Source organism: Callithrix jacchus, chromosome 17, assembly GCF_049354715.1.
Source record: "Callithrix jacchus isolate 240 chromosome 17, calJac240_pri, whole genome shotgun sequence".
NCBI lineage: Eukaryota > Metazoa > Chordata > Mammalia > Primates > Cebidae > Callithrix > Callithrix jacchus.
In genome coordinates, this window is record NC_133518.1 from 57560283 (window position 1) to 57704461 (window position 144179).

A 144179-nucleotide genomic window follows, 5' to 3' on the forward strand; every position below is an offset into this window, starting at 1 on the left:
GGCAGCTCCCTTTCCTCCCGCTCCGGACTGATCTACAGCACAGAATTGTTTCACCATAGATACACCTGTAGCATTCTTATCTTCCCCCAATTTTTTAGTTCCTTTGATAGTCGGCTTTGCTGGGTGGTGGTGGGGGGCACCCATAAGGTGTCCTACTTTAAACACCTGGGTAGTCATTGTTACAGTTTCTATCAGAACCTATTTTAGGTGGCTTCATCCCCACCCCCCACCCTTTTGGCTAAGATAACATCTGGCAAAAACAGCAATGACACCATTCCTCTATCTAAATGAGAAATCATTTTTAAGTGTATCTGTTAAAATTCATAACAAAACACAGACTTGTAGCTGGAAGCGATCTTAAGACCTCACAATTAATTCCAATTACTTAATTTAATAGAAAAGGAAACTGAAACCCAATGAAGCAGAAGTTTCTACAAGATCATGTAACTAGTTAATGACTGAGTCAGGCTTAAAATTCCAGACTTCTTCTTTCCAGTTTGTGGTCTGCTCCTTATAAAGCCAGTTTATTCAATTTCATTCAACAAGTAGTTAACGAGAAACACCTATGAGAAAGCATCTCTCTTGCCTAGGCTCTGGGGAAAAACTAAGATGGTGAATATGCAATTATGTTCCCAAGGAGTTTATAGTTGAATAGAAGGACAAAGTTATTGACATAAATAAAAGAAAAGTGGCCTAAGAAAGAGAAATAAAAATGCTATTGGTGTTCAAAAGAAGGGGAAAATAGAGTTCTGGAGCTGAAGAGAATTTTCTAAATGAGGGTAAGCAATTCATGACGACATTGGGTAACTTTTGCTATCGTTTCAACCCATAAGACCTGACCTTCCACATTTTGAATTAATCTATTGGCCCACTGTGGTGAGAGTGGAGATGTGCCTTAGGACAAGGCCATGGCCTACATGTCTCCATGCTGATAAAGAGCAATGCAGGCCAGCTTAGTGATGCCTGCCACTCCTGCATGCCTTTTTTTTCTTTTTTTGGTCATGCTTCATGGATCTGGATTGTCATTTTCATTTCTCCAGGACCATTCAAGAAATAAAGTATCTTGAGGAAGTTCTCTTCTATTTTGTTTGCTGAGCATTTTTATCATGAATAGGTGTTGGAGTTTGTTAATTCATTTTTTTCTGCCTCTATTGAGGTGCTCTGATCAAATGTTTTTTCTTTTTTTACTTTGTTAATATGGCGAGTTACATTGATCCATTTTTGTTCACAATTCATTTGCAGAAAATGAATATTTTCCTTCCTCCCTCCCTTCTCTTTTCTTCCTCCCTCCCTCCTTCCTTCCCCCTTCTTTCCTTCCTTTCCTTTCTTCTTCCCCTTCCTTCCTTCCTTCTTCTACTTCCCCTCTTTGATTCTTCCCTGCTCTCCTCTCTCCTTTCTCCCTTCCTTTATATTATTTTTGGATGTAGAAAACAGAAACATGCATCTTAAAATAAGTCCCTACTGTTGGTGCTCAGTAACAGACACTGCAAAATATGGTGCTTTGACATTCTGAACTGAAGAGGCACTCAAGGTCCCTCTGACATTCCCAGCCCTCACTGCTATCTCTCAGTCCTCTTTCTCACCTGAAGCACAGGATGAAATTATTCTCTGAAACTTTCTTATCTGCCTGAAGTCCAGATTCACCCAAGAAAAAAAAAATTATCTTTGTTCCCTTCCCTGAGTTTTCATTAACTTAACTCACATCACAGGAAGAGTGAAGTCGGTCAGTATATGTGGACAGACTTTTGTTACCAACTACTGTCTGCTCTGTGGACTCAATAGACTTTGTCCCAGGCCATTATATGTTCTCCAAGTCCATTTATTTTCCCCTAAAAATCATTTGCTATCACCCAAATTGCCACACTTTTCTCATCTCCCTTCCTTACGTAGAAGGGTACTATATGCATCTGTACCCCACTGGGTTCTTGGGTAATCATTCCCCTGCACTTCCCCCAAGCTGTATACATTAAAATAAAATATTGTGTGCATTTTCTCCTATTAACCTGCCTTTTATCCGCTGATTTCCAGCAAATCTTCAGAGGGCAAAGAGAAAGTTTTCCCTTCTCCCCTATTGTATCGTTACACAATTTAAAATAATACGTGAACATTGCTAAGTAGAACAGAAGGTGTTGTAATGAAAAGATAGGTTTTTCTACTTCTACTTTCCACTCCAAGAGGTAAAATTCTTTTTTTCAATTTCTGAGTTTATTTGTTGATTTCCCTCATAGTTTAATAATAACATTCTGTTTATTCTTTTTGATTTGCAAAACTTGCATTGACCCTCCCTCCCTCCCTCCCTCCCTCCCTTCCTTCCTTCCTTCCTTCCTTCCTTCCTTCCTTCTCATTCTTTCTTTTTTTTTTTTTTTGAGATGAAGTTTTGCTCCTGTTGCCCAGGCTGGAGTGTAATGGCATGATCTCGGCTCACTGCAACCTCCACTTCCCAGGTTCAAGCGATTCTCCTGCCTCAGCCTCCTGAATAGCAGGAATTACAGGGCACCCGCCACCACGCCCAGCTAATTTTTTCTACTTTTAGTAGAGACGAGGTTTTACTGTATTGGTCAACCTGGTTTCAAACACCTGAACTCAGGTGATACACCCTCCTTGGCCTCCCAAATTGCTAGGATTACAGGTGTGAGCCACTGCACCTGGATGTCTCTTCTTTCCAAGTGAGCCCCTAAAAAGAGAATATTTCTAATGTCAAAGTTTAATGGCTTCTTTCCTTAGATTGGGCTCTCTAGAAGAAGATTCTGAGAAAGAAATGTATATGCAAAAGTTTGCTGAGGTGTATTCTCAGACTCTGAACTGTGAAGAAAAAGGATTGGACAGGTAGATTTACTTTTGTGCTTTTCTAAACAAGTGCAAGAGACAAGGGCAATGTGACCTTTATTATTATTATTATTAAATGAATACAAAAGCATTTTTACCGACTTCCAGTGGGCATTCCAAAATATTTGGTCATGTGACCAGAAAAATTTAAATTTTCTATAATTTGTTTTCTTTCTTAATATTATTCTTTTCTCTGTACTTTTCTCTTTTAAATAATGATAAAATATTTCAAATAGATTATGAAAATGACTTAGTAGCTATAGATTTCTATCCCTCTTAGCTTTGGCTAGTTTTTCCTAATTTCTAAAAAAAGTTTGGAGCTTGAACTGCAGCATTTCCCCTTGTATCTAAGGATATGGTCATCAATAGATTTGAGAGAGAAAAAAGTATATTGGATGCTCAAACCAGACCTGGGCCTTCTGGATACTATGGCCCTTCACACTAGTTTATAATATTTGACATACCTCTAACTACCACAAGGTGGCAAAATATATAATTGACTTGGATCATTAAGATCTCATGAGATTTGGCTATTGATAAAAAAAGGTAAGTATTCTAAAGAGAATGAAACTTGGGGACCTTTTACTTTAAGGTGTATCTTACATTCTTGGATCTCTTTCATAAAAAACAATAGGATGTATAATTAAAATTTATCATTCTTAACTAAGCATTGCAGCCCTGAAAAATAGCTAATTGTTCACTGTGGGCAATATTGAGGAAATCAGATCTGCTGATTAACAAGTAAACTTACAAAATATTTCTAAAAGGTTTTCTCATAAACCTGCTAAGAATTCATTTAGCCTCAGAAATCCCTCCAGATCTGGAAGTTACTCTGAGACCTCTAATATAATCCCCTTGAACACACTCTTAAGATCCTTCAGCTTGCATCGGTACTTATCAAATATATTTAAATATTTGGCAATAAAATTAAAATATGAAAACTAATATAGCAGTTGCCCCCAAACACACAGTTTTCCAAGGAGATTTTGATGATTTAGAAAGAAATCTGCGGAGGATTTTTGGTATTTAAATAAAAGGGCTGCATTCTGACAGTGCTTTTTATAAAAATAAATTGATCCAAGAATATGATAAAAAATAATCTCCATAAACTAGCTAAACTATTGAAAGACAGGGAACAGGGAGAGCAGAGTTACCTGCAGGGCTATCTTCTATTAAGAAGAGCTGATGTATAAAATTCATATTTATAAGTCAAGCATTTTATGGAGTATTTATTTACTTTACAAAATAACCCACTATGGAATATTTTATTTAATACTTGTACTTTGTTAGTACATTTAAAATATGATTCAATTATTTCAACTTTTTAGGACTGTAGATACTATGTGTAATTAAATATGCATCATTATTTTAAGCAGTAATTTTTAATAAAACAAGTTGCATTCACATGTATCTATGTATGTATATTATAGAAATGTGAAAATTATAATATTTCTGTCATTATTTCAACAAATAATCTTTGAGATTTTTAACTAATTTATGTGACTATAACTTTTTAAACTAATTTATGTGAATATAACTAACATGGTTAGTTATGGTTGCAGAACAAATAACCTCTGTTTTACTTTATAAAAATTGAAAAAAACACTTTCAATTACAAATGTGCCGCTTAACTACATGTTAAAGAATTAAATAATACAGATAGAATCATATGACACTCATAGTCATCACTTCTATCCCTGCACTTTCCCTACCAATAATAAGAATTTTTTTCTTCATTAAATCAGTTTAGCATAAGCATTTCCTCTGTGCATTTACACATCGTACATCCAGTTGCATGCAGTTTTATCTTGTGGAAGTTTTTTTTTTTAAATGCTATAATACCATACATATTCTTCTTTAGCTTGCTTTTGCAATTCAACAACATGTCCTGATAATCTATTTATCTCAGTTACCTAAGTTGACCGCACTCAGTCCAAATTTCACACAGGATTCCACTGTATGTTTATATATGTTTTCTTTCTCTTTTGGATGAACACTTTAATTCTTAATTTATTTGCTATCACAATAATGCTGCAGTAGATGTCATTGTATGTACCTTTTTGTGCATTTGGATATGTGTGTTTCATTTTTATTAATTTTGATAGTTTAAAAATATATTCTGATTTCCAATTCTTTTCAGTTATAAACAATGAAAAAAAATGATCCCAAGAAGCACTTACAAATTTTTTAGATTTTGTTTTTTTGTATCATTTGTCTTACTGGCATTTTCTTCAAATATAAAATATATGGCATTTTCAATGTGTATCTTGTTTAAGAAGATCTTTCTATTTCAAACATTTTGCCCAAATTATTTTAAGCAGATTTATTATTTTAAAGTGTATTTAGAGTTTATATCCACTTGGCATTTTGTTTTATTTAGTAAATGGTAAGAAGTAGATCCCTAAGTTTATTGGTTATTTTTCGAAAATCATAGCCAATTGTCATAACACCATCCTTTGTTCATCACATGTGTAATGTACAGCATTTCATGTATATTTAGATCTGTGTCTGAGATCTCTACAATCTTCTACTGATTAATGCTTTTTATGTATCAATATTATTCTCCTTTGATTACCACAACTTTATATACAGTATTTGTAAATATTGAAGCCCTCAATATTTCCTATTTTTAGGGGATTTTGGTTATATACATTATCTTGCATTTAAATTTATATTCTTAAGAGATGTGAAAGATTATAATGATGTTTTGGTGGAGATGAGATGAAATTTTTCATTATGTTGAGGAAAATTGGCATTTTTCATTGTCACATCTTCCCACTAACTGGATATATCTCCTCCTTATTGGGGGTTAGGTCTTTATTAACTTTTAGATTTATTTTTGTTATGTTTGTGGTTCAGTGATTCAGATTTTTTTCTTCTTCTTGAGCAAGTTTATATATTCTCATTATATTTTCTATTTTATCTAGGGTTTTAAATTTATTACCATAACATTTATCTCTGGATCTATACTGATGACCCTAATATTGTTGCCCCCTGTAACTACATTTTCTTTTGAAACAGACATAGCAAAAATGTGATTATTTTATCAGTCTCATCAGAGAACAAGGCTTTTTTTTATTATTGGTTAATAAGAGTTTTCTCTCTTTTTCTCTTTTGGTTGTTGTTGTTTTCCTGTTTCTCTAATTGTTGCATTTGTCTTTTATTCTTCTACTTTTTGGAACTTGTTGGTACTTTTCTAGTTTATTTCATTGTTATTTAGCTCATTTATATAAACACTTTTTATAAGCCCCTGAAGTTATAAATTTCCCTTAGGTACTTCTTAAGTAATATACCCATGGTCATTTATTTATTATTTTATTTTATGTGTAACTTTTTTTTATATGATTTGAAACTTTCAGAAAAATTACAAAATAGTACAAATAACTCCATTATTTCATCCAGATTTGCCAATTAACATTTTGCCCCATTTCCTTTTTATTCACTGTCTAGATGTATCCATATGCAAATATATATATATGTCTATGTATACACATATATACATATGTGTATATATATGCCTACATATTATATACATACATTTTTCTGAAAAATTTGAGAATAAATTAGTCATTTATTCCTTTACCCTCTAAGTATTTCTTACATAATCACAACTGAATTTTCAAGTCTTGAAATAAATATAACATTGATAAAATGATATTAGCTAATCTAAAATCCATAATAAGTTGTCCAAACAGTCTTCCTTTTCATGACAAAAACCAAATCCCACTGATTACATTCAGTTGTTATATCTCTTAAAAATCTTTTAATTTGGAAAATTTTTCTCAGTTTTTCTTTTTCCTTCATGATCTTGATCTTTTTTAGGGTAAAGATCTGTAAACAAATAGTGAACCTTAGTAGATTTGTTTTTCACAGAAACATAGGTTAGAAGTTCTAGCCAGGCGTGGTGGCTCAGGTCTGCAATCCCAGCACTTTGGGAGGCTGAGGTGGGAGGATCACAAGGTCAGGAGTTCGAGACCAACCTGGCCAACATGGTGAAACCTCATCTCTACTAAAAATATAAAAATTAGCTGGGCATGGTGGCATGCACCTGTAGTCCAGGCTACTTAGGAGTCTGAGGCAGAAGAATTGTTTGAACCAGGAGGCTGAGGTTGCAGTGAGCCGAGATCACGTCATTGCACTCCAGCCTGAGAGAAAGGGTGAGACTCCATCTCAAAAAAAAAGAAGTTCAGAAACCACTTTTAAACTTGAGGACCTGAGTAAATTTATTGAGGATAAACAGTTGATTTCTTCCTGATAGATAAGGGAGTCACACATGTGAAAAAGCAGACTAGAATAAATTCTGTCCTGTGGAAGGGCCCAGAAACAATTGTACTCCTAGAATAATGAGCCTAACTAAGCTGGAGATCTAAATACTGTTTTTCATTAAAAGGAATCAGGACTCCTGAAGAAATAACACATTTCAGAGTTAGAACCGGAAAAGTGTAAAATAAGCTAGTAATACCTTAGGTCAGAAAGCGATATTCAAAAAGTGATGGATGTAAAAAAGACAAAAGAGCCATTTTGAAAGGGTTCTCATTAGCCAACTTTGAAACAATTTTGAGGTTAAAATACGCAATTATTATAACAGATTATATTTTATTGAAAAAAGAGTTCGTGAATCCATAGAGATATAAATAAACTAGATCAATAGATAAGAAGATGGAAAACTCTTCTACTAGAATGTCACTCATAATTATTTATAATTTCAACTATATTTTTTCTTTAATTCAGGAGTCCTTAGAAGTTGTGAATTTTAAATTTCCAGTCGAGTAAATTTGGGTGGTACGGTGTGTTCATGGTGGTAACGGTGGGGGATTCTTGCTTATTGTAGTTAATTTCTGATTGTATTAAAATATAATCAGTAAATGTGGCTCCAAAAGTTTTTACTCTCTTGATTATTTTGAGATAGCCTCTGTGGAAGAATTTGTAATTGGTTTTTGTGAACATTCTATCCATGTTAAATATAATTATCTCATTGAAATAAGTATGCTCTTAATGTATAAAATTACATGCAAGTATACATATAATACTCTCTGTACATACAACTATACTTCACACCAAAAAGTAGAATTATTTTTCTTACAGTATAAGAGATCTAGGGCATGTGGACACAACTCATTCAGTAATTTCACAATTTCATAAAAGTCCCAGGCTCCATCTATCAGTCTGCTATTCCATTTTGAGCAGGTAGTTTTCTTCCTAATGGCTACCTCTTGTTCACAATCTAGTCTTTTTTCCCCCACTTCTGGCCTCATATCATCTTCAATACAGGAAGAGAAAAGCATGATGCTTTGGCACTTACATCAGAAAGACTGGGTACACTAAGAAATCCCTAGTAGCCATCTGCATGCATCTCATTAGTCAGCAGCATGGCGAGTGGCCACCCCCACATATTGGTTTGGAGCTTAGGAGTGAGATTGCACACAGAGAACTGTATGGGCAGTTACCAACATATGGATGTTACTTGCAGTGTGGTGGTGGATGAAATCAGATCTCCCAAGGACAGTGTGCAGAGATCAAATGACTTAGGGCCTAGGATCAACACCAATTAAGAAAGATGAGCAGAGGAAAAGCCTGCAAAGCAAGTGGAGAAGAGCCAGCCAAGGAGATTGGAAATAAACCAGGCAACTTTGGATCACAGGGAAGCAATTTATTTCAAGAAGGGCCAGGAATCAAACGTCAAGAATCAAACATCAAGAATTGCAGAAAGACAAGGATAGAATTATGTATTTTGTCCACAATTGCCTGATTTTTCCCTCCTCTTATTTTTCTTCCTGCTGCAACTAGGCATGGACAAGAAATCACCTTTCTAAACCCCTGCTAACATGCTCCCTGACACATGATAGGTCCTCACTTAGTTGCCATTAGCCTTTGTTCTTTTGTTTACATAATATCCTCAAGAAACTTAATGAAAAGGTCATAATAGAATTTTTAAAAGGATGTGTCTAAACAGTGGCTCCTCAGGGCCAGGCAGAGGGCACCAACCCTTTGCTATATTCTGTTCTCTTCCTATCCCACTCAGTTCATTAAAAACAACAGCAAAAAGGAAAAAAAAAAAAAAAGAAGAAGAAGAAGGAAAAAAAAAAAGGAAGGAAAAAAAAAGCCCTTATCTGCACAGTTGTGATGAATAGACTTGATTGGGCTCTCACACAGCAGGCAGGTGATGGCCATTGCCTGTCTATTTCAAGACTAAACTTTAGACTGGCCACAGGTGTTTTTCCTTTTTTGGCTCTGCGGCCCTGCCATCATTAAGTTTGCCTGAGGCAGCAGACAGCTTCTGGGAGACCAAAAGATGGGGGGAGGCAGGGTGCAGAGACAATCCAGCTGACATTTTAAGCAGGAAATGCAACCATCTGAATGTAAAGAAGATAAACCCTGTCTCTACACAGATTATTCACTCAGGGGAAATTGAGGTAAAATATAACAGGATTTAGAGAAGGGAAATTCTAGGGAATGTGCCTTTGAGATAACCCTTGAACTTGCCATCTGATTACTAGATTCCCTTCCCATTATCCAGAAAAAAAAATTAAAAAGAGGAAAATGAAGTTCAGAGTTACAATTGGAAATCTGTAATTTGGTGGGAATGCTTTTCCTGTATCAAATTTAATAATTGGTTTAAATTATGTACTCAGCCTAACAACAAAAATATAAAACAAATATATGTATGAAATGAACTTTGTGGGGTTTCTTCTTAGTTCAGACAGATTGTTACTTTTTGTGGAGTATGATGAGTTCTAGGATACTGAAGAAGTCTTCTTGCCCCTGCTTCTCAACTCTGACCCCTAGGAATTTCTTATCTACCAACTGGTGGTGCTCTAAATTTCTTTAACAGGGTGCAAATGTTTCAAATTTGAGTTTAGGCTTGACATCCAAGGTCCCTAGAGGAAAGTGAATACCATCTTAAATTTACCTTAGAATATAAATGAATGACATCATAGCCTGGCATTAGGTCTTCATAAGGAGGGTGTCACCAAAGGTAGAAAGGACAAGATGAAATGCAGAAGTGACAATTGTGAAGTCAGTAACACTAAGACTTTTACATCAGCCTGGATTTTTTTTACCCTGATGAGTTTATAAACTTTACCCTGGAGTATATATGAGTAAATATATGCAAAATGCAGATTGCATTTCTGCATATGAAGACTTTTACACCAGAAAAGGAAAAATTATGTGAAGTAAAATGAACACCATTGCTTACATAATTTCTAAACATAGCTTAAAAGTACAGATTCATAGATTTTTAAAATATAGGGATCATGGGGAAAGTTAAGAGTTTTGTTTGCTTGTTTTTCTTCCTGCTTTTTAAACAGAGTAGATGGATTGTTCCCCAGTTGTTAAAAAGCCGATTTCTGGGAAACATGGAAACACATTTCTAAAAGATTATAAAATCTTTTATTTAAGATGATCTTAAAATTTCATGAGAGCCCAATCATTTATTTTGTAATTGAAATGTATTATTAAGAAAATTATAAAAACATTATCCAGACATTATCCACTGTGACATTCTTGTACTTTTAGGGAGGAAAATGATGCCCTCTAACAGAAAAAATACTTTTCAGAGATCAGCCCAGCAAATCAGCAGCATTGCCAAAGTTAGAGCTGTGAGATTTGTCTTCCAGGTCCCTGTTCTAATCTGCTGGATGGTCTTCTCTTTTAGTTATCACATAAAACCATCCGTGTAGCTCCAGAGAAAGGATAATTTTTTCATCAAGTGAGCCAGAGACATTCTGGCAGCCATTTTCTAAATTACTACCAAGACTCTGCTATTGCTAGGTTTCCCACCTCCATCCCATCCCCCGTGGTTAATTGATTTGAAAAACACATTTATTGCTGTTATAGGAGTAGGTGGTGTTACAAGACTTTGTATATTTGCATGTTTTGTTTCTTTTACAGAGGTAGTGCTCCCAAGGGGACCTCATAAATGTAGACTGTTTAGTCTACTCACATGCTGCTCAAGGACCTACACATTAGGAATGTGGGATGAGTTTCCTCAAGCTGGAATAACTTAAGGATGCTCTGGGGAAATCTGGCTGCTGATGGGCTGGATAAAATGTAGTGAACAATATCTAGACTTATATGTAGATCATTGCTTGGAGGAACTAATGATGATAAACAGTCATTGACTTTGAGTCTAATCCTAGAATATGTGTGCTGGGCTAATGGATAATGGGAAAGAATTAGACAGTTCAAGCATGCATTCCAGTGGCACATACATAGGCTTCATCTATTAGGAGACAATGCTCTGTACTTGGTGTTTGTCACTATAATATTTCCAAGGATAGACAAGACAGGCATTTTTCTTGATTTTTTAAATACTCATATGTATTTGTAATCCATAGAGTTGTAAAATCCAGTCCCTTTGGATGGATTAAGAATAAAGCTAAAGTGAAAGATGTAATAGTTTTAAGTCGGTGTTTTTCTTTGTAGTTGTTAACATAATAATAGGGCTATAGAAGAAATGTCTCTATTTCCAGTTCTTCATTAATACCTTTGCAAAAGTATAATCTTCATTATGGTGAGGTTCTGTAGCATTAATAGAAGAAAGCCTCGCAATTATGGAAAAATAATCATGTTTATTAAACAAGCCTGGTTGAAGCTTATGCCACTCAAGGTATAGAACTAAATTCTAAGGAAGATACAGAATGAGAGAAGTAATGGCTCTGCCTGCCCTTGAGGAGGTTAGAGTTTATCAGGGAAGATAAGGAACACAAATATAAACAATGATAGTATAGGATAAAGATCAGAAAGTTCTATAGAAAAAGTTTAGGAAAATCTGTGGGACTGGAGAGGAAATAGGCTCCCCTCAAAGCTATTAGCAATCAGGGAAGGCTTCCTTGTGGCAGTGAGATAAGATTAGGGCTTTAAAAGATGGATGGAATTTGAGAATTTAGAGATGAGAGAGGAAGGAATTCTAGGAAGAAAAACCAATGCTACAAAAAACTTGAAAAGCTATATGGAAAGACAGAAGGTCAAGTTCTGAAAACAAGAAAATTAAGATTGACTGGATTTTTATTAATCAGTTCATAATTGGATTTGTTTATAATGCCTAGCAAAATGTATCTGGTTTCAAGAATATTTTTCACCTATTTGACATAGAAGATCAGTTAATACCTTGGTAAGAGAAAGCTTGTGGTTATGGAAAAGACTGAATGGAAAGATTGAATTTAGTTAGCTATAGAGACTCATTAAGAAAAAGGAGAGTTAGCATTTGCTTGAGTGGCGCATCTCAAGAAAATCCTATTTGGAAGTGAGCAAGTTTGTTCAGTAGGTGAAATAGTCTATTGCCTAGCATTTGTTGGATAAAATTTTTTTTGTCCTCAATTTTACCATTAACATTCATTTCAAGGAAACATGTCCATTTTTTTGTTGGCTTTCTATCATATCCCATGAGTCATTTTCAGACTAATTTGTGTTTCTTCTAAGATTCAGCAACCAAAGCTATCTTCTCCATGAAGTCTTCTTTCCTCAACACTTCCCTTCAAGTGTTTATCAGACACTAATGTAATCTTTGTAGCCTATCTACTCCACTTTACCCCCACCCTACACCCAAGAATGTGCTCTCAAATAACAATGATTGGCAAAGAGAAAATGAGAAAAAAAAAGGAATATATTTTAACATTGATATAGAGTTTACTATCTTACTGTGAACCATATGTGAATATATTGGTTCTATTTCCCTTTAGATGAATAACTGTTGGTGTGACTGGCTAACTCTTCTTGAGGAAATAGATGCCTGCATCTGCCATCTCACCTACCACTTTGGGCTTTCATATTAGTGTACTGAGTGTATGACCCAACCCTAATTCTTCACACAGCAACGGTCACACAAAAGTAACTACTACTTATAAGACTTGGAATTTGGTGTGGGGGGTGGGGGGAGGGGTGTACTCAGTGCTCCAGAAATTCCGATTTCAACAGTAATGTCCATTATTTCAGAACCGTTTCTGAGATTAACAAAGACAATTTTGATTTACTCTCTTCCTATAATTCACTTTCTTTTCCTTTCTTTCTTCCCATTTGGTTTTTGTGATTCTTGATCTGTTCTCGACTTCAATAATGCTGACGATCTACAATTTCCTCCTCTATTTTTTTGAGTATCAATTGTTTTATAGTAGCCTATAAACTACCTTGTTAATCAGATAGTATAAAATCCAATTAGAGACATTAGAATCCAGAAATACAAGTGTTAAGGAATGTATTTCTTGATTGACAAGGAAGCCAAATAGACCCATCTATTTAGAATCTTAGCAACAATTAGCTGCCTTAGTTTCATTTATTGTGACATAAAAAATCTGGTTTATTGAGAGCTCTATTGAAGAAGATTTCTATGATATGCACCATGAGAAAATATCTTCAAACTAAAATGATTGTTTTGCTGTAATAAATTGAACCATATGTACACTATGTTATTCAATCTTTTTTCTTCAAGGCATAAATTGATATTAAAGAACATTTAAGTCATAACACATGGTTATCCAGGCATGAACGAGGCAATAACCCATATAAGTTGTCAAGGTGAAGCCAAAGCATTTATTAAAGGTTTGTGTTGTTTTTGAAAAGTGCATGGTTGGATAAACATGGATTAGTGCTATTATGCTGCTACGATGACTCAAGTGTGTTTTTACAGTGTCAGTAATTTTTATGTTTAAAAATCACTGGTGCAGTATATTAGCTATAATTTATGTTTATCATCTTGTGTACTCTAATAGGTTTCAACAAACCATTTAACACTTCAGCTTGTGCATATACATTACTTAATAGGTATTTATCTTAAAAAAGAGATACTTAACGGGACTTTCAAAGCTTGCAACTGCAAGCTAAGAGAGAATGCTGCAGTGTGTCACATTAACTTTCTTTCTCCTGTTTGCAGTTAACTTTGAACATTCTGACCACTTGCTTCTTTGTTCAATGTGCCTCAGAATGCTGCAAGAAGAATATAGTCTGTTCATGTCCTTGTCAGCAGGAATGACATCAAGTTCTCCCAGCATCGAGTGTCCGTCACACTTGCTCAGTAGGGTGGCTTCACGATATAGCCAGCACAGCTGAAAATATGACGAAGGCCCAGAAATCAGTTTGCCTCACTGGGAAGCCCTTTCAGAAAGTACTGGTTTACTTCTGACTGTAGTTGTATCTGTGAGGCATCTTCTGATTTATGTGACCTAGACGCTTATTTTAGAAGAGTCTCAGAACTCGAGGGGCTGACTGTATGGGAGTGGGGGTTGGTGGGGAGTGAGTTCCAACTTCCCAGTCACAGGAGGTTTGTTGCAGCAATACAAGAGGGGCACTTCATTTATCATGACACTATTGATTCCTCCAAATAGTGCTATGGTTATTGTTTTTGCTGCAATGATGACCTATTTCTCTTTTGGATATTCTAGGTAGATGAATTACCAGAGTTTAGTCTTCATAAAGGAGATTGATTCACTTTTAAACTATATCCAGAGTTTGTAATGTCGAAGGAGGTGTTTGTCTTTTTTTTTCTTAAATAAATTTAGTTTAACTACATTTTGACTTACTGTCAGGCATGACAAGAGATGGATTTGGAGGGGAAATACTCATGAAATTCTAGTTACCACTCAAATAAATGATGCCACTTTATTTGTGAGATGGCTGGATAAGATTTTGTTAGGGATCCTGAAATTATAAATACCCTGATCCACTCAGTAATAAATGTTTAGAAAGAGACTATAAATTCTCTAGGGCCAATCAAGCACGTCAGTTGGCTGAGTTAGCAAACAGGGAGGATTTATTATTCACAGGAGGCAAGTTGACCAAGATGAACTGTTTGGTATTGTGAACAACCTTTTCTCTTGTAAAACTAGTGATGTCACTTTGATACCATATCAGAGATAGCCATTATATCTTGATCTTTTCAATATTAGCAGTCTATGGTAAGTGGACCAAGATTGTTTCTTAAATATTTCATACTTTATTGTTTTCACAATACCATCAAAATTATATGCAAAACATCATGGACAGTTTATATAAAAATGCGTGTAGATTGCGTTTTCCATAAAAAGAATTAGAGGGAAAAACTCATTAGCATCCAGCATGAAGTTATAGTTTCAAAAGGAACAATAGAGATAATGGTCTAGCCCAAAACTTCCAGTAGAACTTTCTAGAATGACGTTGAACTTTTGGAAATAATGCACCTTTCAGAATGCATCATGTCTGAGCTGTCTAATACAGTAGCCAAGAGCCGCATATGGCTATTGAGTACTTGAAATGTCGGTCACCCAACTGAAGAACTGAATTTTTCATGTACTGAATTTCATTTTTAATGTAAATAACTTCATGTATTTAGTGGTTACCATGTTGTATAGTACAAAGAGATTAGTCTCTTTTTTTTTTTTTTTTTTTTTTTTTTTTGTGAAGGAGTTTCGCTCTTGTTACCCAGGCTGGAGTGCAATGGCGCAATCTCGGCTCACTGCAACCTCCGCCCCCTGGGTTCAGGCAATTCTCCTGCCTCAGCCTCCTGAGTAGCTGGGATTACAGGCACGCGCCACCGTGCCCAGCTAATTTTTTGTAATTTTTAGTAGAGACGGGGTTTCACCATGTTGACCAGGATGGTCTCGATCTGTTGACCTCGTGATCCACCCGCCTCGGCCTCCCAAAGTGCTGGGATTACAGGCTTGAGCCACTGCGCCCGGCCGAGATTAGTCTCTTTAAGAGAAAACTTGAAGAACCAGTTACCTGTGGGAGTACTACTGGGTTACAGAAACAGAATTGATGATGGCAGACAGGTAGATATTACAAGTGCCCTCTTTTAAAAGTCAGTTTAGGGCAAATCAGAAAATATAAGAAGGATGAGAGGAGCCATACAGATATCAAAATCTGAATAGCAAGAGAGCTTACTTTGTAAGAGTGAAATTATCCACACACGAAGCTTAATATCAGTACAAGTAGACAAAGATGGAACTAAATTTTATGAAACAGGAAACAATAAAATATTTTAAAGGGGCTATATTTAGAAAACAAAGCTAACTTAGTAATGGAAAGTACATACGTATCAGTATTAATATTCTTATTTACTTTAACAAAGTACTTGAGAGAATATGAACTAGAATACCTATGCTAATTTAAAAGTTCTCATCTCAGCAAATAATAATGCCATTCTTGAGCAGTTAAGTGGGAATACTAGGACTTACTGCCAATTGCTGTCTTTCATCTCATCCTCAATATATAATCTATCACCAATTCTGTCTTTACCTTTTACAGAGAATGTGTCTTGATTCTCTCCTCTTTATCCTCTCAATTGCCATTTTTGCTTAGGCCCTTTCTCACCCAGACTTTTAGATACATATTGTAGTAGTCTTCTGGCTTACAGTTTCCTCTGTCCCTCTAGTCGGCCCTTCCCACAAGTACCAAGGTCATGTTGCTCACCTGCTTAAAATCCTTCAAGGGTTCTATGAACTGAATAGACTGAATTTTGGACTAAATGTTTTATCCACTCAAGTTTATATGTCAAAATGCTAGTCCTCAGTGTATTTGCAGGTGGGACCTTGGGAGAAAATTAGGCCATGAGAGTAGAGCCCTCATGAATGGGATTAGTGCCCATATAAGAAGAGATGTGAGAAAGCTTGCATCTCTTCTCTTACTGCTCTCCTTTAGATGAGGGTACAATGAGAAGATGGCCATTTGCAAACCAGAAAATAAGGAAGAGAGCCCTCACCAGACACCACATCTACCAGTACCTTGAACTTCCCAACCTCTACAACTGTGCAAATAAATGTCCGTTGTTTAAGTCACTCTGTCTATGGTATTCTGTTTTGGCAGAGCGAACTGACTAATACAAATACCATGTCATTTCTTCATCTTTCCCTTCCTGTCTTTCCAGCCCTGACACCAACACTGACTGACTTACATCTTCTATTCTAATAACGCTTACTGAGTCATAGCTTCCCCTTGTGCTGGCTCTTCATCTTTGTGTATATGGTCCCTATATTTCCTCCCCATTTTACTCATTCAGATATCTCCTCTGTGAATCTTTCTCCTCTGTATCTTCCCAAAAAAGAGTTAGTAATGTGATATTCTTTTCTACACCCCTATTAAGTCTAGTTATGGCATTGAATTCTGATTCCCTATTTGCCTGTTTTCCTTAATTGACTGGGGTACCATGCAATAAGAAAACATACTTTATTCATCATCACATTCCCAATACCTAGCTCTGTGAATGACACCCAGTAAGAACTTTATGAATGTCTGGCAAATGAATGGATACTTATATAATCACTTCCCTTACCTAGCAATGCTTGAGGTATGCCTAGCTGCGAGGTTCTGTTATGACTTGGATATATCTGGCTGAAACTATCAGAGGTAAACTTTTTACAACTTGGAAAAATTAAATAATAAAAGTCCCCTTAATAAAGGGGACTTTATTAAGACCACTAATAATCCCAATTAACTAACTTAATCAACAGAGCTGTCAGGTAGTTAATTTATACAAATACTGTTACTTTTTCACATATTGTGATATTTGTAATATTTTCAGCATTTAAAAATATTGTATCATTTGTGACTATTTTCTCACCTCAAACAAATATTTGTGTATATACCAAATATTGTATGCATACTTTTGGTTTTTTTGTCCTAAAAAGCACCCTCAAAATTGTGTAAGCTTCAGGTCTTTAAAAGGAAGTCCCAAGTGTTAGCCTTCTCTAAGTATAAATGTAGAATCAGAATTGAAAATTTCTGGCAAAACACCAAAGTTAAGCATTAGTATGAATTTGGACAAGTCCGTTAACCTCACTGTATCTCCCTATCCTTGCTATAAAATGAAAGAGTAGGAAGAAAAAGTAAGGCCCCTTCACCTCTAAATTTTATTATTTCCTTAGGTCTACCAATAATTAAAAATTGTGTGATAAATTTGTGTGTTCATACCTATGGCATACATGGTGCTTCTCTGAGAGTCCTGTGGTTGCAGCATTAAGCAAATATTTAATTTCCACCTTCAAATTACCTAAGAAGGCAGGACATTTGATGACTGGTGGTTGGGGATGTTGGTAAATTTGGTTGAAAAAAATTTAACTTTGGTCAGTATAACAGGTATGTTAGCAAAGCTTAAATAAATAGCTTAGTTTATTCCTTCCTTCACTAACCATTTATCCCTTCTATAACTCAGGAACTATGTTAGCAAATGAGAATACAAAAATTAATGAAACCCAATGCATTTCCCCACCAACTATACAGACAAAATGGTTAAGACAGATAAAGAAGCCCAGAATGGCCCATTTGGAAAGATTAAGAGAAGGCAATGAATATTAAAGAATGTGATTAATTTAGCCAGGTGGAAAAATTTATGTAGAGGTAGGTAGTGGGATTGGGGTTGGATAAAATTTGGGGCACATTTCAGATGGAGTCTTCAATATGTACATGGGAAAGAACTTATTGCATATTATGAGCTAAGAAGAAATAAAGCTTCAGGCTTGTAATTTGCAATAGCTACAATCTTCAGGGCAGCTACAGCAAGTGAAAATAACACAATAGAGAGTGATGGGGCTGTGCTCAGCTGGAGGGCACACACTCTCTCTGAGGGAGAACGTCAGTACTCAGCCCCAGTGGACTCATATCTTGGAGAAGATAGAGCTGCTGTTACTATAAGGCTTTTACCACATCTATTGAAAAGTGATCATTTGGTCATGTGAGAAAGGCTACAATACGTGATAGACATGTTTAAATCATTGCTTTAAGAAGTAAAACATGGTTTCAAGGCTATATGTGATAAAGGCCTTGTGGGATATGTTGTTTTACTCTAATTACAATCAATATTATTACTGCATTAAATGTAGTAAGTTTTCCTTTCTTATAATCTCAAATTCTCTCTATAGGAATCAACAGTATTTTTAAAACTTTTATAATTGCAAAAAAATTGGAAAGATACACAAAATTAGAGAGAATAACATAATCTAGGGACTGCTACCCAGCTCCAACAATTATCAACAAATATTATCATTCTTGTTTAATCCATGTCTTCCTTCTTTAAATCCCAAACATTTCATTCCTTTGTCCATAAAAATTTTACTGTTTCTCCAAAAGAGAATTTTCAAAACGTTATTACACTGAAAAATATTGCAATAATTCATTATTATCTAATACCCAGTCTATGTTTAACCTTTCCTGATTATTTCATTAAATGTCTCTTTTTCTTTCAGTCTGTTTGGATCAGGATCCCGACAAGGTTTTAAGTTCATTTGCAAAGCTCTTCTTAAAAATGATTTTGCAACAGACAGAGCTACTTACTTTAAAGAAAATGTGTTGCCTTAACAATAACATATAAAAAGCGGGCCATGATCAATGCTCTTGGTAACACTCTTACTCTTTCAGGCTCTGTTCATTGTTGTTGTGTGACCTTGATTTTAACTTTTGCTTAAATTCCTTCATCTGAATAATAGGAATTAAAAAGTATCTATCTTGTTGAGTCCTTAGTAAGGTTAAATGAAACAAACTAGTATTGGGGGATTTAGAGTAGTGCCTAGTACAAGGCAAGCCTTATGTAAGAGTTTGTTAAATAAATTTTTTTTAAAAAGTAAATTTAGCTTTTACCCATGACATACTAAAAATAAATGAATTGCCTATGGATGGTAGGAATGATTCACCTTTAGCACACAAATTGTCCACAATGAGTGGTTTTAAATTATGCATATATATATATATATATATATATATATATATTTTTTTTTTTTTTTTTTTTTTTTTTTCCACAGAAGCATGGAGACCACACACACACACAAATACAAGCACAATTTTTGCAACGGAGGCAAGGGTAGAATGCTAGGGGAGTATAGAGAGCATCACCCATGTTCTTTGGAGATCTGACTTTCTGTTGGGTGTGGCCAGTGGGAGGAGATGGAGGTCTAGTTATCCATTACTCTGGTTCCTTCCCTGACAGGCCATGCATTGGCAGTGATGATTCCTCCACTGAAGACCACAGTGCTGATCAGGCAACCTGCTGAAATAGAACGTTCTAGAAACTGCTCTCTCTGTTGTCTCCTTCAGGTCTAGAGGTGGTAAAGTCTCCCCATAATTACTGTCTAGTTTTAGGGGGCTTTCTCTTTTCCCTGTTGTTTTTCCTTAATGATCTCTTCATTAATTTCACCTCAATTACTCATGTGAACATGCCATTTATTTCCTTCTGGAACACTTATTGATACAATGTAATGACATGTCAGATATGAAATATGTCCACATGATGTCCTCATTGATAATAGGGGCATGTCTCCTTTAGGGAGATTTTTCTCTATGCCAGGTACTCTACTACGGGCTTCACAGTCAACATTCACTTAATTCTTACAATAAGTCTGTAGGTTAGAGGCTATCATTTTTACAGATTAGAAAGCTAAGTCTTTGAGAAGGTTGTTGGCCTAGATTGTGCAGTTAGCCAGTAGAGCTAGGCTTCAGAGTCAGGTTAACACAGACTGGTAAGAGCACGGACTCCTGAGTCAGACTGCCTGGATCTAAATTCTGGCCTGCCACCTGTGTGCTCTTGGTCCTAGGCACATTCCTAGTATCTATTTCCATTGATCAATTTTCTCAACTATAAAAGGGATAAAAACAGTTCTAATTCCACAGAGTGGTTATTAGGATAAAACGTATTAATTTATATACCACACTTACCTCCCCTCCCCTCCCCTCCCCTCCCCTCCCCTCCCCTCCCCTCCCCTCCCCTCTCCCTCCTTCCCCACCCCTCCTCTCCTTTTCCCTTCCCTTTCCTTTCCTTCACTATGTTGGCCAGGCTGGTCTCAAACTCCTGGCTTCCCCTCCCCTTCCCTCCCCTCTCATCCCCTCCCCTCCCCTCTCCCTCCTTCCCCACCCCTCCTCTCCTTTTCCCTTCCCTTTCCTTTCCTTCACTATGTTGGCCAGGCTGGTCTCAAACTCCTGGTTTCAAGAGATCTACTCACCTTGGCCTCCCAAAGTGCTGGGATTACAGGCCTGAGCCACCATGCCCAGTCATTTTGACCTCTCTTATCAGAGATAAAATACTTTTTTTTTTTTTGACTGAAAGATCCCTGCCTTCATTTTCAAGTGACTTGTGTGATGTTCTCTATTTTGTGCAGTGGGGTAGTCTGTCATTTAAAAATAAAGCCCTTAAGTTTAAAAAGAGGATAGTTCTGTTTTTATTGTCAGAAAGGCAAGTGTCAACAGCATCACAGGGAAAGTTGTGGAATCTCCCTGTTTGTGTATTGAATGAATTACAACATTGATAACATCTTAAAGACCAGAAGGCTTATGATTTTTTTGTTATATATGTGGAAAAACTTGGGAAATTTGGCTAAGGTTTTGTTGTCGTTCTATTGTAAGTAAAAAGGGGGTTCTTTGTGGACATTACTGCATCTAATATGCAGATAAACTTCTGCTTTGGATGACACATAAAATGATGCTCAAATTCTAGGATTTTTTTTATTGTCCCAGAAAATTAATTTGTACAAACTTGATATATAGCCATAGACTCTATTGTTTGGTTTTTAAAGTAAAAGGAAGCCAGTAAGCTGAATAAATCATGGGATGAGTTGGGTCAAGCAATTCCAGACTGCTACCAACTTCAGAGAAATTTCCTGACCACCTTCTTAGACTTTCCTGATCTGTGATGTCATACTAAAAGAACATTCTGACTATGTAACAACATATTATAAATACATAACCTATAATTTGCATTTTTGGCTCTCAATCCAATATACCAAAATTTATATTTAAAAAAATTAGGTGAGTCCTAAACTCCATATTTCTAGGATTAAAACAATTTTAGTAGATATATCTGCACATTCTGCTTTACCTTTTTTTTTTTTTTTTGTATAAAGGTCAGAACACTGCTAAACAAATAAAGAAAATGCTACTGGTGCTTTACTATTTTAATTTGAATTTTATATGTCTCTTAAACTATAAGTATTCTTAGCAAATAGTTGGCAGTCATAGAAATTAGCATCCTTACCTTTAATCCCTTTTTCTTTCTTTCTTCCTTTCTTTCCCTTTCTCTTTTTTTCTCTCTTTCCTTCCTGCCTGCCTGCCATTGTCACTCAAAACTCAACATATATGGCACCTGTAAAGTTCTGAGAAGGTAAAAACAGATAAGACATGCTGGCTGTCCTCACAATGCTCACAGTCTAGTGGGGGAAGATCTATTGGGAAAACAATAAGCATTGTGATGACTTTGAGGTGCGATGATTGAAACTTCATGGTGAGAACATGAGGAGCCATGGACATATAAATTTTGCCTTCTTAGCAAAGGTAAGGTGTATATAACAGCCAAGTTACAGAGTAGATCTGAGATTGGAAATGCTGAGGGGGAACAGGTTTGGATGAGAAAATTTGAAGTGACTGCAATATATCTAGATGGCAATGCCAGGTAGCTGTTGAAAATGCAGGTTTGGAGTTTAGAAGAAAACACCGACCTGGATATTGGTGAGCCATCAGCATTCAGGCAGAAGTTAAAGCCAATAATGTGGTTGAGATTCCCCAGGGAGAACATTCTACAGGAGTCCAAAAGACAATTGCCTCAACATCCCCAAGAGAAACCATCCTATTTGAGACAGAACGGAAAGGAATCTATGTTTTCTAAATGCATTTTAAATCCTTCCCTGAGAGCCAGTTTTGAAGCATCTCGGCTATAAGGAAGCAAGAGAAAGTACAATGGAGGGGAGAGGAGGAGGGGGGAATAAAACTGATTTGAGTGGTTCGTGCTCTCTAAGTAAGAAAGGAAGCAAGTATTCAGACCTAGAATTCAAAGCCCATTCTGTTTCCCCATGAAAGGCATGGGTCAATGACTCAGGGAGAATTTCTGGATACAGCATATTCTCAGCTGTGAGAGGCAGAATAAGGGGTTTTGTGAATTTAAAGATGGGTTTGGGACTCATCTTGAAGAGTGATTTGTAAATATATAGATTAAGTTTCCCTGTAAAGTTAGGTTGGGAACCAAGGATAAAAGCGTTTACTAAGAATGCTGATGCAAAACTGTCTTGGAAAGGAAAAGAGTGTTATTTAAGCACATAACTATGCCTCCAGGTTTATCTCCTCACGTTATTATAGGTAGTTGTTAAAGAAGGTGTGTAACGGGTAATCAAGTATCTGAGGACAGTAGCTTTGATGAGTTGTCTCTGAGTATGAATCCCCTGATCTCATCACCTGTGGGTCCCTGCTGCCAGCCACTCTAAATCCTTGCAGCAAGGCCCAGCGGACAGCAGGCGTGGGCTGGGATGTAAGCTTCATGAGGAGACCTGTGTGAGTCTCCACATACCTTTCCATACTGACGTACCACCTCTGTGACCTTGGGCCAGTTTTGTAGCATCTCTAAGCTTCAATTCTCAGATCTGTAAAATAAAGACAAAAGTTCTTACCTCCTGAATACTCAACATGGTAATCTAAGTATCATCAGACTGGGGAATTAGCCTTGTTCTAGACCGATTTCTACCTCGTTGAATAATAAGCATTTCATAAATATTTGTTGAATGAGTAAATCTATGTAAAGTATGTAACTGTGTCTAGCATGTAATAGGTGCTTAAGAATTATTTACTTCTTCCAGAAATTAGTCTGGGCACTCACTTTTCCCACCTCCCAAGTTTAGGTAAGTACACTTCTATCTCATCTGCCTATACCTATTACAGATGTGCTCAGCTTCTTAAGGAAATGCCTTTGATACACTTTCTTAGACTTAGACTTCACCCAAAAATCAACAGAGAAAGTATCACAGGATGAAATATCATTGCAAAGCAGTATTTCACAATGCATCAAGTGATTTCCAAAGACTGTTAATGGGAGCTATGTCGGAGTTAAAAACATATCAAATGTCAACTCCAAAAATGTTGAGGGATCACTGCCTTAAACAGGTTTCTTCATTCTGGGACTTTGCAAAGCCATTATTATTCAAATGTAAATTTTGATTCTCCAAGAGGTGAGTAAAATATACAACTTCCCAACCATATTTGATCAGAGGACCCTTTTGTCATAGAGAATATCTCATTTTACTGAGATAACTCTTTGGGAAATGTGGATCTAATCATTAGCTAGAAGAGTAGACACAAGGCAAAAGAATTTATTTTTATAGGGTTGTAAAACATGTTTTAGGTTAGGGAAGGCTTATTTAGGATTGAGATGTGGAGTTCTTCATAACCCAAGACAGTCATTGAAGAAATTTCCTTCCAATGAAGCAGTTAGGTGAGTGAAAACAAATGAACATAAATAAGTATATAATAACACCTTGGGAAAATTAAACATCTCTCCATTTAACATCTGTCACATAGATAATTGTAGCAACTAGATTGATTATGAGAGAAGAATCTGGAAGTTCAAAAGGGAAGCAGCTGAGTTTGCCTATATCACCTGCAAAGGGACTACTTTCTTTGGCAGATTGATATTGCACAAAGGTTTGAAGTTTCATTAAAGACGCAGGTTGGTTGCTGTAACAGTATGTTACAGAATCTGTGTATAATCAGACAATACATTGCATGAGACTATCAGAAAATATAATAGTATTATACATGCATCCTGGATTGTGGTATGCTGTACATGGAATTTTTATACTAGGAAAATATACAACATGTCATATCTGTAACAATAAAAATATGATCAGCACATTAGTTATAAAATGACAGGTTAATTCCTCTCAATCATGATTTAGTTTCAATTGGGATTTTTTCCCTTGTGCAATTTTATAATACTTCAGTGTCTATTATAAGTTTTAAAAGCATAGATGTTTGCATTTTCTGAAAGTCCTGGTTATGTAAAATGGAAGAATTCAAAAACAAAAACAAAACCTGAACTAGGGCAAATAGCACAACAGAATTCTTAAGTTAGCCATGTCAAGCGGGGCATTCACACCTGCAGTTAATACTCTCTTCTTTACATGTAAACTTCCTGTTGAAAGCAGGTCAGAATTAACAGCTGAATCAACTTGGAGAGTTTAAAAAAAAAAAAACAATTAGTTTTATGTTCTTTTCAATAATTGCTTCATTATATTTTGTACATCTGTGCAGGGTTCTGATGATGACTTTTGGTAAATTTCCAAATAGCTATAAAAACAGGGGAATACCAGTTAAGCAATAGTATAATCCACCTGTAGGTTAGAAAGAGGCTTTATATAATAGCTAAAACAAAACAAAACAAAAATTCTTGAAACAAAAGATTTGATTCTGCTCTGTGAGGAAATGATTCTGTTTCAGGTGATGATATCAGATACTGTATTTTTTAAAGAAAATTGTCAGTAGCTCAGAAGAGACCAACAAAAATGATAAAAGGTTTGGAAAATAAGACCTGTGAGAAATGGTTAAGAAAATGGGAATATTCATTCAAGTCAAAGGAGGCTGAGGGGAGATATAACTGTCTACCTAAAAGTTAAATGAGGTTACAAGCAAAAGAGGCATTAATTATTAGTGGTAGCAGAAGAGGGCAGTTAGAAGAAAAGAGCTGCACCCATTTTATTTAATATTAGAACAAATTTTCTACCCAAAAAACATTCATATGATGGAGTTAACTGCCATTATTATTGCTACAGTAATTTGTTATGATCAGAAAGGAAATGTATATCAAAGCATTCATGGATTCATAAATCAATCTATAATAAACAAATGAGCATCACAATTTAGAATTAAAATATTATTGAATATTTAAATCACAAAAGGTTGATGCTTTTAGTGAATAAACACAATTAGTAAATACAAAAATTTTACATTTGGTCTTTGAACTACCTGAAAATAAATTTTTTATAAAGTTATAATTATCAAAGAACCATGAAACTGTCATATGAACTGACAGAAAGGATTGAAGAAACAGAAGATAAAACCTAGAAATGCATTCTTACTTATTATATAGAGTAATATACATTCTTACATTATCATATAGACATCTAGATATGACAAGAAAGTAAGAAAATAAATTACGTTTTAAAATGTGTTAAGAAGAAAGTGAAGGAGAAATTTTGTAGATTAGGCAAAACAATTGATTAATGACTTGTATAAAATTAAGGTAATAGTCACATGTTACACCAAAAGAAAGTCTTGCTGGATTAAAATAATGATTTTCAACAGCTAGTAATAGGAGATCACAAGGGGTGTATATCACAATCTTTTCAATGTTTTGTGAACTACAAATGTTTTTTCCACTCAGAGAGACTGTGATACTTTCTGGGTGTTATAACCCTGTCCTTGGTGAGAAAATTGAAGTTAAAGGGATATAGTGCTTTGCTTAAGAATTAATTGATCAAGTATTTATTTAGGACCCACTATTCACCAGGTATTATGTTAGGCACTATAAATAGATGAAAGGATAAGATCCCTGTTCCAGTGAACCTTAGGGTACATCTGCTGTTTTAGTCAGCTGAGACTGTTATATACTGTAGGGTGAATGACTTAAACAACAAACATTTATTTCTCACAATTCTAGAGGCTGAGAAGTCCAAGATCAGGGTGTCTCCAGATCCTGTGAGAACCTGATTCCTGGTTTGCAGATGGTCATCTTGTCATTGTGTCCTCACACAGTGGAGAGAGAGACAGCAAGCTCTCTTGTGTCTGTTCTAATCCTGTTCATGAGGGCTTCACCCTCATGACCTAATTACCTCCCAAAGGTCCCACTTTTTCATACCATAACATTTGTGATTAGGTGAATTTGGGGGTAGATACAAACATTCATTCCATAGTATCTGCTGTTCTCATCTGCCCAACATCCACACACTCATCTTCTAATAGCAGCACCCTGATTTTCCTTTGGAAAATCATAGTACTCCCAGTCTCAAATGATGGGGTTTAGATAGCGTTTCTTCCACTCCTAAACCCCAGGCAGAAATATGGAATTTTTGCTTGGCTAATGAGTGTTCATTACACAACTGGCTAAAGTGAGTGGTTCAGGAATAAACACCAAAAGCCAGTCTTGGCTCTTAGGTTGGGACTATCGGTTACATGACATCCTTTTGCTTTGGTATTTCTAGGCTAGTAGAAAGTAACCCAGAGTTACTATAGTTCATTTTGCCACTAAATAGTAAAATTTCCCTTAGGATTAATTGAAGAAGTAAAGCAGAAGAAGAAATAAAGAAACAGCATATTCTCATGGTATGATGTGATCTGCTAGATACAGCCTTGCCTGCAGGTAACTATTCCTGAACTTTTAAATTGTGCAAACCAATAAATTTCTTTTTGTTGTTGTTTTTACATTGGACCCCCTTTTTTTTGGTGGTGGAGATCTCTACTCCATGGAACTTACTTTCTGGAGTGAAGAGACAGGCAATCAATAAGCATATTTAAACAGTGAATAGTATCAAATGGCAGAAGGTGATAAGGTTATGGAGGGAAGACTAAAGTAGAGCAGGGCATGATGTGTATGTATATGTGGAGGGGAGCACAATTTTAAAAAATGGGTGGCCAAACTAGGAACTCCTGAGAAGGTGATATCTGGGCAAAGACTTGAAAAGTTTGTGGGACATCTGGAAGAAGAGTATTCAGAATGTCTACATCCTAAGACAGAAGAATCATAAACAGATCTAACTCCTACAAGAGAATCTCAGTCCTACCTTCCTCTCTCAGACAGAATCACATTAATTTCTTTTCAACTGCTATATTTCAATTGATCTAGGACAGTTATTTATCAATAAGGAATGCAAATGCTACTCAAGAATCTCTAGATTTTAGAAGCTGAAATCAAGAGAAAACTCTGTCTAAAATTTGCTGCCTATACATTATTATAAGTATATAATTCTAAATATGTATATGAATGTATAAAAACTTTTATTTTTTCAAAATTCTACTTGTGGATAAAGTTTCCAAATGTGAGCTATTAGTCTTTTGCTTTATTCTTGAAAAGTTAATTTGGTAAGCTAACATTTAAGCCTGTGTACAATGATTCCACAGTCAGAGTTTAGAATATTTTCTAAACAACCACTTAGAACAAACTATACTAAGTAAGGTACTATCAGCCTTAACAGAAGCAGCACTGGCAAACAATTATTTTCATTGCAGCACTGACAATTATGTAAATGTGTCTGGAACAGCAATGGGCACCTAATTATGACATCTAATTATGCCAATTTATTTATATACCTCCTTGAACAACATTTTATTTATAACTCCCTCACTTGTTCAAAGACAAGATAAAGTAAAGAGACATTAACCATAGACAATTGCTTCATCTTTACAACATGAACACAAGCAAATCTATTGGAATCTCACTAATCTAGTTTATGTCCTCTTCATGTGAGTTTGCTTTTCACGCAATCTCCTTTGGATTTCATAAGGTGTGCAGAAATGAATGTGCTCTGGATGAAGAATTAATAGCATTTATTTTCTCTTCCTAACAGAGGGAGCTATCCCATTGCACTTTAACTTCAGCAAAAAATCGACATCGATTACTCCTGCTACTAAGCATGAGAAAATTATTCTACCTCCAACCACAGAGTAACTCAAAAAATACATATAATCACCATATCAGCATTATTTCTTCTAATTTAGATGTGTTTATTTAGGGTCTTTTTTTCTTCCTTCTTTTCTTTCTCTCGCTCACTCTCCTTTAAATTCTTTCTTTAAAAAACAATGGAATTTCTTGGAATTCGATAACATCTTGACTTTGACAGAGAAGTATTATAAGTTATCTCTTGATATGTTATGTTCTCTAGAAGCAGAGCCTAAGATGAGGATTATTGTGCTAGGTGATGTACTGGCAGACTGCTCTCAGACAAGGGGAGTAAATGAAGCACATGGCAAGGGAAAAGTTAAGAAAATGGGTTCAGTTGGAAATTAACCCCAGACTGAACCCGAGGGGAGCTCTGAGTTGTGCTAGAGAGTTGAGCTCACCTTGAGGCAAGGGAGATGGTTTTGGTACCCCAGGATGATTTAGTCATTCACCTATTATTGTATATCTGTGCCAGTAAAAGAGGACATTTCATTCATTTGCATGTGATTCATGCCAGAGACATGACAGAAAGCATAGATATGTTGTCTTTCAGTTCTAAGCCTTTTGATTCTAAATTTGATTCTAAGGTTTGATCTAAATTTGATTCTAAATTTTTGTTCTGAAAAGAAGACAAAAAGTACTTACTTTCTTGTTCCAAAACATTACATTTTCCCTCCATTATTATACTTGACAGACCCTGACTGGCATAAAGGGATTAACCCAGGGCTGAGAGTTACAGCTTGACACTTGTTAAAGTGTGGTCTGAAAGCCAGCATCATCACCTGAAAGCTTATTAGAAATTCAGGTCCCAACTCCAACCCATAGAATCAAAATCTATTTAACACAGGTCTACTGGATATTCATATGTACATTAAAGTTTGAGAGGCACTAAGGTATAAAACCTCATTGAAATAAACTGATAGAAACTCAAAAAGATCCAAAGTGATAGTATCTTGAAAAGATCCAACTTTCAAGTTTTGGATCTTTTCTCTGGAAAGAGTGCAGGACTAGTAGTTAAGAACTGAGCTTATTAAAATCTCCAAAAACAACTGGAATTGAATCATTTTCTGACCAGGGAACAACAATTAAGACAGCCTTGGGTTGGTCTACCTAAATTGCCAAACAACAACAAAAAAAGACACAAATAATCCAGCATTTTTTCATCTCAGTGTTCAAATGTGAAAAAAATCTGTGTAAATGTTTGTCACTTGTCATATGCCTCTTCTGGTTCTGTCTACCAAGTCATCTGAAGGTACTATAAGAAACACTTGATCAGTTTCTACTGAAACCTTAGAAAATCTTACTTTCATGGGTTACAGAAAGCAGGAAACCATATTAAGTTTTGACTGCCAAGGAGGGAAAGAGTGAATCATTTTCATTTGATGGTTGCCAAATCATCAATCATTCTAAATTAATTCTCATTCCCTCTGACACTTGGGAAACACCAGAATGCATTTGAGAAAATGTCCTGAAGAAAATCTGGAATATAGGAGCTTGTGGTTCTTTGTCTTTGTAAGGGCTATCACCTTAAGAATTGAGTATTCCACACCCATTGATGGAGCTTAGGATTGCCAATTGAGTTGGAGTTCTTTAGTGTGTAATATTTGGCAAGATTCATTGGAACTCTGTAGGCCTGAGGGCACTCATATATTCCACACAATTCTTTTCAAAATATTATCAACTTTTTAAAAGATGCAAATATGTGTGAGAGCTATAAATTCTCCTATTTTAAATATCATGCTGTCCCTTTGGGAGAATCTCATGGGCATAGATAATTACTTCTATATGAGGAATAATGAATCACAACATTTTTTGATTCATATCTACACTCTTCTGGCAGGTCGCTGGCATGAATCACATGCAAATGAATGAAATGCTTTCTGAATTTTACTAGCACAGATATACTATACATCATACTCTAAAATATATGTAAGACAGGATAGAATAGAATATTTCTGTCCCAACCATTCTTCCCTCAAAAGGATGCTATAGAATGAACCTGTCTCCCATTTCACCTGAAAAAGTTGTCAAAGAACAGCCTTCCACTGTTCAGCAGCCTAGGACAAGCTCTCTTGGGGATGGAAGTAGAAAATTGGGATTTAAAAATATTTCTATAGTCTCCTTGAGGTTTTAGATAAAATCAAAAGCACTGGTTTACAGTGTAAGGTAACGTGTCTTTTATTCAATCAATAATCATTTATTGTGCCTCTATGAAAAGCCTACTACTTGACTAACTTTCTGGGGATGCCCTCCCAAAATAAAACCTTCTGTGTGGTCTTAATAACATAACAGTTTAATGGGACAACACTCAAACCAATCAAGCAGATCTCTCTAAAATATATGAACAAAGTGCTATTGGTAAATAGAGAAGGTATAACCATCTGCTAAGTTACGGATGGCTACCCAAAAAGGATGGTCTTTTTTTTTTTTTTTTTGAGATTTAGTCTCATTCTGTCACCCAGGCTGGAGAGCAGTGGCGCGATCTCGGCTCACTGCAACCTCCACCTCCCAGGTTCAAGTGATTCTCCTGGCTTGGCCTCTCAAGTAGCTGAGACTACAGGCACTTGCCACCATGCCTGGCTAATTTTTTTGTATTTTTAGTAGAGATGGGGTTTCACTGTGTTAGCCAGGATGGTCTCAATCTCCTGACCTTGTGATTTGCCCACCTAGGCCTCCCAAAGTGCTGGAATTACAGGCATGAGCCACCATATATGGCCAGGACGGTCTTTAAGAATCAAATTTCTCCAGGAGGATTCTAGACTAAAAACAATACTTCGCTCATAATCACAACAGTAATAGCTAACTAATATTTACATGTGCCAGAACCTGTTCCAATCACTTTACATGTATTCGCTTATTTTAATCCTCCCATTCATATAAAGCATTCCAAATCATTAGATGTATTTAATAAATAAGTAAATTTAGATTTATAGAGATTAATTTTTAAAAATAAATGCATTCATAGTGATAGGGATATGAGGAAGTCGCATTTCCAAGCACAGCATCATGTCAGGTATGATGGAAGCAACTTCAGTACTATCTTAGTCAGGACTTATGCACATGCCTCAATAATACATCCTCCTTCTCAATTTCATTACCTTTAGTTCTGGCCTTTATTATTTCAATCCAATCACTGATTGGAGGGTTCTTTTATATAGACAAAGGGGTTCAAGATTACTTTTACATTCTGAGTCTGGGTCTCTGAATTAGACAGATTTCTAGATTCCACAACCATGTTTCCCTAATAGATATGATACTAAAAAGAAGCCAGTTTGGGGGGAATTATGTGTATTTTTTGTAACTTTGTAGTTGTTATAACTGGAATTACTTTGGGATATCCAGTTGAAGATTTCTCGTAGGTAACTGGTGGTAAATGTGTGGTGTATACTTGGGTATGCACACACACACATACAAATAGATTTGGGGGTTGGAAGTTGAACCACTTATTTAGTTAGCTATTTAGTTGAGAATATTGTTGCAAAATCTGAATGCTTTACATATTGAGTACCCTAAACAAATCACCAAGCATTCGTTGAATGACTGTTTGATTCAAAAAGTTCTACACAATTGATGTAGGCTTTATATCACCACAGCTCTCCTTAATATTTTTTTAAAAAGTTATGGTTGCCCTCTTTTCTAAATCAGAAATGCATCATTGGTGAGTGGTAAAAATTGCTGCTCTTCTCTTCATTCCATTTTTTATTTTGCAAGTTGTGGGCAAGACACATAAAAGACATTTACTTTCATTGACTAGCTAAAAAAAGAGGATTCAGAGGATGGAGAAATTAAATCTACACCTTATCTAGGTTTTATATAAACATTTAAACCAATGCCTATGTTGGAAAATCTGTTGTATTGCTTATGATTATTTTAAAATTCTTTGAGCTACCTTTGTTTTATTATAGCACTCACAGCCATATCCTAGAGCTTTCAGTTTCTTCCTGAAGCAAGGATGGAATATGATTACAGATCAAATTTTAACATGCAACAAATATTTATTTCATAAAAGAACTTGCAGGGAAGTATCTGCAAATTTTAAGGGCTAATTAGCTCTTTGGAACCTAAAGATGGCTGAATCTCATGATAAAAGTTATTACATTTTTAAAAACCCATTCATTTATACTAAATATAGTTTAGCATAGGGACAAGGTTTGTTTATATGATGCATTTCACTATTGTCAAATATTAATTGAATATCATGTACATAGAGAAGGCAGAACAGAAATTAGAACCCAGTATCTTAATGCAACATTTCCTTGTCCTCTTTTGTTATTCCTCCAACTCACTCCTGAGAATAGGTTATAAATCAAATTACTGAGAGAGGTAGTTCTTTAGCTTGATGGCTGTAAGAGAGTAGTGAGAGCAAGGCCCGGAGAAATTGAAAGGAAAAAGAAGAGGGAGAAAATGAGGTTGGGAAGAAACTGATTCAAACCAATGTGAACATCAAAAAAAAAAAAAGTAAATCAGAGGTAAAAAAAAAAATTCTCGAAGAAAAGAATGTCTATGTGTTTAAAAAAAGACAGAGACTTCTATTAAAACAAGTGGAATATTGCAACATTTATATACATGAATATAAAAAGGACAAAGAGGAGAGAGCACGCTTTAGTTGGATATTTAAGGGAATGCTACTCCTTTCTTAAATGGTGAGAAGAAAAATAATGTACTCTCTTTAGGAAGAAAATTTAGTATTCTTATAAGGGATATGCATACTGACTTCTCTGTTCAATCCAGTTTAGTATTATTTTTGTCAGACTTAATTTCTTAGCAGGAACTACATAAAGAGGGATTTGCTGTTTAGATTTTCGTTTTCATGTTAGGGAAAGAACAAAGGTTTTGAATGGGAGTATGTAGGATCAACATCCAAAGTCTACCAGTTGATATGTGTGAAATCTTGGATAAATACCCCTGACACTTTAAGTCTCAATTTTCTCATCAGACCAATGAAGAAAGTAAAGCTCATAGGCTTCTTAATGAATCTTAAATGAGACAGTACAAAGGGCCACAGGCAGGAGAAGGTGCATTTTGTCTCACTGAGTTTAGTTTTGAAAATGTTATCTCAAGAGCCCACTTAGACAACTTTTGAGCTTCAGAATCTTAGAAGCTGGCCTAAAGAATTTTTCCAACAAGCAGTTTACAGAAGGGTAGGCTAGAAATACTGTAGGGGGCACCTGAAGAGGAAAGAAAACATGTGGGAGTCTGCCCCTTGCTCCTTCTGTTTCAGATAAACTGTGCTGATTATGTTAAGCTAGACTAGAAATAGATGAAACAAGAGTTTTTCTTTGGGTCATCTGCAATACAGCTTTTCACTCTGAAAGGTAACAAGATAGAGTGTGCATGAGAGCACTTGGACAACGATAGCTCTATTTAAATAAAAGGCATTGTTATTATTTCTAAAGCCTCTGGAGCAAGGTATGCATGTACCGTGTTATGTTGGCTTTGGGCAGTGTGCGTCTCTTAAATGGAGGTCAGGTGCCTGAACCTCTACTTAACTTGAACTACTGAAGCTTCCATTATCCTCTTCATTGATCCGGAGAAGCAAGCACAAATAAAACCCAAACGACTGTCTCCAACAACAAGAATCTTTAAATGTGCATCATTTGGCAGTGGCATTATCTTAAGACGATTATCCAGTGTATAAATGTTTATTGCCTTGCTTTAAGATGCACAATGTAAGATTAACAATCATGGTGTTTTTTGTATAAATGCAATATATCTGCTATTGTGTTTGTGGAATTCAGCTAGATAATAATTGATTCCATGACAGGGATTGGCTAATTTGCCAACAGTATAGTATAAAACACATTTATACAGTCAATTACACCCAAGTGCATGGCCTATTTGCTTTATAATTTCATAAACTTGCCAGCAATTTAAATAAAAAAGTTCCATTAAATTATCATATCATGTGATGGAATGATATTGCCAAGTATATTAAACCATGTGTGTTCAGCCAGAATTAATTAAATATTATTACTTTTTTCTTATTAACACATTGAACTTACCCTTCCTACTCTCTACTCGAAATAGAAGCCTATTAGTGAACAAAGTAAACTTAAGGGCAAAGTTTAAACATTTTCCTGAGGGTGTTTCATTAAGAACCCTGGTTCTTTTGTTTAAACATTTGCTCTTGGTAAATGTACTTGTATTGTGAAAATATTTTATGTTCTTAGATATGAATACTGGAAAGTTTAAAAAATACTTTTACTTAATTATTTGGGTATTCAAGAAGGAAACATTTATGTCTTCATCTTAGAGAAAGTCATGATATAAACTATTTTTCTATTCCAATATTATTTGTTTATGATTATATTATTTGTGGCACTATGAATCTATCTAATCTTAGTAAGGGAAAGATACAAGTCTGGATAATTTAGCAATTCAAAAATGAATAAAATACAATATTTTCCAACACAGAAGATACCTGTTTCATATGAAATAAATTAACCAGGCCTCCCCAAGGGACTCATAGTTCAATAATTCTGCAGTGAACAATGAGAATTAAACTCTTAATATTGCCCTTGTTTTATTTTATTAAAAGCAAAATATAAAGCTGAACTTCTCCCTGACACATACTAATTATTCTAATTAGGTGCTCAGGGTTACAAACATACTTGACCTTTATTCTCACTCTTGTCCTTTGTCCATATTATAATTTACCAGCTTGCCCCACATTTTATCAATTTGGGATTACAAGATATTTTTGGTGTCTTCTTTTTGCTGTGTGTGTGTGTGTGTATGTGTGTGTGTGTGTGTGTGTGTTTCGACTTTTATTTCTTTGATTTTACAAATGGGAACAGTTTCTTTTCTCTTAGTAAAGCAAAACATATATATCAGTTAGAAGAAGACTATGGCCATTAAAAGCCAAAGGGAGTTTCATTAGAAGCATAGAAGGAGCTCACAGAATTGGCAGGTGGCTGAAGAAGGAGGTTTAGCAAAAGACACGAACCAGGAATACTTCAAAAACTGGGCATGCAGCAGGATCCACAGCAAGACCACTTTGTGGGAATGGCTGGATTTCATGCTACCCTGTTTCTACACCCAATCTTAAAGCAAATTCCTCCCATACCTTCGGTTCTGTCTTTAGCATCAAAGTCCAGGGGGAAAGGATGCCAGGAGAGTGCCTTGCAGCTCTAGGTGAAAGGAGGGAAGATCTGGTTTCTTCAACATCTTTTGTGGGAGGTGAGCCCGGTCCTCAGCCAAGCTGCACCCAGCAGGAACATCCTCAAAGGGAAGAGTAAGGTGAAAGAAAACAAATGAGTGTGATTGTTACAACTCCGCCTTCCAAAAATAAATAGATAAAATAGAAAATTGTGGACCAAAACCTGTTAGTTGTGAAAACTTTAAATAGCAAAGGAAGTTAAAGTGCAAAGTGCAAATGCCTTTATAATTAGACTACCAGAGATTAACAATATTAATAGCTTAATTGGACCTTTTCAATCTTGTGTATTTACATATGAAAATACATCTTATTACATCGTACCTTGTATATTATTCTGTAACTCTGTGTAAACTTTAAATATTAAATAACTGTTACCCTTTTAAATTTTATTAATATGTAGAGATTTACCCAATCAATTTTTTATGATTTCCTCATATTTCATTACATGGATTTTCATAATTTATTTAGCCAAATTTCTATTTATGTGTATTAAGACTGTTTTTCATTTTCTCACTATTATGAACATCTTTGCAAATTTATCTTTGCCTTCTTCAATTATTTCCTTAGGAACAATTTTCAAGAAGTAGAACTTTTAGGTCAAAGGTTATCCTCATTTGAAAAATATTGCCAAATTGCCCTCCAGAAAGACAGTGACAATTTACACCCCCACAAACAGTATGTGTGATGAAATCATTAACATCATCAACTTCTTCATCATTTTTCCTTCTTAATCACCAGAAAGGTGTGAAAAAACCCTTACGCTTAAACATAAAAATTTATAATTACTAGCACTTACCTTAATAAGACAGTGCTTACAATTGGATAAGCATAGCTTTCACAACAGTCTACTCAGACTCAGCAGAAAAAAAATCATTGCAGATATTTAATTATTATAGTCAAAAGAATTTACCTTGAATAATGGTGTAGACAGGAGTCTAACAGACTGTATATTTTACTTACTTCCTGTGTACTTTGTTAAACATAGTGTTATTTATTCCATGTAGGTGACTTTAAATTTATGCAATTGTACACATCAGATCTGTGAGTCAACCAAAATTCTACTTATTTGCAGTGATATAATGAGGATAAAAAGATTGCCCAAAGAATTCAGGTTTGACGTCACCCTTTTCCCTTTACAAAGGTAACTGAAAATCCTCCTTATTTTCCTAATCACATAGAAAAATTCTCAAATTTCGGGAGTCCTTGTCCTTGAAGTTTATTTACCCTGATCTTGAAAATTTACAGTATTTCCAAAGCATGTCAGAAATCAGGGAAACTCTTTTGACAAGAGGAGGCTGTGTTAATGTCAAACTTAAAAATGTGAAGATTTTGCTTATTCGAGTGAGTAGTGTTTTTGAATAAGACAAAATCTATAATCTTAGTAAATATTACACACTATTATTAAAGAAGCAGAAAAGAATTGTGCTAGAGTTAATTAAGGCTTTAAGAAATGCCTGCTTTTATTGGCAAAAAAAAATTTTTGTTGCAACAAGAAAACTAAAAATTAAGAGGATGGTTGGCAGCAATATTGATATGCTAATGGATAAACATGCTAATTTAGAAAAAACTAATCAGCAAAGACATTACTAATGGAAATGTACAGGAAATGGCTAATGCTGTATGCAAACCTGGTAGCTGCAAAATTAAGAAGAAACCAGTTTTGTTTTCATAATTGTAACTTGAGAGTCAGAATCTTCTCTAACTAAGCTTTGCTACAGGAAGTTAGTGAAAAATTTGCTGGGTGCTAGAGGAGCTAATTCATAAACACACACACATTTACATGTATATATGTATGTATACATTTATATTATACCCACTTCCATCCAATAGGACCCTGAGGCTTCTATTATCCCAGTCTCACAGGTACTAAGTGGTAACCTTCACATGAGAAAAGCAGGCAATGACTTTTCAGGTAACACAGTCTCTGAATTTGATGGGCATGAAGTGGTAACTTTATTGACAAAATTAACTTGATGAATATAATTCATCAAATGTACATACATTCTGAGCAATTCCTTTCCTTTGCTTTGTTTTCTGAACTCAAAGATAGGCACTTAAATACCTACAGGACCCAGGATAGTAATTTAAATGAACAACAATATAATACACTAGGTGTAATTTACTAGGGAGTAATAGGGATAGAAGCAAACTGACGAACTAAGTTTACAGGGGCAGATAATACTCAGTCCCTGGGCGCAGGGTGGGGGTTAGGGAGCGTCAGGCCAGAATGAGTCCCTGATGTCACCAGATCTAATTTTTCAAGAGAAGCTGGAAATACAAGCTTTTAAACAAAATCTCTTCAGATTGTAAAATATTGAATCAGCTAATTTAGGTTTAAATTGACTTAATGATAAATTTTTCTCCTCCTACCATCTTCATCCTTGATTAACATCCTTTCACCTTATATATCCTTGCTGTTATGTACAGTTGCATTTAGTCCTCAGCATGGTCAGCTCTCCCACATTGCCATCTGAGAATTAAAAAGAGAATACAGCACCCCTTTTTAAAGAGAGCCTTCAAACATTAAATTAACTTTGCTTTACTTCTGACTGTTCTTTCTCCGCTGGCTGGCCTGTGGAACCATTATCGGTTTGGCCAGTGGCAACAACTTATTCTGACTGAAGAAATTTCCTTTTGTATCTCTAGCTTAGATCAATATCAGTTTTGGAAACTGATATTCAAAAGATATAGATTCTGGTCCTTCAAAAGAACTGTTTTTCTTCAAAACTGTTGTGTGTTTGCCTTGGTATTACATCCACTTAGAAGCTCATGAGCTTAACAGTGCCAATTTCTGTTTTCATTGTTGCAGCAGCCACAATGTTCAAGGACAATGTGAGTCAATGTTTTGGAAGCCATTTTAAGAAAGTATATTAATTGATACAAGAAAAATCTCAATTCATTGGCTATCATTATAATAATTTTGTTTTACCTTAGAAATTCAAACGTCTCATTGGTAATTGATAGTTATTTGTGAGTCTTATAAGGGAAAGGCAATTTGTTTAAAAAATATATATTGTTGGAGCTGAGAACAAAAATGTAGACAAAAACCCAATGAGTAAATATAAAAATTGTTACTGGGTGATTTGTGTATGTACGGTTTTACTCTATAAATAAACCATATCTACAAAAGATATTCCTGTGGAATATGGAATTATATGAGGATATATCTTACAACTGCCAACATAATTAAAGATACCCTCATTCTGATGACATTCTGAGAATTATGCTTCAATTTAAGAAGGAACAATTCTAAACAAAGCAATTGTTAACTTTTGTCATTGGTGAATCAGTAAAGTTCTTAAAGCCAACAGCCAGTAATCAAAAGTATTTTAGTTGCCACATTGGCTTGATAGAGAGAGATTCTAATTGTTCAGGATTAAATATGTTTTTTAACGTCAGAATTTTTGTCTGGGAGCTCTGTAACAACTAGAGGTAGTTTTTGGGTTTTTCAGAACTAAAAGGGATTCACCACTCAGAAACACAGAGGCAGAGGAATGAAGTAAGGTAGAGAGAACTGAGGCCCAATTAACAGCCAGAACACATATAAGGAAGAAATTCAAAGTGGCCATTGCTTAGACAAAGATCAATAATGTCCAGATGTCAGGTGTTGGGAAGAAATTGGAGCAATAGTAAGTAAGTAGGGGACAGTGGGAAGGAGGAGAAAAAGAGAGGACCTAAAGAACTACCTTGAACTCTGTTATAGTTGGGGTTCCCTTGAAAGCAGAAGCCAAAAGAGCTGGATATAGGTTATTTATTTGGGAATTTATCCCAGGAAGCAGGGAGTAGGAAACAGGGAGGGTAAGATGGGCAACTAGCAAGGGTAATAAACTACATTACTGAGTTGGTTATTGCTGTGAGCAATTGGGGCTCAGTCCAGCTGGAGAAATGTGGGAAACTCTGTAGAAAGCGTATCAGAATTATTTCTCTAAGGACCAGAGGTCTGGGATAATAACCACCAACACCCATCCTTCATTGGTTAAGGGATTTCTCTGAGAGTGTTAACTCCTCTCACTCACAGGGATCATCTACCTGCCTTCTGAGAACGATCTTTTGGCTTCATTTAAACCCTAGAATAGAAAAGCAGAGAGATGCTGGGTTGGCTGATTGGAGTGGGATAATATCAGCATGTACAAAACTGTCCACCAGTTATACATAATATGAGCTGGGCTGAGGGGATGTGACACAGAGCACATTAACAATTTGATGCAAGCACCACATAGTGCTTGGGTCTTAGCCTTATGGAATGGCAGATTTGTGGAGTGTGGGTAATGTGGGCTAACTGACAAAGGAATGGATTTGAAGAAATCTTCTCAACCCACTAGCATCCCAAGCCAATATCTTTTTTCTTTATTTATTTTAAAACAAACAAACAACAACAACAACAAAAATGAGATACATGTGCAGAATGTGCAGGTTTGTTAACATAGGTATATGTGTGCCATGGTGGTTTGATGCACTTACTGACCTGTCCTCAAAGTTCCCTCCCCTCAACTCTTATCCCGAAACAGGGTGTATGATGTTTCCCTCTCAGTGTCCATGTATTCTCAATGTTCAGCTTCCACTTATGAATGAGAACATGTGGTGTTTGGTTTTCTGTTCCTATGTTACTTTGCTGAGGATGATGGCTTCCAGCTTTATCCATGTCCCTGCAAAGGACATGATCTCATTCCTTTTGATGGCTGCATAGTATTCCATGGTGTCTATGTGCCACACTTTCCTTATCCAGTCTATCATTGATGGACATTTGGGTTGCTTCCATGTCTTTGCTATTGTAAATAGTGCTGCAATAAACATACATGTGCATGTGTGAATATAGTAGAATGATTTCTGTACCTTTGGGTATATATCCAGTGATAAGATTGCTGGGTCAAATGGTACTTCTGGTTCTAGATCCTTGAGGAATCGCCATGCTATCTTCCACAATCGTTGGACTAATTACATTCCCACCAACAGTGTAAAAGCATTTCTATTTCTCCATAGCTTCACCAGCATCCATTGTTTCCTGACTTTTTAAATAATCGCCATTCCGGCTAGCATAAGATGCTATCTCATTGTGGTTTTGATTTGCATTTCTGTGATTATCAGTGATGTTGAGCTTTTTTTTTTTTCACTTTTGTTGGCTGTATAAATGAATTTTTTTTTTGAGAAGTGTCTGTTCATATTCTTTGCCCACTTTTTGATGAGTTTGCTTGGTGTTTTTTTTTTTTCTTGTAAATATGTTTAAGTTCCCTGGATATTAGCCTTTTGTCATATGGGTAGATTGCAAAAGTTTTCTCCCATTCAGTAGGTTGCCTGTTCACTCTGATGATGGTGTCTTTTCTGTGTAGAAGCTCTTCAGTTTAATTAATCCCATTTGTCAATTTTGATTTTGGTCGCAATTGCTTTTGGCGTTTTTGTCATGAAGTCTTTGCCCATGCCTATGTCCTGAATGGTATTGCCTAGGTTTTTTCTAGCGTTTTTATAGTTTTGGGTCTTATATTTAAATCTCGAATCCATCTTGAGTTAATTTTTGTATAAGGTATAAGGAAGGGGTCCAGTTTCAGTTTTATCTGTATGGCTAACCAGTTTTCTATTTTCAATGCTGTGTTTTCAAGTGGCTTCATATTCAGGTAACACAATTGCCTCCCCTCCTTTATGACTTTTCCTGTTACTGTATTACATAAGATGATGAAACTCTTCCATGATTCCCTAACTCAAACAAGCATTTAGGATCACTTCTCAAAATCCAGTCACTTTCCAAACCATGATCTACAGTCTGCCTATATCAAAAACTCTTCTTTGCTTTTTTTCCCCACAGCCTTGACACCATGGATGCCTGAACTTATCTATCTACATTTACCATGCGCTCTTTCTCACCACTCAGGCCTTGGCTGTCTAGTTCACTGCTGCAGTACAGAGCACAGAGCCTGACCCACAGTGGTACCACTGGATAAATGCTAGAGGTTTAGTCTCTGCCTCTGGTGTTAACTTCTTTGTCTTTCTCCATAGGACAGGCCACATCTCCATCTTTGTTAAAGCTCAGATCTCTCCAGAGTATATTCAATTCTATCATTTCTTCCCAATCCATCTTGAGAAACCTGTGCAGTCCCTCTCTGACAAATGTTCTCAATACTTCAACTGTTTAATTCCAACATTTCTGTCTTAAAACTCTCTCATAACCTGGCCATTAATCCTGACTCATGGCTAGGGTATTGGAGGGTTATCATTTTTATAGCTGTTGAATTTCAGAAATTTAATTAAGTAACTGAGCTATCCACTGAAGCAGCTGACTGCAATTTGTACAAATACAGAGCTCCTATGATTCTCCATCTATTACCCTACCAAATTTGTCATAAACATAATTTTTCCAATTCTTCATATTTTTCTATTTGCTTTTACCCAAAGCTAATATAACATGTTTTGTTACATTAATTTTTTCTTTAAATAAAAGTTATATTGAAAGTCATTTCTTTTTCTTTTTAGACAGCTTCACTGCTTTACTTCCTAACTGTATGACTATTGTAGTTTACTACTAAGTACTTTATACGATGCCTGTTTTCAAATGTGATTTGAAGAAACTTAGGACAAAAAATACACAATTGACCCTTAAATAACATGAAGTTAGACTGCATGGATTCACTTTTATGCAGACTTTAAAAAACAAATATATTGAAATTTTTTTTGGAGATTTGTGACAATTTTCAGGAAAACCTCACAGCCTAGAAATACAAAAAAAAAAAAATTAAGAAAAAAGTTAGGTATGTCATGAATGCATAAAATATATGTAGATACTAGTCTATTTTATCATTTACAACCATAAAATACATACAAATCCATTACAAAAAGTTAAAACGTACCAAAACATAAACACACAAACACATATCTTATATGATGTCATTAGAAATCAAGAGAAGTGTAAACAAAGGAAAAGATGAGTATTAAGTCACAACTGCATAAAATGAACTGTTGTACATACTGTACTACTATAAACATTTTGTAGCCACCTCTTGTTGCTATTGTGGTGAACTCAGTGTTGTAAGAATCCAACCACATGATGCTAACCATCTCAATATGAGTAGTTCCTTTCTCCAGTCAATTGTGTGTAGCAATAAGTGATCTCCCCTTGTTCTCTTGTATTTTCATCATGTTTAGTGCAACACCATAAACCTTGAATAATAGTATGGGAGCCACACGAAGTGCAACTAGCAATGCTGGAAGTGCTTCCAAGAAGCAGAGAAAAGTCATGACATTACAAGAAAAAAGTTGAATTGCTTGATATGCACCATAGACTGAGGTCTGAAGTCATGGTTGTTCATCATTTCAAACAGATGATGTCAATTTACAGTATTGATAAATACTGTACAGTACTGTAAATGTATTTTCTTTTCCTTTTGATTTTCTTAGTAACAGTTTCTTTTCCTTACTTTAAGAATACAATACATATGATTAACACATATAACATACAAAATATGTGTTAATCAACAGTTTATGTCATTGATAAAGCTTCTCATCAATAGAAAGCTGTTATTAGTTAAGTTTTGGGGGAATTGAAAGTTTTAAGTGGATTTTTCAACAGTGTGAGGAGTCAGTGCTGCTAACCACTGTGCTGCTCAGGGTTCAACTATATATCCATGAAGAGTAAGAAAAGCAACATTCAGGAAACCAGTTCTGAGAGGGAATGAAAGAAATGATTAAACTGTACATAAAGATCAATACAGTTCTAATGAAGGAGCAAATTGAGCTAAGCTGTCTAGCATCTATGCATAAAGAAAATATGATGGTTGGCTCATTGTCTATATTAGCTGAAAAAGGCATGTGTGTGTGTGTGTATACACACACACATATATATGTATGTGTGTATGTATATTTGAGATGGAATCTTGGTCTATTGCCAGGCTGGAGTGCGGTGGTGCAATCTCCACTCACTGCAACCTCCGTCTCCCAGGTTCAAGTGATTCCCCTGCCTCAGCCTCCTGAGTAACTGGAACTACATGCAGCTGCCACCACACCCAGCTAATTTTTTGTATTTTAGTAGAGACAGGATTTCACCATGGCTAGGATAGTCTCTATCTCCTGACCTCGTGATGTACCCACCTCGGCCTCCCAAAGTGCTGGGATTACAGATGTGAGCCACCGCACCTGGCCCAGAAAAGAAATAGAGGTTTTCCTAAGTTCTAAAAAATGTATGGAATGTAACACAGGTCAGAGAGGGACATGATAAGTAATATCCTGACCATCACTCTATGTGGAAAGCAGACAACTCTTTCTTGTGATTACTTTGATAGAAGCTGAGGATTTAGCGTTAAATTCGCATGGAGGAACAAAGAGTGAATATGCTGATTTCAAATAATTTTCCCTTGGTGTATGTTCATCTGCACATAGAATTCAGAAAATTTTCAAAAGTGTTGTGTAACACACACTTTTATTTATGTTATTTTAAAGCAAATAGTATGTGGTTATTTTAAAAAATAGAAAATAATTAAAATTTAAAGGGCATTTCTATTGACATGTCCCCATACCACCATTTAAATTTGTTAGGTATTCATTCCTTCAGATTGCCTTCAATTTTTTCTCAACCTCTTACACATATGTAAACATGGGGCTTTATTTTTAGAAACATCATACTATACACATATTCTTCAATTTGCATTATTCCCATAAAATATTATTTCTCTCTTATATTCTAATTTCCAATGGCATTTTTTTTCTGGCAAAACTTTTGAAAGAATCTAGAGGGGAAAAGACAAACTATTTTGACAAGTGGATAAAAACATGGGCTTTAGAATCTGACCTGCTGGCAGTTATGGCTTCCATGATCAATAATTTTGCAATCTTGGGCAAATAAATAAGTGTTTTAAGACTCAATTTCCTCATCTGTGAAATGGGGAATGAGAGTAATATATAACCTCTCTACGGGATTTTCAGTAAGGTTAAATAAAATACATACGAAGTATTAAAAACAGCACCCAGACAGAGAACGAGCCCATTTTAAGGCCTTCCAATGCTGACCTTCTAGATTATTGACTGAGAGGAGCATTAAACTTTAGAAACCTAACTAGTTAGTGTTCCATTGTGAAACGTGAGAAGGTCACTCCACCCTCACACAGGTTACTCAAATAAAGTTCTATTTTATCCAGAAGGGAGACTTGGATTTTCTCCAGAATTTTTATAAACACTTTGCAAAAAGACTTATCACCCTAAACCACTAAGTATGGAACCAATAGCTCTGAAGTGAACATTTTTCAGAGATACTCTGCCCCCTGTCTACCACAAAGTGCAAATGCAGGGGGGTTGTCCTCTCACTGGCCTCAGAGGACCCCTGGCCCAACGTGGGTGGCTCAGAAGGGCCAGTGAGCATCCGGGCTGAGAAGCACCCCCACCTGCCCACCCAAGGGCAGCTCCTGCCAGCTCAGCTGGGCTGGGTCTGGGGTCCCTGGGTCACCACATGACCCCCTCCCACAGGGCCTTAGTATCGACCTCTGCGTCTCAGGCAGTTTCTATTAGAGCAACACGAGTCCTTCCATGGGTGGTGGGATGCAGCCTCCAGTGTATTCCCTTCCCTGAGAGCAGGGCTTCCCCAGGAGCTGACTCTGCACCTCCTCCTTAGCCCTCATGGAGCCCCAGGGCATCTGAGTGTGGTTTGTCCGAGTGCAAAATGAAGAAATTCTCCCAGGAAAAAAGAAATTATTGGCCTCAGAAAATGAAATCTCAAAATGGTCCCATGGAATTACTAGTCACAGTTGGTTAAGATTTTATACAAAGATAATCTCATTTGACCCCTATGAAGTCATTGTAAGGTGAGTATTATTTTACAACAGAATTTTAGCATCTCTCACGCCCTTTATGTTCAATTTGACTTATTGAAACTTTTGGACACTAAGGATATGGAAGTATTACAACATCCAATGGACTGTCAGGACTCTGAGCTCGTTTGAAACCTGCTATGCTCACTCTGGGAAGCTCATACTGGTGTACAATGCAGCCGTTTACAAAGCAATCCCAGTGGGGTTGTGTACTAGCTGCTTGTTTGTTTGCAAGTGCAATTCCAGATGTTGATTTTTCATCTAGTCATCCCTTGCTAGTTTGGTGTCGTGTTGCCTTAGAGACCGTTTTCTCTATATGTTATCCCTTGACAATTGATGTCAACCAGAGACTTCCTTATCATCATCTGGAGATGGAAGACAGAACCAACAAGCAGTTGGACATTTTCTTAGCTCATCCTGCTTGGAATTTCCTTCTCTAGAAGCTTTCTCAAGCTGTGTTTTAACTCATGGTAAAATGTAGCTCATGTTGATTACAAAAAAGAAAGCTCAAAGATCCAGAGTGAAAAGAGTGTCTGATAACCTTTCCTCCTTGCTTCCTTTTTTCCTTCTCCCTCTCTTCCTCTGTTTACCCTCCTCCCTTCAGTCCATTCCATTTCATATCATTCCATTCTACTTTAATCTATCTAGTCTAGTCTGTCCTCCCTCAATCCTCCCATTCCCGCCTGCCCCCTCTGTCTCTCTCTGTCTTACACATGTGTAACACCTACACACACACAAAATAAACACATACACACACACACACACACACCCATACACACACACACTCTTAACTTTTCCTCAGATGTCTCAGAGCAAAATCGTTGGAAATGCTTAAGGCTAAATCAAAAGTGAATAAATGTTTCCTTTACCAGGAACTTTAACTTTTTCTTTGAAGTTTAATTTAGTTCCTGAATGTTAAAGATGATATATTTGATATCTGTAAATCTGTCTGTACTCGTCTGTGCATGTGAATATATATACATGAGCAAAAATGAAAAAAAGAAAAGAAAATCCCCCCAACTTCTGCTTTGACTGCAAGATTAGAGGTTCTAACTTCTTGATTATTCCTTAACAAGAACATTTTAGAGAAATCAGTATCTTTTGTCCTCATTCCATATAGATTACTGCAGTTTGCAGACAGCCCTTTTTGCATATTATGTAAATAGAAAGTTACATTAACAACACTGTAGGTAATGTAGGAACATTTTTTTAAATTTCTCTTTTTTTCTTGTAGAAAGAGCTTCTGATTAAGAGCTGTGAATGCTGTTCATATTTAATTCCTTGCTGACTCCCCAAGTGCTGTCTGGGATGCCTCAAATACTTTTTGTAAAACCATTACTATTTGGCACTACCCATCCTGAAAAGATCACAAGTTAGCCCAATGGACAATGTAGAATGTTGAACATATCCTGCTCTGAGTTACCTAGGTGAGAGTTAAAGTGTATGTGCTGGCAGGTGGGTTATCAAAATAAAATGTAGCATCCATAGGTAGCATTTTTATAAAAGTGTTAGGAATGTGAGAGGTGGTGGGAGGAAGCAGAATCTCAGAGCACTTCAGAGCTGGATAAATAAGCTCTAACTTCAACAGAGAACAGGAGGGAGTGGGAGAGGGAAAGAGAGCCTCGATGCTCTTTACAGGGTGTGTCAAGTTATACAGACACAAATAGAGTCCGAGCTTTTGTTGTTACATGCTATGAATTTTACAAAATATTAGAATAATGAAATGTTGCTCAGTAGCTAATTACAGCATATGATAGGTTCACAAAGAGATGCATAAACCTTTCTTAAAATTTACCCCCAAAGACAAAGCAACAATAGTTTTTAAAAAGAAAAAAAAACCCACTTCACTTTAGAGTGACCTTAATTGTTACTGGAAACAAGATATTCAGCCTTCAAAGTATATTGGTGGCCCTGGCCCCTGACTTAACAGAAACACTAGAGACCATTTCCTGCCCCACAACTGACTTTCTCAATGTCCCTAAAATCTATGGAAGTGAGTAATCTACCAGCTTTCCTGAGAATATGACTTCACCTTAATGCAGAGAAGAAAATTGCTCTGTTGAATTCAGAAGAAGTATCTGATTGTAATTCATAAAGCTACAGAAAATTATATGGATTCATTAGTTTATGATACTGTCTCACCTTAAGAAGTCAGTAAAATTTCTCTCCTTGAGCAAATAGAGTTTATAATGTTTCCATACAATCAATGTTGAATGGATTCCTCCATGCTCTTTTCAGAAATGTTTGTTGTGATAGCATGTGACACAATTTACTTATTATTGTGGCAGTAGGAGTTTAATGTGATTGAAAGCCATCAAAAGGCATAGCATCTGAATGTCAAACATGACTTGTATCTATAATTCCACACAACGATTTGGATGCCTGTTGATTCTCTTTCTCATTCACAATGATTTTTCCCCCCTTTCCACTAAGTGGCACTGTGTTATTTGCATTTTTCTGTTCAGGTCAAAATATTCAAACATTTTGAATGCTGGTATGAAAACCAGTTTAAAGCTTTGTTGTAAATTTCTACTAAATAGATTGAGATGGGAAAAAAGCAGCAATTAAATTTTTTAATTTTTATAAGGAAAAAATCCTCTATGAAGCTTTCTCTTTTCTGTATTTAACTCTTTCCCACTTTTTCTTTCCAACTTCATTAGCCTCCAAATAAGCACACCATATTATATATGTCGAAGGGAGTTTTATTTAGACTTATAAGGGCTGATCTATTCCCATACTGTTTAAATTAATGTTCAAAAAAGAATTCAAACCACATTCTAACATTTGGACTATGTAAGAAGGAAACAGATTTTTTGGGGAAAAAAAAGATGTTGTTTTAGCTAGGCAGAATGGGCTGTAGGAACATAGACACGTGCAGACTGAATTTCTAAATGTGTGTATTATCTGATAAGATCTGGGCTGCTCATGTGTCAATTCAGAAAGTAAATGAGTACATGAACAGATTTTTTTCTTTCTTCTTTTTTTCTCCCTATCCCTTCCTTCTTTCCTTCCTTCATTTTTATTTTATTTTATGTTTTCACTTTTTCCTTTCTCCTCCTTCTTTCCTAATAGTATAGGATTTACTTTTATCTCAGCCACCTGCAGTCTAAGGCTTGGAAACACTCTGGTTTTCACTAACTGGTGACATTTCAGGCCAAATTAGCCCCAGAAATGCAAGGTGACTTTTAAAAAATAAACTAGAGCCTTTAAATAGAATAGCCTGGATTTGTATCAGGTGTAACATTTTGAGAATTTAGTTCTGATTACCCTCTCCAAATACAACACATCTTTGACAGGCAGAATGCTCTATCGGGTTGACATCTATACAGTCATCCTATATTTTTAAAGAATCATGAACAAAAACAAAGTTATTGACTTTGTGTGTGAGTGACCACCTTTAGTTTTCAATACAACAGATTTTTCCAGTTTCTCAAGTGCAGCGAAAACACTGCCAGATAAAGAAGCACAGATACGACCTTAGAAAGAACCTTAGAAAGAAAAAAAACCTTAGAAAAAAATTGAGGTCAAAATTCTGGGCATGTATGTGATTGTGTGTGTGTGTGTGTGTGTGTGTGTGTGTGTGTGTGTCTGTGTGTGTGTGTGTGTGTTGTGGAGAGTTCTGTTTGAAACTAATATATTACATTACAATTAGCTTTTAGCAGTTACTTTCTTTGGTGTTTTGGCTTCTATTTGTAGCACGTATGGTAATATATTTTTTCTCATAAATGAAGTGTATTTTTTAATTAGAAAAATAAAAGAAATTAGTGAGCCAGAAAAATGTCAGTCTACCTTTTTGAAAATTACATCACCTTTTAGAGAATAGCACAACTCTCTCTTCTGTGTATGAGATATTATAGCATTTACCTTTGAAACTAGCTAACATTTGGCTGGGTGCGGTGGCTCACGCCTGTAATCCCAGCACTTTGGGAGGCCAAGGCGGGTGGATCATGAGGTCAACAGATAGAGACTATCCTGGTCAACATGGTGAAACCCCGTCTCTACTAAAAATACAAAAAATTAGCTGGGCATGGTGGCGCGTGCCTGTAATCCCAGCTACTCGGGAGGCTGAGGCAGGAGAATTGCCCGAACCCAGGAGGCGGAGGTTGCAGTGAGCCGAGATCGCACCATTGCACTCCAGCCTGGGTAACAAGAGCGAAACTCCGTCTCAAAAAAAAAAAAAAGAAAGAAACTAGCTAACATTCAAGAGCAGATGAATCTGTAGGCTTCCTAAGACAAATAAATTACAGAGAACCTGGAACAGCATTGAAACAAGCGCCATGCCATGAGCTAGTGTTCCTGAGGAGGGAGAACTGTCCCAATGTAGCCACATGAAGACAAAGGCTGGTGAAGTGGTAGAGAGTTGGCATGCTTTCCTTGGCATGTATTAGTCCTTCTAATAATCCTGAAACCAAAAGAACTGTATATGGGACATTTTGGTTTACTTACAACAGACTTGTGAAGAGTCACAATCCATTAGTGGATCCAAAGCAGTCCACGTACTCTATTTAGTTTTCTTCAAATTAGCTTCTCCAAAACTTGTTTGGGCTTGTATCCCTTTTTGCTAACCACCTGTATTGCACTCCCAATGGACTAGTTTTGACAGTCAAGGTAGACTCTATTATACTGAGGTAATGTGGAGCCTCCCAGACATCAATGGTTTATGTCAGTAAACACTTATCCATCTCTTACATCATGATCCATGTTCAGCATGTCCTTAGGGATTAAGAGCACTGTGTTCATGGACCAAAACTGAAGAAAGAGCCAGTATATGAAGCAGGCTAGTTGCTGTGCTAGAGGGAAAACCAAAAGTTCAAGAATACTCCACCCAAACACCAACCTCTAGGTGCCCTGAGTCCGAGGTGATTCACAGCACTCTGATCACAATGAATTGTGCAGAACTAGTCATACGGTTTCATCCAAACACGAGAGGACAGGAAATGTAATCCCAACATATGCCCAAAAGGCAGTGATCCTAAAATAATTTGGGAACAGTACTAATGACTACCATATATAGTATTTTTCAGAATATATTTTAAGATTTCCTGGACAATTTATTATGTCTCTTACATGCTCCAAATCTCATTGTTTGCATTTTTTTCGAGATCAAGTTGCGTTTTACCTGAAAGAGGAGAGATGGAAATCCATCACACTGAATATAGTCCAATTGCACATGAAAAATACCTTTCTACATTTGAGCTTCATAAAAACCCTATTATATGTATTGGGCAAAGATTATGATAAGTAATTCTTCCTCATGAGAAATTGAGAGGTGAGTGAAATGACCCTTCTGAGTTGATGTAGTATTCAAATGGTCTTTGTAAATCAGAAGGAAACACTGGGAGATGGAAAATGTGAACAGGTTCAAACCCTGAGACAGCTGGGCTAGCAAGAAGTATCACTTCAGTTCAGCGTTACTCTGAATTCTACCAGATTTATCCAGGACCGGTCAGGGCTGGAGAGATTATTGAACAAAAGTATAGTGAGAAATAAAGCTCATTAACAAAAATGTAAAGAAACAAATTTTGGTGAGGTGCCAAGAGGTGACAATGTGCTTAGTAAATATCTTGAGAGACTTCTGACCACTTGAAGCAATGACCACTGAACCATTAAAGTGGTGAATTCAAAAAATTCATGAAGTGACATCAAAAAGATTTTAACCTGTCATTTCAGCCTCAAAAAGGACAGTCAAAAGTAAAATAAAAAATAAATTCTGCCTTTTTAATGTGCTGTTGGACTTTCAGGAAGATAAATTCTGATTTATTGTTGTCTGCCCCAGAAAGAAGATGGAGGCACAGGATGACATTTTATAGCATTGTTTTGGTTTGTCAGTGTAGGTGTGGGTACCAGGCTGTAGGAGAGCATATGCCATGACAGCCACTAGCAAGCCACAAGCCACGTCTCATTACCCATTTCATGTCCTGCCTTACCTCCATCTCCCCCAACCCCTAAATCTACCATAATTAGTCTTGCAATGCTTACATTGCCCCAGCCACATGCCTGAGGCATTATCTCCTATCTGTGGTATTACGTGCTGCAATCCTACAGCTAAATGTGGTAACCCAAATTTCACAGAGACGCTGTAGCAGGCTTGCTGAGATAACCCATTTCGTATGTGAAGTGCCAGGTCACACGGAGCCTGTAGGCTTGGAGTGCTATGGATGCTTTGTGTGGCTTCTTCCTACGCACCCTATAGCTTACCCATCCTTCCAGAGATCACAGGAACCCTAAATAGCAAATATGGCATCCTAACTAGAACACCACCTGTTTTGTGCAAGTGTACATGGGCTTCTGCCACCCGGCTGCTTCTCTCTCCCTCGCTCTCTCTCACTCTCTTTTGGTGGAGAAGAGACAAAGTTTAGGGTCCATCTCTGTTGTCTGGCTGACTAAATATACATAAACCTGGTAGATACAGGCTCATTGTCTGTCTGCAGGCCAGTAGTACCTATGCCACCTACACAGACAGAGTGACCTACATATATCTCTCACATATGTTACTTTGAACATTTTACATATGCTTGCAGGTGCAGGATCCTGGGCAATAAAGATCGTTGCTTGACAAGCCTCTTTGTTCCATGTTTCAGAATATCTGTGGCTTTTTGTTGTCAAAAGAGATATATTCTTTTGTCTCCTCTTCCTCTCTCTCTCTCTCTCTCTCTCTCTCTCTCTCTCTCTGTTGTGGGATTGCTTAGAAGCATGCAGGTTTTGACATATGCTTTTACCCGAAAATGTATCTGCTCCTGCTGCTTTATTGGACCCCCTAATTACTTGTAAAAAAAAAATAATAGTAAATTGGGCAGGTGTTTGCTCTTCCAGTTGATTAATTGACAATGATTTCACTACAATTGACAGCAGAAAGCTAGGAAGCTGTGGATTGGGGTTCATCAGCTTGAGAGGACAATTTACAAAGAGCTAAAATTGCCAGAAAACTATATGTTTTTCATTTCAGGCTTGGAGATGTATTAATAATCCCAGTATTGAGCCCTGTAACATATATAATTCTGTTTTATATACATAAAACTCTGGAACCAGTAAAATGAGCTTAGAAATATTTTTTTCTGTAAGTGAAAAATTTCACCCAGTTTAGTCACTATTATGTGTTGAAAGAATTGCATTACAGCAGGAACAGTTAAGTCTGATGTAAACTTGAGCATGCTTTTTCACCATGTCGTTAGTGTTTTGCTTTTCAATTTACCAGTATCAGCAGCAGTAGCAGCCAGCCTCAGATGGTCTCTGAGGACCATGCCTCCCAGAATATTAGCATAGTGAGATTGGAGAAATTCCATATTAATGTTTTTGTAGCTTCAAAGAAAAACACATATTTTCATACTGGTGAGTAAATAAAAATGCACTCAAAAATAAAGAGATCTTAATTTCAGAAATAGACAAAACCAAGCATGCTCACATTTGATTGATACTGAAACTTTCCAGGTCTTACAGAGATCCTAGTAATATACAGAATACATGAAATCTTGAGATTTCATTATCTTAATCAAGAGTTCTGGGCATAAAGCTTAATTTCAGAATACCAGGTTTTTAGAATACGAATAGATTGGCTAATAGAATTTTCCATGAAAAAGAAAGTGGTGAACTATGTAAAATAAGTTAGATTCAAGGTTTGGCTGGAGTTCAGGCCATATTTTTATGTTGATCCTTAGAACTCATTCATTCACTCTATTTTTATTTTACAGCTGAGCTTGTAAGCATGAATAATGTAGATACACAAATAGCATAGAAAGTGACTGTAGCCAGGAGGTAGTGAGAGAGAGAAAAGAGTCCATATTTCCTGAAAACAACTCCAAATAGGAAAGATATTTTCATGCTTTTAAAAAGACAATAACAAATAAAGAAGGCTTATCACTAATGCTTATCAACTCAAAGTATCCACTGAATTATTTTTTTCTAAACATAGCTATTGGAAGACCAACTTACAAAGCATTACTGTGACCTTTTAATAGTATTTTTTTACTAATCAAATTTATAAGGGAAACATAACGATATTCCAGAATCATATTCCTGAAAGCACAAACTTGATTACTATCCTTATCTTTAAAGAACCCCTCAACATTATTGCAATCCAAAATATTTTAAAGAAACATTTCAACAAACCTAGCAGGTTATTTAATAAAAAATGAGTATAAGAACTCTCTCTTAAATGTTTACATAGAGAAATTATATTATTCTTGACTAAAATGAAAAGGTACAAAGTAGAGAGATTTTAAAATATTGAGTGTATTTTCAGCAAAGGACTTTGGGCACTATATCCATTATTTGAGATTGCTATTGTTGGCTATAAAACTTTCTCATGTTGTTTTGATATTCTCATTTGCCAAGTAGATAGAGTCCAATTCTAACTTGTCCTTTCATAAGAAAGAATAAAAAATACACAGAAGCACTTGATTGAAAGTTTTTATGGAAAGAACATGAGTTTCCTTTCCTTGCTATAGAAAAAAATATATATATATTTACAATTATATATATTTATAATTATATATATTTACAATTACATATATATTTATAATTATATATATATCTGCACACAACCTTATTAATGCATTTGCATGGTCAATTTCTTTTCAGCTTTAAAAATTCAGATTTATGCCTCTCTCTAATAACTTTATAAGCCACCTTTCTGCTGCTATAATGTTGGTTAAGTAAAGCAGATGTTTGCTGTAAGCCTGAATGATCTGAGGGCATTAGGCTTCTGTCCCCTATTCCAATGATGTGTTCTTAAAATTAAGACTTTCCTAAGAAAATAGCATCAATTCCCAAACTCTAGCAGTAAATTATAATAATAACAATAATGCATTTTATGCAGGTGAATTAATCTAACTGTTCCAAGCACACACACACACACACACACACACACACACTAACTAGCACAGCTTTCCAAAGACGGCACTAATCAAATTAACTTTTAAAAAGGCATCGAGAAGATGGCAATTGAGAACTTCTTAAAGAAAATATAAGCTTCCTTTTTATAAAATTCTCTATTTCCCAAGTTCTGCCTAAGCACCTTGATTGTTTTATGTATTAAACTGTGAATACTCAATTCCTGCTCTGGATAGGCTGTGAGTCGGGAAAGATGCAAGGCAGACTGGCATATCCCAGCTGTAAAATTGCACACTCTACCATAAGTGAGCAATCTAGACTACCTACTTCATCTCCTTCTACCAAAATATTGCATTTTCTCTTTCAATAAATATGTTTTATAAAGGCAATGAGGTGCTGTAACTCATGAAGTTTCTGCTGCTTACTTGCTCTCTGTGTCCTCTAACTCCCACTCTATCATGAGAGCATATGTTGTATCTCTGTCATGAATTATTATTTGATGATTCCATGTTGGAATTTGCACTTGGAAGGCAGTTTCCCCACCCTCACTGCAAAGATTCCTGCTTATTCTTAGAAGGTCCATATTGTCTAATGGCTTCCATGTTGTAAAACGGTTCCTCAGGTGCTGCATCCAGGGACTTGGTCTCCTAAATTCTCAATTAGCTAAACCATCCTGAACTTATATAGGTACCTAAGGTGCAGTGCCTCTTTGTTTTGAAATAACCATTTGTGTACACTATATCCAAGAATGAGATTTGCTCTTCCATGAGCAAACTCAATTGCAAAACATTTCAGTTGGCAATGATAAAAATCTCACTGGCATGAAGCAGGGGAAGAGACATCCAGTTTTGCATGCACTGCCTTCTACCTTTCTCCCTAATAATAAATTTAGTGAATGGAGAGTAATAACATGCATTTTGTTTTAGTCTTTGTGATTCTGACTTTCATCAAGAGGATTCCAAACAATTCCCTGGTAGTAGATTTTTTTCTTTCAAGTTAACATTTGTTGCTTCTCTCTTAGCAGTGGTGTATCAGAGCGGGCTCACGAGAACCGGTTCACGAGAACCGAATGGGCACACTACTCCATTGTACTTTTGGTAGACAGCTAGTTAGCCTGAAATAAGCTATTGTGATAGAATTCACACCACAGAAATCAATAAATGCCATAAATCAGGGCTTACTTGGGAGACCACTGGGGTTAGTTACTAAACAGTTACCAGCACATCAACACCATCTACCTAGTAAATAAGGTATTCTAAAGGTGCCAAAGGTAACATACGTAGCAGTCCTGGAATTAAAGTGGCTAACCTCTAGTTGTAAAGGTAACCCATAAAATAAGGTAAAAATACTTTAGGTAATTAGCAGAAAAGATGTTAGGTTGGCAGTGTAACTTACTAGCTAAGGACCCAGGCTTGGTTCAGTTTGCACTGGTCCTCTTGTGAGTTGAATACCCATCAGCAACTCACTCACCTCTCTGAACCTCAGTTTAGTTTATTGTAAAATGGAAATAAACATTAATCTCCTCATGTAGTGGTTTTGAGGATTAACTGAGATGATGAACGTATGCACTGGTTGGTTGGTATATACTGAGAGCTTAATACATTTTAGCCATTATTATTAAAGACAGGTAGTTGAAAAATTATCAGCCTCATCTCAATTGCAGTTACTTATCTACCTAGTCCCAACTATACATGCCTTCTTTATTGTCTTCAGGCATACCATGTTTGTTCTGGCCTCTGAGCCTTTGCATCTGTTGTTCCTTCTGATTGAAAATTTATCCCGTGAAATTTTGCCTGATTGGCTCATTCTAATTATTCTGGCCTCAATTCAGATGTTAACTATTCAAAGAGGACTTCCTTATTCACTCTTCCTTGGCCATGCATTCCAACTCTTACCCACCTGGTCATCATGTCCCAGATTTTCCTGTCCCATACATCTATAGGAGTTATCATCATAAGAAGTTTGTGCTTTATTTGGTTATTTGATTTTAAGGATCTCTCTTACTGAATCAAACAAAGACCCATGAAAGAAGCAGCCGCATTCGTCTTTTCCTGTGTGTAATCCCAAGCACCAGTAACAATGACCGGCATGTGGTAGGCATGCAATAAATATCAGTGAATGAATGAACAAATAAATGGTAACTTTGGAGCCAAAATAATGAATTCACTACTTAGGTGGGGGCTGATCTACAATTCTATTTTTAGCCCAATTAAGGATTATTTTTTGACAATAAAATAGCAATATTTATGGATCCACAGGAGGTAAAAAAGTTCATTAATGCTCTGGATAAACAAAGGAGTGAGCAGTAGAAAAAAATCTATTGACATATTTAATCAGGAAACTGTGAAAACAAGTAGATATAGCTGATTTTGTGAGGCATGGAAAGATTGGATTCAGAAAAACTTAATTGGGTAGATTTTTAAAAATATTATACACACACTGCTAAAAGTTTATTTCTGTGATCTTAGCATAATGATTGGAGATAAGAAAGTGGTATTTAAATTCCCAATCATTAAACATCCTTATTATTATAATTTTGAATGGGAGGAAAGATATAATATGAACTAGATTTCTTGGTATGCAAGAGTTTCCATAGACTTCTGTGTAGGTGTGTGAGTAGACTATTTTCCCCCTCATGGTATTTGTCTGCGCATATGAAGAGGGGGTGAGGAGTGCTGAAGAAAGATGGAATAAACCAGTTAACAAAAATATTTTTAATGCTTGTGGTATCAAATAATGAATAAAGGGATTTTTTAAGAAGTATTAGAGGTTCAAAGAGCTTTAAAAAATACCATTCTAAAAGTGGAGGACTTTAATTAATAGGAAAAATATTTACCATATATTACACTCATACAGTAGGATCAGGAAAAGTGTTATGAAGTAGGAAATAGAATTTTAGCATAGGCATGCATTTCTTGCCTTATTGAGGAAAAGACATTTTATAAGTGGAAGCCAAACTATAATGCAAGGTATGTGTATAGAGATCTTTATCTTATATCTGGATTAATTGCTCAAGGTCCAATATTTTTCTTTATTTTTTAGATTAGCTAGGATATGAAAATGCTATACCATTATGCATGTCACCCCCTGCTCTATCCTAGCTAAGAGCAGGAGGTGACATGCATAATGGTATAGCATTTTCAGTTACATTGTGGATATACACTAAGATTAAACATTTGAAAGAATTACAGAAACTCCCAGGTATCAGTTGCAGGAGATTTAAAAGGCAGTTATTTAATGCCTATATATGTGTGTGTGTGTGTGTGTGTGTGTGTGTGTATGTGTTTATATGTGTGTTTATGTGTATACACACACATAATCATCATTATCGTCATTCTGAGGCAAATAATTCAGATAGGCATACAGCTACACACAATTGTTTGGGCCTATTTTATTATCTACATGTAACATTTTAAGAATTAGTTTCAGATTCTTAAAAAATATAAAAGCTCTGGATTTCCTCTGCCAAGTATTTCACAATTGCACTTACATGGTCTAAAACGCCAAAAGTGTAGGAGAATGATATTTTATATAAAAATAAATAGGCACCTAATTATTACACATGTAATCTATTGTTTACCAAAACATGTAAGGCCATACCTTATACAAATTCTCATGCCCATGTTTGTACAAAGGCTACTTCTTATTGTTGTTAATGTATGACACTATGTAGCCAGAGATTGATCCTAAATTAGAGTACACTATGAAGAAACAGCATCTGGTAAAAACTTGCCATATGCTAGAAATTTTTAGGTGCTATGTATGTTTTATTTCATTTAATCCTCATAACAATTTATATATATAATATATACGTATATTGTATTTTTGTTTTCTTCCCTCCCTGATCTCCTTGTCACGTGATAAATGTTGGGGGTGTGTGATATGCCTGTGTATGTGTATATATATCATGAACATAATATATATAGACTTTATTATCATAGTATTTAAGTTATAGGATATCAAGTATAAGAGTAAACATTATTCCAGGACTTTGTATTCTCTTCTGAGGAAAGGGTTAGTGCATCTTCGGTTGTAGTGGTAAGCAAGATAGTTGTATCATGTTAGGTGGAAGTATGACCTTGTTATTTTCCTTATTTGGAGATTAAGTATGGTTTTAGGACATGTATATGGTTGCCAAGTTAACAAGGGGTAACCTTGTGATGGTTAATTTTGTGTCAAGTTGACTGAGCTATAATGCCCAGATATGTGGTCAAACATTCTGAGTATTCCTGCTAGGGTGGTTTTTGGATGAGAATGACATTTAAATAAGTTGACTCTGAGTAAAGCAGATTGTCCTTCATAATGTTTATGGGCTTTGTCCAATCAGTTGGAGGTCTTAATTAAACTAAATACTAACCTTTCCCAAGCAAGAGATAATTCTGTGGCAGACTGCCTTCAGACTTAAACTGTCACGTGGGTTCTTCTGCGGGTCTCTAGACTGCTAGCCTACCCTGCATAATTTGGACTTTGAACTCATGAGCTTCCATACTCATATGAGCCAATTTATTAAAATAAATCTCTGCACAAACACACACACACACACACACACATCCTATTGGTTTAATTTCTCTGGAGAAACTGGACTAATGAACAATCCAGTGAAGAAAGGAATCAGATCTCTATTATATAGATGAAAAAAATGAAGCACACAGAGGTTTAATTGTCCAAGGTCATGTCCAAGATCATAAAACCAGCAAATAGTGGAATTAGAGTCTGAAGCCACAACTTCTGATGTGAAAGCCAACTTTGTTTTGCTTCCCATGATTCTTAGAAGAGGCTTCTAATAATCAACATTTATTGTTCTAATAATCAACAACTTATTTATTATTGAGTACATTACTAATTATGAGCATTTATTAATCTACAAACACTGAAAGGACAGAAATATGCATTAGCCATCATATTTTCTAAGTCTAGCACAACGTATGATGCAGGAACCACCAGAAAAAACACACACACATACATACAGGCAAATAACTCCACCATACACATACACAGGCATATCACATACCCCCAACATTTATCATATGACAAGCATGTATACACTTCCTACAGTATAAATTAATTCAAGAGAGTCCACAATTTACATTAACTTTGGCAATAGCTTATTCCTTTTCTTCAGTGTTTGATCCCATGGGTAATATTGAACAAGACAAGACATTTTAAAGCCTCTGTTTCCATTTCTTTATATATTAAACCAAAATTTGGCCTGCAACAGGATTACCTGACTCAGATTTTAGACGTTTGCAAATCACCTTCCTGCTACTTGCCTTATTTACATACCACTAAAAAAGTGTACTATGCTGCCAAAACCTGCAGAGATGGAATGTAGACATTACTTATGTTAGTTTCAACCTAAAGAGTAACTTATATTTTGAGTATTTATTAAGATAAATTCAAAAATTTTATAAAATTTAAATTGCCTGCAAATGAAAATCACTCAGTGTTAGCAATGAAATGAAGGCCACATTTGGGAAAACAGGTCTAAATTAGAACTTAAACTCTTGTTTAGTTCTCTCTGTTTATAAATTGACTACTGAATGGACATTAGACAATTCTATAACTTATCCCAGATATGATCTTCCTAATTCTCCAAAATCTAAAATAACCTAAATGTGATAAGAAATTTTCAACATATAATGGGTTTATTGGGACATAATTCCATCGAAAGTCAAGGAGCATTTGCATTTTTGCTTTCTCACTGGCTGCTTATATAATCCCAAAGAAATCAGAGGCCCTCTAAAATTTTCATAGATACATGAGTATATGAACACCTAAAATTTCAAGAGGTCTTGTGTAGGCTTTAAATATTTTTCTCTTACTATAACTCACATTATGAAATATATTTTTAGTGTGACCTGATATAGACATATATATGCAGTATAACTGAAGTAAAATTTTAATGAAAACTGCTGACATTTCTATTCTATTCTCTATTCTATCATCTGTTCTATTTCATTCTTTAAACTGCAGACTGCCAGCTACCAAATTTATTTTATGACACATTATATTAATGATCTATTCCTGTGTAACAATATTGCCACAACCTTAGAAGCTTAAAACAGCACTCATCTATTGTCTCACAGTTTCTGTGGGTCAGGAGTTCATGTATGACTTAGCTGTGTCCTTATTCTGTGAGGCTAAACTCGGGACTTGAGCCAAGGCTGTGGTTTCATCTGCCATTCCACTGAAAACAGACTCATTGCCTTGCTTATTTGGGTTTTTGTAGTATCCAGTTTTTTGTGGGCTGCACTGGATGGACAGCCCAGTTTCTTGCTGACTGTCATATGGAGACTGCCCTCAGTATCTTGCTACGTGACCGATTTCATAGGGAAGCTCACAACATGGCAACTCCCTTCTTTAAAGCCAACAAGGAGAGACTCTCCTTACAAAGCAGGTACTGAAATCTCATGGAATGTGATCACGTACAGGTAATCATGTATGCCCTGCTACTTTGTCGCATTGCTTAGAAACACATCACAGGTCCTGTGTACACTCCAATAGAAGCAATTATGCAAGAAGTGAACATGAGTAGGAGAGGACCTGTCTGCCAAACAAATTAATGTATCAGTTTCTGAAATTTGAAAACCACTGGTCTAACAAGTTAACTCTCTTCATATGATAATAATTCTGAGTATCTGTACACCAACAAGGCAAGAATTATCGTTCGTACTTTTTCCAACTCATTAATAAAACCAGAGAGCTAAAGGGCTTGTTCAGTATCATATAATTCTTTAGTGGCGGAAGCAAAACTAGATTCACCCTTTTTTTGGCCTCCAGTCTCAAGATATTTTCATTATATCCAGTACTTAGCAGAATGTCTAGCACATAGTAGTCATTCAATATATGTGTTTTGAATAAATGAATACATAAATAAATGATTATAAATCATGGTATCTTTCGTAAAATTCTTGAAACTAGCCAATTAGAAGTGCTACTAAATATAGACTATTATCTTGGCCTCTTAAGAGATTATTTAAAATCTTGTTAATTTTCTCTCTGGTCTTGGACATTCTACATGATCTTATTACATGATGTATATACTTTTCTTTAAAAAAGTTAACACCAAAATTTAATACATTTACTTCTCTACCTGTTCCAGTGCAAATGTTCTCATAATCTAGAAAGATGGACTTGACATAAATTCTAGGCAGTGACAGTTAAAGAAAACTTGTAAGTAGTTTAAGTACATATATCATTCCACAAGCTTAGGCTAACAATGCCCCAACGATTTTGATTGCATCATTCTTGTGAAAGTGCTAAGAAATGAAAAATAGTTGTCAATTTAATTGTAATTATTTTGTCATTCTACATTTTCAAGCAATCTTACTGTTTAGAACAATGTTTATTATCCACCACTACTGCCCCAAATAGGGTTTGAAGAGCTTTTAATTTGTAAATTAAGCATCATAACAAGTAACAGCTTCTCTGTCTGTCGCACTTTTCCAGATAATGGTCATTTGAACTGTCTCTGAGTCTGGAGGTTGCTGTTAACAAACCAGATTGTATTGCTGCTGAGCTAGTTAACATTCATATTGGACTTTCAAAAGAACGTGGAGAAAACAGTCAGCTCTTTGATAGCATTTATGATGGTCACACAGCTGGGCTAATGAAGACAATATGTCAAGGCTTGAACAGCAATAATTTTACAGATTTTTGAGACATCTATTTGGGTTTACAGAGCTGATTTCCTCTTTGGAGACTGCATTCTGAATTAGTGATAACCACCTTTATAAAGAAAAGATTGAATATGAAGGGTCCAAGGAATTTAGGCTAACGAAGTAATTCTAAGACTAATCAGACAAAGAGAAATATTGTCTGAAATGACTCTGAATTTAAATTTAAAATTGGGTGTGGCATTTGGGGTGAGAATGGGAAAGACTCTGAAGAGAGAGAGGAAGGGACTCTGAGGAGCTAATAAGAAATACCACACAACATGTATCTTTATGAAGGTCCTTATTACTCATAATGCAACATGTGTGTGAGCTTCCACTTTGAGAGAAGACAAACTAAGTAACAGCTATTTCTTCAGCCAGGATTTAGTCATTTTTTGTTAAAGATCTTTTAAATGAGCCACTTTTTCCTTAAACTCCAATAATCCCTGTTCCCCAGAACATATATTCGTTTAACTTCTAAGCTCTCAAGATTACACTTGCTTATTTTTATGTCTAAGAAACACCTTTATTTCTGTAAGAACAATATTCTTATAGAGAAAGAGGAATTTCTAGAGTGCAGTTGATTTGAAAATTACCTAATTTAAAATATTTTAAAATCCCACAAAGCTAGGTAGGTAGTCACTGCCTGCCTCCCAATAAACTATTTCTGGACTGTAGGTGGACTCTACTTTCCAAGATGACAAAAGACAATTCATATAGTTATTCAACTTCCTGATCATAATTTTTGTAGGTCCCCTTGTGGTAGAGCCCTAAAGCCTTGTCAAGTTATTTTACTGGCAGAAGAGTGCCCTCGTTATCATCCTAGCAAAGCCCACGTGGACACCATACAGGTTTAGGCCCAAATTGTTAACCAAAACGTGCTCAAAATTTGAAAGTCATCAGAGCTTGCAGTTAGCACCCTGACACTTTCCCTTTGTAAGTTCATTTTTATTATGTGCCTTGTTTCTTTACGTTATCTTTTTCACAGTCGTAATTACTATAATAGCTAGCATTTATTGAGGATTTACTATAAGCTAGGCACAGTGCTGAATATTTGATGCAAATTGTTTCATTGATTCACATAGCAACCATAGGAAGTAAATATTATGATCATTATCTCCAATTCATAGATAAGAAAACTCATGCTTAGAAAAGCTAAAAAACTTGCCATAAATCACAAAGCTATAAAATTAGAGTCCTAAGATATCAATCACGTAAAAATTCCAGACAATTTGGTCTGCTCAGAGAACAGTATTTTCTAGATTTGAGCAAGCACTCCTCTTTAGAATTTTTCAAAGGCTTCTATAAGAATTCCAATTTGGAAGACTCAGGAAATTAAAGTATTAGTCTATATTTGAAATTATTACATGAAAAAATTCTTTTTTAATCGACAAAGTTTTGAAGGTTATTAATAAAAAATCAAACTTCAAAGATTTGCAATTATATGAAATTTCATCTCCAAAACCACTGAATATATGGCAGTGAAATAAAACTTGAGTTCTGACTAACGTTTCTGTGTGTCATCTCTGCAATTAAAATTCTCCTGCCCCCTTTTCAAAACAATTTAAAATCTTACATTCTCCTTTAATTTTCTTTATAAATTAAAAGTGATTATTGTTCTTCTGTTTCTGGCCAAAATAGAGTAATAGGGACAAAATTTACCTGTCTACCTTGTTCACTGTCTTAAAAAACAGTTTCAAATATTTTTTCCCCTGTTTGTTTTTTCAGGTACAACTCTTTTGAAAGAGAGTTTTATTTTTTTTTAATTAAATATACACCCACCACAGAGTTCAGTCATTTCAATCCTATTTATTTACCCAAAATGAATGAAAGCATATGTCCACACAAAGACTGATCACCGATGAGCTATTCATACATGCAACAACCTGGATGAATCTAAAAATAATTGTGCATAATGAAAGAAGCCAGACATGAAGAGTACATACTATATAACTCCACCTATATGTAAAACTAGAAAATACAAACTCAGCTGTAGCGATAGGAAGCAGATAAGTGGTTGTCAGATTAGGGTGGGGTGTGAAGAAACTATTGGGGATGATGGATATGATATGTTTACTGTCTTGCTTTTGGTGATAGTTTCACAGATAAATCTGTGTGTAAAGACAGGTTAAAAGTTACTAAACTGTATATCTTAAATATGTGTACTTCATTGTCTTTTATTTTTAACAAAACTTTTAAACTTTTTGTAAGTAATTTTGACTAAAACTTAATCAGTTTAATCTAAGCCATGGGACAGAGCACTGTGTTCTTTTCCGAGTACTTTCCTTACCTTTAAATTCTGATACACAGCCCTCCAAGACCACTTCCTCCCTCCCATCCCACCCAAATCCCTCATAAAACATCAAATTGCAAAATTAGGAAGTGGCATCATCAGCAGATGCTTCTGACTCTCAAGAGGCAGTTTTACTTCTCTATGTCATTTAGCTCTTTTAAAAATGATGGAAAGTTGCCACTTTAAAAAAAAATCAGTTTTCTTTCCACATGTAAGTATTTTTAGTGGAAATTTTACTCTCAATTCCCTCTAGGTTTAATGTTTTCCATCTGCAATATAAAAGAAAGATAATGCACAATTTTGCTAGTAAGACTCTCTTTTCCAATAATGTTTGCACTTCTCAATAATTACATTTAAAAAGGAAATAGTTGAAAAGTTAGGTAAGAACTTGAACAAAATTGAATAGAGGAAAAATTCCTATCTGAAGACTTGTTGAAAATACATTTAAAGACAGTCTGAGACAGGAGCTGAGCTGGCCAACTCATCTTTTAAATAGCTGAACATCATTCTAATGTCAAGTATTTGACCTGGAGACTGGAAAAGGAGGAGAGAGCCCCCCAAAAAAGTCAAAAGATGAAGAAAAAAGTCAAAGAATTTGTCCCAGGAATCAGGGAACCAAGGTCCAAACTTCCACCCTCTGCCCAACTAAATTATTGCTGCCTCTTTCTGTGAATCTTAAAAGTGTACAATATACCTCATTTAATGACTTTCATTTATTCATGAAAACACTATCCCCATGGGAAAAGTCGTTAAATGTCCTCCATGCCCAAAATATATCAAATGAATTCTATATATATATAAATTATCAATATATATCAAAATATACCAATTAAAAATATCAATTGAACAATACATCAACTGAATTATGAAAGCAAATTATTTACATAGCAAAGAATAACGTAAAGGTTAATAAGTATAGCTTATACTTAAAATACAATGAATTGAAAGCACATGGCACTTAATATAGTAGGAAGAAGAAACTTAATAGAAAGTGGTAGGTAGGGGAGAAGGACTGCAAAGGAGTTACTTTTTGGAAAATGCATTTTTTATTTCTGCATCATTTTATTCACAAATTGTTCTTAATCTTTTGTGGATTTCTTGAATTCACACTAGACTTAAAAATACAGTTATAGCACAGAAAAATATCTTTACTGGCAAAATAAAGACTAAGCAAGAGAGCCTTTCAAAACACATGGAAATAGCACACACATACAAAAAAAAAAACAGAATAAAGAGATGTACAAGCGACACCTCCTCAACCTTCTCACTTGGTGTACATATGCACAGTAAATTATTTTGGGCACAGCCAAGCATGGGAGCAATTCAAATAGATCCATATGATATTCTCTGATTAGAAACTCTTGTGGAGTAAGTTGGTGAGTATATCTTTGCCTAAAACAGTAATGTCAAAATATAGCTTCTTATAGCATATTTATTTAGTATCATTTTGGTGAAAAAATGGTCATACAGAATAGAAAAGAGTTGTCCAAAAATAAGTGGTTGACCTTTCCAGAGCCATTACCTGCGGAATTGTTATGTAATTCTGTTCCATACTCATAAAGGAATGCTCAACTGACCTAACTGATTTTCTCCTCATGTTTTTTCCTTCAAGGGTTAGTAGATGTCTACATGTAGTGGTGAAAAGCAACCTCAGCCCTATGGTCTAGTATTTGCCCATCAAAATTTGTCTTATGATTTATAGAACTGGAACTTCACTGGTAAGTCACATTCCTAGAGTTTCCCCTCTCCTTACCCCAGTGTTGGAAAGTGAATCAAATCATTGTCATTCTTTCTTAACAAAGAGTATACATTTAAAACTTGCGTAGAATTATGGGTACTGTCCGTGGTCTACAATGGGGAACCTGAAGTCTCAATACTGCAGTTGTCTAATCAGAGGATCTAAGATGCATATGCTCAAGGACTTTATATTTGGCACCCTCTGAAGCTTGGTTTAACAGAGATTCATTTGGATTAGGAGACATTATGTAGGCAATATACTTAATCAGTGGAGGCCTTATGCCTGAAGACATTTAGAAGAATCTGAACTCTTATGTTACTTTTCCTCTCATGGAGTGGAATTCCAAATGTAAAAAAATCAAACAGCATGTGCATAAACATTAGATATTATACCAAAATTTACAAGGCCTTTATAGATATGCAGGTGTTATTGTGTCTGTCCCTTACTTCTATACAGAATTGAATGGGTAGCTGTTATTATTTTATTGCTGTGTAAAAATGAAGAAACTGATAAGTTGTCTAAAGGTGTACAATCAAAACACATCAAAGCCATTGTGAAATGCAGGTCCCTGGATTTCAAAATCAGGTCTTCTGCTTATAAATTCAGACTTTCTCTTATTGCCATAAGCTCCATAATGGGAAAACAAAGTTAACAACAGAAGAGCTTCTTATACTGAGCGTGGTGGCTCATGCCTGTAATCCTGGCACTTTGGGAGGCCATGGCAGGCAGATCACTTGAGGTCAGGAGTTCAAGACCCCCCGTGGTGATCTCAACTAAAAATTAGCTGGGCACAGAGGCGGACACTTGTAATTCCAGCTACTTGGGAGGCTGAGGCAGGAAAATCGCTTGAGCTAGGGAGGCAGAGGTTGCAGTGAGCCGAGATCATGTCACTGTACTCCAGTCCAGGTGATAGAGTGAGACTCCATCTCAAAAAAAAAAAGAAGCTTTTTATCTTCCCCCTAATCACCATAATATTCACTATTAAGTGATGGAAATAGAAATAATTTACTTAGCAAATGCATTCTAGTTAAAAAAAAAATTTGTATACAGGCTGTGCAAACATAATGAGAGATTCTTTTTAGTCATCTTGTTTTATATCACTAATTACACTTTTATTTCATGATATTTTAAAGAAAAATGCATTTTTTTCAAGTAGAAAAATCATATATGTCCACCAAGGAAAGCTGTCATGAATGTAAAATGCATAAAAAATTAACAGCTAAATTTCTAAAGCATTAAAAAAGACAAATAGAAGGGTGTCAGATTAGGAAAGATTGTCTTGTAAGGTGTAACGAAGAGACTGATTAGCTTAGAGTTGTGGATCTCAAAGTATGGTTCTCAGACCAAAAGCATCAGGATCACCTGGGGAACTTGTTCGAAATGCAGATTCTCAGATTCCACACTTAATGAATCAGACACTTGGAGTAGAGACCATCAATTTGTTTTAACAAGTCCTCCAGGGATTCTAATACAGCTGATGTTTGACAAACACTAGCTTTGAGTAAACTTAAGAGGGTCACGTTAGTATTTTTAAATCATTGGAAGTTGGTTTGTTTCATTTTCTCTTAAGTGGAACTCATTTGTACTTCAATACACAGAATGGATATTTAGAGGAAGTAGTTTTTGACCTAACACAGATGAGCACTTCCAATTGAATAGAGCTTTCTGAGAATGTGGCTGCCCTCTACAAGTAAATAACTGGTTTTCTCTAGACTGGAGCTGCAGACAGGTCACTATGTGTATGGAGGATTGTATTAATACTATCGTGGCTCTTTACAGCTCTGCATCACTAATATTTTATTTTAAAGTCTTTCTTAATATCCATTGTCTCTGTGTTCATGATGGTAAGGACTGGGTAATATTAACAATCATCCTGTTGTTGACAATAGATGATAAGGGAAAGCCCAGCTTTACGCTCTCTGTCAACTTACTCCAATTCCCTATTCCTCGTCTAATTTTTTAACACATTAACACATGACCTTGACATTGCTAAATAAGAAGCCCTCTCACTTAGAACCCAATGCAATGTGATAAAAATTATTTTTAGAACAATCAGGAGCTCTAGTTTTCAACTCTGCTTGTCTTATCAAGTAATTCTATGCCTGAGTTTCTTCTCTGTAAATATAAATAGTTGGAATAGAGGATCTGTTAAGTGTTATTTAAGCTGAAATTTTATGTATCCCACGCTGAGTTTCTCTCCTATACCCACCCCTAACCTATTCAACAATCACACCACCAGTTTTCAGGACTCAAGAGTAGGATTAGCCATCTGTCATTTGTTAATAGGAATACTTTTTCACCCAAACAAGAAACTCATGATTTTTCCTGTCTTTTTTTTTTTTTTTAATTTATTTTAGCCAGGTGCTGGCCTGGAACTATAGAACAAACATTTCACAAAAAGTAATGATGATATACAAAGGAAAGAAGATTTCTTTGAATATCCATAATCTCAATATGGAGCCTGTCTGTGGATGGCCAAGAGGTAGTTTCCTTAACTGGAAAAAGTTTTTTAAATGAGGCTTGGTGGGCGATATTTCTTTGCATCATTACAAAGAGGAAAAAAGAGAAATCTCACAACTGAAGAAAGTGAAATCCACTTTACTTAATGCGGACCTCTGTCTCTGGTGTGCAGGTCCTCTGTGTCCAAAGATAATTAGCACTTTATAATGCTAATTATTATAATTATGTCTGAGAAAAAAATCATTAGGGGGTAGGTCCGTTCACTGATTTTCAATTGCCCCCTCTATTTAAAAATAAGGTCATTTTTCTATGAAATAGCTTCAGGAGCTCGAAGCAGAAAGAGGGTTATAGAAAATCCTGTGTAGGTATAAGCCTGAGTTTTTAATATTCTTATAATTTTGTGATATGTCTGGGAACTGAACCGGGAGGAAAACAGCGAACCTATTTAGTCTAGAAGACTAGAAATCAGGACTCTGAAGAGCAAACATTTCTGTAATAGTTGGTCCTCAAATAGTCATTCATTCACCATCCACTGTGTTCCTGGCAACGTGCTAAGCTGTTTCTAGATGCTATCTCATGTAACACCTATCATAGTTGCACAAAACAAGTACTAGGACTCCATTTTTCATAGATAAGGAAGTAAAATCTTAGAAGTTAGCTGCCCAATGTCATGTATATAGGAACTAAAGTTGGATTCTGATTCAAATCTGCTTGCTCCAAAGCCCTTTTTGTAAACATTTCACTTACCTGTGCTTACATGTAAATGAACCTTTTCTGTTAGGGGTCTTGAAATACTGACTAAAGAATGGTGTAGGGGAGGGGAGGTTTAGAAATACCTGGAAATTGGGTTGTTTGAGAGAATCTCACTCTCAGGTGGTAGGCAATCAAGCTAACAGAATAGATGAGGAGAGCCCCAGAAGTATAAAAATGGTCTAGGGGGAAGAATTTGGGAAACAGAGTGAAAATAGCCTGCTTCTGAAGACCAGCTTTATCTCTTTCCTTCTGGGTGATAATAAAAGAGCCCTTTAACTTTGCCAGGTCTCCATTACTAATTTCTGAAACAACTCCTGCTACTATTACTACAGATCTTACTACTCTTACCACCACCACCACCGCCAGCACCATATCAGTTACTGAGAACTAGATGCCAAGCGAAATGCTAAACGCTTCATATACATTATTGTTTTAAATACAAAATGTACTATCAATCCAATTTCATATATAAAAGAAAACTGAGGTTCAAGGAGGCTAGGTAATTTGTATGTGAATATGCTTTATACTATGTAAAACATCTTATTAGTAGATATCACTATTATTAAGAACCTATCAGCCGAAGAGGAGGAATTGGCCTTTTATCTTTCTATGATGAACAGTTGTCTTTCTGTTTAATGGTTTTTTAAAAATCCCCCTGTGACAAGCTCCAGAGGACAAATAATTTATTTCTTGTGGTGTATGGCTCTCTAAATGAATTAATTGATAGGCATCCCATTGTCAGTCTCAGGGATGTGGAAATAAAACAGGCATGAGATGTTCTTTACCAAACTAATTTGTGCTTTAAACACATAAATAATAAATACATATATTTTAAAGTAAATGTGTATTTACCATCTCTCCTGCTCCACTTCGAATTCAAGAACCTGTGTCTTTGTTGTGTCATTGCACTGTCAGTTGAGAAGCTTGGTTTTGTTTCTTTGAGTATTAGTAAGTGGAATTAAATAGTAAATATTGCTTGGGGAAAAAAAGAAGAAAAACAGCTCTTTCAATCCATCCTGCTTCCATTCAATGAAAGGAAGGTAGAAAGAATACTTATGATAATTGTAATAAGTATAACAGAATAGCAGAGCCACTCTTTTCCCTTCAGGAGGCCATTAGGTCAAAACTATTTTCATAGCAATACTAAGATGATATTTGCCTTTTCACTGTGTTGGCACTTTGATAATGCAAAAACATTGGAGTCTTAGCCAAAATTAAGACCACGAAAACAAAGTGCACTAGGAGTAATTATATTCTTCATTGCTATTTACTTGCAGCGGGGGGAACCCATTTTCATTTAAGAAAGTCCTTGGTAAAGTAGTAAAAATATTAATTTTATTAAATCTCGACCTAAGTACAAGTCTTTTAAACATTCTGAGTGATGAAAGGGAAGAATATCTGAAGTGCTTCTGCTGCATACCAAAGTATGACAATTGTCTCAAAAAAAAGCACTTGTGTGATTGTTTGAGATGCCAGCTGCGCTGGTCCCTTTTGTTTGAGAACCACCATTTTTACCTGAAAGAATGTACAGACAAACTATGGGTATTCAGAGTTGAATATTTTGCAGATATTTTCTTGCAAATAAATAAAGGGGGCCTCTGGCTTCAGGAAAAACAACTGACAGTATTTTCAGCCAATTAGAAAATTAAATCTTTCAAGAGACCATGCCTTGACAGTTCCCTAATACTTCTAAAAGATGGAGGGTGGCATTAATAAATACAGTTTTTTATGATGTTACATAATGGAATGTTTTAAAGATTGTAATATCTGAATAACCATGAAAAACAATATTTTTCAAATGACAAACACATGGTGTTACATAATCATGAGTGGGTAAAAATGCAAGATACAAGAATGGATTTTAATGCAGCAGAGTACAAAACATTCACTTCCCATTCCATATTGCAACTAACCTTTAAGAAACTACAACTTGTTGAGTTCTGGGTATTATCAAAAAATGTCTACAATTTATATGACTAGTCTATTAAAATACTATTATATTTTTCAACTCCATGTCTGTGTGAGTCAAGACTTTCTTTATATGTCAACCAAAAGCACATTGAATTGTAGAAGTAGATATGAGAATCCAGTTGTCTACTGTTTAGCCAGATACGAATGAGATTTGTAAAATGGAAAACAATGCAACTCCTTTCAATATATATCTTTTGACTTTGAAAACAATTATTTTTCATAATTTGTTATTTTTATTAACAGTGTTTATTACTATTATTTAAAAATCAATATTTACACATCTATAATAATCTCCGCTTTAATTTCTAATATGATAAATATCAAAAATATACATATCACCAAAACTCTCTGGGGACCTCAACTAATCTGCGCTTCTAAGGGTCTGAGACTAGAGTGTTTGAGAACTGCTGGACTAGGGTAATGAACAATTGTATGACCTGCCCTTGGGTCTGTAAATTTGTTTGTTGCACCATTTCCGCACAGCAACTTGTCAAACTGTCAAAATTACTAAAATTTGGGTAGCTTTTGACCAGCAATTTCCACCTTTAACAGTTCATTCTTTTTTTTGAGAGGGAGTTTCGCTCTTGTTACCCAGGCTGGAGTGCAATGGCGCGATCTCGGCTCACCGCAACCTCCGCCTCCTGGGTTCAGGCAATTCTCCTGCCTTAGCCTCCTGAGTAGCTGGGATTACAGGCACGTGCCACCATGCCCAGCTAATATTTGTATTTTTAGTAGAGACGGGGTTTCACCATGTTGACCAGGATGGTCTCGATCTCTTGATCTCGTGCTCCACCCTCCTCGGCCTCCCAAAGTGCTGGGATTACAGGCTTGAGCCACTGCGTCCGGCCTAACAGTTCATTCTTAAGAAAAAATTGTGGATTTCTGCATTTATTTATTTATCAAAATATTTATTATACTTTCTATAATATAAAATAGCACTTATAAATATCCATGGGTTTGTTTAAATACATTTTGTTGTCTTCTTAAGATAGAATATCATGTAACCATTAAAATTATGTTGTAAAAACTAATAGATGGCATAAGATTTGTTAATAATATATTAAATTTAAATATAGTTATAAGATACTTACTTTGAAAACTAAAATAAAAATCCTTTCTCCTCTCCCTATACATTTAAGTTTTATTTTTGTATTTCTCTATGTATCTGGAAGTTTAGATAAATAATGAGTAATTTATTTTTCAAGGATGATGAATGATGGGTTATTAGTGCTTCTAAAAGTCTTTTGCGTTTTTCTAATTTCTACAGAATGTGCATTAATTTTTTATCAGGAAAAAAGTTTACAAAAATGTGGTGGATAAATCATAACTTTCAGATTGACAGTCTTTTATTTCCGAGCTTTGATAGAAAAGAGTATGTTTAATATGTGAATGTAATTAGGAAAAACCAGAGCAGGGCATTACTGGAGCACTGGGTAAATAGTTGGATAAAGAGCAGGTTAAGACAACTGACTTTTATTGAGGACCTATTCTGGCTCATGTATTATGTTAGGGGCAGGATTGAAAATACAAAATTGCCATTTTTGTAGGTCAAAAATTGTTGAAAATCAGCATTTATATTCTATTAAAACTATCTCATTTAATATAATAGATATTATTATTATGCCTATTATACAGTTGAGAAAATGAAGCTCAGAAGTTAAATAACTTGCTTGGGATGACAAGTTTTTTCCAAAGTATATTTTCCTTTCTTCAAAGTTCTGTCCTGGATCAACTCGAGGGTAAGATCTTTTAAGTCTGCAAATGGGATATCTTCATTAAATTACATGCAACTTAACTCTAGAAAACCTATTTCAACATATGTACAATGGTGTTAGATCCCCTACTGAGTATGCTGCCCTTGGATGTACAAAGTTATTAAAACTGTTTGGTATGCTTTTAATGTGAATAAATATATTTTAAATAAAGGACAGATGAGGTATCAAGAGCTCCTCACCTGTCTTCTTCTAAAAATAATTTTGGGACTCTGCTGAAACGGAAAAGTAGTATGATAATCTCTGAAGCTCACCATCTACTCTCCTCCAAAACAGCTAAAATAAAGCATAAATAAAAATGTCAACTGCAGCGGGGTAACAAAACCAAATAGAAGCCAGATTTAAGCTAAAGTGAAAAAAATATTGAAGGCAAAAAACAGTTGAAAGCAAGTCTAAATAGAAAACAAAAAGGGGGTGGGAGATTAGTTCCAAAAACAACTCAGAAAAGGTTGAAGCCTTCCACAAAAATTCTAAAACACAAAATCAAGAATACACAGTTCCTACTTTAATATGAAAAGTTATAATGCCGAAAATAAAATTGAAAATAGCAGAAACAGACTCTAAGTGTTAAGTTGAAGAAGGCCCAGAGTAAAAGTGACCTTGAGAAGGAAGAAGTCTAAAGAACTTGGATAAAGCTGCCCCAGTACCACCTGGATAATATATTCTTGGATGTAACTTATCCTAAAAATAACCAGAAGAAGCAAGAGCTGGAAAGAAACCAGTATGGATATAGATGGATGGAAGTGGGGTGAAGGAAACATGCATATTTGGATCCATGCAAGTATTCAAATTAGGAGACCAGATTTGCCCTGTCAATGTGAAATATCAGAAGAGACATCCTTTGTTTTGGATATGGCAGATTTTACACAATTAAACAATTACACAGGAATTCTTAGAGGAGGAACTCTCCGAGTATTTAGTATTCTGATAAGTGGTATGGATTCACCATGCCCCTCAATGGAAGTTTTTTTCAGCTTGAAGAATAACATCTCATAAAATAAGTATTTTGTGGAAATGGTCTGGTCTCCAAACATCATATATATATACATACTATTTTTTAGAGATGGGCTCTCACTCCATTGTGCAGGCTGGAATGCAGTGGCACTATCATAGCTCACTGCAGCCTGCCACTCCTGGGCTCAAGTGATCCTCCCATCTCAGATCCTCCCAAGTAGCTGGTACTACAGGCTGTTGCCTCTGCACCCAGCTCCCAAACATCATTTTATGTATATGTAAGTTCAAATTCCAAGAGTGAAGAGTGAATATTTCCAAATTCCAAGAGTGAAAGAATGTGAATATTTCCAAATTAAAGATCAACCTAGGTCCCTTGTGTGCCACTTCATTGTTTGTTTACATGTTTTATTTGAGTGACATATGAGGAAACATTTCCTAAACAAGTGCTTTTCTAAACATTTTCATTCTACTTGTCTGAGGGATATGAGTGAAGAGTGGAGAAAGAAGTACTCATAGTTAGCATTGGTGTGGTTTGCTTGTGCAATTCCACTTGGGGAAGGTAGAAGTTGTAGGGGAGTTAGTTAGTTATTAGCGGGGATGAGGGAGAACTTGGATAGTCCATGGAAATGCAGTCTCCAGGTGGAATGCCAATCAGTAGATAAATAGTGTTCATGACTCTGCTCAGAAGGTATCTACTACAAAATGTAGAATATAACATCGACATTGCTGGGAGCCCCCTCATCCTTTGGACATCAGTTGAACTTAGCTTGAACCTTCAATTTTACAGCTGTGAAATCTAGTACCTTCCCCAAGATATCTTCAAATTTTCAAAATTATCACCTCATAACTCCTCGGATTTTCTTTGTCCACTGCCATCTTGGAATGATTTTATTCCAGCTAGTATAATGACTTCATCCATTCACTCTTTCCATAAGAATTTAATCATACATATGATTTCATTCCATTAGTAGCTTTAATGAACACCTAAGATCTTGGGACGAGATCGCATTGGGCACCATACAGCCTCCTACAATTTCCTAGGTCCCAGCCTCACATTTTCTTCTACCTTCCCAAAGTCTGGCATCCAATCAATAAAGCAAACAAATAATTATATTACCCAAATCAGGACATTCTAAAATTGAAATAGGGTGCTATTAATAACTATATTAGAACCACAAGTTTAAATGAGAACTATATGGAAGAAAACTATATATCCTACCAATATATTAATATGACCAGTCCCCCATTGTAAGAAGCCCTTTAGAAATGTAGCTTCATCTCCTCATCTCTGAGGGCTTCCTTGATTGGGACAGTAGACTTTCCTTAGGACCCCAGGGTATTTTGAAGATTAAGTTTTTCTCTAATCCATTATAGTTTTTTGTTTGTTTAAGTTATCATCAATGGCTTAGCTCTTCCTTATATTTGTTTGTGTTTCTCATAATTTTTTTAAATTTTAAAGCAAAACATAGTTAACCTCAATACAATCATTTATGTACACGTCTATTTTTTTCTGCTAAACAGTAAATTCCTTTGGGGCAAAGACCATGTCAAGTTCATTATAGCAAAATGTGCTACTTGTTCCTCTCTATGTTTTCTCCTTTTTCTATCATAAGAGAACCTTGTTTTAGCTTTCAAAAAAGGTCACTCAGTATTAAAACAACACATTTCACAGCCCCCTTTGCAGCTAGGAGTGAGCATGTGATACAGATTTATACAACAGAATAGGAGTACTGGCTATATATATATTTTCTGGACATGCCCTTTTTTTGCCAATTCATTTTTCTTGCTAGAAGGCATATGCATATAAATGTACCAGTGTGGCAAAGATTATTATTAATCACTAGTTAATCATGTGATGCTCTATGTTTACCATCTTCCCTTGCCTATAAGTGGAGACTATCTGACTATCTTTTGCCACATAATATAATTAAAATGAGTGTCACTTCAGAAAGGGCCAGTTAAGATCTCATGTGTTTCTGTTACTCTTGCTTTGTCACAGAACTATTGGAGGCCACTAGTTCCAGATAAACAGCTATAAGAAGACGGCCCATGGACTCAACTGGGGCAACTCAGATTGGGAGTCATTTTTGTTAATATGGTACAGCAAGGTGTTACTTGTCTAGAGTAGGAGAACCATTTTTGGCCATGTAGTCAACATCAATACCTTAGGGAGTAGAAAGTCACAAAACCAAAAATTCCTGGGTTCCAGACATTGTGGAGATAATATCTGACTTCTGAACTCTTTCCTCTTGAGCTTCATATGAGAAATAAATGTCTATTTTGTTTAGGCCACCACCAATTAGGGTCAACTTGCAGCAGCCTAATTCATTCTCAATAATAAACCTATCTTTGCATTTCTCAGGGTGCCTCATAAGGTATCTCACTCATCAGGGATGCTCAATTAAACATTTGGTGAATTGAAATAGGATAGATAAAAAGACCATGTAAGAGGGTAAAGGATATTTAGACAAAAGTAAAGTCAACAGAAGCCCAAAAAAGAGGAAAAGCTATTTTAAAGGTTTGAACTTCTGGACAAACGTTCCTGGCATTTCCTAGCATACCAATTGGGAAACAGAGTCCCCAACCAGAGGCAGCACTCTGTCAGCCTGTGGGTCTAACCAAACTCACAGATGGGTTTGGTTTGGCTTGCATTACACTTTTTAAAAAAATGTGAGTTAGTTGCCAACATTCATAAATAGGACGAGTTTACATGGAAATCCAGATTTCTGGCTTCTTTTGAAAAATCAAAAGACCTGGCAACTTAGGCCACATAGTCTCATATGGTGACAAATTGGCTAGGACTGTGGCATCCCCCTGTAGTCAGGACATGAGTTAATCAGCTCATGATGACTATGACATTGTCTCTCTGACATTGAGACTGTGTGTCACTTGCCATCTATATCACAGTACTTGCTTTCTCACTTGTAAAAATTTGGCCTGCTTCCATAAGTGACCCTAAAAATAACTGAGATTGAGAGCCTTACCCAAGGTGATGATGAGACCTGTGTTTTATACATTGTTTTGTGGGGAAAATCCTAGAGTGCAGGAGTTGAGCAGCAAGAATTAAAGAAATTGGGAGATCCCAATAGAGCAGTACAGGCAACATGGAAATCTTAGGCAACATAAGTTTTAATGGGAGAAGGCATTTATTTGAGCAGGTGTTATGAGAGGCCAGTGATCCCAATAGGCATATGACCATCCCATTCTCTGCTTGTTCTCTTAGCCCCACCAAAAGATGAAGTGGCCCCCAGACTCCAGGTCTAATGTAAGAACCATATGCTATTGTGCTCTTTTCAGCTCTGCTCCTAGATCTTCATAGAATTCTTGACAACTTGGTGATTGGTGCTTCTCCAAAGACTTGAAAGATTGAGAGGCAAATAGATAGTCTATATGTCTCCCCCCACTTATCGTGATTTCAATAAGAAATGTGAAGATGGAAGATGAAATACAAGCAGAGACAAAATGAAGTTGTAAATCAAATACTATTTTGCTTCCCTTGCTGGAAAAAGCCTGTTGAGTGCTTCAGAGAGAAAGAAAGCTTGCAATGTGGGGAGGGAGGATTGAGACAAAGGGAAAAGTTGTATTTCTGTGTTTCAGTTAATCTCTTGATATTGATGGCTGTAGAGCCCCAGATGTTAGAGCTAATGCAATATGCATTGGTCCATCACATTGGGAAATCTCTAGCCTCTGCAACAAGGAATTAATAAATCTAGTAATTGTGTCATGTCTGTAATACAGGCTAGGAAAAAAAATTGTGTAAACCATTTGATAAATGTGCCGCCCAGATAGCATGTGTTTCTGAGGCCCTCCACAGGGATTCACCCAAAAGGTTGCCCAGGCATTTTTTTCTTCCACTATGTCCTCTGTGGGAGGAGCTGGCACAAAACAGAATGGTTGTTTATTTAGTGTGGCATTGGCATCTAATTAATAGCATCCAAAATCGATTCTTTATGCTTTGTTTCTTATCAACACCCCTCTCCAGAAAGCTAGTTCTCTAAGGCAATTAGAAATAATCATGGGCTTGCCAAAATGCTCTTTTCGATTTTCTAAACATTATAACTAGAATGTGCTTCAGTTTTAGCTTTTAAGAGGCTCTTTTTTATTTAAATAAAATGAACAACTAAGCAGTTGTCTGAAGCATCAGGACACTATATATGTATCCAGAATGACATATGCAATATGCTTTGTAAAACATTTCTGAATTTCCCTTTTAATTTTTCTGCAGCATGTTGAAGAGTATGAATTTAAAAATAATTGTGAACACATCATCGTCATCGATTCTTGTACCTCTTCAGTGTGCTAAATTCAACACAGAGGTATGGACGTGGGAGAAGTAGAAGGAAACTGAGAAGTAAAAAGTTCGCAAAGGATATCTCTTGAGGACAGACTCATATTTACCATGATTATGTCAATCTCTTTGCTGCTAGAAGATTTCTGTGCCATTTATGATGAAAAGGTATATAGGCTTGAGTAAACCAATGAATAATAGGAAGCTGTGTTCCCATGTGTACCCAAGGTGATTAATCTCTTAGAGCGTGAGGACAAAATAATTAGAAGGTGCCATGTCACAATTAACAAAAGTGATTATTGACCACATTAACTTGGATGGACCCTTTGGTAGGACTGTCTCATGCCAGTCAGAAAACCACTGTACTCACATCACTGTAAATATGCCTTGTGCCATCAATATGTTTTGGAAGCAAAATCTACCACCCACAGACTTTTGTAAATAAATTCGTAACATTAGTTTCATTTCATCTCTTTCTGGACCCAAGAAGATTGGGTTATGGGTTGCCAAGATTATAAACCCCAGAAGACAAAGATTGTATCTTGTATGTCCACCTTGATAGATCTGTTGGTTGTGGCTATTAGGGCACTGTGTTGAGGCTACTTGCAGCTGCAATGCCATGATGGATTAGTCATATCATCCATGGGTAAGGAAAACAGTGCTGTGATACATTATCTAAATATTTGCCAGCCTTGTTCTAAATCTTCACATTTTACTTCCTAGAAAATCTGCAGTTGACTCTTGGCTGTTTTCTCAAGATTCCCTTTGGTGTGCAACATCTCTTTGTAATTCAACAACACTTTCTCCTACAGTAAGAAGGAGCTTAGAGTCATATCAGAAAGACTGACTATCCTGGGTCAGAACCTCAATATTTCTGGGTAATTATTGTGCTTTATTGAAACAAAAGATCAGCTTCTATGATAATATGAAATGTTATGATATGCTTTCTAACAGAAAAACTAAAAATGAATGGATAGAATAGTCTAAGAGTCTAGCAAATAATTTTATCACTACTGTTCAGACCTGGCTAGAACTAGAAAAAAATGGCAGAAAAGTAGAGAAGCCAAGAAAGTGAGAGAGGAGTTGCCTGGACTTCACATGTGAAGTGACAAGGAAGCCAATAAGAGATTTGATTGTAAGAGTGAAGAGAAATCTTCCAATCCCAGTGACATAGTAAAGGAATAGACTAGATGCTGGAAAGGGAAGGATAGATATAAGATGTTAAAGAGATGAAGTTGATCAACATCCTAGCATAAGATATACAACTGTGATGGTTTTAAAACATGTCTGCAAATGTTTTGACACGTTCATTAAAAAGCAGAATAATTTTTCACTATTAAATAAAAACCGGTCATCGTTTAGAGAATTGCTTTCAGAGGCTAGTTCTTGAAAGGTGATATAGCTAATGCTGGCTCTCTCTCTCTTTTTCTCCCTCTCTTTATTCATAGGCATGCAGCTTTGGAGTCCTGAGCCACAAAGTAAGAAACTCAGTTGCCATGTTGAAGACACTCTCTGGAAAGGCCATAAAAAGATAGAGAGGCCGGGCGTGGTGGCTCACGCCTATAATCCCATCACTTTGGGAGGCTAAGGCGGGTGGATTATGAGGTCAGGAGATTGAGACCATCCTGGCCAACATGGTGAAACCCCGTCTCTACCAAAAATACAAAAATTAGCTGGGCATTTGGCACACACCTGTAGTCCCAGCTAATTGGGAGGCTGAGGCGGAAGAATCACTTGAACTTGGGAGGCGGAGGTTGCAGTGAACGGAGACTGCTCCACTGTGCTCCAGCCTGGCAACAGAGCAAGACTCCATCTAAAAAAAAAATAGAGACACTCAAGGAGCCCCAGCTATTCTGGCCCCCACCTAATTGAGCCACCAGACAGCAGCAACCATCAGATGTGTAAGTGAACAAGCCTTCAGGTGATTCCAGTTCTACCTACAATCTGATTCAGCCATGTAAAGACTCCAAATGAGAACTGCCTAGCTGAATCCAGTCAATTCCAGGACCATGAGAGATAATAACGATACCAATAACCATAATAAGCATTATTGTTGTTTTAAGCCACTAAATTTTGGGATTGTTTGCTACACAGTTGTAGATAACCATAACTATACTCTCTTCTCTTCATCAGGGATAGAAGTAGACTATCTTTAAAGATTTTTACAATTCTAAAATATACTAGGGCATCTAAGTTGAAATTGAGGCTCATGTAGCTGGATAAAATTTGAGATACATTTTAGAGTCATGTTATCCCCATGATGTGCCTCTTTTCCTTCCTTCTCCTCAAAGCACAGATTTCTTTGGCATTGTCTCAGGAGGGGAGGAATGCTGCAGGACTAAAACCAGAAGATGTCTTGGCTTTGTTTCCCCAACGTAAGCCTTTAGAAAATCACATGCATTTTGTAGAAGTGGAAGAAAGGAAGCCAGGTAACATGCAAGAAGAAGCAGAGTAGCTTGGAAAAAAAGTATAAGTCAGGAGCAGGGAAACTACCAGCCACCTCAACTAGAAGAATATTTTTTTGGGCTGAGGTTGGAGTAAGAAGCAAGAAGGGAAATATCTATGCATCATGCAAACAGAGAGGGCTGTGGGCATCTCTTTGGCAGTAGCCAAAGGAAGCAGTAAGTCTCCAGAGAAGAATGTTATGTCTGGACAGTGGGATTCTGGGAGGTCTTAAAATAGTGTCCTGTGTCCCAAACACAGCATGGCATTGTGGACTGAGATTATTTTTTCCCCTCTCATATAAGTAAAATAACTTTGCTGCAGAAAAAAACTGGGAGTCAATATCAATGATAGGTCAGTGAGGCAGCTATCAATATCCATGATAGCTTCAGTGACAAGGAGAGGTTCTACTTTGTCCATAGCTTATGGGGCTATGGACCTCAAAAAGAGAGAGAGCCAGGGCAGGAAAACTTGAAGAGGTTTATGTGTTCATAAGAAACTTTCCCAAGGATATTCAGATGAGATTTTTGAGGTACTGGAGTTTTTAAGTAAAACACACTGAGAAGGATATCAGGGATGTCTTATCTTTATTGTGAAAGTGAACTGCATTATCTTTAGAATGATAAAGTCTGGGAAAACTCAGGTTCCAAATCAGTTCTTTGGAGTCTAGAGTAAGCATTCTAAAATGATTCTGTGATCTAATTGGCAATAACTAAGCCTCTGATAGACCACTGTGCAAATCTAATTCTGTGATTCTTGGTAATTGTAAAATTAAGTTTGCTCAGAAAGTTTCATTTCCTTCTATTTCTTAAACAATAATCTAAATAAATACTGCCTTTTAAGATTAATCTCTTTTTCCCTCATGTGCATATAGAAGTGTGATTGTTTCTCTGTAGTAGCAATTATCTCCTTCCAATTTGGGTTATTCTGTTATTTGTGACAGTCTCCCCATGAGACTATGAGCTCCTGAAGGGCAGTAACTTTGTCCTGTTCATTAAGGGATTCCAACAATTCCTCTTAAAAAACACTACATGTAATATTTTACTTACTGAAAACATATTTATAGAACACCTTTGTTGTGCCCAGCACTGTGCTCAATAAATGACTCAAGGAATTGAAAATTAAAAGCTTCTCATGTGTGATAACAAAGCTATTACACAGCTAAGAAATGTCTTCAACAATATTTTTAAAAGAAAAACATACAAATCCATCTGCTTTGTAAATATTTATTTTGGACATTTTCCTCTATATATGTAAGAGATATGGACCCATAGTTTTCAGTTTTTGTGCTAACTTTGGTATTTGTATAAAGGTTATAAGAGATTTGTATATTATATTGAAATCATTGCATATGTTTCTATGATCTGCAATAATCTTTATACCATTGGAATCTGTTATTTTAAGTTTAGTAGAATTCATCTACAAAACTGTCTTGGTTCAACGTGTAAGAGTTTGAAAGCCACCATTCTCATCTTTGCAAAAATAAAAATAAATATAAAATTGAGCAAACTGAATATCAGCAACTACTCTTGCACTCACCAGAGAATTGAGGTCACAGGACAAATCACTGCTTAAAACCTGGGAAGACAGGTGAGGACATGCAGAAATCACAGTATACTAGGAACGGAAGCTGCTAGAGTCAGCAACTGGTAGAAGTGCATAAATGGATACTGACTAATTGTGAGAAAAAAAAACCCTCAAACTCAAAATAAATTTTTACACACCAACATAACTTACTGCCAAGTCTCCTTTATAATAATGGGAAATTACAGCTAAAAGAACTGCAAGCCTCTAACTCTATTTAAGAAGAAATCTTTAGAGAAAGCCAAAGACAATATGAGAGAAGAAAACAGAGAAAATCTTAACCTCTGACACCTAAAGCAAACAGTAAACAGAATCTAACCTCACACTAAATACCTATTTACCTCAGTTTCTTTTACTTAACACATTATGTCCAGATTTTAGCAAAAAATGAAGGCATGATAAAAAGCAAAAACCACAGTTTAAAGAGACAAAGCAAAATCAGGGTCATACTTTTAGATATGGCAGAGATTTTGGAAATCAAACTGGAAATTTAAAATAACTACCATTAATATACTAATGGCTCCAGTGGAAAATATTCTCATCTCATACAAAATCAGATGGGTAATAAGCAGAGAGATAAAAACTGGAAAAATAATTCTCCCTAAGAAAGAAAATGCTAAAAATAGTATAATAGAAATAATGAATGCTTTTGATAGGCTCAGGGACACTGGACATGGTTAAGGAAAGAATCAATGAGCTTGAAGATATGTCAACAGAAATGTCCCAAACTAAAAAGCAAAGAAAATAATTAAATGAAACAGAATATCCAAGAGCCGTGGGACAATTTAACCAGTTTTAAGATACATGCAATAGAAATATCAGAAGAAAAAGAAAGAAAGAAACAAAATTCCTACACCTATGAATATCATATTCAAACTTCAGACAACCAAAGGAATAGAGAGCATTGTGAAAAAAACCAGAAGGGAAAACCAACTTCACACACAGAGAAACAATAATAAGATTACATTAGACTTGCCTCTCAGAAACCACACAAGCAAGAAGACAGTGGAGTGAAATATTTAAAATGTTGAAAGAAAAAAACACCAACCTAGAATTGTATATTCAATGAAATTATCCTTTAAAAGTAAAAGACTTTCTCAAACAAAAATTGAGAGAATTTGCCATCAATCTACTTTCTTTGTGGAAAATGTAGCATTTCTTCAAAGAGATGCTAAATGATATAGGTCAGAAACTTCTACTACATAAAGAAAGGAAAAGCATTATAGAAGGAATAAGTAAAATAAAAAAAAACTTTTTTATATTATTTTCTTATTCTAAATTGGTTCTACAGACAACTGTTCAAAATAATAGCAACAATATCTGAATGATTATTGATTTTAAATAAGTGAAATGAGTAATAGCAATGTTATGAGGGATGGGAGGGAAGAACTGGGAATACTCAGTTATAAGATACCTGCACTAGTTGTGAAATAGTATAGTGTTATCCAAAGGTGAACTTAGGTTTGTTGTAGATGTATATTGAAAAGTCTAGGGCAATCACTAAAATTTTTAAAGGGGTCCTTTAAGATTTGTTAAAGGATTCTTAAAGTTTTAATTGATCTAAGTTTTGAAAAAAATGAAGTCATATAACATGCTCAATTAAAATTAGAGAAGGCAAAAAAAGATTAAAACACTAACAAAGGACAAGGTCAATGGATAAAAACAGTTGCAACTATGGCAGATATTAATTCAACTGTATGAGTAATCACTTTTAATATGAAAGGTCTAAATATAACAATTAAAAGGCAGAGACTGTCAGATTAACAAAACAGATCCACGTATAGGTTGTCAACAAGAAACCCACTTTAAATATAAAATCATATATAGATTAAAAGTAAAGGAAGGGGCCAGGCGTGGTGGCTCCACCTGTAATTCCAGCACTTTGGGAGGCTAAGGTGGGTGGATCACCTGAGGTCAGGAGTTCGAAAGAAGCCTGGCCAACATGGAAAAATCCCATCTCTACTAAAAACACAAAAAATTTAGCTGGGCTTAGTGGCATGCACCTGTAGTCCCAGGTACTCAGGAGGCTGAGGCACAAACTGGAACCCAATTGGCAGAGGTTGCAGTCAGCCTTGCACCACTGCACCCCAGCCTGGGTGACAGAGTGAGAGTGACACTCGGTTTCAGTTAAAAAAAATACTAAAGGGAGGAAGAAAGCTAAGATTAATCAAAGAAAGATGACTTGGTTGTATGAACTTCAGACAAAGCAGACTTCAGAGCAAGGAAAGATTTCAAGAGTAAACAGAAACATTACATAATAATAAAGACTGTAAATTAGTTCAACCATTGTGGAAGACATTGTGGTGATTCCTCAAGGAGCTAGAAATAGAAATACCATTTGACCCAGCAATCCCATTACTGGCTATATACTCAAAGGATTATAAAGTGTTCTATTATAAAGACACATGCACACATACATTCATTGCAGCACTGTTTACAATAGCAAAGACCTGGAACCAACACAAATGCCCATCAATGATAGACTGGATAAAGAAAATGTCACACATATACACCATGGAATACTATGCAGCCATAAAAAAGATGAGTTAATGTCCTTTGCAGGACATGGATGAATCTGGCATCATCATTCTCAGAAAACTGGCACAAGAACAGAAAACCAAACACCACATGTTCTCACTCACAGGTGGGTGTTGAACAATGAGAACACATGGACACAGGGAGAGGAGAACATCACACACTGGAGTTTGTTGGGAGGTGGGGGTGGCTAGGGGAGGGATAGAGGGGTTGGGGAGATTGGGGAGGGATAACATTGGGAGAAATACCTAATGTAGGTAATGGGGGGATGGAGGCAGCAAACCAACATGGCATGTGTATACCTATGTAACAATCCTACAAGATCTGCACATGAACTTAAAGTATAATAAAAAAAAATAGAAAGCAAAAAAAAGAAGCTAATTTTCTTAGATGACACATTTCTTAAAGTATGTATATAAAAATAGAATGTCAAAATACATGAAGCAAAAACTGATTAAATTGCAAGAAAAAATAGTTGGAGACTACTATAGTCGAAGACTTTAACACCTCTCTATTAGTAATTGATGTCAGGTAGAAAATAAGGATATATTAGAACATAACAGCACCATTAATCAACTGAAACTAATTGACATTTATAGAATATTTTATCCAACGACAGCAGAATACACATTCTAATAATTCTTACATAGAACACCAAGAAGACCATATTCAAAGTCATTAATGAATCATACAAAATTTTTAAAACAAATATTTTGAGGTATGCTCTCACACTAAAATTGAATTAAAGTAGAAATCAGTGACATAAAAATAGCTGGGAAATTCTAAAATATTTGAGGATTACATGTCATACTTTAAAACAGCATGTGAATCTAAGAAGTCACAAAAAAAAATGAAGAAATATTTTGAAATAAAATGAAAATATAACTTATTAAAACTTGTGAAGATGCAGTTAAAACAATACTTAGATGAAATTTATATTTTTGAAAGCATGTAATAACAAGAAGCAGGATCTAAAATCAATAAGTTTCTACCTCAGGGAAACAAGAACAAAAAGACTAAATTAGATTCAAAGTTCACAAAAGAAAAGGAACAATAAAAATTAGAGCAGAGATTAATAAAATTGAAAATGGAAAATTGGTGTAGAAAATCAACAAAACCAAAATCTTCTTATTCGAACAGATAAATAAAACTGATAAATGCCTAACCAGACCCACCCAAAACAGAGAGTGATAATACATTATTAATAACAGAAATAAAAGGAGGGCCATTACTACTGATCCCTTGGACATTAAAGGATAATAAAAGACATTATGAACATCTCTATGCCCACAAATTCAATAACTTGGATGAAACAGACAAGTTCATTGAAAGGTACTACCTACCAAAATTCACATAAGGACAATAGATAATATGAACAGGCCTATATCTGCAAAATAAATTGAACCAATAATATTTCCAAAATGAAAGCACAAGGCTCAAATGGTTTCACAGGGTGCAGGTAAATTCTGCCAAATATATACACTTTTTTTTTTTTTTGAGATGGAGTTTCGCTCTTGTTACCCAGGCTGGAGAGCAATGGCGTGATCTCGGCTCACCACAACCTCCACCTCCTGGGTTCAGGCAATTCTCCTGCCTCAGCCTCCTGAGTAGCTGGGATTACAGGCACGTACCACCATGCCCAGCTAATTTTTTTGTATTTTTAGTAGAGATGGGGTTTCACCATGTTGACCAGGATGGTCTCGATCTCTTGACCTCGTGATCCATCCGCCTCAGCCTCCCAAAGTGCTGGGATTACAGGCGTGAGCCACCGCACCTGGCTTTGCTTGTTTTTTTTTTTTTTTTTTTTTTTTTTTTTGGTTTTTTTGTTTTTTTGCATTTCAGATTTTGCTGTACACATGTATTTATTTATTTATGAAAGTCTTTTTAAACAAGTTTTTCAAAAAGTCTGTTGTAAATATTTTGAAACATTTTTATTCAGAAATGTTTTTGTAAGGTCTTTCAAATTGCATGCCACTTCTACTGTCCACTAGGTAGAGAATTTTAAGTTCAAAATTACTTTAGAAATGTGAACAGTTTCCTCCAGTGTTTGCTAATGTACATTTGAGGAAAAGTGTGATGTCAATTCATTTTCATATATTTGTAGGAAATCTGCTTTTGTCTTCCTGGAAACCTTTAATTTTCTTTTTTTTTTTTTTTTCCCTTTGAGACGGAGTTTCGCTCTTTTCACCCAGGCTGGAGTGCAATGGCGCGATCTCGGCTCACCGCAACCTCCGCCTCCTGGGCTCAGGCAATTCTCCTGCCTCAGCCTCCCGCGTAGCCGAGATTACAGGCACGCGCCACCATGCCCAGCTAGTTTTTTGTATTTTTAGTAGAGACGGGGTTTCACCATGTTGACCAGGATGGTCTCGATCTCTTGACCTCGTGATCCACCCGCCTCGGCCTCCCAAAGTGCTGGGATTACAGGCTTGAGCCACCGTGCCCGGCCAATTTTCTAATTATCTTTAATTTTTAAAAACTTAATCCACAAAGTATAATTATTATACACATTCTTCTTGACAGCAAGTATATTTTAAAAGCAGAATAATCATTTCTTTATTCAACTTTGGAATTATTTTCTGCCTTTCTAAAAATATTTTTCTCTCCTCCATTTTTCATTTTCTCTTCTATTAAAATTCCAAATGTAGACAGAATTTTTCTTGAAATGTCTAGATCTCTTCTCCATGACTAATAGGACTTTTCCGAAATATTCTACAATTCTTTGTTGAGAAGCATTTTCAGAAAATTACTCTGTTATATTATTCTGCTTCATAGATATCTCTCTAGCAATTATGTGAGGATTGGGTAGGGTATGCTTCCTGTGACAGAGTTTCTGACATTTCTGTTCTGATATTTGAAGATTCCGCGGCCCTCCTGTTGCCAATACTGACGGGCTTTTCTCAATCGTTTGCTATTTTAACTTGTTCCAATGAAACAAGTCAGTAGGAAAGAGGTGGGCCACCTAGGCACCCAGGGTATATTTCACCAATTTGTCACCTTCACCGTTGTCCTTGTGCTCCCTTTCCCTATTGAATCCTTTTGCACTTAGCTTTGAATTTCTATAGAACAACTGCCCAAATGTTTGTAAAGGTTATGACCTTCAGTTACTGCCATGCATCGAATTCTGCATGCTTTCCACCTGTTCTGGAATTTTAAAAAATTTCTGCTGCACTGATACTTTTAATGTAGTAATTATTCAGTTTTTAAAAAAATATTATTCTATCATTTCAGAAATTTTAAGCAGGAGGTAAAATAGCTGCATGCTCTCAGTCTGCTGTCTTAATCCCATTTCACCAGAACAAATTCAACAGTACTTAATGCCTGTGCCTTTCTATTTTATGTTGCCATACAGGAATACCTTGAAACTGGGTAATTTAAAAAGAACTAACAGTTTACAGACTGTACATGAAGCATGGTGCCAGCATCTGCCCAGCTTCTGGTGAGACCTCAGGGAGATTTTACTCATGGCAGAAGGTAAAGCAGGAGCAGGCACATCACATGGCAAGAGAAAAAGCTAGGCAGTGGGGTAATGTGCCACACTTTTAAACAACCAGATCTCACATGAACTCAGAGCAGTGACTCATTCATTAACAGGAGGATAGCACCAAGCCATTTATGAGGGATTCACCCCCATGATCCAAATACTTATCACCAGGCCCCACCTACCATGTTGGGGATTATATTTTAACATAAGATTTGGAGAGGACAAACATTCAAATTACAATATTACTTTTAAGGATTATATTCCAGACATTAAATTAGAGTCAAATATATTGCATTATTTTTAAAGTCCCCCAATAGACACCAGTGTTTAGTACTCCCCTCCCTGTGTCCATGTGTTCTCATTTTTCATCACCCGCCTATGAGTGAGAATATGCGGTATTTCATTCTCTGTTCTTGTGTCAGTTTGCTGAGAATGATGTTCTCCAGATTCATCCATGTCCCTACAAAGGACACAAACTCATCATTTCTGATTGCTGCATAATATTCCATGGTGTATATGTGCCACATTTTCTCAATCCAGTCTATCATCAATGGGCATTTGGGTTGATTCCTATTATTTTTTTAAAAATTAAGCAGCAGTAAAAAATTCAAAGTGTTATATGACTGTCTGGAAGGATAACAGGGCACTGGGATCAAAGAATAAATTTCCAAAGGTGAACATCTTAGGCTAAAGTCCCACATAAGCTTATTTTCTCAGTAAAGGCAGAGAAATCTTTTTCTCCCTTCCCGCATTATCATTAACTCAGAAGAAAATAGAGACAAAATTCAAATCAGACTCTCTTTTGTCTCCATAATCGAGACAGAAACTACAGATTTATGACTAGGACTAAGAGGTAGAATTATATGTTAAAGAATATTATTGATGGAATCCACTTTAGAGTTTGAGTATCAGAATATTTGCAGGGAGACAATAATTCACACATTTCTAAAGAAGAAAGTGAGAATGTGATCAAGTAGTAAGTGAATAAAAAGGAGACCAAGATACATGTTTAGAAATTATTTACTTCAGAGGTCCCTAATCAATGGTCCATGGATTTTTAGTGAAGCACTTCTAAGTTCTGTGACTCCTTTGAATTTGAATTCAAAATTTTATAGATGCATGTGCATCTGAGGCAGGCAGATTACCCAAGGTCGGGAGTTCAAGACCAGCCTGATCAACATGGAGAAACTCCAACTCTACTAAAAATACAAAATTAGCCAGGCATGGTGGCGCATGCCTGTAGTCCCAGTTACTCGGGAGGCTGAGGCAGGAGAATCTCTTGAACCAGAGGGTGGAGGTGGCAGTGAACTGAGATCAAGTCATTGCATTCCAGCCTGGGTGACAGAGTGAGACTCCATTTAAAAAAAGAAAAAGGGTTGAGTGACAAATTAAATCTTTTCATTTTATAGATTAAAACACAGAGGACCAGACAAAGGAAGTGACTGCGCTCAGTCCAAGCAGCATTGATCAGTAGAGCCATGAGTCATCTAGGTACCTAGATGAGAACTTGTCTGTCTTTGGCCACTGTCCTTTGCCTCTACGTAACCACTGACAGCACCAATTCCTAAAAGATATGCAATTTATTTTTCTCATCACCAAGGTTTCACTTCATATCATAGCAACATGAAATAGACTGGGATAGTTTAAGCTAAGCTAAGGCCTCGGTAATCTATGTTTGTTAACATTAATGCTTAATAATATCTATAAGAAATAGTAGTTTGTAGATATCTGACCAATGACTGACCTATGATGGTTCTCAAGGAGTCATGGCCAGTTTATATTAAGACCATGTAAGTGCTTTGTGTTTTACTTTAAGCCATTATTTCACTCTAAGGATTTTCTTTACAGATCTATAAATATAAAACAACATAAATTATACTGCTTTACCCATATTTTAATGAAATATGTGATACCCAAACATCAGTTCTAAAAAGAAAATGAGTCCCAGAACCAGGGAAGGAACGAACTCTGCAATTGCACTATTTTCAGTCTACTTTACCTTGAAGGTTTTATATTAACATTTCTGTTAATTTTTCTAATGCTAAAGAAATGCACTTGTAAAGTACACCATCTATGCTTTGTCTGATTTGCTGGTCAAAATGGAATGGATGTCAAATTCTGAGTCCCTTTCATTTTTATGAAAATAAAAAGAGCTTCACTTCTAACTCAGCTTTATGAGCGAATCAATGAGAAGTCATCTACTGCATAATCTTCCCCTAGAAAGTGATAAATATTTACAGTATATAATGAGATTTCATGTCAAAAATTGATGGTATTTATTGTGTTTTAATAAAAGCAGATTTGAAATCATTAGTTTTATTAAACAAAAAACAGAATATTGTTTTTAAAAATTGCCATTTTCGTATTTGCTTTTCCTGTGGAGACCTTATATGCAAAGGCAGATTTTTAGCTAACTGTATTACTATGGAAATTAGCTCCAACTGAATAGAAATAGTACAAAATAATGAAAACACTAATACATCTTTACACATTGTATTATTCATCTATCAATTACTTTCCTTTTTGTGGGGCTCACTCTTCCAGGTTTGGCTGTTTAACAGTCATATATTTCCCAATATTTATTCTCAATTTCTTTTCTCAATCTTGTTCCTAAAAATTTACTAAAAAAGAATATTTAAAAGGTCATACTGTCTTTTCCTGCGTAAATCAGAGATATAAGACTGTTACTAATCCATTTTCTAATTATTTAAGTAAATGTTAAGAGAAGCATTTGTTTCCCATATGAAAAGCTTTTCACAAACAGGTCACATATATTATAAGTGGCAGAAACACAGACTTTTTTTTCATGATTTTGCTAGATTCTCTGGCTCCTGAAGAAATTAGTTCAAAGGGTCATCTCTTCAGATTTTGACATTGGCTAGTAACTCTTCTATAGGGGAGAAGACTCTTAGAGATTGATCTGGAGAGTATGTGAGAATAATGGCAGCCCATAATGAAAATGCCATTAAAGACAACTCTACGTTGAAGATTATAACTCAAATTCTTATCAGTCTCTAGTATAAAATAATAGAGTTTGTTAGTGACCATAGTAAACTAAGAAATGCAGATGCATCTAGATGCTAAGATTCACACTTTAAAACAATAGTGTGCTGGCCAGAAAAATCACAAATCTGAGTGTTAAATTCAGCCAGTGGGTACCAGATTTTGTTGCTGAAACTACACAGCAATATGTCAAGGCTACGGGACTGATTTTATCCTTTCCCCTTTTATGCTCATCCATTAGTCTTCCGTTGTGGTTTGATGTATTTCTCCTTATCAATACTTTGCTGGTTGTTATTATTAATCTTTTACTGACTTTTTTTTAAATAGATGAATTGTGGTTCAAAAATGAAGAGAAAATATAAAATGATACACAATAAAAACCTTACTTCTCCCCAGCCTTGATCTGTTCATTTCTCATTCTGATTCCCATGCTCTGACAGATAACTTCTGTTATTGGTTTATGCATTTTCACCAATGTTATTCTATTTGTATAAAAGCAAATGCTTTTTCTTATGCCTCCCATTATAAACAACACACTGCATAATGTATATACATTTTTTTTCTTCTTAATGTCAATCATTTGAAAATCACTTCTGATACAGTTTGGATTTGTGTCCCCACCCAAATCTCATGTCAAATTGTAATCTTTAATGTTGGATGTGGAGTCTGGTGGGAATTGACTGATTCATGGGAGCAGATTTTCTCTTTGATACTGTTGTCATGATAGTGAGGGAGTTACTGGGAGATCTGGTTGTTTAAATGTGTATAGAACCTCCCCCTACTCTCTATTCCTCCTGATCTGGTCATGTAGAACATGCCCACTTTTCCCTTCTCCTGCCAGATTGTAAGTTTTCTTAGGCTTCCCCAGGCATGTATCCTGTACAGTCTGTAGGACTGTGAGCCAATTAAACCCCCTTTTTCCATAAATTATCTAGTTTCAGGTATTTTTTTACAGCAATGTGAGAACAGAATAATACAACTTCTAACTTAAAAATAAATAAATACATAAATAAGATATATAAATACACACAGCATATATCTATACTGGTGGCCTTTATATATATATGTGTGTGTGTGTGTGTGTGTGTGTGTGTGTGTATACACACACACACAGTGTTTACTTATTCATTTATACAGCAGCATATTTCTTTGTAAGAATATATAGTATAATTTATTTGATTCTTCCAATAATGGTTTTTAAGCATTTTCTATTATAAATATCACTGCATGCATTATTTTGCACTTGTATGAGTATATCCATGAGATAAATAGCATAAATGATTTGGCTAGGTCAAAGGGTCAATTTATTTATAATTTTGACAAACATTGTCAAATCATCTTTAGAAATTTTATTAGTTTGAATCAGTATCCATTCTCACCACATCAAGTCCTACTCCTTTGTAAATGAGGGAGCTATGAAACTTACATTGTTTTTGCTAATAATAGCTAAAAAATGATACTGTAGTGTAGTTCAAATGTATATTTTTAATGTAATAAGTGAGAAAAATCATTGCCATAGTTAATACTGATTGTCAATTTGATTGGATTGAATGATACAAAGTATTGATCCTGGGTGTCTGTGAGGGTGTTGCCAAAAAGAGATTAACATTTGAGTCAGTGGGCTTGGAAAGGAAGACCCACCCTTGACCTGAGTGGGCACAATCTAGTCAGCTGCCAGCGTGGCTAGAATATAAGCAGACAGAAAAATACGAGGGGAGAATAGCCTAGCCTCCCAGCCTACATCTTTCTCCTCTCCTGGATGCTTTGTGCCCGCAAACATCAAACTCAAGTTCTTCAGTTTTGAAACTTGGACTGACTTTCCTTGCTCCTCAGCCTGCAGATGGTCTATTGTGGAACCTTAAGATTGTGTGAGTGAATACTTAATAAACTCCCATATATATATATGGAATATATATATATTCCATTAGTTCTGTTCCTCTTGAGAACCCAAATACAATCATCTTTTCATATATTTCAAGGACACTTTTATTTTTCTTTTACATAAAATATCTGTGCATATCATTTGCTCATTTTATAAAGTTATTAATCTTGTTTTCAATGTCTAGTTTATTATAAATTAAGGGTGTTAGCTCTTTGTACACTCAGACATAAATATGCCTCACGTTGTTTGTTTAAATTGTTGCTAACAGTAGTTTCATTTTTTATGAATAGATTTTTTATGCAATTGAATTTATCAGCCTTTTCCTTCTCAGATCTTTTTCTCTCTACAGTTATAATGAAATTAGTATTTTCTTCTAGCATTTTTATTATTTCATATTTTTACATCTAAATCTTCTATTTTGTTTGAATTTACTATGGTGTACAATATGACAAATGGATCTAACTTTACGGAAGAGTTCACCTATGTCTCACAGATTTAATATGCCATCTTTATTATTTAATGTACTTGCCTATGTGCTGTGATCTATTTACTGAGTTCTGTTTAACAGATTTATTTTTGTTTATTCATAAATATTATAGTGCTTTAATTATGTTTTAATATATGGTAGGGCTTAGTACAATTCCAGCACTCTTTCTTATTAGCTTTCTTTGAATATTTTGGTTTTGTTTCATTTTTTCCATATGAACTTCATGAACTTTCATAGCTTTATTTTTACAAAAAATACAAAACCCATTTATATTTTTATTGGAATTATAAAAAAATTATTAACATGGGACAAATGAATATATTTATGATGTCAAGCATCCTACCAAAAATGTAGTTCCTCTTTCCATTTTTCAAGATTTTTTGTGTGTCCTTCAGGAGCTTTTTAATATGTACTTCATGTATATTTTGCATATTTCCTGTGAGGTTTATTTTTAGTTATTACATTTTATATTAATGTTTCTTTAGTAAGGTCTTTTCTTTTTAAATAAATTCTATCTGGTGTTTTTTTAATGCATAAGAAAACAATTTATTTCCATAGTAAGTAAAATGTGACTTTGAGGCTGATATGTATACAGAAAGAAATAGATACACATATACACATGAGATTTTCATTTTAAAGAACTTGTACTTATTTGTATGTTGCTTGTTTTTCAATCTAAAATGAATATTGAACTTTGTCAAATGACTTTTCAGGGGCTTAGATGTGATTCTGTTATTTTTCTCCTTAAATGTATCAGCCACGTGAATTACATTAATAGATGTCCTGACACAGAACCATCCTTGCATTTCTGGAATTGAATCCAGTTGCTTTTTGGTATATTTTAATTGTTACTGAAATCTATTTGCTAACATTTTATTTAGAATTTTTGCATTGATATATACATAAGTAAGATTGCTCTATAGTATTCTTTTATGTGCAGTATTTTGATAGATTTTGGCATCTCTATTATATTCATTGCAAAATCTTATTTGGAAATGTTTTTTCTTTTGCTAAGGCACTGGAAAAAATTAAATAGTATTAAATTATCTACTCATTAAGGTTTTGAAGAATTTCCTTTGTGAATTCCTGATGTTTTGTGGGAGTTGGCTAATTCTTATATGGAATCAGTCTGTTTAATTTTTTGCATCTGAGGTAAGTTTTGGAATATTTTGTGTTCCTAGAAAATAACACATTTCATTGAAATTTTCAAATTTTTTCATTTATTAGAGCAAAATTATTTTTACTGAGTTCTAAACTACCCACATTCCTGTGAATATTTCCCCCTTAATTAATATTTCTTATTTTTGCTCTTAAATGCACTCTCTCTCTCGATGAGATTAACAGAATATTAGTTTTTTAAATATAAACTTATAAATCAAACTCAAATAAATTTTTTAAAACTTATAAATAAAATTTAACATTATTCTGTTTTCTAGCCCATTAATTAATATTGCCATAGTATCAGCAAACAACCACAAAATTTCAGTGCATTGTCTCACTCTCAAACTTTGATATTTGCTGGGGCAGTTTCTCTCCTGACTTTGGTGGCTGAAGCCGTTCTTTTTTATGCTGAATTGGCTTGTGTGGCTCTCCTCTAGATGTCTCTCATCCTCCTAGAACCAGCAGGCTAGTTTAGGCATGTTATTCTCATGGCAATGGCAACAGCACAAGAGAGCTTCCTCAACTGTTCAAGCATGTTGTAAGCCTCTACTTGCATCACATCTGCTGGCATCCCATTGCCAAAGGAATCCACATGGCTGAACTCAAAGATAGAAGACATATACAAAAAGAACTGAAAAAGTGGGAATGTCCCACCACAGTGACTCAAGCCTGTAATCCCTGTACATTGGGAGACTGAGGCAGGTGGATTTTTTAAGGTCAGGAGTTTGACACCAGCCTGGCCAACATGGTGAGACTCTCTAGTAAAAACACAAAATTAGCCAGGTGTGGTGGCAGCCACCTGCAATCCCAGCTACTCAGGAGGCTGAGGTAGGAGAATCACTTGAACCCCGGAGGCAGAAGTTGCAGTAAGCCGAGATGCTGCCCCTGCACTCCAGCCTGGATGACAAGAGCAAGACTTTGTCTCAAGAAAGAAAAACTTTGGCAGCTCCAAGACTTGAAGTCATTTATGTTGCCGGGGAAAGAGCTTGGTTAAAAGGCTAAAAGACTGGAAACTACTGAAGATGTCCTTGTCACAGTCAGAAAAGCTACTGGAGACAAAAGTTCTTACTGCTAGAGTGGTAATTTAATCTCAGAACCATCAATATTCCTGTGTGATAATCCAAAGTTACCGGTTTCCATTTGACTTCTTAGTAACACCCATTCTCCATCTACCCACAAACCTGGCCAAATGTGATACAACCTGAAAACCTGATGCACTAAAGGAGTGTTACTTAAAACTTGAGTGCCTTTGCACTTTATTCAGGTTGTTTCTTACATTTTGGTAGATAGATCTATTTGTATATGTGTGTATGATATCTAGTTTATGGCTATATAGAAGGTTTAAAATACTACAGTGTCCTTCTTTCAAGGTTAAATTAGAAACTGCCTGTTTTTTTTTTTAGTTGTTTCTTATCTTTAATAAAATGTTATCAGTTCCCCAAGAAAAAAAAAAAAAAGTGGGAATGGTATCCATACACCAAATTTTCTCTCCTTTCCTTCTGTTTATTTCATTTATCATTTTCTAACTTTTTGAGTTGATATCTATTCAGGACACGTACTAGAAGATTATAAATTTTCTTCTAAACCCTGTTTTATCTACATCCTATAGATTCTAAAGTGTCTTATTACATTTTTTCCAAAATATGCTGCAATTTTTATTTTCTATTTTTTCTTCTCTAGACTTTAATTAAATATTTTTACAAATTTCAGGAAAAAGAAATTTTTTTTTTGAGATGGAGACTTGCTCTGTCACTCAGGCTGGAGTGCATTGGCAAAATCTTGGCTCACTGCAACCTCTGCCTCCTTGGCTCAAGCAATCCACCTGCCTCAGCCTCCCGAGTAGCTGAGATTATAGGCTTCCACCACCATGCCTAGCTAATTTTTGTCTTTTTAGTAGAGATGGGGTTTCACCAATTGGCTAGGCTGGTCTCAAACTCCTGATCTCAAGTGATCCTTGCATCTTGGCCTCCCAGTCTGTTGGAATTACAGGTGTGAGGCACCATACCCTAGTTTTTATCTAGTTTTATTATTACATGGTCATTAGAGAAGCTTGCACCTATGATTCTTATTTATTTTTAATTCAGAACAGATTAAGGGTTTTCCAGTGGTTCAATATATAATCAATTTTCCCAAATATTCCAAAGTTCATTCAAAATTAATAAGGTACATAATTGCCTCATCAATTAGCTTTACCTTATTATTTATATTGTTTTGATATTCTGTATATTTAATTATTTTCATCCACTTGATCTAACATGGACCCAGAAAGGTGCAATAACACATCCCTTTAGTGTTTTTATGTCTATTTCTGCCTCTATCACCTGTTTTTTATGCTCTAGGAATGTTTGGCACATTTATGCTTTATGAGTGTAACTATAATATTTCCATTCTGAACACTTCTGAACTATTAGCTTTCCTTTTCTCTTTTTTAATGCTGTTTAGCTGGAGATCCTAGTTTATTTTTGTTCGTATTTTCTGGTATATACTTGTACATTCTTTGATTTACAATCTTACTGAAGTACTTTGTTTTAGGTAAGTCTATGCCAAAGAGTATAATCCATCCTGATTATACTATAATCCATCCTGATTTTTTTTTCTTTTGAAAGCTAAGTTAAGCCTTTTAATAGGTTATTTACTGATACAAAAGCAGTGTTTTGTCTTTCTTACATCATATTATTTGTATTGCATTTTCTTTGTGGTTTTAAAAATAGTGTTTCATTATAAGTTTTGTTTGCTTCTTTTGTATTGTTTATCTGCTAATTAAGTTATGTGTGTTTTTCTTTATTAGCTTTATAATAATAATTTAACATTAGACCTTTAGTCATGTACTTCTTTTGAATACATCGTCTCTAAGTTCCCTCTTATGAATAATAATTAAAAATTGGAAATTTCCTCTTTATTTTCTCTCTTCTTCTTCCCTCTTACGTGACTTTAGTTAATAATGGTGTTTACTTTTAATAAATTAAATGAAATTATGAGTTTATTTAATTTCTGACCCTCTTTCTTCCTTGCCTGTCCATTTTTTTTTTTTTTTAACTTCAGATAGATTCCGTCACCCAGGCTGGATTGCAGAGGTGCAATCTCCACTCACTGCAACCTCTGCCTCCTGGATTCAAGCAATTCTCCTGCTTCAGCATCCCGAGTAGTGGGGACTACAGGCACCTGCCACCACATCTGGCTAATTTTTGTATTTTTGGTGGAGATGGGGTTTCACCATGTTGGCCAGGCTCATCTCAAACTCCTGCCCTCAAGTGACCCATGAACTTCAGCCTTCCAAAGTGCTATGATTACAGGCATGAGCCACCACACCCAGCTGACTGTCCAAACTTGTTAAATATATCGTTTCTGTATTGACAAGGCATAAAACATTTATTTTCTATTCTGACATGTCAACTTCCATATTTGCTTTCATTTAGGTTCTATAGATTCAGTATTTATTTTCAGTCATTTTGCCAGTGTTTGTCTAGTTATTTCTTATTTGGCCCAAATTCATTTTCTAGTGATCCTCTCAAGAAGAACTCAATGGCATAAGATTCTCTGAGCTCTTGCATGGTAGCATCTGTTGTTTATAGGTATTTTATATTCAATCAAATTTGAGTAGCTACACTAATCTTTGACTCAAAGTCATTACTTTGTTTTGCAAGTGGTGTTCTCCAGCCTTCTCATATTAAATATTTGTGAGAAGAAATATAAGGCCACATTTTGTTCTTCTCTTAGGAATTTTTATTTTCTTTTTCCTGGTTGCTGCTGTAGCTGCAGCGCCTCCTTTCCCTCCTATTCTCTTTCTCCTCCTACTTCACCTTCTTCTTCATCTTCACTTTTAAAGTGCAAATATAAGTCTTAGAGTTGACCATACTGCATCACTTTTCCTGCTCTGCTGGGCATCCACTGACAATGTTGAACTTTACTGAAGCCTGGTGATCTTGGAAAACAGTACATATTAGAGAAATTTCTCACCATTTCATGTTCTGGGAAGCTGCTTACTGCAAAGCACTACAGTTTCACACAAGACTTAGATAATACTCATGGATGCCGCCTTGTTAACTTATGACAAGGGACAAACACACTCTCCAGATTCTCATTCTTTGCCTCATAAATGATTAGCTTAACTGTTTGCACATACCCCCTGCCCACTGATCAATCAGAGCAAAATACTTGTTAACTAAACTTTGATTAATTTTCTCTCCTTCCCCCAGGAACCTGATCTTTGACCTACCCTCTGTCTAAACCAGTAAACAACCCCTTGTTAAGAGCCCCTACCCCAAATAGGCTGATTTTAGGGTAGAATATTTTCTGATTTATTGCCTGACCATAGATATCTCTTCTGCTGCTTCTCCATTTTGGACGCCTTCTTGCCTCCATCCTAGGCACTGCTTATGAAAATTTGCACGATTCTTGATATTTATATTCAAATCCCCAAATTCTCTGGGTAGTCTTTTTATCATCCTCTGAAATTAAACACAGTTGGAAAATAAAGTATCAAGAAAATAGAGTGACAGGCGCAAGGCTCCTTTAATGGGATTCATGATCTCCAATTTTCTTTTGCACATCTACCTCTTCTTCATTCTTTCTGAATATGACTGATCGCTTATTCTCAATCTTTTTATCTTGAGTCTAAAATAAGGCTTTTGAAAATCAAATATGTTTTTTGTTGTGTTTTGTTTTTTGGTGCTTTGCGGAACCATTTTCCCTTAAAATAATCAATATGCAATGCAGAGTAAGGAGGAGGGGACAGGAATTACAGAGGAATGGAGAAGAATAGTATCCTAGATTGATATGAACTATTTTCATTGATATGATAGAAGTGTCCCTAAGTCATCCACAGTCTTATTAATGCTTCCTCTTCCCCTAAGGTCCCATAATCTGCAAGATAACTGGGTGAATTAGGGGAGGGATGCCTCCATTCCCCGGACAGAGCCAAGCAACATCCTCGGACACCTCAAGTCCAAGTCCCATAGGTAATAAGGTGTTGAGTTAACCTATCCCAGCTTCCTTTGATACCATCTTTTACTAGGAACATCCGACTAGATAATACACGATTATATTTCTTCTCTTCATCTTTTTTTCAAATACCCAACATACAACTAGTTCACTGCCCACTCAACTTACTATGTTAATATCTCTTTATTTTTCAACCCAGAATGACACAGTTCTTTTATTTTTACAATGAAAAAGATTTTTACCTCTCAAAGTCTCTGTTTCTTCATAAAATGGGGATTATTATTTTTTAAAGGTGTCATTTCTATGATGCTATCAAAAGAATATGCTGAAATTAGAGATCTGATCCGATTTTGTAGATCAGAAATGACTGTATCAATACTGGCTATAATTAAATGTTTACAATATACAGCTATTTCCATGATTACAGAAATATTAGCTGGTCAGAAGAAGCCTCTAAAAATCCAAAGAAAAGCACTGGAAATGGCAGTCTTCCCAGGGCTTCTCAGATGCTGCCCTCATTTATTGGGGTTGTGTAAACCTGTGCATACCTTCAGTGAGTACGTGTTCCTGGGGTTTTGGCTCAGATGGATGCTCATGTAGCCCCAGTTTGCCACTTAATTGTCATTATAATAATATGATCAGCCACATCTGGCTGAGGAGTTGGGGCTACAGTGCTTGTATTAATATCTAGCAAACCAAAATTATAGAATGACGTTTCACTTAATGAGCAGGATAGTAGTTAGTATCCATCATTTCAGCTGTTTTGCCTGGTCTGCCCCTTAACTCACATTGGGGAATTCCCTACCCTTCTCAGAGGGGGTAGTGCTTCTAACACTTATTTTTGTATATAATCTTGAGAAGGGACAATTGGTGGTAGAGTTGTCTTATGTGGCTTATATAAGTTTATTTTATCAGGCGCCAAGGAGAGGAGAAGGCAGGCTTGGCATCCAGCATGAGGTTTCTTTGTGATCCACAGTGAGTGGGCATCCATATACCTCCATGACTTTTGGACATCCATGATTGTGGCAGATCACTGTGACTCATTTGGCCTAACTGGCTGACAGACCCATCTGTTGTTAAGGAACCCAACTCAGATCTGTAGTAAGGGAGAAACACAAACCACATATCTGAATCACAGGACAGAAGGAGAGCTATAGTCATCTTCTGATATATATACATATTTTTTAATTTAAATAAGGTTTTCCCTTCAAGCAGGTGAAGCGATATACCTTACAGGGCTTTTGTGATTTGCTCTCAGCCAGTCTTCTGCATTTTTCTTAGCTGGCATCAGGATAAACTAATTTTTTTTACTGAACTGACCCTCTATTACTTTCATTTTCATCAGCTCACAGCCAATTGATGAGACACAATTTAATACAATGCAATTAATATTACAGAATTTTCTATAGCAAAGCATCAAAAAATGAGCTAAAACCTAAGTGCCAACCAGTGGGAGCTGGAGTATAGGAATAGGAAACATAGAAGACAATGTAAACCTAGGAGAGAAGGAAGCACCAAGAAATGTAAAAATAATTTATGCTGCCAGTGCTGAGAAAGAAAGGGATTATAAAAAACAAGCTAGACAACACTTGGTTAATAATTACTTTACTACGATGCTTCTAAGGATTCAATAAGCCTTCCCAAAAGAGGCATCCTGTAAATTGGGCCTTGGAGAAATGGGGGAAGGAGGACATCAAGCTGGTGAAGAAAAGAAGGGCTATTTCTAGCCAAGGGGAAAATACGAATGCAAGGCAGAGAGCTGTGAAAAAGCATTCACGGCCCCATGCAATCTGGCACCTCCCTTCATCTACCTGTCACTTCCCACCAATACCCTACCACCTGAAGTATTTACTATTTGTATATATTCATTATTAAAAACTTTGAATGTGAAGTTAAGCTTATGGATTTTCATTTTATTCAATGAACTGTAGTTCATTGGTAACACTACTTATGTTGATGTTAAATTATACCAGATTTTGTACATTGGTTGTTCCTTCAAGGTGGCTTTTATGTGTTTTTGACATATCTCTAACATTCCTGGAGTATTTTATTGCTTTTTTGAGTAACTCATTGTGTATATTTTTAGTTGTAGTTCTGAAATTAACCTTTCCACTAAGGAGCCCTGATGCGTTTTAGTGGAGAATGGTATTCAGGAACCAGTATCTGAGTAGTAACTGTGCTCATTGCTATTAGCATTTCATTGCTTCTAGCTTATCCCAATGTTCAGAACTAGGAAAAATAAATGAAAATGCACATACACATGCACACACACACACACACAAGTACATATATTTTTCTCAGTATCTACCTGTTTATATATCAAAAACAATGAATTTACCTGATAATTACAATTCCAGTCACCTATGCTTATTCCAACTATCTTCTGTTCCGTGTTTATAATCCCTTTCTCCAACAGTGAAAAAATCTGACATCCATTTTATCATCAATATATTTACTTATTTCTTCACTCATAGAAAGCACAGAGCATGATTTCAGAATTCTTTGTACCATAGAATGAAAATCACTTCTATTAAGTGGAATTTACTATTTGTCTTTTTTAGAACAAAACTTGTAAATAGTAAAAAATACAAATCTTTACAATTCATTGAGTTGTAATAAATGCCTGCCTTCATAAAACTCACCCTGGTATTAAGATACAGAAAATGTTATTGTAGATGGCTTCCTTTCTCCTCTTCCTAGTAAATTCCCTCATTTAATAGGTTAGAGTTTTCTCTTCTGATTTTTTATATATGTGAAATCATGTAGTGTGAATTATTTTGCCTCTGGCTTCATTTGCTTGATCTTTCATTGTCTAAAAGATTCATCCATGTTATCATATGGATGAATAGTTTTTCATTTTTATTGCACTGTATTTTTCCATTGCATGTCTATATCAAAATTACTTAACTATTATTTAGTTGACAGATATTTGTGTTGTTCCCAATTTTGAACAATTAATAAAACTGCTATGAACATTTTCTCTAAAGTCTTGTGTAAAAATGTATGCTTATTTATCTTAGGTAAATTCACAGGAGTAGAATTGATATAGGGAGGATTTATGTTCAGTTTTTAAAAACTGACAGGTTTCAAATTGATTGTATCATTTTCACTCTGTAATCAAAGTATATGAATTATGGTGGCTCCATATCACTGACAATATTTAGTGTTGGTCTTTTTATAGTTTATTCTGCTAAATATGGAGTAGTATCTCTTTAGGATTTAATGGCATTTTCCAGCTAACTAATGATGTTGGATCTTTTTTCATTTACTTATTGGCCATATATACTTATTTCTTTGTGAATTCTCTGTTCAAGTTTGTTTTCATTGAATTTTCTTTTTATTACTCAATTATAGAATGCAAGTTTCTTGGTCTTTTGCCAGATATAACCTCAGGTTATAAAGATATCTTGGATTTTCTTCTAAAAGGTTTTAAGTTTAGCTTTTAAAATAGGTCTATGATTCATCTCAAATTAATTTTTGCATATTGCATGAAGGGCAGGTGAAGGTTCATTTTTTTCTATGTGGGTATCCACATAGAAATCCTCAGTGCCATTATCAAAAGTTAATTGTACAATTTTGGATGTTATTTCTGGACTCTATGTTTTATTTAACTACCATTTTATAAATATTGTACTGTCTTTATATTATAGCTTCATAGTAAGTCGTGAAGTAAGTCAAGTACTGTTAGCTCTCTTCCTATGTCTGATATTTTCTTTTAAGATTGCTTTTACTACTCTAGGTCACTTGTACTTTAAGAGAAAGTTTAGAACCCGCTTATCAATTTTTAAAATAAAAAGCATATTGTAATTATGATTGGCTTTATGTTGAATCTATATATCAACTTGGGAAGAGTTGACATCTTGATCATATTGAGTCTTTCAATCTGTGAACATGGTCTATCATCCCATTTACTTGGGGCTTTAAAAGTTGCTCTCATTAATACTTAGTGGATTCTGTGTAGAGATTTTGTTTGGATTAATTTGTTTTAAATTTTTATGTGTATGGAACTATTGAAAATGGAACTTTTAAATTGTTATTTTAACGTTGTATATTGAGATCTTGCTAAATTTGCTATGCAGTCTAGTGGATATTTGCATATTCTTTAAGATTTACTAGACAATCATGTCATCTGCAAATACTGACAGTTTATATATATATTTTGAGATCATGTCTCACTCTGTCACCTAGACTGGAGTGCAGTAGTGTGATTATCTTGGCTCACTGCACTCACTGCAACCTCTCCTCCCAGGTTCAAGTAATTCTCCTGCCTCAGCCTCCTGCATAGCTGGTACCACAGGTACACACCACCGCTCCTAGCTAATTTTTGTATTTTTAGTACAGATGGGGTTTCATCATACTTTCTAATTCCTTTCTTGTGCATTATTGTAGTTTCTTAAACTTCTCATGTAATGTAGAGTAGAAATAGTGAGAGAATATCTTTGCCTTGATCACTGTCTTAGAGGGAAAGCATAAAGTAATGAAGAGAAAATGTAAACTTCTTTATAAAATTTTATGCAATCCTTGTACGGTATTCATGCTAGTCATCTCTGTACTGTTCCAGTATTAGTATATGTGCTGCCAAAGCAAGTACATATTTTCTTTGAAAATCTGTGACTTCCTTGAGATCAGATTTCATGATTTAGTTGTCTTTCTAGTCTATGCACCTAGCATAATGCCCCAAGCGTGCAAGAATTGCAGTAAGTGTTTTTTAAACAAACAAATAACAACTTCTTAAAAGATTATTATGTAGAAGTAACCTAATAATATCCTAGGACCCTACTTTCCAGATGATGTTGATGTAATACTAAGAGATGATATCATGTATTAATCTAAACTTTTTTACCGACAAATAAATTTGGGAGATTCCAGATCTAAAAAGGAAAAAGATTTACCTACATAACAGAGTAGACAATTCATATTTACACAAATTTGTAAAAGTTTTCCTAATATTGCTATGTAACTAAATTCCTTTATGATCCCTATTTCTACTGATGAATGGGAAGTAATGTAAACTTTCCAGTTACAGTTAACTCAGTATTTTCCAATTTAAAGTCTCCTCATTTAGGAAATGCTCACTCAGTTTAACTTCTCCAGGTGGTACTCACCATTTCCTTTTCTAAATGGTGTCTGGATTGTGGCAGATGTCTTCTGGGGCTTGCTCTTAGTGAATTCCCATGGAAGGGTAGCTTGTCTCACCTTACCCTGGACAATGGCCTTTTTTCCTACTGTTTCTGCTGTTCAAGTGACTATAATAGGTATACCTTATTACTTATTGTCACAGAAAAATGGAGTCTCAATGCATCTATTCTTACAGTTATGAGTTGAATTATATCCCCTCAAAATTTATGTGACAAAATCCTAATTCCCAGTAACTTAGAATGTGATCTTATTTTAAAGTAAGGCCATTGTTGATATACTTAGTTGAGAGGTTATTAAGATGGGCCCCAATCCAGTGTGACTGTGCCCTTATAAAAAAAGAGAAATTTGGAGAAAGACATGCATATAAAGACTATGCCATGTGAGGATAAAGGCAGAGTTGGGGTGATGCTTCTATAAGCCAAAGAACAGCAAGATATTTAAAAACAAACCTACCAATTTGATGAGAAAATCTGAAAAAATGCTAGTCAGTGAAATTTTAGATCCAAAGCAATTTTAATGTTTTAAGCATTCACTTTTAAAGTTATATTTTATAGACCAGATCTTGCTCTGTCTCCCATGCTGGAAAGAAGTGGCAGGATCACGGCTCACTGCAGCCTTGACCTCCCAGACTCAGATTATTTTTGTGCTTAACTATTTTAATCACCTTTCAGTATTCTTCCTCTTTTCAATAGCTTCTGGTTGCTTGTACAGTAAAGTCTCCATAACTTTAATTAGATTTTCAAGGCCTTTCATGATTTCTCCACAAGATAAATTTGAAATAGAAGTTTCCACTACTTTTCTCCATTCATCCTTTAATGGTTTTGCCAAAATGAATTATCAATACTCCTTGGCTATGAAGCACTATCAGTTGAAAAGTCTATTATTTGTTTATTACACATCTTACTCCATATCCTTACAGATGGTAAGTTTTTTTTTTTTTTGAAATTGATTCTAAGATAAATCCTGCTTTTATAGACAGTAAAGTCTAGAAAGATAATGTGACCAAGAAGTAAGGAAGCAGAGTCCTCATGGTTTTATACATGTTGTTCTCTGCTGCCTGTCCCTGGCTAGAACCATTATCTCTGCTTTGTATGCTCCAGGACTACTTATTCACATAGTCCGGCTCATCTAAAAATCTATGCAAGTATCTTCCCACTTAGAACTCAGCGAGGACCTTTGTCTTCATTGAGCTAAATGTAATCACTCCTACATGAACTTTCCTCTAAAATGATTAGAGCTACTCACAGGCATTTTCTACTTTGTTTTGGAACATTTTTTGTTGTTGTTGTCATTAGACTGCATGCAGGTTGAGGCCAATTCAGAATTTATTGAATATTTCACACTTTGTTTTTGCCACTCCAACACAAAGTTCTAAGTACAGTGTCTATTGTGCATTGCTCAATGTATATTTGTTCAGAAAATAAATCAATAAAAAGCACACATTTAATAAACCGCAAGGTTTCTGACTCTTCATATTCATTCTGTCACTAATTAACCATGACTTGCTTAACCTCTTAGGGCTGCTGCCTCAAATTACATAATAGATGAGATAGTAGATGTGTGAATGAATACTCTGTAAAGTGCGAGATCAGTTCGATATCTTAGCATTGTTTCCTCTTCTTAAAAATGAGGCAGTTCAACTTGATCTAGTTTTTAAAACCACCTGTAAGTAGCATTCCACAATGATAAGATTGCCAGTTGTTGCTTTTTCTTAAGTGTGTTGGCTCGAAGTGTAAGATGACTTTAAAAAGTGAGGCACAGAACTGGCTTCCCGAAAAGCTTATCATGGTAGTTGATGCACTATTGAACATTCCTACTGTGATTATTATTCCAGACAACTTTGCACCAGGCGGACAGGTCAAATGAGACCAGAAGTATTATGAACCAATGCTAATCAGGACTGTTTCCCGCACTCTGAGACCAAAGGGGCCATTCTCACAAAGAAAGAGGTAGGTATTAGAGCAATATAAATCACCCAAGAGTTTGGTTCAAAACTTTTTTGATTAACTAAAACTTTTATTAATAAAAGTAGATTAAAGACATATTAAGAGTTCAATATTTTAAAGAATCACCCTTAGGAAATAGGCATATAGTGATTGGTGTTGGATGTAATGATACACCATAATTAATGTGAGCACTACAGAGTCTTAAGCCCCACATCTCTGCATTGTGACATATTTTCCAGTTCAATACTATTCATTTCAGTTAACTTTGACTCAATTTACATTTGTATCAATTCAAGGTAGCATTTGATATTGTGGAAAGAGGGTTGTCTTTTAGAATTCATGGACTTCCATGTTAACTACTATTTGTGTGATGTTTAGCAACCCAGCTATTGTCTAAACTTCAGTTTCCTCATCTGCAAAACGGGAATATTATTAGCCACTTCATATTTCATATAACGTCCCTAACACAATGATTATATCATCTTCCTCCCAATCCTTCAATTCATGCCAGTTCAGTTTGACTTAATTTAGCAAACCAACTATTTGTCAGCTATATTGCTGGGACACAACCATGCATCTGATAGCATCATTGCAAATATGGGCTTCTGGGAAGCCTCTGTAATTGAAAAGTTTTTCCTTGGGAAAATATGTATTATTTGATTATGTAAGGAATTAGATATTTTCATGTTTTATTTATATCTAATCCAGTGAGTTTGTGAATGCCTAAATCAATGGGAAGATCATTAAAGGAAAACTTGATGTTTTCTCCAAAAATTTGGTGTTTACACCCTATTTTTCTATAAAATAAACACATTTTCTTAAATTTCAGGAAGATAGTAGTCTTCTATAACCAGGTCCGTGGACAGTACTGGAAGACATAAGTGAAACTAAGCATCGCAATGGATGAGATGCCTCTGACTCCTCTTGTGCCCCACTTTCAGCTCAGTCCTGTAACTTTCCCAACCACTGTTGCAGTAACCAGTTCCACATGAGCTTTTCCACTCAAAACTCAAAATGCACGCAATCCAGAAGTGTGAGGCCAATAGATAAATTATTCCTTTTTCTAGCTCCCAGGGAGATAGGTCTAAGATGCATTTTATAAGACTTCTTAGAAAATCTCATGTGATGACCATCTGTCACATATTAGTGCTCAACTCAATCATGCATCCTCGTCTTAGTTTTTCTCCTTTCCTGTTTCTCTCTACCTATCCCTCAATCCTGTTTCCTCATATCACCTTAGGGAGAACTTAGCCTAAGACTGAATATAACAGGGCAGTTTTTTTTTAAATTGCATTTTAGGTTTTGGGTACATGTGAAGAACATGCAAGATAGTTGCATAGGTACACACATGGCAGTGTGATTTGCTGTCTTCCTCCCTTTCACCTATATCTGGCATTTGTCCTCATGCTGTCTCTCCCCAACTCCCCACCTCCCGCTGACCCTCCCCTATTTCCCCCCAACAGACTCCAGTGTGTGGTGCTCCTCTCATATAACAGGGCAATTTTTAAGGCTTAACTCTTCCCCATTCCGTAGCTCTTAGAATGGTAAACTGGTAAGGGTGGTCAAGTTTATATAAGGGACCAATACAATTCTAGGAAAGAAAGAGTAAAATGTCCTTCTCTCTGGGGTTAAAGGTTATTAAAATGACTCTGATTTATAAAGATTGTCCCAAGTGAGGCTGATCAACAGCGGAAGACATTCAGGGCCCTTAATTTGTGAAATTTTCCATAAGAGTAAAGGTGGATTTCAGTTGTTGCCCTAGACCACGGTTGAGCACAGTGTAAGGATAAGGCTGGAAATTCCATCTATCCTGTACTTTGTGAATCGACTATGGGCAGATTACCTGTGCATGTGGGTATAATACAGGCAGCTGTAAAAATAAGAGCCCAGTTCTCCGGTGGTATAAGCCATTACACATAAGGGTAACCCTGGGGGAAGGTGCTTCTGTTTTCTGCTTTCCCTGTAAGCTCTTATGCTGAGCAGCAATGTCAGAACTAGTGCATATGGTCATCAGTGGATGGATCCATCAGTGGATTCCATAAGGCCTGTGCTATGTGTAAAACAAGATTCTGAGGTTTCTTTCTGCCAGAGCCTTTTGAAACCAGGGCTGGGTCCTAAGAACAGAACAGCTGTGGCAATGGTAATGTCAGTGGCTGTGGCTTGGATGGAAGCATCCTTACCTTGAGGGAATGGGCCTGGAATGCAGATGAGTCAGTGGCACAGAGCACTGGAACAATTTGACTGAGGCAGGATTGAACCAGGAATAAGAGAGATAGGTTTGTGTTAGGCAAGATAGAAGCTGGACTCCCAAAAAATGAGTCTTTCAGCCTTTATTTAAGGATAGCAGAAAATTAGGAGGCACTATCCTATGGATATCTCATGACCCAAGTTTCATGGATTCTTCCAAGTCTCATTGAAAAATAAACAAAAATCCTGGCATGCTTCTGATCCTTCTAGTGACTCAAAGGTGGGAAAATGAAGCTAGTAAGGCAAGGGATTATGGCAGTTAAGATTTCTTGACTCTTAGCTATTGTGGCAGGAATAAAACAATGGTCATGTTTATGCTTGAAGGGTTATGCAGGGTCAGGATTTGTTGTAGCACATGCACCTTACACAGGTGTGATGGCTTGCCTGGTTGGTGTGGGGCAGTAGTCAAGCACTATTGTTCCAACTCTACTGAATTTTCATCCTTCACCTTCTGTGAACCCTGAGTCAGCATCCTATTTATCTTCATAAGAGGATTGGCTTCTCCAGCAGATTACTCTCATTAACCAAGCAGGAAGCATGGAGGGTCCCAGATCTCCTCAGAGGTTCCAGCTCGTCCTGCTCTTCCTACTTAACAGCCACCTTTTCTTTTATGCACAACAAGCCCTGCTGTCCCCAGAACTAGATGCAAATACAATACCTCTAAATCTACTGTTCTACCAGCTCCCACAATATTACATGGTAAAATCTCTATGGGAAGCCCCTTGTTTTCAGTCACTCCTGGAACATTCACTTCTCTGATCAATTCCTACCTGATAGTACTGACAAAAACAATGGTTTCTACTTCACAACCCTGGGCAAGAGACATTTCAGCCTGCTTTTGCCTGATTGTACCTGCATAATATGGGGTGTTGGTGGGGACAGGTGGGGTTAAGGCAGGAATGGTGATTCATGAGGAGAAGGTTCACCAAGGGGTGTCCCTCATATGAACACAGCAACATTACTAAAAGAACATTAAAACACACTCTGCAAGGAAGTGAGAAGTAAAGAAGGCGAAGGGAGCGGATTGGGGACAAATTGGAGCATCTGCCTCTTTAAGGGGAGGCAGCAAATCTGAAACCTATTGTCACTGGGTGAGAAGAATGATATCCAGATTGCTAGATTTGATTTCATAAAAGGTTGGAAACTCAAGTTCTTATTCAAAATTTTCCAATTTTTTTCAATTGATTTTATTTAATTTTTAATTCATATGGGTACTCATTAGGTGTATATATTTATGGAGTGCATGTTTTGATAAAGGCATGCAATAATCACATCAGGGTAAATTAGGTATCTATTACTTCAGAAACTTATTATTTGTTAATGTTATAAACACTCCAATCCACTTTTAGTTAATTTAGATACACAATAAATTATTCTTGACTGTAGTCACCCTGCTGTACTATCGAATACTAGGTTTTATTTATTCTTTCTACTGTATTTTACACCTATTGACATCTGAAAATCCCCCAAATCCCGTTACCCTTCCAAGCCTCTAGTAGCCATCATTTGGAGATAGCCAACTCTATCTCCAAGAGTTCGATTGTTTTAATTTTTAGCTCCCACATATGAGTGAGAACATGCAAAAATTGTTTCTCTGTGCCTGGCTTATTTCACTAACATAATGTCCTCCAGTTGCATTCATATTTTTGCAAATGTTAGGATTTCATTCTTTCTTATGGCTGAATTATATTGTTCATATGTACCATGTTTTCTTTATTAATTCATCTGTTGATGGACACTTAGGTTGATTTCAAATCTTGCTATTGTGAACAATGCGGCAGTAAACATAGGAGTGCAGATATCTCTTTGATATAATAATTTTCCTTCTTTAGGATATATGCCTAGCAATGAGATTGCTGTGTTATATGATAGTTTTATTTTTTTGTTTTTATTTTTTGAGGAAACTCAATACTGTTCTCCATAGTTGCTATAATAATTTACATTTCCATCAACAGCGTATAAGGGTTCTCCTTTTTCCATATCCTTGCCAGGATTCCTCATTGTCTGTCTTTTTGATAAAAGTCATTTTAGAGAGACCTGGCAAGATGGCCAAATAGGAACAGCTCTGGTCTGGAGCTACCTGTGAGATCAATGCAAAAGGTGGGTGACTTCTGCATTTCCAACTGAGGTACCTAGTTCATCTCATTGGGACTGGTTAGACAGCAGATACAGTCCACAGAGGCGTCGCCTCAGCCAGGAAGTGCAAGGGGTTGGGTAACTCTCTCCCCTAGCCAAGGGACCACAAGGAATTGTGCTTTGACAAATGGTGCACCCCAGCCCAGATACTATGCTTTCCCCATGGTCTTTATAACCCACAGAACAGGAGATTCCCTTGGGTGCCTATGCTACCCAGGAATTTAAGCACAAAACTGGATGGCCACTTGGGCAGACACCAAGCTAGCTACAGAGGTTTGATTTTTTTTTTTCATACCCCAGTGGCACCTGGAATGCCAGCAAGACAGAAATGTTCACTCCCCTTGGATCCCACCACAACAGAGCCCAGCAAGCTAAGATCCACTAGCTTGAAATTCTCACTGCCAGCACAACAGTCAACTGGGGAGGCTTGAGCTTGGTGCGGGGAGAGGCGTCCACCATTACTGAGGCTTGAGTAGATGGTTTTCTCCTGGCAGTGTGAATAAAGTCTTGGGGAAGTCCCAACTGGGCAGAGCCTCCTGTAGCCAGACTGCCTGTCTAGATTCCTCCTCTCTAAGCAGGGCATCTCTGAAAGAAAGGCAACAGCCCCAGTCAGGGCTCATAAATAAAATTCCCCTCTCTCTGGGACAGGGCACTTGGGAGAAGGGGTGGCTGTGGGCACAGCTTCAGCAGACGTAAATGTTCCTGCCTGCCAGCTTTGTGCAGTGGATCTCCCAGCATGGCGTTGGAGCTCTGCTAAGGGTCAGACTACCTCCTCAAGTGAGTCCCTGACTCCCATGTCTCCTGACTGGGAGACACCTCGCAGAGGGGCCAACAGACACCTCATATAGGAGACCTCTAGGTGGCATCTGGTGGGTGCCTCTCAGGGACAAGGCTTCCAGAGGAAGGAACAGGCAGCAATGTTTGCTGTTCTATAGCCTCTGCTGGTGATATTAGGCAAAAAGTTCTGGAGTGAACCTCCAGCAAACTCCAGCAAATCTGCAGCAGAGGGGCCTGACTGTTAGAAGGAAAGCGAACAAACAGAGAGGAATAGCATCGACATCAATAAAAAGGACCTCCACTTGGAAACTAATCCAGAAGTCACCAACATCAAACCAAGTTTCATAAGTGAAGGAGAGATAAAATCTTTCACAGACAGGCAAATGCTGAGACATTTTGTCATTTGTCACAACCAGGCCTGCCTTACAAGAGCTCCTGAAGGAAGCACTAAACTTGCAAAGGAAAAACTGGCATTAGCCACTGCAAAAACATACCAAATTGTAAAGACTGTCGATGCTATGAAGAAACTGCATCAAATAGTGGACAAAATAACCAGCTAGCAACATAATGACAAGATCAAATTCACACGTAAAAATATTAACCTTAAATGTAAAAGGGCTAAATGCCCCAATTAAAAGACACAGACAAACAAACTGGATAAAGAGTCAAGACCCATTGGTGTGCTGTATTCAGGAGACCCATCTCATGTGCAAAGACATGTATAGGCTCAAAAAGGGATGGAAGAATATTTACCAAACAAATGGAAAGCACAAAAAAGCAGGAGTTGCAATCCTAGTCTCTGATAAAACAGACTCTAAACCAACAAAGACCAAAAGAGACAAAGAAGGACATTACATAATGGTAAAGGGGGCAATGTAAGAACTAACTATCCACCCAATATAGGAGCACCCAGATTCATAAAGCAAGTGCTTAGAGAACTACAAAGAAACTTAGACTCCCACACAATAATAGTGTGAGACTTTAAAACCCCACTGTCAATATTAGGCAGATCAATGAGACAGAAAATTAACAAGGATATTCAGGACTTGAACTCAGCTCTGGACCAAGTCTACCTAATAGACATCTACAGAATTCTCCACCCCAAATCAACAGAATATACATTCTTCTCGCACCACATCACACTTAATCTAAAAGTGACCACATAAGTGGAAGTAAAACACTCCTCAGCAAATGCAAAAGAATAGATATCATAACAGTCTCTCAGACCACCATGCAATCAAAGTGGAACTGAAGATTAAGAAACTCACTCAAAACTGCACAACTACATGGAAACTGAACAACCTTCTCCTGAATGACTACTGGGTAGATAATGAAATCAAGGCAGAAATAAGTAAGTTCTTTGAAACCAATGAGAACAAAAACACAGCATACCAGAATCTCTGGGACACACCTAAAGCAGTATTCAGACAGAAATTTATAGCACTAAATGCCCACAGGAGAATATGGGAAAGATATAAAATCAACACCCTAACATCACAATTAAAAGAACTAGAGAAGCAAGAGCAAACAAATTTAAAAGCTAGCAGAAGACAATAAATAACTAAGATCAGAGCAGAACTGAAGGAGATAAAGACATGAAAAACCCTTCAAAAAAACAATGAATCTGGCTGGGCGTGGTGGCTCACGCCTATAATCCCAGCACTTTGGGAGGCTGGTGGATCACGAGGTCAAGAGATTGAGACCATCCTGGTCAACATGGTGAAACCCTGTCTCTACTAACAATGCAAAAATTAGCTGGGCATGGTGGTGTGCGCCTGTAGTCCCAGCTACTTGGGAGGCTGAGGTAGGAGAATTGCTTGAACCCAGGAGGCAGAGGTTGCAGTGAGCCAAGATCACACCATTGCACTCCACCCTGGGTAACAAGAGTGAAACTCTGTCTCAAAAAAAAAAAAAAAAAAATCAATGAATCTGAGAGCTGGTTTTAGGAAAAGATCAACAAAATAGATAGACCACTAGCCAGACTAAAAAAAGAAAAGACAGAAGAATCAAATAGATGCAATAAGAAATGATAAGGGGGATATCACCAGTGATTACACAAAAATACAAACTACCAGTAGAGGATACTATAAACAGCTCTACACAAATAAACTAGAAAATTTAGAAGAAATGGATAAATTCATGGACACATACATCCTCCCAAGTCTAAACCAGGAAGAAGTGGAATCCCTGAATAGAACAATAACAAGTTCTGAAATTGAGGCAGTAATTAATAGCTTACCAACCAAAAAACGTCCAGGACTAGATGAATTCACAACTGAATTCTACCAGAGATACAAATAGGAGCTGTTACCATTTCTTCTGAAACTACCCCAAACAATAGAAAATGAGGGACTCCTCCCTAACTCATTTTATGAGGCCAACATCATCTTGATACCAAAACCTGGAGGAGACACAACAAAAAAATAAATTTTCAGACCAATATCTCTGATGAACATTGATGCAAAAATCCTCAATAAAATGCTGGCAAACTGAATCCAGCAGCACATCAAAAAGGTTATCCACCACAATCAAATTGGCTTTATCCCTGGGATGCAAGTTTGACTCAACACACATAAATCAATAAATGTAATCCATCCAATAAACAGACCAATGATTATCAAAAACCACATGATTATCTAAATAGATGTAGAAAAGGCCTTCAATAAAATTCAACAGCTCTTCATGCTAAAAACTCTCAATAAATTAGATATTGATGGAATGTATCTCAAAATGATAAGAGCTGTTTATGATAAACCCACAGCCAATAGCATACTGAATGGGCAAAACTGGAAGTATTCCCTATGAAAACTGGCACAAGAATGCCCCGTCTCACCACTGCTATTCAACATAATATTGGAAGTTCTGGCTAGAACAATCAGGAAAGAAAGATAAATAAAGGGTATTCAATTAGGAAAAGAGGAAGTCAAATTGTCTTTGTTTGCAGAAGACATAATTGCATATTTAGAAAACCCCATTGTCTCAGCCCAAAATCTCCTTAAGCTGATAAACAACTTCAGCAAAGTGTCGGGATACAAAATCAATGTGCAAAAATCACAAGCATTCCTATGCACCAAAAATAGACATACAGGGAGCCAAATCATGAGTGAACTCCCATTCACAATTGCTACAAAGAGAATAAAATATCTAGGAATACAATTTACAAGGGATGTAAAGGACCTCTTCAAGGAGAACTACAAACCACTGCTCCAGAAAATAAGAAGGGACACAAACAAAAACATTCCATGCTCATGGATAGGAAGAATCAATATTGTGAAAATGGCCGTACTGCCCAAAGTAATTTATTGACTCAATGCTATTACCATCAAGCTACTATTGACTTTCTTCACAGAATTAGAAAAAAAACTACTTTAGGCTGGGTGCAGTGGCTCATGCCTGTAATCCCAGTACTTTGGGAGACTGACATGGGCAGATCACGAGGTCAGTAGATTCTGGCCAACACTGTAAAACCCTGTCTCTACTAAAAATACAAAAATTAGCTGGGCATGGCAGCACATGTTTGCAGTCCTAGCTAATCAGTAGGCTGAGGCAGGAGAATTGCTTGAACCCAGAAGGCAGAGGTTGCAGTGAGCCAAGATCATGCCACTGCACTCCAGCCTGGTGACAGAGCAAGACTCTGTCTCAAAAAGAAAAAACTACTTTAAATTTCATATAAAACCCCCAAAAAAAGGGTGCATAGCCAGGACAATCCTAAGCAAAATGAACAAAGCTGGAGGCGCCATGCTACCTGACTTAAAATTATGCTACAAGGCTACAGTAACAAAACAGCATGGTATTGGGTACTCCAACAGATATATAGATCAATGGAACAGAACTGAGGCCTCAGAAATAAGACTGCACCTCTACAACCATCTGATCTTTGACAAACCTGACAAAAACAAGCAATGGGGAAAGGATTCCCTGTTTAATAAATGGTGTTGGCAAAACTGGCTAGTTATATGCAGAAAACTAAAACCAGATCCCTTCCTTACACCTTATACAAAAATTAACTCAAGATGGATTAAAGAAGTAAACATAACACCTAAAACCATAAAAACCCTAGAAGGAATACCATTCAGGACATAGGCATAGGCAAAGACTTAATGATTAAAACACTAAAAGCAATGATAACAAAAGCCAAAACTGAAGAATGGGATCTAATTAAACTAAAGAGTTTATGCACAGCCAAAGAAACTAGCATTGGAGTGAACAGGCAACCTACAGATTGGGAGAAAATTTTTGCAATCGATCTATCTGACAAAGGGCTAATATCCAGAATCTATGAGGAACTTAATCAAATTTACAAAAAAAAGAAAAGAAAAAAAAATCAAAAAGTAGGTGAAGTATATGAACAGAGACTTCTCAAAAGAAGACATTTAAACTGCCAACAAATGTATTTTAAAAAAGCTCATCATTACTGGTCATTAGAGACATGCAAATCAAAACCACAATGAAATATCACCTCATACCAGTTAGAATGAGGATCATTAAAAAGTCAGGAAACAACAGCTGGAGAGGATGTGGAGAAATAGGAACACTCTTACATTGTTGGTGGGAGTGTAAATTAGTCCAACCATTGTGGAAGACAGTGTGGCAATTTTTCAAGGATCAATCTAGAACAAGACATACCATTTGACCCAGCAATCCCATTCCTGGCTATATACCCAAAGGATTACAAATCATTCTACTATAAAGACACATGCTCACATATGTTTATTGTGGCACTGTTCACAATAGCAAAGACTTGGAACCAACCCAAATGCCCATAAATGATAGACTGGATAAAGAGAATATAGCACGTATACACCATGGAATTCTATGTAGCCATAAAAAAGGATGAGTTCATGTCCTTTGCAGGGACATGGATGAAGCTGGAAACCATCATGCTCAGCAAACTATCACGAGAACAGAAAACGAAACACCACACAGTCTCACTCATAAGTTGGAGTTGAACACATGGACACAGGGAGGGGAGCATCACACACTGCAGCCTGTCGGGGGGTAGGGGATAGCATGAGGAGGGGAGGGATAGCATTAGGAGAAATATCTAATGTAGATGACAGGTCAATGGCTGCAGCAAACCACCATGGCATGTGTATACTTATGTAACAAACCTGCATGTTCTGCACATGTACCCCAGAACTTAACGTATAATAAACAAAAATAGAAAACGCACTCACCCCCCCAAAAAAACTATAAATGTAAAGTAATGAGACAGAATGAATGCTACCAAATATAAAAGTGTTCTTAAATATGAAGACTTTCTGCTGCTCATGTAGTACTACATAATATATGGAACAAAATGAAGGCAATAAAAGAAACCAAATATATGTATACCATTTTAACAGGAATAAAATAATATCTCTTAGTTTTGATTTACATTTCTCTGATGATTAATAATGCTAGCATATTTTCATATACCTGTTGGCCATTTGAATGTCTTCTTTTGAGAAACGCTTATTGGGGCCTTTTGCCCATTTTTAAATCAGATTATTAGATTTTTTGCTACTGAGTTATTTACGCTTTTTGTAGAGACTGATTATTAATTCCTTGCCAAATAGGTAGCTTGCAAATATTTTCTCCTATTCTGGGGATTGTCTCTTCACTTTATTGATTGTTTCCTTTTCTGTGCAGAAGTTTTTTGGCTTGATGTGATCTGATTTGCTAATTTTTGCTTTGGTTGCCTGGGCTTGTGAGCTATTACTCATAAAACCTTTGCCCAGTCCAATGCCCTGAAGAGTTTCCCCAGTGTTTTCTTTTAGTAGTTTCATAGTTTTAGCTCTTAGACTTAATCCATTATCTTTAATCCATTTTGATTTGATTTTTATCTGTAGCAAGAGAGAGGGGTCTATTCATTCTTCCACATATGGATATCCAGTTTTCCGAGCACCACTTATTGAAGAGACTATCACTTCCCCAATGTACATTCTTGGCACTTTTGTTAAAAATGAGTTCACTGTAGGTATGCGTATTTATTTCTGGGTTCTCCATTTTGTTCCTTTGATGTATGTGTCTGTTTTTATGACCGTACCATGCTGTTTTGGTTACTATTGCTCTGTATGATAATTTAAAATCAGAAATTGTGATTCCTCCAGCTTTGTTCTTCTTGTTCAGGATAGTATTGGCTATTCTTATTCTTTTGTGGTACCATATAAATTTTAGGACTTTTTTTCCTCTTTCTAGGAAGAATGCTATTGGTATTCTGACAGGGATTGCATTGAATCTGTAGATTGCATTTAGAATAGGTAATATAACAATATTGATTTTTCAATTTATGAACAAGGAATATTTTTCCATTTTTCTATGTCCTCTTCAATTTCTTGCACTAATGTTTTATAGTTTTCATGGTGATCTTTCATTTTTTGGTTAAGTTTATTTCTAGGTGTTTTATTTTATTTATAGCTACTGTTAATGGAATTACTTTCTCATTTTCTTTTTCAAATTATTTGCTTTTGGCATATAGAAAAGGTACTAATTTTTTTTTTTTTTTTTTTTTTTTGAGACGGAGTTTCACTCTTGTTACCCAGGCTGGAGTGCAATGGCACGATCTCAGCTCACCGCAACCTCCGCCTTCTGGGTTCAGGCAATTCTCCTACCTTAGCCTCCTGAGTAGCTGGGATTACAGGCACGCGCCACCATGCCCAGCTAATTTTTTGTATTTTTAGTAGAGACGGGGTTTCACCATGTTGACCAGGATGGTCTCGATTTGTTGACCTCGTGATCCACCTGCCTCAGCCTCCCAAAGTACTGGGATTACAGGCTTGAGCCACCGCGCCCTACCAAAGGTACTAATTTTTATGGGTTCATTTTTTATCCTGCAATTTTACCAAATTTATCAGTTTTAATAGTTTTTTGGTGGAGTCTTTAGGTTTTTCCAAGTATAAGATCATATTATCTGCAAAGAAGAATAACTTGACTTCTTTCATTCCAGTTTGGTTGTGCTTTATATCAGTTCTTGTCTAACTGATCTAGCTAGGACTTCCAGTACTATGTTGAATAACAGCAGATAAGATATGCATCCTTGTCATATACCAGATCTTAGAGGAAAGAGATTCATGTATTCCACATTTGATGTTAGCTGTGGGTCAGTTATTTATGTATTTTATTGTGTTGGGGTATGTTCCTTCTAAAGCCATCTTTTCAAGGGTTTTTTAATAGTAAGGAGAGTGAAGAGACTTTTATTGAATTTTTTTTAGCATTGATTGAAATTATATGTTTTTTGTCCTTCATTCAGTTCATATGATGTATCACATTGATTGAGTCACATCCATTGTAACATTCTTGCGGCCTGGCATAAATCTTACTTTGCTGTTATGAATAATCCTTTTATCGTGTTGTTTAATTTGGTTTGCTAGTATTTTGTTCAGAATATCTTCATCAATTTTCATCAGAGATATTGGCATAGTTTTGTTGTTGGTGGTGTGTCTTTGCCTAGTTTTGTTATCGGGGTAACACTGGCCTCTTAGAATGGGTTTGGAAGTGTTCCCTTCTCTATTTTTTGCAGTAGCTTGAGTAGGGTTGGTATTGGTTCTTCTCTAAATTCTTGGTAAAATTCAGGAGTAAAACCATTCAGATCCAGAATTTTTTTGATGTGAGACTTTCTAATTATGGCCTTCATCTCATGATTTGTTATTGGTCAATTCAGGCTTTGAATTTCTTAATGATTCTATCTTGGTAGGTTTTATATATTTAGGGATTTATTTATTTATTCTAGGTTTTTCAGTGTATTGGGATATAGCTGCTCATAGTTGTTGCTAATAATCCTTTGAATTTCTGCAGTATTAGTTGTAATGTCTCATTTTTCATCTCTGATTTTATTTTTTTTCTTCATTTGACTAAAGTTGTCTTTCAAAAACCTAACATTTTATGTTTTTCATCTTTCATATTTTTGTTATAATTTTAGCTATTTCTGTTCTGATATTTATTCTTTTATCTACTAATGTTCAGTTTGGATTGTTCTTGCTTTCTAGTTCTCTAAGATGCATCATTCAGTGTTTATTTGAAGTTTTTCTCCTTTTTTGATGTGGGTATTTATTGCTATAAACTTTCCTCTTAGCAATGCTTTTGCTGTATCCCACAGGTTTTAGAATGCTGTGTTTCCAATTTCATTTGTTTAAATAAATTTGCTTTATAATGTCTTTATTGACTCACTCCTCATTCAAAAGCATATGGTTTATATATGTTTGTATAGTTTTCAAAGTTCCTCTTGTTATTTGATTTATACTTTTATTCCACTGTGGTCAGACAAATTACTTAATATGGTTTCAATTTTTTTTTTTTTTTAGCTTTTAAAGACTCATTCTGTGACCTAGCATATGGTCTATTCTTGAGAGTGATCCACGTGCTGAGAAGAATTTGTATTCTGCAACTGTTGGATGAGATGTTCTCCAAATATCTATTAGATCTATTTGGTCTATAGTGCAGACTAAGTTTAGTGCTTCTTTGTTGATTTACTATCTGTCCAATGCTGACAGTGGGGTGTTTACTTTTCCAGCTATTGTTGTATTGAGGTCTAATTCTCTTTAGCTCCCTAATAAAATGTATTTATATATCTGGGTGCTCCAGTGTTGTTAACATATATATTTAAAATTGTTATATCCTCTTGCTGAATTGATCCTTTAATCATGTAATTACCTGTCTCTTTTTATAGTTTTTATATAAAATTATATTTTATCTAGCATAGGTATAGCTACTCTGGCTTTTTATTTTTTTGTTTCCATTTGCATATTGTATCTTTTAGTCTGTGTGTCTTTAGAGGTGAAGTGAGTTTCTTGTAGGCAGCATATATTTGGGTCTTTTTTTAATCAGTGGAGCCATTTTATGTCCCTTGAATAGAGAGTTTAGCTCATTTACATTCAATGTTTCTATTGATAGGTAGGAATTTACTACTTTCATTTTGTTATTTGCTTTCTATTTGTCTTCCTTCCTTCTTTCCTTGCTTTCTTTCTTCCTTCCTTTCCTTCCTCCCTCCTTCCTTCCTTCCTTCATTCCTTCCCTCCTTCTTCTCTCCCTTCCTCCCTTCTTTCCTGTCTTACTTTTTGTAAAAGTGATTTTTCTCTGGCAGTACATTTTAATTTCTTGCTTTTTATATTTCGTGTATCTGCTTTCATTTATTTATTTATTTAGGGCTTCCTCAATGCTTGCAAATTACATCTTATAAGCCATTGTTTTAAACTGATAACAATTTAAGAAAAAAAAAAGCAATACGCAAGCAAAGAGAAAACTAATAAAAATTGTGTCATTCAGCTTCATCACCCCACCATTTAGCTTCTTGTTTCTATTTATAGTCTTTTTCACTATTTCTTAAGAAGTTTTGTAGTTATTATTATTATTATTTTGAGGCAGAGTCTTACTCTGTTGCCCAGGCTGGAGTGCAGTGGCGTGATCTCAGTTCACTACAACCTCTGCCTCACAGGTGCAAGTGATTCTCCTGCCTCGGCCTCCTGAGTAGTTGGAATTACAGGTGCACTCCACCATGCCCAGCTAATTTTTGTATTTTTAATAGAGATACGGTTTCGCTATCTTGGTCAGCCTGGTCTCAAACTCCCGAACTCAAGCAATCTGCCCACCTTGGCCTCCAAAAGTGCTGGAATTACCGGCATGAGCCACTGTGAATGACCTAGTTATTATTCTTGACAGGCTTGTCTTTTAGTCTTCATACGCAAGATATAAGTGATTTACACACAATTACAATGTTAGTGTATTCTGTATTTGTGCTCTTACTGTTAACAGTGAGTTTTGTGCACACAGATGATTTCTTATTGCTTGATAACAACACCCTTTTCTTTCAGATTGAAGAATTTTCTTTAGCTTTCCTGTGAGACAGGCCTGTGTTGACAAAATACCTCAGCTTTTGTTTGTCTCAGAAAGTGTTTATTTCTGCTTCCTGTTTGAAGAATATGTAGGCTATATTATTGGATATAATATTCTAAGACGAGATTTTTCTCTTTCTACACTTTGCATATGTCATGCCACTCTCTTCTTGCCTATAAGGTTGTCCCTGAAAAGTGTGCTGCCAGACATTGGAGCTCCTTTGTATGTTATTTGTTTCTGTTGCTACTTTAGCATGCTTACCCTTGACCTTTGGGAGTTTGATTATTAGTGTATTATTTAGATTGCATTTTCTTGATGTTCTATGACTTTGTTGTACTTGAATATTGATCTTTCTCTCTGGATTTTTAAAGTTCTGTGTTATTATTTCTCTGAATAAACTTTCTACCCCAATCTGTCTTTTTATTTCCTCTTTAAAGCCAATATCTCAGATGTGTCTTTTTGAGACTGTGATCTAAATCTTGTAAGTGTGCTTCATTCTTTTTAATTATTTTTTTCTTTTTTTCTTCTCTGACAGTGTATTTTCAAATAGACTGTCTTCAGTCTTGGTATGTATTCTGCTTGATTAGATCTGCTGTTGAGAGATTCAGATGCATTTTTCAGCTTGTCAATTGAATTTTTAAGTTCCAAAGTTTCTGCCTGACTTTAAAAAAAATTTTCAATATCTTTGTTAAATTTATTTGCTATGATTCTTAATTCCTTCTCTGCATTATTTTGAAGTTTGTTGAGCTTCCTTGAAATAGCTATTTTGAATTCTCTGTTCTGAAATGTTACATATGGCTGTTCTTCTGGCATTGGTCCCTCGTACCTTATTTTTATTCATGACGTCATGTTTTCATGGATGGTCTTGTTGCTTGTGGATGTTCACAACATCTGGGCCTTGAAGAGTTTGGTACCTATTCTTATCTTTGCAGTCTGGGTTTGTTTGTATCATCCTCCTTGAGAAGGCATTCCAGATATTCAAAAGGAACTGAGTGTTGTGATCTAAGTTTTTGGTCAATACAGCTATAGCTGCTTAGAGGGCACCCCAAGCCCAGTAGTGTCGCAACTCTTGGGGACTCATATAAGTATTACCTTGGTGGGCTTGGGTAAAGTCTGAGGAAACTTTTTTGATTACCAGGCAGAGTCTCGTGTTCTCATACCTCAGTTTCCCCCAAACCAATGGAGTCTGCCATGCTGAACTGGAGTTGGTGAAGAGTGATACGAACAATCCTGTGTCCACCACAGCTGGGACTGTGCCAGGTCTTACCTGAAGTCAGTATAGTACTAAGCCTTGCCTAAGGCCAGTGGTGACTACTGCCTGGCTACTGCTGACATTTATTCCAGGTCTAAGGGCTCTTTAGTCAGAAACTGTTAAGTCCAGAACAAGACTGGGTCTTTTTCTTTAGGGCAGTGGATTCCTTTCTGTCCCCGGTTGTGTCTAGAAATTCTATCAAGGAGCTAGGGCCAGGAATCAGAGGCTTCAGGTGCTTTCTGCCTCATTTATTGTGGCTAAGCTTGTATCCAAGTTGCAAGACAAAGTCCTCTTTACTCTTTACTCTGGTATCCTCAGGCAGAAGGAGTCTCTCCCCAAGCTGCCCTGCCTGGAGTTGGAGAAGGGATGATGCGAGAACTCCCTTGGCCACCCGCCCTGGTGTCTTACTGGGTCCTATTCACCTGAAGTCCGCTGGATCTGAGCCCAGTGCAGCACGACGACTTGCCAAAGTTCTGCAGTCCTTGTGGACTTCCTTTCATATATATATTCAGGACTCCATGGCACTTTAGTTTCTGGTGGTCGGCTAGCCAGAACTCAGGTTCTTGCCACTGCGGTGGAGGATTCCCCTCTGGCTGGGGCTGGTTAAAATAATTCTTCCATGGTCACTGGCCAAATTCTACCCTGTGCTGTGTTCCACTGTGGCAGAGCAGGACTGAGTTTCAACGCCAATTCCCACAATCACGTCTCTCTCCCTCACCCAGGCATACAGATTCTCTTTATGAGCTGCCAGGAGATGAGGAAGAAGTGGTGTAGGCAATGCGAGACTGTCTTTCCTGCCCACTTCAGTGCCTCTTTCCTTGATATAATGTTAGAACTAGATACCATGATTGCTCGCCTGATTTTTGTATCTTATCAAAGTGCTTTCTTGTGGGGATAGTTGTTAAATTTCATGTTTCTGCATGGGAACAATTGCTAGATTGTTCTATTTGGCCATCCTGCTTCCCCACATTTCCCAATTTTAAATGCCTGTAACAACAATAACAAAGTAATAACTTTAAAGAAAAAATCATTTTCTAAACTTAACAAATTCTGTCTGTAGGCCAGGTTTGGTCCAGTGTAAGCATGAACTCCCATCAAATTATCTGGGTTTCAATTTTTGTTCCAGGATATACTAGGTATGTAACCTCACACAAGTTAGTTCTATATGTCAGTCCTTAATATATAAAATGAAATAGCACCAAACTTCTACAATGTTTATGAGATGAAATAAGTTCCTAATACATTTCCATGTTTTTAAGACATCACTGAATATAAGATGCATCATTATTTTATGTGCCCCTAAGAAAGAAAAGATGGCTGCTAATTAACCTATGACACAATGCTTTCTAATCACTAGGAATTGTTGTTTTATAATTATTTAAAGAGCTCTTTCAGAGTTATTTTCACAGTAATTTTTATCATATGTCACTCATGGGCGTGTGTGTGTGTGTGTGTGTGTGTGTGTAAGAAATAATTTGGTTTGTATTCTTAAAACCTGCCCTCATTATTAGTCTAACATGAATTAGTTTACCACTGTGATTTAAACACAGCATTATTGTTGGTGCTATTAGCAGCACTGGTGATGTAGCACTTAAAAGAGTGCTCCCCATTGTCTCCTGGAATTTTTTCTAAATCACTGAAACCACAATGAGAGTTTTCATGTTGGCACTTTCTTGATCTTACTAGAAGATGTCAGTGGAGAATTTTCAAACAGAAAGACTTGTGTTCTTTCTTTAAATGGTCCTTAAGTTAAAGATTGTTGCCTAAACATTCAGAGGATTTCAATTGTTCAGGCACTCACCAAGAATAACAACAAAAAAGTTTGTGCATAAATAAACATGAATGGCTACATAATCACTGCTGTTTTTCTGAGAATGACTGCCAAAATTTTATTAATTATAAGATATTTTTGATTTTCCTAGGTGATGAGATGTAAAAAAGTTTATTTGAAAAGCTTTATATAAAAAAAAATCAGAGTTTGATAAACAAAAACAAAATTTTATAGAGAAAAACTAGTATTTTTACTTAAGTCTCAGTTTGATCATATATTATCTATATGGCCTTCTTTAAAGCATTGACCTTTTTATCTATAAAGCGGACATAATCTGGCTTGTAATCATTGCATATAACTGTACATGGGTGGATAGATGGTCACATGCAGAGTGTCTTGTGTATGTCAATTCAGCTATCTGAGGTCTGAGGGTTGAAAGAACCAAAACTGGGGAAAGAAAAAGACATCAAAAGATTCATGGATTAGATCTCTCTGGAAAAGGCAGACTGAATTTAAATATGTCACCAAAGAAGAAGATATTGTATGTATGTAATATTGGTATGTAATATTGGTTTTGGCCAATAAATGTAACCTGCTGAAGATGACAACAGAGGAGAAAACTTGATTGGGAAAGAGAGAAAACAGCACAAAGAGGGAAGCATATGCCTAGATTGAACATTCTGGTTGGGTGATTTCAGAAAGGTCTATCTGTCTGACCTGAGATGTCTGGTCACACAAGTCCAGGAAGAGCCATTGTGATGCTGAAGACTCAGGGGCCTCCTCTGTCTGTTAAACTGGATTCCAAAGTCCCTCTTGTCATAAAAACAAACAACAAAAACCACACTGCTTCAGCTTTCTTGGTTCTTATTTACAAAGTGGCCCATTGGCCTCTTCCTTATCCTAAGCCCGTGAAAGTATCTGGACTTAGAAAATGTGGTCAGTGCCAGAGAAAAGTAAGGCAGAGGAAACAGCTACCTTTCTCCTGATCCAAATCCCAGGATCGCAAATGATTCGGAGAGCTGAATGAGGCATTGTATATTTCACTTACAATGATTGTACAACAGCTGTATAATCGATGTTGTTGAAGATATGAGTGTTGCTCAGAGTCTAGCATAAATGTCCACAGTGAGCTGCAAATGTGAATAAGAATGGCCCTGCCTGCATAGTAATTGGTATTATTACTGGAATGAATGGCAAATCCACATATGGATGAATGGGTGGGGCTAGAAAAGGGTGCAGCATGAGAGACAAATGGTAGCTTTTATTTTCTCTGATCCATGCCTGTTCTTTCAAATAACCAGCCACAGTAGGTGGAGGAAAAGAGATAGAAAGTATGAATATAGTGGAGAAATAGTGAAGCTGCCTATCTACTATTATATATCATGCCCCTTCCTGTCTGCCAGTGCCCACACTTATTAATTATAATAGAGTATATCACATATCCCCTCCTGGAGAAACAAAATCTGTCTGTTACAAAGGGTAGAAGGATAGACTCAGGTGAAGGGTGTGGGAGTGGGGGGAGACATAGGGAAGAGAAACACTTCAGGTTAATTGGAGCTGAGAATATAAAATACTCGTCTTAAAGTGTGTGCTTCAGTTATGAGAAGGAAAGTGTCGAGATCATAATGTTTTCTGTGCAAGATTCAACACAGCATGGGTGTTTTAAAACAAGCAGTAATCATTTCTCATGGAGAAATTATAAGCAGCAGCTCCAGGCTCAGGACAAGCGCATGGGAGAGCCATTCTTTTCATTTCTCAAGAAAGACACAAGGAGAAACGCAGTAGTTAGCAGATGAGTCCCTTGAACCAAATGGCAGAGTTAGTGATGAAGAGAATTATATTGTTCAATTTGCTTATTGCTTTATTCATTCAGAAAGAAATGACACTGAATTCGCCTAGAATTTTGCAAATTAGGAGGGAAGAAATTTTGGTTTCAAAAATCAAACTGTCTGGCTTCTGCAGAGGTTGCAAAGCAAATTGGTCAACTCCATAATCAGAAAATAACAGAAAATTGTTAAATGATTTATTTGACAAAATTATCTACGTTATTTCTTTTAGAGAAGAGACCTTTTGAGTCTGATACAAAAACAGCCTCTGCCCTGATACACACAGCTTTTGTTTGCTTGCTGTCATCCTGGGTGCACCTATGTTGTGTCTGAATCACTAGTAGGTCTCTGTTTAAAGATTCATTTTTTACTAGAAATAATTTCTCTAAAGTAATAAACAATGCACTGTATAACACCACTTTAAAAATTCTTAGAAATAAATGCAAAGAAATTAGTTACAATTATTCACATAGTTCCTCAAAATGGTAGCATATGAGAAGAAAGAGGGGTCCCTCTCACCCTTTTTCTGAAGACTATCTTTGTTCACTTCATTCCCAAGTATTAAGAGATTGCATGATCCATTTGCATAGGATAACTAACATATACCACATCATTTGCACGTCTGCAAGTACACGTGAGTAACCGTAATTACACGTGACACCAATTACTCTATTACTTTGTATTAAATTATAATGGAAAATTCCACTAGAGAATTGAAGCCTAATTGCATCTTAATTTGCATAATTTTGCATATTAATTACATCTCAGATGAATAATAAATTTCAGCAGATTTTTAATTTATGCATAGACACAAAAACAAGTGGAGAAATAATTTAGAAAAAAATACCAGCAACTATTACTTAGGGCATTCAACTAATTTTGCTTAGTTTAGCAAAACAAAACTTGGTTTGTTTAATATAGCATCTTTAGACTGATTGCTGTTTATTGTACAATATGTCAGTCTTGAAACATAGGTGCAAGCATGGTTTTCCTGATAAAAAAAAGTGTTCAATTATAGCATTTTAAGTTTGGATTTTTATTTTTTGATAAAAGTGTCTCGGGGATAATATTGTTTCATCAGAAATATCTTTAGTTGTGATACATTTTGATTGAGACTTAATTTCTGTTGCAGTTATTTTAAATGCAGGGGATTATAAAAATAGAATATAAAAATATCTTTGTGAAGGAGATCACTAATAAAATATATCAAGTGTTTTCTTTCTTGAGTTTACTATGAAGTCACTGAGGATTGTTTTAGTGATTTTTGCATGAATGATTCAGAGTGAGAAATTCCATGTGTTTCGTTGTTTTGCATATAACAATTTAGAGGAACGGCTTTCAAAAATTACTACTATTTTCTGACTGTTTTCTTTGTTTCTCATTGCTTGAATGGTAAACCAGTAACATTTGTTCTTAATTGCTAGAGACCTGGGTTTTAAATTTAGTCACCTTTACTTCAGATTTATTAAATAAACAGAAGGTATATTTCTCAGAGTTAATTAATGCATTTTAGTTACATAGCTGTATCTAGGTTGACAGTTATTCAAAAAAAGAAAAAAATACACCAACTCAGTGTTCCTCAAATGACAGTATGTAACTGAAAATTCATTTTGTCCACTTCTTGCTTAAACCCAATCCTTATTGCTGTATCCCGGCTGCCACTGTTAAAGGATGGGTGAAAACCCTTAGCTCTGCCTCCACTAAGTCTAATACTATGATCATTTGCCAAATTATACAAAAAGAGAGGATGACACGTCCTAATAAATCAGGAAACTGTCAAGATTAATAATCTCAGCCGTCATCTGTTTTCTTATAAAAGCCCTACTGGAATCAAATATTTTCCAGTTGGTTTTGCAGTTCTGTTGGTGCAGAAACTGGACCTGTGCCAGCCTGGTGCCGCGCAACCTCCAAGAAGCCATTCTATATGTCTTTTATCACATTAGCCTGAATTTCACAATTGCGCTGGTTTACAGGGCGGTAAGCAAGAAGTCTTTACAACATGTGCTCCCCTTCTCTGGTTACCAATCATTGTTACGATTTGCTATTTGATAGGCAACACTTTGAACTTAAAGGCTTAGACTTGTCTTTGTTTCCTAATATTTCAGTATTTTCTGTTTGCATCAAAAAAGTTTGCCTCATTCTTAGGCAAGCTAGAACCAATGGAAAAATAAAAACTCACCAGGGCTTTCTTTATTGCATGAATTTCTATTAGGTGCTTGACTCTGGTCTTTGGTTTCTGTTGCCAGGTTACAGCCCTAGGAACACCTTTCATTATTTGTATGTTTAAAAGCTGAAATAGTCCAGCTATCCAGAATAGAACTGCATCGATGATTGCATCTGTCACTTTACTTTTTTTGTTCAACCCTTTTGACCAGGTTCTTGTGTTAAAGAGAGATTTGAGCTGGATGAATGCCTCCAACCAACCCAATCTTTCAAACATTTAAACAATGGTTCCCTCTTGTGGCTATGCTTCAATAGTGCGATTTAAGAAAGAGGGAAGGTAAAAATCCAGGGGCTGTGAAACAGATTTCGACACAACATACCGCAGCAATCTACGTGCAGCTTGTATTTAGAGGCATTCCCAGAACTCTCAAGTCTTTCTGACCTATTTTCAGTAAGGTATAAGTTTTGGTGTTTTGTGTGAAGGAACAGCCAAGCATCCTGATGCTTATTTCCTGGTGATATTAGAAAAATACTCTCTTAGAGGGAATAGAGTCCACATTTTAGGACATTTTTTAATATGTTGAAGCATAGGTAGGAAAAAAGGCAGTTTAGGCTGTCTCTGTAGCTTTAGAAATAAATTTATAATTTCACTATTAAGAATACTAATGATCTCCTAAAGGAACATCATAAATATACAATTAAATCTAGATTATGCTTGTCCTTTCAGATTTTATCCTCAAAGTTCATCTAAGAGGGGGTAAAAATCATACAATTAACCAGCTCCTCAAAGATGATCTTTTCAAGCACCTTTGATATATGCTTTTAGAAATTTATTTGGAGTCAGATTTCCCCAGGGGCCACCATCTTACACTCTCCAAATTACTGTGATGAAGAGCATTCTTCTGACACCACAACAGTAAACAGCCCATAAATGCTTTGTCTGTGTTAAGCTATGTTCAGAACAGCAACCGCCAAGAGATGTCCCTTAAGTAGATTTTTTTTCTTAAGACCGTGTTTAATGTAAAAGTAAAGTGTTGTTAGTAACAGAGACAAGAATCTGCGCATGGTCATATGACTGTGTCTACAAAAGATTGCAGCCATCCACGCAAGTCGGATGCGATGTGTTTTAGTACACTTCAAAATCCCGAGTAATAAAAATGCCAACTTTCAATTCCACTCTAAGGACCCTTTTGAAAGAATGAAAGCATTCATACTTGTCAAGCCATTTTCAAGCCACAATCTTTCTTATTCAACACGGAAGTTTATTTATTTGGAAGTTTCACATGGGAAATGAGGTTCAGGATGGAAATGGACATTTCTGCGTGTCGCAAGGAGGGTGATAGAAAGAGAACTAGTCGTCAAGAAGCAAGAGTATGGAGATAATGTAATCACCAACAACATATTACACTTCTGATTCCAAATGAACTCCTTCCTTTCCCTCCCTCATCCAGCACAACCTCAAGCACCAAGTTACAAGTCTCTTCACTTCACTGACAGGGCAGCTCTGTGTGTTTTGCTCATGAGCCTCCATTTTGTTTAGAAGTACACACCTTTCTGTTGTTAATAAAAACACAGGCAGTTAATTTTTAACTATTCGCCTGCAAGATGAGTCACGTCAGAAGCTCTCGTAAGAGAGGGAGGTTATATTAAGGAAATAGGACTAGCACCAATTTAATTTTCAGCATAAATTTTAAAATTATAAGAATGATTTTCTTTCCCTTAAAATAGTGAGCTTTTAAAAAAAGTTATTTCCCATTGTGGTTCGCTGATGCCACTTTCTGCCACCACTAGGCTTGGGAGGCACCTTTGCACGTGCATTTCCTTTTGACAGGTTCAACCTGGGTCTAGTCTGAAGCTTCCTGTGGAGTTATTGCCCAACCCACTATTCTTTTTCTTGGACTTTTTCCCTTTATTTTTCTTCAATAAAAAAAAAAATACAAGATTAGGCTGGGGGCAGTGGCTCATGCCTGTAATCCCAGCATTTTGAGAGGCCGAGGCAGGTGGATTACCTGAGGTCTGGAGTTTGAGACCAGCCTGGACAACACAGTGACACCCTGTCTTTACAAATAAAATAAAATAAAATACAAAAATTAGCCAGGTGTCATGGCATGGTGATGTACACCTGCCGAGGCATGAGAATCGCTTGAACACAGGAGGTGGAGGTTGCAGTGAGCCAAGATGATACACCACTGCACTTCAGTGCTGTCTAGAAAGAAAAGAAAGAAAGAAAGAAAGAAAGAAAGAAAGAAAGAAAGAAAGAAAGAAAGAAAGAAAGAAAGAAAGAAAAAAGATAATTAAATGAAACAATGACCAAGATGTTCCTCCACAAATGTGTACTAATTACCATCTTGTGGACATTTAAAAATGTCCATCAACTGTTTTTTACATGAACGGCACCCTCAAACTGTTTATCTCCTTGCACTTGCCCATTTTTTGCCTCTGTCTCTCTCCTTATCTGTTCCTCTTTCTTGATGAGATTAGCGATGTAATTTACTTGCACGGGAAAAATAAAACCTAAAAAGCCAATTGGCTCCTTACCTTCCTCCTTCATTCTCTTAGGAAATCACAGAGGCTTTTGGAAGTTAGCAAAACAAAGGAAATAAGGGAACTGTAACACAGAGGAATCCAGAATTTAGATTTTATGATCCAGTAAAATGTCAAACCAAATATTCAGGCTTTGAGATTGACTGTTATTTGCCAGCTTTTTATTAATATTTTGCCAAAAAGGTAAAAGAAATCCTGAGAATTACCATATATTCTGAACATTGTTTAATAAAAGATGCTTTAGCAACAAAAGAACAGGTAGAACATAATCTCTGAAAGAAAAAAAAAGCATCCCTTTCCATTGGCTATATTTAGTTTTTAAAAAATCATCACATTTTTATTCTTTTTCTCCATTATGCTTTTATTAATTAGATCAGCTAAACTTCAATATACAGGAGTGTTTATCTATAGACCAAAATCTGGAACTCACAAGCTCACTATTTGTTGTTCTTCAGAGCCGTGGTCAAATTCACCATTTTCAACAGATTCTCCTTGATTTCCCATATAAAAATGAACAGTTGTGCTATCTAAGCTCTTATGCATTATTTTATTTTCATCTATTTCATTTTGAATTTGATTCATACTGCATTTACCTCCATCCCCATGAGGTCATGAATTCTTACTATGTATTCATTTTTCAAGGAGCACTCCATAAATGCCAGTTGACCAAATGAACCCAAAACTGACAGAAAAAAATATGACTTATGCAAGAGCTGGTTTTTCCTTCCATGGAGCAGTAATTCCTGATAGGCACATAGAAATGTTAGGAAGTGAAATTGATCACTTTCACATCATGTGGCAATGACAGCAGTGCCAAATACGTGTGTGTGTGTGTATATATATATATATGTATTTGTATGTGTGTGTGTGTGTGTGTGTGTGTGTGTGAGAGAGAGAGAGAGAGAGGGAGAGTTGTATGTATCTTAGGGCTTAACTTCCAACCCCAGATATATACACACACATGTAAATATACACACAGACCCATTACACACATATACATCAAGTTACTGAAACTGTGCTCTAATTAAGAATACAACCTGAAGTTTCAATATGGAGAAGAAAATAGGTATTTTTTTTATTGGCTTTGCTCTTGGCCAACTACTTTTATTCTTCAGATTCTCTTTACTAAACCAGATTCCTAGTGTGCTATGGGTGCAAAGACCTGTAGCTGCCATGGTGCAGATTTTAGAGTTAGAAAGGTGTTAGGAATTTATCTGTCTCAACTTTCCAAATGTATAGAATAGGAAATTGAGACCTAGGAAGGCAAAGCATCTAGGTCTTCTGACTTCCCAGCCAGTGCTTTTCCCACTCAAACTATTAAATTGACAGAAGGGAAAATCATGTGGCAATTTGTGCTTTTAAAACAGAGAATTTTTAGAGGCAATCTAATTATTTTTATATTACATTAAGAAAGGAAGAAAGGGAAGAAGAGCAAGGCACCAAAATCAAGAAGGTAAGCTCTTTGGAAAACCTGGTTTTCATCAGCTGGTCATAACCTCTGGAGCTAATACTGGGCCCAGAGGAATATCCCGGACTGATCTATTCTTGGCAGAAACTGCTTTTTGGGTGAGTAAGCCGCCCACTAGCCTTTTTTTTCCTCCCATCTTCTAGATAAAAATGAGTGTTTAAAAACTGTGCTAAAATTTTCAAAAACACCTTAAAAAGATTCCATTACTTAAAGTGATTTGGATAATTGTGTTCAATGGTAGCCATTATTTAAAAATATAATTAGTTGCTGAACTCAGAGAAGGAGGGAAATTTCTGCAGGTGTTTCTCATTATTTGCTATGCATACAAAATATCTGCATAAATTACCATTATTATTCCAATGTATACTAAGAGACAATAAAGCATTAGCAAGCAAAGAAGAACGCTGTTGACCCACAGACTGTGAGAGAGAGGCCTGGATACACAGTAATAGTGTGTTGGCCTTCAGCGCTACTGCTGCACATGTGCAACCGCATTCAGGATTGAAAGAAACAATTTTGCACCTGTAACAATGTTACATATGGAATGTAACTCCATCAGAAAGACATTTAAAATAGGGTAGGGGGCAGGGAGAAACAACAAAACTGGAAAAAATAAGGCTATAATTATTTCCAAAGGTTGACACACTGACACACACTTAAAGTAGGTATCTTGGATTTCTTTGAGTTTAAAGCCCTAGTAAAACAGACAACTGAATTTTTTAACTATGTGGTGCATTTGCCATTTTTCTTTCATGATATTGTTAGGGTTTGATGGCAATGTTATTGTTAGTATAGTCCAACGGAACTCACTACAGTGGTGGAAATATTCGATATCTGCACTATCCAGCAGTAGCCATCAGCCTCATGTGGCTATTGAGCCCATGAAATGTAGCTGGTGCAACTAAGTAACTGATTTTTTACAATTTAATTTTAATTAATTTAAATATAAATAACCACATCTGGTGGCTAATATAATGGACAGCATAGGGAAGTTAATTGCATTAAGTTGTCCTTGTCAATAAAAATGGTAACTAATGTCTTTTGAGTACTTACTACATACTAGGCATTGGGCTAAATATTATCTCATTTAATTAACACAACCACTCTATGAAATAGGTACTATTATGCTTGAGAAGACTGAGGTCCATAGAAATTAAGGTATTTGTCTTGATGTCACGGGACCAGCATATGAAGGGGGTCAAGATATAATCTAGGCAGTCTAACTCCAGATTTCTCCCTATGAACTCTTGTTAAGGTGGCATCAAAAAGCAACACACTGTTGAATTTACTCTATGAATCCACAATAAATCAATTTCTGTCAGTCTCTAACATGAAATCAAATGATAAATGAATATGTGTCACATTGGAAGTAAAGTTCATCCAGTGATCAATCCAACTCTTACCATTGACAAGAGGGAGGCCCAGAGCACATGAGTTCAAAGGTGTTAGTGCTTAGCAAGCTTAAAACCAAGGTCACTGTAATATATGCAAATGTAGTGAGTGTCCCAAACCACATGTCACACAGCAAACATTCAAAAAATGGTGTGTGTGTATCTTCCAGGGAAATCTGATACAGCAACCGAGCAGGAAGATATGGAAGAGATGTTGGGGCCGCATCATTTGGTGATGAAAAGCAAATGAAAAATACTGACTGGAGTCCGGGTGCGGTGGCTCACGTCTGTAATTCCAGTACTTTGCAAGGTCAGGGCAGGTGGATCACCTGAGCTCAGGAGTTCAAGACTAGCCTGAGCAACATGGTGAAACCCCATCTCTACTAAAAATGCAAAAAATTAGCCAGCTGTGGTGGAGTGTGCCTGTGGTTGCAGCTACTTGGGAGGCTAAAATGGGAGGATCCCTTGAGCCTGGGAGGTGGAGGTTGCACTGAACAGAGATTGCACCACTGCATTCCAATCCAGGTGACAGAGTAAGACCCAGTCTCAAAAGAAAGAAAAAAAGGAAGGAAGGGATGAAGGGAGAGAAGGAGGGGGGGAAGGAAAACAAAAGAAAAAGAGAAAAGGGAAGAGAAGAAAGAAGAGAAAAGAAAGAAAAATACTGATTGGGAAGTGAAAGTAAGCCACTAACAATTTGATACATCATTCTGCTTTTCATTTATAATTCTTGCATGGTATAACACTCTGCCAATATAATATCCCCAGCCTCTTACAGTTCAAGAGTTCACAAACGTGTTCCTGCCTAAGGCCCATGCAAACAAAGGAGTAAGGGATCAAAGGAGAAACAAGGCAGAAAATTGGCACAATCTTACTTTTTTAAATTTCCATATTATAATGGATATTAACAAACCCCTGTTTTGAGTCTTGCTGCCATAGCCTTTAGAATATTCTTTTTTTTTTTTTTTGAGACAGAGTTTCACTTTTGTTACCCAGGCTGGAGTGCAATGGCATGATCTTGGCTTACCACAACCTCCACCTCCTGGGTTCAAGTAATTCTCCCACTTCAGCCTCCCAAGTAGCTGGGATTACAGGCACGCACCACCATGACCAGCTAATTTTTGTATTTTTAGTAGAGACCGGGTTTCACCATGTTGACCAGGATGGTCTCAATCTCTTGACCTCATGATCCACCCACCTCGGCCTCCCAAAGTGCTGGGATTATAGGCGTGAGCCACTGCACCTGGCCAGAATATTCTTAAAATTCATGTAAACTTTGTGGGAGTTCTATACCTCCACATATATTTTAACTAAAATTGACTAGAATCTTTTGTCCAGATGGTGGAAGAAAACTTTTTGTCTCAACTAGGTGCTTTACACATCTTAGGTAGGCAAAATTATTCAAATTAGACTTCAGAGAGGTTAAGAAATTCACTCAATGATACACAGCTTGTGAGTTAGAAAGTCAAGATGCGAACTCAGATGTATCAAGTTCCAAAAATTGTCACTCTCTGCTGCTCTGATCTGCTCCCCACTGCCAAATAGACTGTCTGTGATCTGGGCCTAAAATTATGCATATAGTTGTATTAGTCCATTTTCATGCTGCTAATAAAGATACATTTGACACTGGGCAGTTTACAAAAGAAAGGGGTTTAATGTTCTTGTAGTTCCACATAGCTAGGGAAGTCTCACAATCATGGCAGAAGGCAAGGAGGAGCAAGTCACATCTTACAGGGATGACAGCAGGCAAAAAGAGCTTTCACAGGGAAACTCCTATTTTCTAAAAACCATCAGATCTTGTGATTCATTCACCACCAAAAGAACAGTTAAATTAAGACCTGAGCAATTCTCCCACTTCAGCCTCTGAAGCCACAGCCCAAGCTGTATGTTGGTCCCCTTTAGTCAGTGGCTGGAGCATCTGGGACACAGGGCACCAAGTTCCTAGGCTGCACACAGCAGAGGGTCCCTGGGCTTGGCCCATGAAACCATTTTTTTTTCTCTTAAATCTCCAGACCTGTGCTGTGAGGGGCTGCTATGAAGACTTCTGACATATCCTGGAGACATTTTCCACATTGTCTTGGGGATAAACATTCAGCTCCTCATTAGTTATGCCAATTTCTGCAGCCAGCTTGAATTTCTTCTCAGAAAATGGGATTTTCTTTTTATCAAATTGTCAGGCTATAAATTTTTCAAACTTTTATGCTCTGTTTTCCTTTTAAAACTGAATGCTTTTAACAGTACCCAAGTTACCTCTTGAATGCTTTGCTGCTTAGAAATTTTTTCCACCAGATATGCTAAGTCATCTCTCTCAGGTTCAAAATTCCACAAATCTCTAGGGTAGGGGAAAAATGCTGCTAGTCTGTTTGCTAAAACATAGCCAGAGTCACTTTACTCCAGTTCCAACAATTCCTCATCTCCATCTGAGACCACTGCAGCCTGGATTTGCTTGTCCATACCATTATCAGCATTTAGTTCAAAGCCATTCAACATGGTTCTAGGAGGTTCCAAACTTTCCCACATTTTTATCTTCTGAGCCCTCCAAACTGTTCCAACCTTTGCCTGTTACCCAGTTCCAAACACCCTTCCACATTTTTGGGTATATTTCTAGGAGTGCCCCACTCGACTGGTACCAATTTACTGTATTAGTCTGTTTTCATGCTGTATGTCATAAAGACATACCTGAGACTGGGCAGTTTACAAAAGAGCAAGATTTAATTAGACTACAGTTCCATGTGGCTGGGAAGCCTCAAAATCATGGTGGAAGGTAAGGAAGAGCAAGTCACATCTTTCATGGATGGTAGCAGGCAAAGAGAGCTTGCATAAGGAAATTCCTGTTTTTTAAAACCATCAGATCTTGTAAGACTCATTCATTCATCACCACAAGAATAGCACAGGAAAGACCCACCCCCATTATTCAATCTCCTCCCACCAGGTTTCTCCCACAACACATGAGAATTGTGGGAGTTACAAGATGAGATTTGGGTGGGGACACAGAGCTGAACCATATCAATAGTCCAGTCTCATTTTTGGTGTTCCACAAAATCAGAGCTTCAAAGACACAAATCATCAGATTTGCATAACAACATGCTTCAAAAATCCTTCCTGTTTCTGTTCCTTTGAAACTCAATGAAACTTCACACTCAGTGTTCCTGCCCCAGCCTGTGCCATCTCCCACAAAACTTTCCTAATTTCTAAATCTTCACAGGAATTTTACTGCATTCTTGCTCCAACTTCTTTTTAGGATAAAAACTAATTACCCCTCCCTTAAGCTCTCACAGCCATTCCTCTGTGTTCGCATCCATTACGCTGTATTATGGTTACTGTTTTCTCACAGCCATTCCTCTTGTTTGCATCCATTACGCTGTATCATGGTTACTATTTAAGTGCCTGTGTTCTCCACTCCACCACTCAAAGGTGCATTTTATCTGCTACTCCCTTTTTTTGGTTATGTCTTCAGCAACTGACCAAGTTTCTGTACATAGTAAGCCCTTAAATATTTGCTGAATTCAAATGAACTAAATAAAAACAAGCAATTTCACACAAAGTCCTCCAAATACTAGTTAAACCAGGGTATATATTCTTTTCACACTGATGATCCTGCTACTGAATGAGCCAGTTATAACAATGATCTCTTCATGATTGTATTTACATACTATTTTAGAACAGTTTGGTTCTAACTTTGTTTCCCCACAAAACTATGAGCCTTTAAATTTATTATCTTATTTATATTAGTACAGCACATATGTTAAGAGCACAGACTCAACTTTATAAGTGAATGGTGCTCAGGTCTTAATTTAACAAGGTGACTGATGGACAACATGGTGACATCAATGTCGTTGAAAGAAAGTTTAATGCCATTTACACTTTGAGAAACAAGAGGCATGGAATACCATACAGTGTCACAGGAAGAGGCAGCAGATTTGGACAGGAGACAGAAACAGGGCTGTGGAGAAAGCCTAGGCCAGGGGGTTTTATCAGGGTTTCTGTAGGAAAGGCAAGGTAGGGTAGAATAACCTGTTCAGGATTGGCTAGTTTGAATAATCCCAGTGGGTTTTGGGCTGTCGGAGTGGTCTCTAGTTGCCTGGAATCTGGCCCTGGAATAATTGAGTTCAGGGGAAATACTGGCTTGGTGTATGAGACTACATAAAGTGCGTGGTTGGAGATTAGTTTGTGTATGAAAGGTGTGCTCATGGCCTAACACTTTGTTATCACTAAGGATTAGCTCACCTTTGGAAGGACAGACTTCCCTGACCACCAAGATTTTTCAGATTTCAAAACACCCTAAGATACAGAAAATGAAAAACATGATTACTACAATGACCTTGAACAAGTTGCTCAACCTGTCTCTTTCTCCTCATCTGTAAAATGGGGATAATAATTACATCATAGGGTTGTGTTGAGGATCAAATGAATTAATATATAAGACAAATAGAATGGCATATGACATATAAAATATGATATAAAAACTGGCAATTATATCTGTCACTACAACACCTCTCAAAATACATCCCACAAGATGGGAGGTGCTTAAAAAGTGCTGAATGAATGAATGAATGAATGTAGGAATGAATGAACCAGTCCTCAGCATTACACACTTTAGTGTTAAGCAATCAGCATTTTCAATGTCTTAGAAACAGAAAAACAATTTGTGGATAAAACTGGCACTGGAACGAAAAGATGAACTGAATCTTGAGAAGGAATAAGATTCTCACTAACTAAAGCCTTTGCTACTGTTTTCCTATAGTGCTTCTTTTAGTCCATCTATCTCTGTCTCAATATTTAAGGCAGGCATTTGTCTTTCAGGTTTCTTTTGGCATCACTGCAGTCATCAAATGAAACATAATTTCCTCCATCCATAACCCAGTGAAGTTTAGTTGGACTTGATATCACTCCCAATTTTAAAAAGAAAATTTGCATCTTCAGACATCAGCAGCATGAGGCAACCTAAGAAATAAGTGAGCATTAGGCCTCTAAATAGACTTTTCCTTTATTATGTGTATGTAGCATCTATCTAATGGAAAATGAAGCAACAGCATCCATCTCCTTCTACTGACATTACAATTTAAAGGAATCCAGTGAACTGTCCTTGTTACATGGATAGGATCTAGTACCATTCTTTACTTCTAATGAACCTGGCATTTCAGATGTATAGATCTTTAGAGTTGGAGAACTGGATATTTTTCCACCCCCTGGATTTCCAAAGAAGAAAACAGATTCCAAGGCCCCATCTGCCATCTCTTGTCAACAGTCCGGGAAAAAGGACTCATTTCTATGTATTTAGGACACCCAGAATAATGTCTTATTTTTTGAAATCAGTATGGTATCCAAATGAAGGCAGCCATTTTACTAGTATTAATACAAAAAACTTACTTCAGTGAACAATGAGGACTTGAAATATCTATCTACTATATCCCCAATGCCAGGAGCATAGAAGAGACGATCTATGTTACAACATGGAGAAGTGACTAATTTTCTTTTTCATAGGTACAAATAGCTGTGTTGGAAACAGCATTGGCTAGAGACTTTGGTGGCCCAAATCTGCCAGTCTCTAGATATGTGACTTCATGTAAACGATTTAAATACTCAAGGTCTCTGTTTTCTTATCTGTAAAATGAGGGTATTAAATCAGGTGTTCAAGATCTAACATTTCCTGATTTTATGAGTGGATTTATAATGAAACTTTATGGTACTAATTACCTACAGGTCACTTAAGTAGGTCTGATTATCAACACTAATTCACATGGACCTAATATAGAATTAACCAGACCACATGATAAGCTCATAAATGTGCTCTTTATACACTTTTAATCTTTTGGGGTTATTTCCTATAACAAGAGGTCCAATTTAAAAATGAGTTGAGTTATAAGCCTTTATATAGCATTCATTTCTACACACTTGAAATAGAAAATGTTAGCTATTTAATCAGTCAGGTTCATAATTTAGTTTGTAAACTCAGAGACCATATCTAGGTTTTACATAATATTGATTACATGATCAGGGCTCATTAAAGGATAATAATTTAAAAATCACTTTTAAGTGTTAGCTTTTCCTAGCTAATTTCCTTTCCATGTGAATGCTTCATGTTTTAATATATCATACTTTTCTCTTATTTATTTATTTATTTGCTCTAGAAAACCGGTGAGAATTAATCTAGAATGATGACAAAATTAATGGAAATTTAAATGAAAGTGTAATCTTATTGGAATTTCATTTCTGATGACATAATAATAGGCTTATATAGCACCTTTCATCTATGGACCTCTAAGCACTTTACAAACATTAGTTAATTCGCACAACAATCCTGTGAGGTTGGCAATTATAATCAGCCCCATTATGTAAATCAGGAAAGTGCAATACAGGGAGGTTAAGTTCCTCAGGCAACAGGGAAACTAGTGGCAGAGCCAGCATCAGACCACAAGCATCCAGATGCTTACAACTGCACACCCAAAGAACCTGTGGAAAGTCTACCATTCTGGTTGATTGCCACGGAGGACCTCTTTTCAAAAGAAAAAGATCCCAAAGATATGTCTGATCTTGCCATTTTTTTTTTTTCAGTGTTCCACACTGGAGGTGAAAGAACCGGAAAGGTAGGGCAGTATAAACGAGACTTGCCTCGAATTGTACTCTGTCAAGCACTTTCTCACCAGGCTGAGACTCCAGCCAGAAGGCTAGGTGCTATCCCTTTCTTGATGAGCAACATTTGAAGGAAAATATACCCCAAATACGAATATGAACACTGTTTATAATAGCAGAAATTCTTTATTGAGTGTTTAATGGTTGACGGGCATTGTATTAAGGTGTTTTATATATGTCACTTCCTTTAATCTTTATCATAACCTATATGTAAGTACACTATTGCTGTGTAACAAAGCACCCTAACACCCAGGACTTAAAAACACATTTATTTTTGTTCTCATATCTGTGAGTCAATGGGGGTTGGTGATGTAGGCTAGGCTTGACCTAAAGCTGAAGGTTAGATCCAGCTCTGCTCAACAAGCCTCTTCTACTCCTTAGACATCGAGGGAGCTGGAGCATGTTTTCTCATGATAAGCATGTTTAAAACTGTTACTGCATCACATCTGCTGATATCCCACTAGCTATGCAAGTTACATGGCTAAAGCCAAAGCCAAGATATGAAGTACTTTCTGCCCAGGATGAGGTCAACCCAGTTGCATGGCTAAACCCAGTATCAATGTAATAGGAAAGTATTCCTGATATGAAGTTAATAGAAACAGTGAATATTATAATTGAACCTACCATTATAGCTATTCTTTTGTTCCTTCCTTTTTTTTTTTTTTTTTTTTAACAGGATCCTACTGTGTTGCCCAGGCTGGAGTACAGTGGCATGATCATGGCTCACTACAGCCTCTCTCTACCTCCTGGCCTTAAGCAAACCTCCCACTTTGGCCTGCCCATAGGGCTGAGATTACAGGCATGAGCCATTGCACCCAGCCTTGTAGCTATTCTTGTTCCAATTTTACAGATGAGAAAGCAAGCTGGAAGCAGGGAAGCCTTGGGAATTTGAATGTCTGTATGCATCCCAGCCCTCCTCCCACTGCTGTTTTTCTTTTAGCAGCAAGTGTATTACAGGTTGCTTTCTCATTCCTCAGATTATCCACTCAGAAGTGACATAAACCCACCTTCTCCTCTTCACTGGATACTGATTATTTAAATTACAGGGCCAAGGACTTCTCCCTCTGGCTTAAGGAGGGGCTAAATAGCCATTTTGCTTCTGTGCCTTTAGTTCCACATGGGACGGAGAAGCCCTGAGCCCTGCTCAAACCTTCAACACCAGCGCATTTAAGCCATTAAACCGTCCTGCTGCATTTCAAAGAATGGATGCTGACAATTCACAGAAAGCACCCTTTAGCTTTTGGATGTATGAATTAATCATTCTGGTTAACTAGATACAAAGTTCACCTAAGGTCTCTGACCTTCTCAAGATAAATATTAAACATATCCGACTTACTCAGTAGAAGCAATGCAAATTACCAACAGTCCCTGGGTCAAGGATCTGAGAGACAATAAGAAGTTCAAATAAATCAGACCATAAGGGGCAGGGAAGAATTTTATTGCTGATGTGAATCCTGCACATCATCCACATCCAGTTCTCTCCTGCCAATATCAGCAGGGGCACCAGAAAGTGTGAGATGGGCTGGCTCAATTTTTGTACTTTTGTCAGCTGCTACATCTTTTAACTCCATTTTTAAGATATAGAATTATGAACATAAGAAAGGAGAAAGATCTGCAACTTTATTAGTGTATGTCTACCAGTTTAAAAGGAGCTAATAATTTAACATCTATAAAACTAAGCAATGGATAGAAGTTGTGGCATTACAATGTTTGCTTTTCAAATTTCATTTTGCAGAGTGTAAGAATTCCTTGGCAGGGCTACAGGAGCAGCTGCAGGAGAAAAAAGAGAGGCAGAGGTACAGTGCCTTTGGTCTCCCCTTATTCTACTGGAGCAGCTGCATTTTTATCTGCTTTATCAATTGAATTTCATGTACAATTACAGTGGAATAAAAGCATTCTGCTGTTTTAAAAATGGTTTAAAACCACTGGTTTTGGTCATGTCTCTTTCTCTACTGTATTATCCATTTTTCTATGCCCAACAACCATGCTTATCTTGAACATGGCCTTAACATTTATTTATTTAAATTTTGGCTCTTTGCATATTAGCAAAGAAGGGTATTCTCTTTGCCATGTTTTTAGCCTTCCCAAAACATGCCCCATTTTGTTTTGATTGCTTTAATCTTTTTGTTCTCTTCTCCTTATGTTCAGCATCAAAATTGCTATTTGACTCCTAGCCTAGGGACAGGCATGTCTGATATCATTTCAAATAAATAATCTAACTGGAGATTGGAGAGAAAAACAATGTGATCTCTTAGGTCTGGGAATGGTTGTGTTACATTTAATTTATGCAAAACCTTCTGCATTGCACTCTCTGGGGGATTTTCTTTGAATTCCTGACCACTACCTTTCAGATAGTGGAGTTTCATGGAGCACACAGCAATGATCAGAATAACTCAAAGGGTTCTCTCCAGTCACTTCCACTCCCCATCTTTTTTTTTTAAGTGTCACATATAGATGAGCTGAGAGACCACAGGCACACTTGGGCTTCTCCCTGAAAGCCAGAGCTACTTCATATCTATTTACATGTGGATGTGGTGAGACCTCTTGGACAAACATAACTCTTCATTGAAAATGCCTCAGTCCTCTTTATTAACACAATATTCCAACCCTCCCCTTTCTCTTACCATTCTGAGTACTGCCTCACCTTGCACTATCCCTCAGCTTCTTGGTCCTCTGAACTGTACTATCACTGTAACAGAGAGAGAAGAACAAATTTAACCTCCAGTGATATCCAGTAACTCCTGTGTCTTTGGCACCATTGCTGGTAGACATTTCTGATCTATTTATATTACTGTGATTTTAGACTTCATGAAAACTTCCTCACTGATCCCTCCTAAATGTTCTTTATATTGGCAATCATTTTGAAATAAAATCCATGATGATTCTTAGTCACATTTTGAGGTTATTGAAGAAAACTAGTTGGAATATTCATTATAAATCAGTACTAGTATTCAAAATTAGAGGGATATATTAATTTTTATGAAATAAAATGTATTTCCCTTCCCTGTAACTCAAAGGTAAACCCAGTTGAGGTCTTAACAGTCTTTTAAGTTCTTCTACCAGCACTGTAGTATGGGTTAGCGTGCATTTCTGATTCTGTGAAATACTGGTTACTTAAGTCTTTGCAATCAATGTTCCCAGTATCCCACCATACCTGCTTTGGAATTACCAGTTTGGGGCATCTAGCACTAACTGTTGTTCCCTGTCAATAGTTGTCTAAAGGTTTCCTCTGGTGACTGGATACATAAACAAATATACAATAGGCTGAAAGTACATATAATTCGCACACTTTTGGGAATAGCACCAGCCTATAACTGATAGGAGTTTGGGGTATGCATATTCCATTTCTGAAACCCCTCAGTGAGATAACTCTGAGGGTCATGCTTCTACATGAGCTTCTAGAATTCCCCAGTGGTATTAAACTCCAGTTGTCCACAGTGATAGCTGTCTTGAGAACTCATCATTTTTCTCTTTTCTTCCCGTTCCTGACTCACTTTCCACATTTCCTCCTGACATCTTCTGCAAACAGCTCTCAAGTAAACTACTTGCACTCAGACCCTTTCTTCAGGATTTGCTTCTTGGATAACTCAAACTAATATGCCATTCTAAGTCTCAAATTCACTGGCAAGGGAGAGGGGATGATGATAACTCCCACAAAGGTGTGTAAAGATTAAATAAAACAATGTCTTTATGCCCTTGCTATTACTATGACCACAAAGT

The 144179-nt window shown here is 36.2% G+C and overlaps 2 long non-coding RNA genes and 1 other non-coding gene across 4 annotated transcripts; 1 reads left to right on the plus strand and 2 right to left on the minus strand.

Annotated features, from left to right (window-relative positions):
• Positions 1 to 19530: 19530 nt before the first annotated feature.
• Positions 19531 to 26232, minus strand: LOC144579938 (uncharacterized). The gene is made up of 4 exons (XR_013528688.1): positions 26187 to 26232; positions 22212 to 23126; positions 21752 to 21869; positions 19531 to 19774 (listed from the first exon to the last, which is right to left on the minus strand). It is a non-coding gene; the product is annotated as an uncharacterized LOC144579938 (long non-coding RNA).
• On the plus strand, positions 21536 to 81789 carry LOC103788871 (uncharacterized). 2 transcript variants are annotated; one of them, XR_013528686.1, is made up of 7 exons: positions 21536 to 22047; positions 26802 to 26893; positions 65520 to 65625; positions 68003 to 68127; positions 77781 to 78011; positions 78567 to 78721; positions 79292 to 81789. It is a non-coding gene; the product is annotated as an uncharacterized LOC103788871 (long non-coding RNA). The 2 variants fall into 2 exon arrangements; XR_008477313.2 differs by lacking the exon at positions 21536 to 22047 and having other exon boundaries at positions 23048 to 26893.
• A 22053-nt stretch (positions 81790 to 103842) lies between these two features.
• Positions 103843 to 103950, minus strand: LOC118149033 (U6 spliceosomal RNA). Its single transcript, XR_004736202.1, has one exon. It is a non-coding gene; the product is annotated as a U6 spliceosomal RNA (small nuclear RNA).
• Between the last annotated feature and the right edge of the window lie 40229 nt (positions 103951 to 144179).